Source organism: Carettochelys insculpta, chromosome 2 (genome assembly GCF_033958435.1).
Source record: "Carettochelys insculpta isolate YL-2023 chromosome 2, ASM3395843v1, whole genome shotgun sequence".
In the NCBI taxonomy this organism is placed as follows: Eukaryota; Metazoa; Chordata; order Testudines; family Carettochelyidae; genus Carettochelys; species Carettochelys insculpta.
The window spans coordinates 75,842,724-75,986,902 of NC_134138.1; the positions used below are offsets into that span (position 1 = coordinate 75,842,724).

Below are 144,179 nucleotides of genomic sequence, written 5' to 3' on the forward strand. Positions count from 1 at the left end.
CTAGCCAAAAACTTCGAAATGGCCATGCAAATGAAGTTTACTAATGAAGCGCTGAAATACATATTCAGCTCCTCATTAGCATGAGGGCGGCCACGGCACTTCAAAATTGACGCGGCTCGCCGCCGCACGGCTCGTCCAGACGGGGCTCCTTTTCGAAAGGACCCTGGCTGCTTCGAAGTCCCCTTATTCCCATCTGCTCATAGGAATAAGGGGACTTCGAAGTAGCCAGGGTCCTTTCGGAAAGGAGCCCCATCTGGACGAGCTGCACAGCAGCGAGCCGCGTCAATTTCGAAGTGCTGCGGCCGCCTGCATGCTAATGAGGCGCTGAATATGTATTTCAGCGCTTTATTAGTAAACTTCGAAATGTCCATTTGCATGGCCATTTTGAAGTTTTTGGCTAGTGTAGACATAGCCAATGAGTGGTATAGAGGCAATTGTCACAGATTTACCATTCCTGACCCATTGGTCCTCTTCACCCTCAAAACCACCCACACAGCGGTTTGCAGGGAGCCACTGTGAGGCCCAATTCCATTTTGCACAGGGCTTAGGGCATGGATCAGCAACCAAAATAGCAGGAAGAGCCATTTCTTCCAATTCAGTAAAAAACTCAATAATTCAAGGGCCACAATGCATGTGAATACAAGATGGTCCCTAATAAATAACATCAGACCATACTTTTTGTAAACTAAGAACAGCACTCACAATGATATGTAACGCAACACATGATTACTGCACGATGTTCACAAACCCTTTACGTATTCTAGTTACCCACACATTGCATGTGTGTTTGTACCACTGTCTTCCTGACTTTCACTCCTGAGCCTTCCCCCTATCTCTCTGGAGTAGCACAGTAGGGGAAGTTAATAGAAGTTTCAAGATCATATATAATTTACCATTTAGATATGAGTTGTTCGCTTTTGGACTTCCAGATGTTCACTGTTTATTGAAAGTAAGCAGAAGGGGTTTTTGGTTTTGTTTTTTTTACTTTGCAATGTTGGGAGCCACAAAGAAGTCCTTACAAAGCCTCATGTGGCTCTGGAACTGCAAGTTGCAGACTCCTGGGTTAGGGATTTCCACTACAAAGCTTTGGTGCCTTTTCTCTTTCCACACAAGAACTAGAGAAGTTTCACATTAGTCAGGGCCTTGTGTACCATGAAGAGGGGGGCAGGGTTTATTCTGTTGATTAAAAAACAATCAGAGAATAATGGCCTCCCAGAGCAACACAAACATTGAAGTGAAAGCAAAATATGTAACCGAGAGAAATATGTAGTGGAATTGACTGTGGTGGTTCAAGCAGTAAACAACCTGCTCATTATGGACCAGTTCTTATTTTGCCTGAGCAATCACAACATCCCCTGAAGCTTCACACAGATGGTGCCAGTGACAGTTATTGTGTGCCTCTGAGAAGAAGTCCCTTAACTGAGCCCTAAGAGGGAGGAATAGAGGAATATAATGCTGCTAGCCTTTGTCTCCCCACATACAAAGCCTGCTGCTCCCAGGGAAAAGAGAACAGCTCTTGCTGCCTAAGATCTGAGAATCCTGCAAAGAGACACATTTGAAATGAAGAGAGATATTTATAGTATGTGGAAAAATTAGGCAGAAAATAGAAACTAATTGGGAGTGGTGGGATGAGTGAGGTACTCAAGCATCCCCAGCTACTAAAATGCCATAGCTACACTAGCCACCACCTTTCGGAAGGGGCATGCTAATGAGCCACTTCAACAGATGTTAATGAGGCACTGCCATGAATATGCAGCACGTCATTAGCATGATGCCAGCTGTGCGCGATTCGAAAGTGCCGCTTTTGGAACGCACACTGCCTGTGTAGCTGGGGGCCTTTCAAACCAGCCCCCTGATTTCGAAAGGCCCCTGGCTACCAAGGCAGAATGTGTTCCAAAAGCAGCACTTCTGAATCACGTGCAGCTGCCATTATGCTAATGAGGCACTGCATATTCATGGCAGCACCTCATTAGCAGCTGCCAAAGTGGCTCATTAGCATACCCCTTCTGAAAGGTGGAGGCTAGGGTAGCCATGGCTAAAGCGGCGTAGCAGCTCCACATCTAGATGAGAACTTTTGTTCATGGTTGAGTGGGTCAGATTGAATGTGTAGAGGCATTTTGGTGCCATTGAATCCTTGGCTAGTTAGTTTGAATCTGAGTTTAAAGGCCGTTAAGCACCTAATTTAGACATTCAGGCACCTAATGGGTTTTTCAAACGCCCTTTTGCTCCCTCATTGCATAATGTTGAGAAAACAAAGCCCACAATGGAACCTCAGGTGTTCAATTACCCACCAAAAAATCTCTAAAAATACTCACTTTGTTGAAGTGTGTTTGTCTGTGTGCACACGCACATGTGTGTTTTCTTAAAGTATGACTGCCAGTGATTGACTATTTCTGTGCCTTATTCCCCGTCATGTGGCAATCACATTTTGAAGGTATGCTCATTAAAGCTAGGAAAGCACTCCTTCCACTGTCTGAGTCAAAGTCAATGGGACATATCAGGCCCTTAATGACCACCCTAAGGCAGGAGTGAAGTTTTGATATGAGTTTTAGATTCAGCAGAGCCTGAGGGAAATAATGCTTTGTGTGCTTTTCCAGTGCACCGGCACCACTTTGAAAGCGTTATCCTTTTTTAATATTGGGAAATGGATTCCTCTAGGAAATAAGAAAAATGTCCTCGCCAACCTCCTAGATGGGTTGGGGTAAGATTTCATGAGGCGGGAAGCAGGTTTGTTTTGCACTGGTCTTCAATTCCACCTAGTGGACAAATGGATTAAGTCTTGCTATTTTTGGTTTCTTTTTTTTTTGTTAAATACACTTTGTGAACTGTAGAGGTGGGCCCTCCCCTCCTGACCTTTTAAGTCTATTTTATTTCGAGAGGATTCCAAATGATTTCTTCCACACAGTTAAAAACAACTGCAATGGAAAGCCAGTCAAGTTACAAAATTTTAAAAGGGACACATGGCAAAAATACAGCACATTTTTGCAGTTCACGAAATATATAGAGAGCAGAGCTACATCATTTCTCTTACAAGAAAGGGGGGAGAGCTGAAAAAAATTGCCTTGTGACCTGACTGCCAACAGTGTGATTGAAGATGACGAATCATCCACATTCATTTGGTCTTGAGTTATGCTTAAACATGCTTACATTTTTTCTCTTTACAGTCAAACAATTTGCAACTTTTATTTCTGCCCTCTTGTAGAGCTTCATCTTGTTCTTTGTTTTTCTTATGGCAACAAAGATATTTATACATTGTGGCTCCCACATAAATTGTGCTGTCAGTTGTTACTAGGCCAATAATGATCTGACCTTGATTATTTGAATGGTAACTGGAGTGGAAAATGTGTGGATGTATCAGAAGTCAGGATTTAATCAGTCAGATGGCAACCCTTGTGAAGGTATTCTTTTGAGAGTTATGTAGCACAATGAACACACTGTGTTACAGCTTCTGCAGATGGTGAAATATGATAACTTTGTTTATTTTCCATACTTTGCCTGAATTGCCTCTTGTCATCTTGTGCTTTGAGTGCTAAAATGGCTGTAGTTATGCATGGGATAAATTTCTATAACGGCTCAATATATTCTTGCTTTCTCAGGGTTGGTCTACACTACAGAGTTAAGTAGCGTCTTATAAGCCTTAGACATATAAACCTTTTATTGCCCTAGCTTTCTAAGTGTAACCCTTCTGCCCAAAGGAATTGGCAGCAACCAGGGCCGGGTTCAACATCTAGGGGTTCCTTTTCATCCATCTCACACAGAACCAGCTCAAGCCCCTACCCAGTAGCCTGGGAACATCACACACCCTTGGGTGCCTCAAAGAGGCAATACTTCCCCACTTGCAAGCACAGAGTCTGACTGTAGAAAAGGACTTTTAATAAAAGAGGCAGAAAAGTCAATTAGCATAAGCTTGGGAAAATTATCACACCCAGAGTTCATAACCAGTTCTCAAGTGCATTGAGCAATGTCCCTGGCGTCTCAGGCTCAGCAGTCCAATATGGTAAACAGCCAATCCACACACCCAGCTTCCTCCACACCCCTAATTCAAATGCCCCACTTACAACTTGGTCCAGTCCATGTGAGCAGTGACACCTCACACTGATGCATTCCCTCATGGAACCCAAGACAATACCACCTTTGCACGAGTTCAGTGTTCTGCCTGCTCCTACCATCCTCTGGTCGCACCATCCGTCCACTGCTCCTCCTACCGGCCGGCCATCTCGCTGTCCATGTGCTGCTCCTCCTGCCATCCACCCACCTGCCAGTGTGGGTCTGGCCTAAGGCAAAACCCTGTGATTTCAGCTCTTGATGGCCTCAGCTGATATTCTGTGATTTCAGCTCTTGGCATCCACCAAAGTGGAGTCTCATAAAAACACTAGTATCCAGCTCTATCTTTTAACAGGTGGAGAGGGCTAGTCAAACCAGACTTATAGCTATATGGCCAAGGCTTAGGCAGGGCCAAGGTACTCAGCTATCTGGTTCAACCCATATCCCACCCCATTTACTTTACAATGCTTTAAACCAGGGAGCCCTGTATAATCCATGCCTTATGCAGTTATATCAACTGCCCTGTCTCCCCACAATGACTTGGAGCATTGGTTAGATTTCACAATTCTTATTTTGAGTATTAACATAAATTGTGATTTTACAACAATGTGTTTACAATAGACAAAATCTTATTGCTTCCTTGCTACCCATCGGTCTTTGTTTGCAAGGTATCACATATGCACACCTTTGCGTTCTCATGCAAATGATCTCTGGGAGACACATTCCTCCCAGCCTTCTGCAGCATTGAGTTCCTGCTAGCACATTCCTTACATAAGTGTCTACACTACCATTGCTCCTACTGATGTAAGTCACCCATGACATGGACCTAACAACTCCACTTCCCTGGGAAGCCAAGCACTTAGTGTAGCTTGTGTAGACACTGGGTTACTAATATCACCGTGCCTTGGGCTGTCAACCCTGGGGCAGTCAGATTCTAGCTGTGAGCCCTACGGCTGGGGGAGGAGGGAGCATTGTCTGTCAGGGTCCCACAACGTCCCACACAGCTAAGTTGGTGGAAGTGCCCCTGGTGAGGCCTTACACCACTGAATTAGGGGGCACAGTGTGGACATGAACTACTGCAGTAATTACTTCAGTGACTGTACACCCACCTAACTTAGATCAACTTAATTTTGTATTGGAGATAGGCCTTTAGTCTCCAACCTTGCAAAGTGCTAAAGCATAACTTTGAGCTGAGTTGGTGCTGTGTGGCAGATACATTTATGAATGTGCTTACCTGCTTTGCAGGATTGGGGTTCAAGACAGCAACACATTATTGAGAAATTACAAGAACCTATCACATGGCTAACCTAAATTATTGCTCACAGGACAAGAGGCAAATGTCATCAGCAAAATGTGGGAACACACTTATGCATGTGTGCAAGAGCTCTGCAGAATCAGAACCTAAGCTTTTTGTAATGCCCTCGACTAGTTTTTTTACATAAAAGGGAACTTTCCAGTGTTCTTGGGGTACAGATGTGACTGTTCTTCATCTGTGTAAGTGCAATTTGTACCCTTTTACTGTACCAAGATGATGAAATGTGGTATCTTCTCCTCTCAGTAGATGTTTAGTGTTGACATCCCTTGCTGCAATTGGATTTTAATGTATTAATTTTGGCCTTTGTTTAGTCCAGTAAGGGAAAAAGTTGTTGACTTTCTCACTTTTGAAATTCAGACAAAACCAGCCACTTTGTTTCTGCATTTCAAGGTATTGTCAGTTGTTATTCTGTCTCCTTATTATGTATTTCTTTATTGGTATTGGTATTTGTTCTAACCTAATTATATCAATAGGGTGAATCACTATGGCTTTTGTCACATAACAAAACCACAGAGATTTAGTTCTTGATTCTGTCATAAGCATTGTATTATGACTCTCCACAAAGTATGCAATTTAATGAGATTCAGGAGCTGACAGCAACCCTTCCTTTTATATCTTCAGATCTGCCTATTCACAAAGTCTTCAACAGAGGGGATTATTTTCCCCCTCTTTACTAAAAGAATATTGGTACAAAGAGCAACAGTGATTCCTTTAGGGAGGAAATAGCCTGACTAATATCAGACGGGTAGCCGTGTTAGTCTGTATCTGCAGAAACAGTGAGAAGTCCTATTGCAACTTATAGACTAATACATATTTTGGAGCATAAGCTTTTGGGGGAAAACATGCATCTGGCAAAGTGGGTCTTTGTCCATGAAATCTTATGCTCCAAAAAAATGTGTTAATCTATAAGAAGGCCACAGGACTTTTCATTGTTATAACCTGGTTGTGATTCTTTCCTGTGTCTGTGACAGGATGTCTAGCTGCAATGACCTGGGTGCTGAAGTGGCTGCAATGCTGAGAAGATGGTGGGTTGGCAGAGTTCTGGGGATGGGTGACTGTACAAGGCAGATCTAGGATAAAGATGAATCCAATCAAAGTAGACTAGAGAACCAGAAGGGTGTAGTGATTTCAGCAGTTGTGTGGTCCCTTGTATAGAGCACCTTTGTTGTTGCTTATAAGAAGCACGTGATATTTTTAGGGGAAAGGCAATAAGCCATGTTTATTGAGAATACAAAGCAAAAAGCATATGGATTCACAAACTCACACCAGTCCTGCCAATGTTGCTGTAATTACCAGTCTGTTGTTCACATAAACCTAGTGGTCGGTGAGGCTGAATGCAAGGGACACCTGTTGCTCCAGATCCTTGCAGGATAAAACCAAAAGGTTCACAGCAAGACACCCTATCTTTTATAGGAATCCTTTTTTAAGCAAGTCTGTGAATTTTGTAGCATCATGTTGTAAACAGTCACTGTGCAACATCTGTTTATCCGGACAGTGTTTTCATTGTTGTTTAACATCAGTCTGCTGACAACTTTTCTTGGTGTTGTCCCACCAGGTTTCAATGATATTTGTTCTCTTCACACATTGGAAGTGCTTGCTTCTAACTTCATAGTCATTAATCTGCTTGTTCCCAGTGATCAAATACAATGGGCATAGTTGATAGTTGCTTGGTGCTCTTGAGACTCTGGTGGCTCATCTGACCATCTGGATGCAGTGCTGGCTTTTAAACTAATCTCTTTTCAAACGCTCACATTCTTCACCCACACAAACAAGAATTACGTAGTTGCATCATATTAGCAAGGATTATATAACTGCTTTTGTAAAAGTAGATCTAGTACAAAATATTCTAAGATTCAAGTAACTGCTACTATTACAAATGTTTCCATAATACAAAAGAGATTTTTAGTCTTAAATTAAAGGGTAAAAAGGTGACCATAGTGAGTTATGAGGTCCCTTCTGGTACGTTCCTGCCTTGACATCAGTAACAGACAGACAGCCTTGCCTGAGGCATCTTTACCAATGGCACCAAGCCCTTCCTTCCTGCACTCAGAAAGGGTGAAACTGACAGGGTACATTGAGACACTTTGCACTACATAAGGCTACATTTTAGATTCATGGTTATATCTTACTTACACTACATTAACAGGAAAGGGTGTTAGTACCTTATGTACACAAGGGAGAAGCTTCCTTATCCCGTGGCAGCTGTTCCATTAGAAGTAAGGAAAATTTGTGTCAGAGCATGGGCATGCTGAAGTTGTCAGTCTGGACTCAGTTTCCCTTAAGTAAAAAGAAACAAAGACAAAGCGGGTGACCTCAACTGTGTAGTTTGTGCAAAGAAATCATGATGGTAGATGCCCTGGGTAACCCTCCAGATGCGCTGTTTAATGACATCACAGCAAACTTAGAGCATGGACACACTGCAGGACTTGTGGGCAGAGGTTGTGTTGTGGTGCTGGGGGAGTGAGGAAAGAGAGGAGAAGTACTCAAAAAGGGAGTGTGATCCGGGGCCACCTGCCAAAGAGGAAGGCACAAGCTCAGTCTCCTCCCAGGAGGAGCTAGCTATGGGCATGGGCCAGAATGAAAGACACGCCGAGGAGGAAGTCTGAAGGCTCAGCAGGACGGTGGAGTGAAAGCTGTGTGAAAGGGTCCAATGCTGTGGACCCTGTCCTACTTCCTGCCCTGTTTGAAAAGTGAGGATTAAAGGTGTATATGGTGAGAAGAAACAGACTATGTTTGTCTGTGAATAAGAAATGACAAAAACAGGCAAGGCAGCACTGCTCAGAGAGTAGCTGAAGTAATATTTGTGACAGAGTCTGGCTGTCTTTGTTCCTTTTTTCTGCTGCACCATATGGATTTGTCAGCGTTGGTGTTGGGAGAAAACAGACTATACGTATAAGGCAGAAAGGAGACAAAGACAAAAACTATTATGAAATAATGGGGAACAGTAGCATACAACTGAAACCTGATGGGATGATTTTTAAGTTACTTTATCACAGCACACTTAAAACTTATGCTCAGGAGACATCTAGAGACCAAAATGTAGACATGTGTCCCACTGGACTAGATGCTGTTCATAGACAATAAGAGAACAGGTAACTGGACTTAATGAGCTGCCTTATGAAGAAAAAAATATCAAGGAAATGAAGACAAAGCAGACAACTGGTTCTATATTTGGCTTCTCCAATTAAGAAAATTCTGATAATGACCAAGTTCTATGCCTGCAACCACTTGCTCACATGCTCATTTTTAGGCCTATCTCCCATTTAATACTCTTGGTTAAGTAACGGAACAAATATTAGGAGCCAATCCTCTAAACACCACACTTTCAATGCCCAAACTCCTATGTATTTCTATGGGAACAGGCTGAGGATCAGAGAGGAGAGTGTATTTTTTTAGCAGTTTTGCTAACAATAAGCAAAATTGGCTTATAAAATAGATCATGCTAAACAAAGTTGTGACTGCCTTTTTAACAGCGTTATAAGATGAGAGGATAAGAGAAAAGTGTTTGGCTTTATGAGATATTTGAAATAGGATCCCACAAAAATGGTTCGTTGAAAACTAATTCAACTTGACTTAGAATAATAGAATCAGAGACTCCTAGGGCTGGAAAGGACCCCAGGAGGTCCCCAAGTCCAGCCCCTGGCCTAAAGCAGGGTCAACTCTATCTAAATCATCCCAGCCAAGACTTTGTCAGCCAGGACTTAAAAACCTCTAGGGATGGAGATTCCACCACGTCTCTAGGTAATGCATTCCAGTGCTTCTCCACTCTCCTTGTGAAACACTTTTTATCCAACCTATACTTCCCACTCTGTAACTTGAGACCATTGCTCCTTCTTCTGCCAACCGTTACTACTGAGAACAGCCTCTCTCCATTCTTTTTAGTGCCCCTCTTCAGGAAGTTGAAGGCTGATATCAAATCACCCCTCAGGCTACATCTACACTATGAAATAAAGTCGAATTTTTTGAAGTCAACTTTTTACCATTAGAGTTTATAAAGTCGAAGTTGAGCGTTGGCATCTGCTCACAAAGTCAGCTTAGTGTGCCCCCACTAAGTCACCAAAGTTATACTGTTGCAGCAATACCTTGTGTGCACCTATCCCATGGTTCCTTCAGCCCTGTTGCATTCTGGGTTTTTTTGCCAGTGCGTTATGGAAAAATATGCCCCACAAGTTGTTGTGCGTGTATAATGTCATCTTCCCAGATTGCATTGCCCTTGTTCCCTCCTGCCATTGAAAACGAATGGCCATTTTTCAGAAGCCTCTTTTCCCGATGAGAGAAATTGTCGTCTGCATTACAGAAAGAGGCAGCAAAAGAGTTTTTCAAATAGACTTTTAATTGACATTAAATACAAGTGAAGAGAGAGAGAGGCCGAAAGAGGCAGGTTTGAAAGAGAAAGAGAGAGAGAGACCGAGAGAGAGAAATTTGAAAGCTATCACCACACAGAAGTGAAGAACGGCCTTTTTTCAGACGTCTCTCTCCCCGCTGAAAATATACCAAACGGGAATAGTCCAAAAGGGGTCTATGTGACTAGGGAAAGACTTAATATTATTCTAAAGGAAAGACGATACAGTGACTTGAGAAGAAAGTGTATGGAGTCCCCAAGGGCATTGGTGTCTAGTGGTTAGCATGACTCAAAAGAGAAGGAAAGACAGAGAGAGGGCATTAGTTTCTTGTGGCTAGCTTCTCTTCCCACACAGAAAATACACCAAACAGGATCCATGTGAGCGGTGAGACTTTATATTATTTGCAAGGAAAGAAGATGCAATGGAAAAGTGGTAGTGTAGTGCTAGTGTATCTGGCTGAAGGAGCCTGCTTTGAAATAGAGAGAGAGACAGAGAAAGAGAGAGAGAAATTTGTGAGTCATCACCACATAGAAGGGAAGAACACTCGAGGGAGGCCATTCCACTGACGTCCCCAACATGAGGTGAGGAGACCATTAGAAGTAGTAGTTGTGGACTCATTGTGAATCCTGAAGATTAAATAGAAGAGAAGAAAAGAATCCCAGAGGGAGCTGGTGTCTAGTGGCTGCTGGAAGGAGCCATTACCCCATCAGAAGTAGTAGTGGCTTGAGAAGAGAAGGAGAAGTAAAGGGAGTGTTAGAAGATAGACAAGCTGAGGAAAGACTGAAGGGAGTCCCTTGCCTCTTCTTGGTAAGGAAGCCCTAGGCCTAGCAACTACCTGTGTGTGAGAGGAAGGGAGAGAGAGTGAGCCCACAAGCTCCATTCTGTCATAGGAAATCCCACCCCCGAGCCACACAACCTGGGAAGGGAGAGTTCTCCATATTTCCCCAAGTCACATTCTGCTTCCATCCCAATGAGGGTGAGCGCTCTCAAGCAGTGAAGTCCCATGCAGGACAAGACATGGCACTGTCCACAGGCATGGTCCACACTGCCCAGCTGTCATGTGGTGTAGGAAAGAGGGCTAGCCCGCCAGCCGCATGGTGCCTTGTGGGGCTGGGGGCAGCCCTGCAACATGTGAGCTGCAGAAAACAAGTTTCTTGGCCTCTCCTGCTAAACTGTGTGCCTGGAAGAAACCTTCACCCCAGGCAAGGCAGGACATGCTGCTGTCTGGAATCCTGATTTGCACTGCCCGGACTTCATGTGGTGTGGTAGGGTGGGGGCTAGCCATGTGGTAATGGGGAGGGAACTAGCCTGCCAGCTTCATGGCACCTTGGTGGAGGGGTGCCCCATACAAATTTGCAGTGCAGAAAACAAGTGGACCAACCAGTTGATATGGTTCAGTCAGCTGAGTGCTCCCAGAACTCATTGGTAACAAGATTATTGTTCTTCTTTAAAAAGCAAGCTCCATTTCTTTATATGAAAACCTCCCCGAGCCACATGTACTCTGTATGTCCCCCAGTCACGTTCTGCTGCTGTCCCAGTGATTCTGGAGCCAGGCTGTATGACTGGTTGTATGCCTCCAGCAGGGTGCTCCCCGAACTGCCCGAAGGAGGCGAAGTGCATTTGAGCTGTGTCTAAATGATAGCATGCTTTTGAAAGGTTAAAAATTAAATAGCATTCGAAGTGTAGCCCTTCCAAAGGGCGCGGCTACCCACAAAAAACAAATCCAACTCGCGATCTGCTCTTTTGAAAGACTGCCCTGCTCTTTCGAAAGGGAGTGTCCACACAGCTCCAGGCGCTCTTTTGAAAGAGTGGAGCAGGACACCACATGCATGGGGTGGCATGGTGGACAAGACCTTCTGGGGGCTGCAGCCAGCTGCTTCCTTAAAGGGCCCCTCCCCAACACCCTTGCCCTGCACACGCCGAGGACTGCTGAGCTGCCACAAGCCAAGCAGAGCCAGTGCAGGAATCAGAAGGCGAGCGCGCAGCCCAGGGGAGCCCCAGCCGCTGCTTCTGGCATTGGATGTTGCTATCCTGGACATGGTGCTATCCATGCTGTGCACAGTTGTTGCAGCTGCCCCCCACCTCCTCAGGTGGGTGAGCTGCCCAACTGGGGCCGTGGAGTTCCCCCAGACTGGATCCCACTGGCGCCACATGCCCCAGCGCCTCTGGAGCCACCCCAGCAGGAGCGGCTGGTCTTGGGGGAGTGGGATGATGGCCAATGGCTGCAGAACTTCTGTATGAGCAGGCAGACCTTCCTGGAGCTCTGCCACTGGCTTGCCTCTGTACTCAGACACCAGGACACCTCCATGTGGCCCACCCTCTCCCTCAAAAAGAAGGTCACTACAGCCATATGGAAGCTGGCCACCCTGGATAGCTATTGCTCCACTGGGCACCAGTTCGAGGTGGGCAAGGCCACCGTCGGGGCTGTCCTCAAGGAGGTCAGCCATGCTTGGGCACATGCCCACCACAGGGAGGGGAGAGAGGGCTCCAGGGCAAAGGAGACCTTGGCGGAGAGGGGGCAGGGGGTCGTGGGGCCGGAGGGGGCAGGGGAACCCTTGACTGGGAGAGGACAGGGCTCATGGGATGGGGGGCAGGGGGACCTTGGACATTGTGTGGGACAGGGCAAGGGGGCTGGGGGCTGGGATCTCCCTGCCACACCCTCACAACAGTGCATGTCCTCCATCCTGTGCAGGTCATCTGGGCACTGTGATGCTGCCCCCCAGGGTCATCCATATGGGGGATCTGGGTGCAGCTGTGGTGGGATTCACTGTACTCGGCTTCCTGAACTGCTTCGGACATCTATGCGGGTTGGGCACACCAGACACACAACGCATTTGGGCTTCTGCTGGTGCATGGAGGCTGGGACCTTCATTCCCCAGCGGGAGCTCCTGGTTGTGGACATCACCGTGCCACACTGCAGCTCTGGCTAATGTGGACGTCCACCTTGACCCTGCCCAGGAGCTGTACAACTCCTGGCTGAACCAGGGCCACACCGCGGTGGAGCAAGCCTTCGGGTGCCTAAAGGGGCAGTGGCAATGCCTCCTCTCGTGCCTTGAGGTTGGGGTACAGAACATCCCACAGATGGTGGGCCACATTCACTGCATGCTCCTGGAGGATGCTGGTTATGCCCTCCAGGTTGTCCAGGAGTCTGTTCCAGGCTGCCCTCTGCCAGGCCACATTGGCTTCCTCCAGCTGCAGGTGTTGTTCAGCCACTTTGGCCTGTCAGTGGCTTGCATGGTCATCCCCTGACTGCTTCCAAGGTCTCTGGCCACGGGCCTGCCGTGGTGCTGCTGGGTGGGGGGTGCCTGGGCCCTCTCCACTGCCTCTCTGGGTGCTGTCTGGAATGACGGAGGGCAAGTGACTCTCCTGGCCCTCGAATGGCACGGCTGTATGGAGACATGGACAGCATAGAGGTCCCACATCATGGCCCTGAGGGCTGTGCCCCTCAGGGTACCATCCCGCCACTTGGGGCAGCATCCCCTGTCCAAAGGCACAGTGGGGTATTGTGGGGTATTGTGAGTGCAGAGAGGTCCCCTGCCCATGTGGGGCAATCCCTGGGTGTGGTCTGGCCCCGCCTACCTCTTGCCACACATGTGGCTCATGGCGCTGTCCATGGGGGCAGGTGCTGAGTGTTGCTGGTGGCTGCCATGGTGTGCTTGGGGCCACAGATGGCTGGGATATGTCAGTGCCAGGATCACTGGCAGCTGTGTCGCCCCCTCCCCACATGCTGGGGTGTGCACCCTGCTGGGTACTTACCAGACAGTCCCTTGCTGAGGTCCAGTGATGCCCAGCTCCCAGTCACAGGGCTGGACGACTGGCAGGGCATGTTGATGACAAGGTCCCCCTTGTTACTCGACCACTCTGTGGAGGGGTACGACTCCATGGCCTGGCTCACTGATCCCAGCTCCTCCTGGGCCTCCACCTCTGGCTTCTCTGCTGAGGTGTGGAGGGCAATGGGAAAGGGGAGCTATCCTGGGGTCCCAGGATTGCCTGGATTTCCCTGTAATAGGGACAGGTTGTGGGACCTGCCCCTGAGTGGCCAGCCTCATCTTGGGCCCTGGTGTAGCCCTGCTGGAGTTCCTTCACCTTGCTCTGGACTTGGTCTGGAGCCTGCTCAGGGTGTCTCTGGTGGCAAGGCAGTGGGTCAGGTGGCCAAAGGCTGCAGTATTACACCACTTTACCCACAACTCCCGGAGCACCTCCCCCTGCTTCCACAATCCCAGGAAGTCTCTGATCTCTGGCTTGGTCCAGGAGGGGCCCCCTTTTTTTTCCAGGCCCTGGCTCCTGTGAGCCCTGCGAGGGCTGTGATGGGGGGTCTTGGGGCTCCTACAACAGGTGGCTGCTGGCCCTTGTGGATCTTTTGATTTTGGGGGGTGGATGCGAGGGTGTGCTGAAAGCAGCTCATGGCTGTGCTGCTACCACACTCTCAGCTTCCTGCCATGGGGTTTCTGGGTCCATATAACTTTAATGGCGGCTGGATGCAGAGATCATGGAGCCCCGCTGCTGTGGGCCAAGGCGTCTCCATGCTCCCGCTGCATGGTGCCATGGAGGACTCCTCTCGCAAAACAATGGGCTGTGGAATGTCTGCACGTGTCTTCTTTCAAAAGGGGACGCTCTTCCTAGTGTGGAATTGGGGTAGGGATTTCGAATTCTGCACTGTGTTCCTTCAATTTCCTTTTGAAAGAACACATTTTGTGTGTAAACACTCCTCATGTTATTTTGAAAGAGATTGAGGAATTTTGAATGTACTTGCACATGTAGACCCAGCTTTGGTAACAAGGTTATTTTTAAAAGTTGCTGTTCTTTAAAATGGGAAACAATGTCCCAGCAGTCCCAGCAGTGACTGCTTAAAAATGAAATTGCCGCATGGTGGCTTGGTGTATGGGGGGTGGCCCCATAAAATGTGAAGCAAAGAAAACAAGTTTCTGAGCCTCTCCTGCTAAATCCTGTGTGCGGAAGAAGGCCTCTCAAGTGCTGAAACCCCATGCAGGACAGAGCATGCCACTGTCTGCAGACATGATGTGCATAGCCCAGCAGCCAAGTGGCTGTGTGGGGGAGTTTGATTTTCACCCAGCAATGCTGAGCATCCCTGGTGTTTACTCAGCACAGATTCATCCACCCACACAGAAATGAGATCCTGGCTCTCCTCATGGCTTGATGCTGGGGCTCTTTTGCGACCCTGAGAAATCATGGCTAGACTCGATTGCCGCGCTGGCCAGAAAGAAAATGAATTCAAATTGCCGGGCTTCCTGTTTCCTACTTCCACAACACCTGGAGAGCAGTGGAAGAGAAAGCAGACAGAATTGAAACATTCGGGGCATTGTGGAGACCAGTAACATTGATTTAAAGCAGCACTGTTTCCACACTAGCCCTAATTCGACCTTTTAAAATTGAACTTTGTATTATACTGCCTGGGAGGGGCAAGGGGAGAAAGTTGACCGTACCACCCCTTACAATTGACCTAAGGGTATTTGCAGTGAATACAGTTACATTGTAAAATTGAGCTAGGTGCCTTAAAATTGACTTTATGCTCTAGGGTCGGCATAGCTGCACTCTTCTCTTCTGCAAACTAAATAAGCCCAAATCCCTCAGCCTCTTCTCCTAGGTCACGTGCTCTAGCCCCCTAATAATTTTTGTTGCCCTCTACTGGACCCTCTCGAATGCATCCACATCCTTTCTATACTTGGGGGCAGATACCTGTAGACAGGAGAGCTCAGAAAACCACTGAAATACTGTGCTACAGAGCTGAGCCAAAGCAGAGATTACCTAAGTTTCCTGTGAACGAAGGATGCCAACATTAACAAAAGCACACAACTAGACCAAAGTGGACCACTCAGTGCCAGAAACCAAAACCTGCCTGCAAATACATTTTCCTCGCAACAGATTTCTGTTCCGAATGAGTGGAGTCTTCTCCACTAGCAACCAGACCTGTGCCATGTAAACGAACTAGACATGGTTACCCAACATAAAGGGCCTTGAAACTTTTATATAGCTGAAAATTAATATATGTAGCAAATTTCTAAAGCACACAGAGGTGCCAGTTCAGTCTTTAAATATGATAATTAATACATAGGCTCAGAGTAACAAATCTGATAATTCTATCTTTGTTCACATGGAAATTAGCATTCTGCCTGCAGTGGGAAGAAAATCCCCAAGGTGCCAGTTCTCAGAGCACAGCTCAGTTGATGTGAGCTCATGGGGCTCAGTCTGCAGGGCTTAAATTGCAGTGCAGATGTTCAGGCTTGATCTGGAGCCTGGGTTCTGGGCTATGAGAGGGTACAGTGTCTCAGAGTCTGGGTTCCAGCTTGAGCAGTGCAATTTTATAGTCTTGTGAGCATGTGTGTAACCCTGAGTCACTTGATCCAAGTCAGTCATAACTGTACAATAGGTTTTTAATTGTACTGTAGACACAGCCACAAAAATATTGGTAGTGAGCTAGGGGAAACCACATTATGGATTGAATTAAAATCAAAATCAGACTGACTGGTGAGAGCTCACCCTTCCATTAACGTAAGTGTAAACATAAGCTCTCATCTAACAGAAAAGGGGTGTGTGTGTATGTGAGAGCGAGCGAGCAAGCTCAGCTGAGACAAGAACAGAGAGGTATGCTTGTGTGCTGAGGATGGCCATTAAAAATATTTAAATTTGTGACTGAATTTAAGGGAAAATTGTGTGTCTCCAGCTCCATGATTTTATCTGCATTCTGCCATATATCTTATGGCAATCTCAGATGATCAGGAGAGCGAACAGTCCATGCTCCCAGAAAGGGGGACGCCAAGTGCTGTTATTTTGAGATAACTCTGCTCTGTAGACATACTCTAATACAGTGCTTTTTTCCTAGAAAAAAGGTGCTAGAACTCCCTGCAGGCCCAAACCATCCCCAGGCTTAACCCTCCGCAGCTCCAAACCACCCCCCCACAGCCCCAGGCTTAACCCCCTTGTAGCACCAACTGCCCCTCCAGCACCCAGGCTTAACTTTCTCACAGCCCCAAACAGTCCCCAGCCTTAACTCCCTGCAGCCCTAAACTTCCTTCACAACTCAGGATTCACTTACTTTACCCAAGAACTCTGCATGTGGCCACCCTCCACGGCTCCTTTGCTGTCTCCTCTTCACCACAGCTGCGCGGCTCCCCCCAGTCCTCCAGCTCCCCACACGTACAGTGTGGTAGGGGCAGCTCCCAGCACCCTACTGCCCTGAAAGAGTAGGACTCAATTTAATTGTTTTAACAGCTGGATCCCTCCAGCCGGCCGTTAAATGAATTAAATCAAGTCGTACTCTTTCAGTTCCAGGGAGCCGGAGGAGTGTGCAGCAGCAGCAGTGGGAGCTGCCAATGGCTCCTTAAAGAGCTACATATGACTTGGAGCCACCCAGCTGGCTTCCAAAATGGCATTGCTGGGAAAAAAAGTGCTGGAACTCCGTTCCATTGCATTCTGCCAGAAAAAAGACCTGCCCTAACAGTTCTACTTACAACGGCTTCATTAATAAATTAAGGTGCAGAGCTTCACCTTGCAGGTGGTGATTGGTAGCATTAGCTGGTCTTTGTTAATGCACAAATTGCATGGCTTTGAGCAAGCTCCTTGCTGCATGGGGGTAGAGGGGAGGGGCTGAGTTCCTGCTTTGTGTGCCAGAGAAACCCACTCTTGGCACATATGACAGGGTTTGCTGACCCATGCTGTAACTTTTAGAATTTCCTTATTTTAAATATGCCATTTCTCATTATTTTTAAAGTGAGCTTTCAAGGGAAGTACCACCCCTTGTGGAGAACTAGCACTTCAGATTGGATTCAGGATGCTCAGCAGACAAAGGGTTTTGATACAAAAATTGTCAGATGGACTCAGAGGCCTTCATTTTGACTCTTAAACTTACATGAAACTGTAAATGAGAAGTCAGAATCCCACTTGAAGGGTCTGAAGGACTGGAGCCTGCGAGGGTCTCCATATGGAAGATGGTTGGCAGCTGGCAAGTTCAGTGCGCAAGGAGTTTGTTTATTATTGGGGTGATACATTGGGGTGCATGGGAGTCAAATGCACCACCCAGGGCTGGCTCCCCTCTCACTGGAAGTGGTGGGTGGGAGCAGAGCAAGGCTGGGGCTTGGGGCAGAGGACTTTTGTTCCAGCCCTTCCCCAGGCTGGGGATGGGAGGTACATAGCCAGTGCACACCCTGCCCTCACTGCTCGAATCTGTTTCTTGTTGTGTGTAAAGCCCTTGCCCTAAACTAACGGTACTGGCTGTGTCATTATCCCGGGACAGCAGTGACTACGGGTGCTGCTGCGCTGAGCGCAGAGCCCTTGGGTGAGCCCAGTGAGTGGCAGGGGGCTGCAAGCCCCTGTCTGGAGAGAGAGGGACGCAGGCCCCTGCCTTGGCCAGCGGCTGGGGGCTAAGACCCACGGAGGCTGCCTTGAGCAGACATTGCTTAGCCTGGCGACTCCTGCACCATCCAGTGCACTCTTGGCTCTGCCAGCCTGGAACGTGCTGCAAAGCGGTAACCACGGCAACAGGGGGCGGCCCCACCCCCAGCACGCGCAGTCACCGCGCGAATTGGGCCTTTCCAGCCGCCGTCAGGCAGTGCAGTCAGGTGGGCGCGGTCACATGACAGCTCCGCTGTCTCAGCTGTGTCCCCCCGCTGCTCAACCCGAGAGATCCGCGCCGCTGACGGGGAGACTCAGCGCCCTGTGGGTCCGGCCACGGACTGAGGGGGTAAGAGGGGCCTCGGACGCATTCCGCCCCGCGGCGAGCCCGCTGCCTGCCGCCGCCCGAGGCCGAGCCGCCCTGCCCCTCTCGGCGGCTGGCGGGAGGGAAGCGCCCCGGGGGCGCTCCCAGCCTCCTGCCCCCTCTCCCGGGGAGAGCAGCGGGCCGGGCTCGGGCGCTGCCTCTCCACCCCCTGGCTGGGAACCCGCAGCAGCTGGGGCTGAGCTCAGGGCTGCGGTCCCCTCCCCCGCGGCGGGCTCGCTCGCAGGGTTCTCCCCAAAGCAGCTGCTCGGTGGGCTCGCGGGAGCGCAATAGGCTCAGGCTGCCCGCGAGGCCTCCACTGAAGCTGCTGATCCCTCCTCCCCACCACTGAGTAGCTTAGGCCCATCAGTGCTGGGGTCGTGCAGCGCGCTGAGCACACTCCGACTTCTGCAGCCGGGGCTCTGTATAGCTCCATATGGCGTATTGTGTACGCCAAAGTGCTATGTCTCATCCGGTTTCTTCTTGGCCTTCTTCCACTTGCTTCTAACTTCCCTATACTAGAGCTCCCTCAACTCTCCTTTCCAGGCTCCACTAATCTGAGGAACATTTAAGGTGAACTCAGTTATGGCACTTTGTTAACTAGGTGATCACAGCGCCTTTGAGGGGTCACAGCATACAGTAAACTCTTTCATATCTGATAGCCCCAGGACTGAGAGGCTGCTGGATGTTAAAATATTACAGATAATAGAGAGGGATCCCTTCGCTGCCAGTTCTCCAACAGTGGGAGGCTGCATTACAGCAGCGTTCCCCTCTCTGAAGTCCTCAGCAGCCTGGTCCCTGGAGCGCCACCTGCGCAGCCTCCCCACTGGGGTTCAGAAGCTCCCAGTGTCTCAAGCCCCAGTCCTCTCTGCACTCCCCACTGGGCTCTGGGAGCTCAGGACTCACACAGTTCCGTGTGTTCTGGTCACTTATACTGCTGCCCTCTTGCCATGGTCTAGCAGCCCCAAGTGGCTCAGGGCCCCATTCATGCTGCTGCAGGGTGGGGTGGGCTGGCATGCAGTGGAAGGGTGCTCTCTCCTCCCCTCCTCCTCCCCACTGGTAGTGGTTATTGAGCAGCCCTCGAGCCTTCACAGCCCAGGCCCAGGGAGGGATGGGGAGTAGTGGATGCAGCAGCCTCATCTTGGCTCGCCACCTGCATCCCAGAGCCAGTGTTTTCTTAAGAAGAGGAAGTGGCAGCTATGGTTTGGGATGGGACAGGATCCATTCACTGCCTGCGAGACGCACAGCCCCCTGGAAGAAGAAAGCTTGGAGCCGGGATAGCCGCTGGTGGCAGTTACTGTAATGTTAATGCCAGTTATTTGAGAGTACCAGTTAATTGACTATTGGTTAAAACAGAGTTTACTGAGCTGGTGTGTTCCTAATAAAACTCCCAGAGCTGCAGTGTTTATTGTGTTCCCTTTTTAGGGTTACTTTTATCTTCCCCACTGCAATAATAATGAGAAATAAAGTTGCTTTTTTCGTTCAGTAATAAAATCAAGGGGTGTAGAGTATGGAGAAGAGAGATTCTGCTTCATTTTGGTGGTGATCATAGAGTCTAGACTCTGACTGGTTGGGTGAGGTAGTTCTAGTTCAGGGTGTAGAGTCCCTGCTCCTGCCAGATTTCAGCTGGCTGCAAACATACTTCATGTTTTGAAATCAGAGTCATATGGAGATTAGGTCATAAAAGAAGGAGAAAACAGAAGTGGTGAAGGTCACTGGCTGTGATATTGAGACCCAGTCTTAATGTTATTGCGAAGTGTTATATAGATAGAGTTTATACAGTGTGATTTCTGATTATTGGATAGTTCTTGAGAAGCAAAAGCTGATGTCATTGGGGAGATAATTTAATTTAGTGGTTTAATCAGGCCTAAGTTATGTGGTACATAGTGAATAGGACATCCCTGCTTTTTCTAATTGAGAGCTTGTAAGTACAAGTCACACTACTTTTAAGTTACTTTTTGGGCTTCTTTTGGACTTACAAAATACAGTTATTTGAACCAGTTTTTATTTAAATAATTTTTATTGTCTAAATAAAATTTGTTTTACCGTGTCTCTCATCTGTATGGAAAATGCTCCAGCTTTAAAGAAATAACTTCATTATTGGTGTAGTTGGGCTAAGGGGAGCACCTTTTTCCCGGTGCTGCCATTTTTAAAAGGCAGCGGGGCATCTCTGAGCCACATGTGGTGTTTTAAGCAGCCACTTGCAGCTCCTGCTGCTGCCGCCGCTGTTCCACCTCCAGCTCCCTTTTCTGCCTGCCAGTGAAAGAACAGGACATTAAAACCATTAAACTGAGTGCTGCTCTTTCAGCGCGGCAGGTCAGGGAGCTGCCCCTGCTGCACTGTATGTGCTGAAGGGCTGAGGGGAGCCGCGCAGCTGCGTGGAGGGGAACATGGTGGCTAGCAAAGGAGCAAAATCATCATCTGGTGCTCCTTTTGAAATGTTGGGTTGAGGGGGTTAAAGGCTGCAGTGGGTTGGGACCTCGGGAGGGTCAGGTGGTAAAGGCTGCAGCAGGATGGGACCCAGGGGGCAGGGTGGAGGGGTTAAAGCCTGCCTGCAGTGGGGTTAAGGCTGTGGCAGGTTGGGGCCTCAGGGGCTGGGTGTGTGTGGGGTTAAAGCCTGGCCATAGGTTGGTGACGGGGCGGGGGCAGGGGGTTTTAAGCATGGCAGTGGGTTGAGGCCTGGGGAGTGGCAGGGTTCCAGAACCCTTGTTCCTAGAAAAAAAGCACTGACAGGAATCAGAGTTGAGTCAGTTTAACTTCTGCTGATTATACACCTTTTATTAGCAGTTGGAGCATTGCTACAGGTTGGTAAAATTGAGCAGCTAGCACTGGAGATGGCTGCACACTCACTGCATCAGTGAACAGTAAGTTCACTTTGGGAGGGTCATCCTAACTATAAGACCAGATTTTTTTTAAATACAGAAAAGGAAATCTTATATTGTTCAGAAACATCTTTTTCTGCCATGGGCAAGTGGATGTTTGTTGGGTTCTGCAGACCTCAAAATTAAAAGCTGAGACTTGGTGTGAAGAATTCTTCAGCTTTTTAAAATAATTGAAGACTTCTGTCAAATACAGTTTCACAGAATCACAGGGCTGGAAGGGACCTCAGGAGGTCATCTAGTCCAGCCCCCTGCTTCAAGCAGGATCAACCCCTACTAAGTCATCCCAGCCAGGACCTTGTCCAGCCGGGACTTAAAAACCTCAAGGGATGGAGAATCCACCACCTCTCTTGGCAACGCATTCCAATGCTTCACCACCTGCCTGGTTAAGTAGTTTTTCCTAATATCTAACCTACACCTCTCCCTCTTCAACTTCAGACCATTACTCCTTGTTCTGCCATCTGACACCACTGAGAACAGTTTCTCACCCTCCTTTTTAGAGCTCCCCTTCAGGAAGTTGAAGGCTGCTATTAAATCACCTGTAAGTCTTCTCTTCTGTAAACTAAACAAGCCGAAATCCCTCAGCCTATCCTCATAGGTCTTGTGCTCCAGACCCTTAATCATTTTAGTTGCCCTTCGCTGAACCTGCTCCAGCAAATCCACATCCTTTTTATACTGGGGGGCCCAAAACTGCACACAGTATTCCAGATGTGGCCTCACCAGTGCCGAATAAAGAGGAATAATTACTTCTCTAGATCTGCTCGAAATGCTCCTCCTAATACACCCCAGTATGCTGTTAGCTTTCTTGGCTACAAGGGCACACTGTTTACTCATATCCAGACTTTCATCCACCATAACCCCAAGGTCCCTTTCCATCGTACTGCTGCTGAGCCAGTCGGTCCCCAGCCTGTAACAATGTTTGGGATTCTTCCGCCTCAGGTGCAGGACTCTACACGTCTCCTTACTGAACCGCATCAGATTTCTTTTGGCCCAGTCCTCCAATTTATCCAGGTCCCTCTGGATTCTCTCTCTACCCTCCAACGACTTTACCACTTCCCGTAGTTTTGTGTCATCTGCAAACTTGCTGAGGGTGCAACCCAGTCCCTCATCCAGGTCATTAATAAAAATGTTGAATAACACCGGCCCCAGAACCGAGCCTTGTGGCACTCCGCTTGAAACAGACCGCCATCCAGATATTGAGCCATTGACCGCTACCCGTTGGGCCCGACCATCGAGCCAGCTTTCTATCCATCTTATAGTCTAAGGATCCAATCCTTATTTCCTTAATTTATGGACAAGAATGTTGTGGGAGACTGTATCAAAAGCCTTGCTGAAGGCAGGGTATATCACATCCACTGACTTCCCCATGTCCACAGAGCTTGTTACCTCGTCATAGAAGCTAATCAGATTTGTCAGGCAGGACTTGCACCTGGTGAATCCATGTTGGCTACTTTTGATCACTTTCCCCTCTTCCAAGTGCTTCAAAACAGATTTCCTTGAGGATTCCCTCCATTATTTTCCCAGGGATTGCGGTAAGGCTGACGGGTCTATAGTTCCCTGGATTGTCCTCCTTTCCTTTTTTAAAGATGGGCACTGCGTTTGCCTTCTTCCAGTCATCCGGTATCTCCCCCAATCTCCAAGAGTCTTCAAGGATAATGGCCAAAGGTTCAGCAATGACCTCTGCCAATTCCCTCAGTACCCTGGGGTGCATTAAATCCAGACCCATGGACTTGTGCACATCTAGTTTTTCTAGATAGCTCAGAACTTGTTCCTTCCTCACAGCTGGCTGCCCTCCACCTTCCCATACTGCATCATCCAGGACCATCATGGGGAAGTTGACTTTGTCCATGAAGACTGAGGCAAAACAAGCATTGAGTACTTCAGCTTTTCCTGCATCATCTGTCCCTAGGTTACCTCCCTCATCCAGTAATGACCCCACACCTTCTCTGATAACCTGTTTATTGTCCACATGCCTGTGGAAACCCTTCTTGTTACTTTTCACATCCCTTGCCAGCTGCAGTTCCAATTGTGCTTTCACTTTCCTGATTACTGCCCGGCATTCTCCAGCCGTATGTTTATACTCCTCCTTAGTCAACTGACCGCGTTTCCATTTCTTGTATGCATCCTTTTTGAATTTAAGCTGACTAAAGATTTCCCTATTAAGCCAAGCTGGTTGCCTACCATGCTTGCATTTCTTACTATGCAGCGGGATTGTTTGTTCCTGTGCCTTCAGTAAGACTTCTTTAAAATACTGCCAGTTCTCTTCAACTCTTTTTTCCCCTTCATCTTTGTTTCCCAAGGGATCCTGCTCATCCAAGCTGTGTCTACACGTGCACGCTACTTCGAAGTAGTGGCACTAACTTCGAAATAGCGCCCGTCGCGGCTACACGCGTCGGGCGCTATTTCGAAGTTAACTTCGACGTTAGGCGGCGAGACGTCGAAGTCGCTAACCTCATGAGGGGATCGGAATAGCGCCCTACTTCGACGTTCAACGTTCGCGTCCGCGTCCCACAACGTCGAAATTGCCGGGTCCTCCATGGCGGCCATCAGCTGGGGGGTTGAGAGATGCTCTCTCTCCAGCCCCTGCGGGGCTCTATGGTCACCGTGGGCAGCAGCCCTTAGCCCAGGGCTTCTGGCTGCTGCTGCGGCAGCTGGGGATCCATGCTGCAGGCACAGGGTCTGCAACCAGTTGTTGGCTCTGTGTATCTTGTGTTGTTTAGTGCAACTGTGTCTGGGAGGGGCCCTTTAAGGGAGCGGCTTGCTGTTGAGTCTGCCCTGTGACCCTGTCTGCAGCTGTGCCTGGCACCCTTATTTCGATGTGTGCTACTTTGGCGTGTAGACGTTCCCTCGCAGCGCCTATTTCGATGTGGTGCCGCGCAACGTCGAAGTTGAACATCGACGTTGCCGGCCCTGGAGGACGTGTAGACGTTATTCATCGAAATAGCCTATTTCGATGTTGCTACATCGAAATAAGCTATTTCGATGTTGGCTTCACGTGTAGACGTAGCCCCAGTCTCTTAGGGAGTCCATGTCTTCTCTTTTGAAATCAAGGGTCTGTATGTTACTGCTCACCTTTCTTTCTTTTGTCCATATCATGAAATCTACGATCTCATGGTTGCTGCAGCCCAGGTTCCCTCCCACTTCTATTTCTTCTGCTAGTTCTTCCCTGTTTGTGAGCAACAGATCAAGTTGCACACGGCCCCTGGTCGGTTCCTTCAGCACTTGTACCAGGAAGTTATCGCCAACATTCTCCAAAAACTTCCTGGATTGTCTGTGTGCTGATGTATTGGTCTCCCAACAAATGTCTGGATGATTAAAGTCTCCCATGAGAACCAGGGCCTGTGATTTGGAAGCTTCACTAAGCTGCCTGAAGAAAGCCTCATCTATCTCCTCTCCCTGATCTGGCGGCCTATAACAGACACCAACTACAACATCACCTCTAAGCTTAACCCAAAGACACTCAACTGGATTTTCTCCTTCCTCATACTGGAGCTCTGAGCAATCATACTGCTCCCTCACATAGAGCGCAACTCCTCCTCCTTTTCTCCCCGTCTGTCCTTCCTAAACAATTTATAACCTCCCATGACCGTGCTCCAGTTATGCGAATTGTCCCACCAAGTCTCCGTTATTCCAAGCACCTCATACTTGTGTGACTGTGCCAGGGCCTCTAATTCTTCCTGTTTGTTTCCCAGGCTTCTGGCATTAGTGTACAAGCATCTTAGAGAGGGGGCTGATTGGCCCACATTGATTGAAATTTGATTGAAAGTTGCTCATATATTGGTTTGTTTTCTCACTGTTTGTGGTTTTGTGTGTTTTCAAGTGTTGTCTTTGATGTGACTGTTTGAACTGAGGTCTACATATCTTTGAATGTTGTCCCTTCATCGACAGCCATAACTTAAACGCGTGAAGCAGTTATATTCTTGTCTAGCTAAAGGACCACTTGAGACGTAGCAGCAAATGCTTTAGTCCCTTATGTAATTACCTTCCGTTGTGAATGGGTTTGAAGGAAATTTCTGTGGAACATAAACAGTTATCAAACAGTATCTAAATACACGATCCCATGAAACACTTTCACGCGATTGCGTAAGCATAATGTATTTTCATTGTAACTTAAAATTAATGGAAGAGGAAAATGTTTAAATTAACAGTACCAGACAAATTTTTCAAAAGCAAGCTGTGTTTTCTTGTTTTTTGGGGGAATGCCAGACTATATGCATCACATAAAGAGGCCTGTTTTCAGAAAGTACCTGGTACCCGCATTGTGAAAACTAGCTCCTTTAAGGTGTCCCTTGCCGAGCACCTAATATTATTGAAAAACTGCTGGCCATCTTGGCCATGTAGTCTATTTGTTTTCCTTATATATCGAACTTGTTTCAGTTCTGACTTATGATGTATTTCTGGACAGATTTTAAATCAAGATTAAAATGGATATCAGAGGTGCTGTGGATGCTGCTGTCCCAACAAACATCATTGCTGCCAAAGCTGCTGAAGTTCGGGCAAACAAAGTAAACTGGCAGTCATATCTCCAGTAAGTATAAACTGACCATGAATCATTGCTGCGGTTTTTACTGGTTTGTGGTTCTTGGTGAATATAAGATCTGTGTAATGTGAGAAGTATCATACTATCATGATGGTATGAGAGTGGAAAAAAACTCCAGTGAGTGGAAATACTGGGAAAATTTCCTATTGACATACTACAAGAAAAGGAACTTCAGTTTTTGAATTCAGTACAGTGGTCCTAAGAAGCATTATTTTGAAGACTAGTTTACTGAAATTGATCATGCTCCATCTATCATTAGAACATTGTTTTGTCACAGAAAGCATGGCCTAATAGGAAAAACAGGATTGAGGCCAGGTTTATATGAGGAGTGCTCTGCCAATACGGGTATACTGTACTTGCCGAGAACTCCTGTTGTGGTGTGTAGTTTGTACTGACAAAACTGTAGTTTTGTTGGTATGGTTTATTCCAATCTCTGAACCCCCCTGAACAAGACGGGCATGTTAGCAGTAATGGAGTTTTGCCTGTGTAACAGCCTGGACGCTGAAGTTTTTTGACTGATAGAGTAGGACAAACTGCAAAAAAACTGGTAGACAATCCCCAAATCTAGTGGTTATTCTAATAATTAGATTCACAAAACCAGCCACAAAATAGCTTCTACAGTAACGTATGGGTTACCCAGGAGCTAGAAATACAGCTCCCTTAAAAAGCTCTCTGGGATAGGAGCTCCAGGCTGGGTTAAGTTTAAATATGATGAGAATTACTGAAAAATCTGTTTAATCATATTAAACAGTTCCACCAGTTCCAAAGGATTGGATGCATGATCTGCTAGTTAATAAATACCTTAGATCAGGGGTCAGCAACCGTTCTGGGGCTGAGTGCCAAAATTTGACCTTTTGACCTCTGTGTACAGTGGGAGTGCTGGTGATACTTTATAAAGTCACTAATAGTCCTCTTGCCCTCTTCCACCCTGTTTGATCAACCCTAAATATTACAACAGGTAAATTTACCAGAAATCCCTCTCCCAAGGGTAGCCATTACTTTTGGGGGGACTTTCTTTCCAGTTTAGTTGTTTTGCTCCCTTAGGAACAATTTTGCCCAAGGAATTGGGTGGGGGCAGGGAAGGGAGCGAGGAGAGAAAATTCCTGTATCTGCCTGATAACAGCTACTGCTAACCTATGGAAGCACATCAGGGAACTGCAAAAGCTGCTCGTTAGACAGCAAAAAAAATCTCCCTCAACATCTCTAGCTTCAGGAGCAGCTGGAGTGACCATGAAGCTGGCTGTGTGGACTGCTGCAAAAGCCTTAGCTTTGTGCACAAAAATACAAGGGAGCGTACACAAAGTGTTGAACCAGTTTGGAAGACAGTTCAGACTTAATTGTCTTCAAACCTGTCCAAGCACTTAGTGCGGGCTTCCTTGCATTTTCCTGCGTAGAGTGGGGCTCTTGCAAGGGTCGTGAGGAACTGTGGCAAACGCTTTGAGCAAGCTCTTGGCTGAAATGTGGGGAGGTGGGGTGGGGCTGAGCTCCCTTGTGTGCCAGTGAAAATTGACATGCATGCCAGGGGTTGCCGACCCCTGTCTTAGATCATAACCATATATTAACTTAGAGCCAACTGTTATTACCTAAACTAAAATTTATTAAAAAAAAGATAAAAAGAATTGGTTAAAAGATCATTTTACACACAGACATTAATAGAGTTCTTGGGTTAGCTTTATAGCAAAGATAGCTTTAGAGTTTCAAAGTGTCCTTCCCAGAATCAGTTTATTCAGTTATAGTCCAGTATCTGTGTCCATGTTTGAATGATCCAGAATGGAATCAGAGACCTCAGTTTTGTAACTCAAATTTACCCTAATGAAGCTTAAGCAAATCTGAGGTGAAAGGATGAGGTCCCAAGGTGTCTATATAGTTCTATGGCAAACATACAAGTGTCATTTGAAGGCACTTGAACAATAGCATCAATGTTGCCTCAGGAGACTCCTAAAAATATCTCTTGGGATGTTAGGCACACAAACACTAGCATCCTGGAAGAGTTGAACATGACCAGCACTGAAGCCATTATCATTCACCAATTACTTGGTTAGACTGGTCACATGGTTTGGACATCTGATCAAAGCCGCCCAAAACAGATTGTTTTCTGAGTTGGAGGAAGGACAGAGAGGCATTGGGGGCCAGCAGAAGTGATATAAGGACATGTTGAAGGCACACATGAAAAAGTCAGCATCACTGTCAACATATGCGAGAACCTTACCCAAGACCATCCCCAGTGGAGACAGGTAATCCATGATGGAGTAGCACAATTTGAGGTCCCACCACAGTCAGATGAGGAGAGGTAGAGAAGAAAAAAAGAGTGTCAGACTGCCTCGGACCCCTCCCACATCTACTTAGACCTGCCCCTTCTGTGATAAGATCTGCAGCTTCACAGTTGGGCTGATCAGCCTTTAATGGACTCACAAATAGGAGGCTGACATGAAGATGTCCTGCTCGTTACTCTTGGCAGCATGCAGTTCTTCAGTGAGGCACTCTGGCCTTTAATAGAATTTCCTATTTTCTATTTTTACATAGGTAACTAGTTACATTTATCAGGGTAAAATAATTATTCATTAAGGAGCTCATAGTCATTTTACTAAAAACTATGGACAATGGCATTAATATATTCAGATTTCATTTCCATGTTAATATTGCTGTTTGATGTGTGACTCAATAGATATGGTGACAGAGGGGAACCATCTGTTTAAATGGTTAACATATAATGAGATAAAAGAAAACACAACTACTATTTCCTTTAATTCTCGATCAATACTGATCTGCATTTCAAAGCTGATGTCTTGTAACATGAAATGGCCCTAATTCTCATTGATATACTTTTCTGAATAAATTCTTGTTGTTCCAGCTTACTTTCATTAAAATCTTCCAGATCTGAAGAAGTGGGTCTGTCCCATGAAAGCTTATCACCTAATAAATTATTGTGTTAGTCTTTAAAGTGCTGTAGGACTGCTTTTTTGTTTTGAGAAGATACTTTTCTAAGCTATATCTAATGGTTGTGTTGGGTTATTTAGCTTACTGGCTGCTTAACCCTTTCTGGCTTAATGTTACAGCCAGTATAACTGTCAGCTAGGAGTGTGATATTTTTGTCTCCCTGCCCCAAAACAGACATAGCAATGCCAGCAAAACTTTTAAGTGTAGACTAGACCTGTAATGTCTCATCATTCTCTTTGAATTGGAAGAGCAGGCACTTCATCTCTTTATGTCTGAGGTTTTGTCTACTTGGGAAAAGTAGTGAATTTAAACTGACACCATTTATATGCTTGTAACTGCGTGAACACATTTATGGAATAAATTTTGCTTTGTTAGGTTTAACTTGCATTGCTTTGGGGTTTAAGCTAGCTGAACAAAGCCACTTTTATTTCAAAAGATGTGTCCAAGCAGTCTTAACTGTACAGGACTTCTGTGCACACACGACAAGATTCTTAACAAAATATTAGAAAAAAGAGGAAAGGAAGACAAGCCAGGATGGGTGAAAAGTGTTTTAGATCAGTGTTTCCCAATTTTATTTGGCTATGGAACTCTTTTAAACTCAAAAGAATTTTGTGGAACCCCATTCCCAGGCTCTACCCTTCTTGGGCCCCCCCAAACCCATCCCCCATCTCCAGGCTTTACCCACCTCAGCCTCCAAATCTGCCCCCACATCCCGCACACCCTCTTAATTCCTCTCAGCCCCAAACTTGCCCTCCCATCCTCAGGATTAACCCACCTCAGCCCACGGAACTAACCCATCTCTGTTGCTGGCTGGGGAGCCTACACCAGGTGGCCACATACGCCCAGAAGGATTAAGGCTGGCATGGAGGTGTTCCGCTGGCAGGGGTGAGCTGAGCCACGCTCACCAGAGGAGTATGGCCGCTCTAGTAGCGGGGCAAGTGAGGGGCTCTCTCTGGTTCCCTGCCCTGCCACTGCTCAAATAATGGCACTAAATTCAGTTGGTTCAATGGCCAGATCCCTGCCACCACCCTGTTGACCGTTATACCAATTAAATTTGAGTTTTAGTGTTTCAGAGGTGGCAGGGCAGTGAGCCAAAGAGGAGTCAGCTCTTGTAATGCAATTTTCTCACAGAACCCTTTTTTCACTTCACAGAATCCCAGGGTTCCATGAAACACCATTTGGGAGACACTGACTTAGGTAATTTAGATGAATTCACCCTTGGGTACTTAGGGATCTAGCTGACATGATGTTGGAACTGGCAGCAATTATTATTGAGAAATCATAGAGTATGGGTCAGATCCCAGAGGACTGAAGAATGACAAGCGTAATATCCCTCTTTGTAAAGAGGAACAAAGAGACCCAGGGAGTTGAAGACCAGTCGGGCAAACTTTGATACCTGGGAAGATACTGAAACAAATTATTAAACAACAAATTTCAAAACTACTAGGTGATGATAGGGTGATAAGCAATAGCCAGATGCTGGCCAAGGCAACCTAGTTTCCTTCATTGACAGGGTTGCTACCCAAGCAGAGAGGAAGGAAGCAGTATATCTGATTTTTATGGTGTTTTTCCTTTTTTAAGACAGCCTTCCACATGATAATTTCATAAGAAAACTAGGGGAATGTGGTCTAGATAAAATTAAGATGAGTTCATAACTGCTGGAAAAACTCTTTGAGGAGAACTCAGAGCAGAGGAGCAACAAAGAGGTCAGGCTTTCAAAACCCCTTTATATGAGTAAAAGTGAAACAGACTAGGCATGCTTAGCCTTAAGGGAGAGAATGCTGAGGGTGGACCTAATTATACCAGTCCTTTTTGGAGGATTGGACCAGAAGAAAACTCGTGGTTCAACAAGGACAAGTGCAGAGTCCTCCATATAGAATGGAAGACTCCCATGCACTGATACAGGCTGTGGAAACAACTGTTAGGTAGCAATTGTGCAGAAAAAGGACCTGGGGATTACGTTAGAGGAGAAACTGGCTATGAGTCAAGAGAGTTCGGTTGTTGCCAAGAAGGTGAATGTTATTGGGCTGTATTAGTAGGAACACTGCCCGCAGGTGCAGAGGAAGTGATTATTTCCTTCTATTCAGCACTGGTGAGAGCAAATCTGGACTATTATGTCCAAATTTGGGCCCCCCACTAAAGAAAGTCGGTGCAGAAATTGTTGCGAGCCCAGTGGAGGTCAGTGAAAATGATGCAAGGGGCTTGTGCACGTGACTTGTGAGGAGATGTGGAGGGAACTGGGCTTATTTAATCTGCAGAAGAGAAGAATGAGGGGTGGGGAGGATTTGACAGCAACCTTTAACTAGCGGAAGGGGGATTCCAAAGAGGCTGGAGATAGGCAATTCTCCATGGTGACAGACGGTAGAACATAGAGCAATGGTCTCAGGTTCCAGTGAGCGAGGTCTAGGCTGGAGATTAGGAAAAGCTGCTTACCGGGATTGTGGTGAAACACTAGAATTGGTTACCTAGGGACAGAGGGGACTGCTAAGGTAGGTCCCAAAGGTACCACGAGCCGCCTGTCCCAACCTGGGGAGGGGCCAGAAGAACCCGAGGCTCTGCTTTTCCTCACCCTTGCTCTGGCCTGCGCCTGCTTCACTCAGGCATGCTGATGGGGAAGGAGAAAATGTGGCAGTTGCCCTGGGGCCTGGCCTTTGAAAGGGGCCTGGAGCTCTGTCTATCACTGCTGCTGAAGCTTGGGGCCCCTTTGAAATGCTGCGGCAGCGCTGTGCCACTGCTGCACAGATGGCTGGGGGGAGGACGAGGCGGGTGTCAGGGCTGACTGCCTTAAACTCCGCGCCTTCCACCCTTGGGGATAGGGGAGCCAGGGCTCTATCCCACCTTGGCTCTGGGCCCTCAGTGGCTGTCTGTCCTGCTCATCTCACTCTTGCTCAGTGCCCACCCTGCCTTGTCTTCCTGTCAAGGTGGTCGAAGCTCATAGATGCTGGAGGCCCACACTAGCAGTAGGATTCTGCTCCTCTGCCCTGCTCATTTGCAGCAGCTGAGGAAGCACAGCAAGATGCCTCCAGCTCATGCTGCTCTCTGGCCATGCCACTCCGCTTCCTGCCAGTGAGTGCAGGGGTGGGGTGGGGCGAGGTGGATTCCTGCTTTTGGTGCTGGTCTTCCAGCCTTGCTAGTCCCCCTCTGATGGATGCTGACTGCTGCCTCCCACCTTGGGAATGCACGTGACCCCTTCGTAGAATCATAGAATAGTAGGACTGGAAAGGACCTCGAGAGGCCATCGAGTCCAGCCCCCTGCCCCCACGGCAGGACCAAGCACTTTCTAGACCATCCCTGAAAGCCATCTATCTAACCTCTTCTTAAATAGCTCCAGTGACGGAGATTCTACCACCTCCCTTGGCAATTCGTTCCAGTGTTTGATCACCCTGACGGTTAGGAACTTTTTCCTAATGTCCAACCTGAACCTCCCCTGCTGCAATTTAAGTCCATTGCCTCTTGTTCTATCCTCAGAGGCAAGGAAGAACAAGTTCCCTCCCTCTGCCTTATGATACCCTTTTAGATACCTGAAAACTGCTATCATGTCCCCCCCTCAATCTCCTCTTTTCCAAACTAAACAAGCCCAATTCTTTCAGCCTTTCTTCATAGGTCATGTTCTCTAGACCTTTGATCATTCTTGTTGCTCTCCTCTGGACCCTCTCCAATTTCTCCACATCCTTCCTGAACTGCGGTGCCCAGAACTGGACACAATACTCCAGCTGAGGCCTAACCAGCGCAGAGTAGAGCGGGAGAATGACTTCTCGTGTCTTGTTCACAACACACCTGTTTATGCATCCTAGAATCATGTTTGCTTTTTTTGCAACAGCATCACACTGTTGACTCAGATTTAGCTTGTGGTCCACTATAACCCCTAGATCCCTTTCTGCTGTACTCATTCCTAGGCAGTCCTTTCCCATTCTGTATGTGTGACACTGATTGTTCCTTCCTAAGTGGAGCACTTTGCATTTGTCCTTATTAAACTTCATCCTGTTTACCTCAGCCCATTTCTCCAGTTTATCCAGATCCTTTTGAATTATGACCCTATCCTCCAAAGAAGTTGCAACCCCTCCCAGCTTGGTATCATCTGCAAACTTAATAAGTGTACTTTCTATGTCAATATCTAAATCGTTAATGAAGATATTGAACAGAACTGGTCTTAAAACAGACCCCTGCGGAACCCCCCTAGTTATACTTTTCCAGCAGGATTGAAAGCTATTCATAACTACTCTCTGGGTACAGTTATCCAGCCAGTTGTTCACCCACCTTATAGTAGCCCCATCTAAGTTGTATTTGAGTAGTTTATTGATAAGTATATTATGTGAGACCGTGTCAAATGCTTTACCCCTTATGTCCCCATAAGACACCCCTGCCTAGGGAGGAGGTGAAACCTCTGTCCTTAGAGGTTTTCAAAGCCAGGCTCGACAAAGCCGCGGCTGGGATGAGTTAGGTGGGATTGGCCCTGGTTGGAGTGGGGAGTTCGACTAGATGTTCTCGTGAGGTCTCTGAACTTTAATTTCCTATGATTCTGTGCTGTGAGAATACAAATAACATTTGCATTTGATTTATGCCTGGATGCAGTTCAAAGTGGTGATTGACCTATGTGGATTTGTCTTGGTTATTTTAGAGATTGCCTCTTTCATTCCATGCTGAGAGTTAAGATTATATGGGATGCTGTGCGGACAGTCTATAGGTAAAACTCTTACCACACTTTAATGTGCCCTCGAAAAGGAGGCCAGTCTCAAATGAGTTAATCTGGCTTTTACCCTAAATTGGGCTAAGACTTTATGTTCTATATTACTGAGGTGCATTTTATTTTTTGTGGCTTTACCAGTGGTATATATGTATATAGAGAGTATCAATTCTATTTTGAACTGTTTCAAAATTATATTAAAGCACTAGTTTCAAGGCATAAAGGAGAGGCCTCTTCCAAAATTCGCCTCTGCCCATCTGCACTTCAGTCAGTGCTGGAGTAAAGTTGCTTGAACATAGTTGCTCAAATTCTGGTCCATGCCAGTATCTAGGTCTTGAGTTCTCTGGCCCAGAGTCAGTTTATTCAAAGTCTAGCTAGCCTCTCGTTTGTCCTGTCTCTGAATGTTGTGCATGTAAACAAATGTCAGATTATACAAAGCACATAGCAGTGTTCACTGACAGCATTTGATTTCACAACATGTAGCATGTCTGCAAGGACTTAAAATATTTGGGTAGTACCCTTGTAACAGCTGAAAATATTTTCTGTGATTCAGTTTTGCAAATTAATTTAATTTATTATTTTAATACCAAAACTTCTGTTTCCCTGGCTTTGGCTGTAATTCTAAGTACGGTCAGTAGTCTTAACAAAACAAAACCTAATAGCCATTGTGTGATAGTTTGCACTTAATGTTGAGTATATAGTGTAGAAGAAGCTTTCTTTGGCACTGTTGTGCTGAAAAAATCAGAATATCTCAGCTGAGGGAAGCCAGGTTTCCCTTTCCTGAAGGAGTCTTTCAAAGGTGGTAAAATAGTCCTCTACTGCAACTGTAGAGGACAACAAGAAGTCTTGTGACACCTTATAGACTAACAGATATTTTGGAGCATAAGCTTTCGTGGGCAAAGACCCATTTCGTCAGATGCATGATTGGGGGTGGTGGTTTCAGAGGGGTGTTTAAAGAGTGGGGTCTCAGTAAAAGGGAGGGCCTGCAACTGTAGACATCCTTCCAAGAATGAAGATCTTGCATTTAGAAAACTACAGTACCATAGTAGGCAATGTGATGCCTAATAGTGCGCATTTTGCCTTCTTAGGCCTGCCAATTGCTTTAAAAATGGGTATTTGCATTCTTGGTGGTTGTGGTTTTCTTTTTTTTTTGTTTGTTTGTAAAGACATACAGTGAATTTAATTTTTTTTAAATTGACTAAAATCAGATTTCTGAAATACACTTCAGTATTTTACAGCATTTTATAATTGCTTTCTCTTAAAACATTTTTAGAGGTTTTCCTGTGTGGTGCATTTTCTGTGCTGGTACAATTGCACAGAAGCTATTCCCTCTGATTAAACTTGAATGTAAATATGAAGTCCATCAAGTAGTTGGGTCGTATAGGTGTCCAAAGGCATATGGGTGAAAGAGCTTCGCATCTTGCCATGCTGATAAAATGAGCACATGGAGAGGTAACAATAGTAATCAATAGAAACGTCTTGTGTTGCCTGTGTGCCTCTGGCAGATGTGTTGAAAACAGAAAGCCAGGTCTCACTTTGCTGTGTCATGTGAACAAAATCGGAACAACAGTTATAATGAGGAAAGTCATAATGGGGGAAAAAAGCCCAAACTAATCAGAGGTTTCTTTGTCAACTGCGCAGACCAAGAGCTTTTTATAAATGATGTCATACAAACACTAGTTGATTTTTGCTTGGTAATTCTTAAGCAACAGCTACCTTCTTCAGTCCTGTAATAGCAACTACTAACACCTTCCTCATATCCAGAATGTGAGGGAAGTATTGACTTTGGAGACTTCTAAAAAAAATTAATTGTTCCACAAGGTAAGTAGCAGAGTTGTACAGTAGTTAAGATTAATAGGCGGTGGAATGAGTGGCTCATACTTAAGGGGAACATAACCTTAGTCAGTAACATCACATGGGAAAGCTATTTAACCACCAAATGATTTGCCAACATAAGGCTTTACAGGTGCATCAGACAATCACAAAGGTCTTTGGCCTTGGAATTGAGAAGCTGTTGATTATCCAAATCTAGTTGTAAAACTTTTTTTTGAGTTTGAATTTTACTTGCTGTCTAGCACTAGAAAAGGTGTGTGTTGACTTGAATGTAAGAGCTGGTGCTTGTTGAGCAAAATGCACCCTAGCTCATTGTGCTGCATTCTTAGTTGCAGGAAAATGCTTTATTGTCTGTGTCTCGGTAACAGTACAATTGAATAATTTTGAGGTGGAAGAAGGGGAAGGAGTATTTTGAAATGAGAGGGAGAAGTGGTGGTTACTTTAAGCCCTTAATTGTAAGGAGTTGGTAAATCTCAACATGTTAGTACTAGGGAAAAATCATGACTGCAGGCACCAGAGGAGAGGTTTGAGATTTTCTGCCATGGGTGTATGATAGGGATGTAGTAGAGTATCTGGTTACACGACTAACCAATAAGCTTCTGCTTATTGGTTAGTGCTACTGGTTACTCAAAACTCATCCCCCCCTCCCCAAGTAAATAGGGAGTGGCTGGCTTGCCTTCATTCCTGCTATCCCTGCTTGCTTTGGGTTCAGGAATTTAAATGCAGAGTGTCAGGGGTTGGGAGGGATAGAAGCCAGTGTGGTGCAGGGGAGGGTGTTAACCTAGTATCTGATGGAAATTTTGTTGTTTCCTGGTTACCATATTACTTGCTCTTTAACATCCTTAGTGTATGGTTTTTGTATTGGTATTCATAACACTCCTTGGGGTTATTGGATAACTAGTAATTTTAACTTTAAAATAATGTGATAAGAAGGTGGCATTTTTTGACATTGGTTAAGTCATTATTCAGATTTCCAAAGTCCTTGATGAAATATTAATGGATTATTTGCTAAACTGTCAAACTTGTTTTATATAACCCTTTCCACATATGTCTGCTCAGACTGGTGCTTATAAATAAATATTAAACATCAATTCTTCCTTTGTTTCAGGGAGTGGCTTCCTGTGCCTTTGGTTCCCCTGAGCTTTAATGTTAGATCAAAGTAGAGGACTTCATTTGTTTAAGCTTTTTCTTTGACAGTTGGTAAACTTCTGCCAGTTTTTTTTTTAAAATAAACTGGCATTCCTTATTTTTGCATTGATGGTTCTCAAACTCTAAAGTTGTAATCAAGGGCTCTTCTTATCTCTTAATGTTCTCTGAAGCTGACAAGTGCAATGCAAGTGTGACGTGTTCTAAAAATAGTAAAGTGGATATTTTCTGATTACTTTGTTTGTTTGGAATATTTGAACTTGGCCAAAGCGGATTGTATTCTCATGCAAATTTCTTGTCTGTCCAAAATAGCACGGCAGGGATGGAGAACCTTTTCTGGGTCAGGGCCACGTACAAGTGATAAGCAAAAACAAGACAAAATAAAGAAAAAAAACCTCCACACCTTTCACTGACCTGGCTCCAACTGAGAAGCGGGAAAAATAAAGACACACGCACACACTTCACTCATGCAGTTTGGGGTACCAGGGTTCAGGGCTTCCCCACCGGGGCTGGATGATTTCTTCTGTTGGCCTTGGGCTAGTAGATTTTGTGGTGCACTGCTAGGCTCTGGGGTGGGGCCAGACATGAGGGGTTCAGAGTTTGGGAGAGGGCTGCTGGGGAGCAGGCTGAGGGTGTGTGGGGTTTGGGAGGGACATAGGGTGCCAGGGTAGAGCACAGAATTTGGTGGGAAATTGAGTCTGGGAGGGGACTGGGTTGCTGGGTCTGGGCGAGAGGTTGGATGTGGCAGGGTCCTGTGGGTACAGGTGCAGGATCTGGTTGGGAGGGGGAGGTGAGGTCCAGGAAGGGGCCTGGCAGTGTGTGTGGGGGGGAGGGGGGGCTGTGCACAGGAGGTAAGGTGTAGGAGGAGCCTGGAGGGTGTGGGGGGTCTTGGTGGGAGGTGGGCTGCAGGAGTAGGTAGGGGGTGGGAGTGTAGGGTCTGGGTGGGGTTTGGGGCACACACTTGGTTGAGCTCCCAGGAGGCACAGGTGCTTCTGCACTGCCCTGTGCTTGCAGGCACCACTCCCATTGTCCACAATTTCTGGCAAATGGGAGTGATGGGGTTGGAGCCTGTGGGAAAGTGCAGGGAGCGTTCCTGTGCTGCTGGTCTCCCAGCTGGGCTAGCTAAGGGAAGGGGAACAGGAATGGCAGTTCAGACAGGTTTCCTCCCACTGCCAAGCAGAGCTTTAGCACCAGCTCCCTGCTGCTTCCCCCCTCAGCACAGAGAGGGTATTGGCTCTTCAGTTGCAGAGGGAGGCGCTGGGGCTTGGAGACTTGCCACAGGGCTGGAGCTCATTTCACTGCAGGTGTGTGTGCATGTGTGTGAGAGTGAGAGCCCTGGATCAAGGCAAGCTGGAGGCTGGCTCTGGCCTGTGGGCTATAGGTTCCCCATCCTTACTGTACAGATTAATCCCAGGAGGCATCACAGATTCCGTGGGCTTTGCTATAAAAATCACCTCCATCTTGCCAGAAGCTACTGTCATAAGGGCACCGGTGAGACTTGGCTTTATAAATCTTTCTGGTAGTAGTGACTTGACAGCTTCCTGTGCTGAGAAATGGATGCTTATGGGGCGGTGTTAAATAATATTGAACAGCAATAGGTTACAAAATACAAAAAAGTATTCATTCTGTATTTCTGCTCTTGGAAATCCTGGTTAAATTGAAAAACCAAAAATTGAAATAAAAATGAGGCCTTGAGTAGTTTTTTCCATTGTTGTTGCTGGCAGCAAACTTGTATTCAGGGGAACATGTGCTCCCCCCACCCCACCCGATTAGAAGAGATCAGGAGAAAATCACTGTGATGGTCCTCTCTCTGTGAGGGGAGAAGTGACAATGTATTCTTCCTTGTTTGCCCACCGTAAGCCATCTTGGCATGCCTATACACACAGATTTAAATAGATGCTTACCACTAAACATAAACATGGAGGCATAAGAGGTTGTGTGTGGGAGGGGTCTGAGACGGCAGGAGCAACTCTTTTGAAATGCAGCTCCATGTTTTTAAAACATTATTTTTAGGCCATGATTGTTGGGTCCCTTTCTCTCTACCTGTGAGATTTTTCTGGCTCTGGGATAGATCACTTATCCCCTCGGCTAGTTCCCCTTCTGAATTCTTCTCAGCCCTTCCTGAGCTGCTGTTTGACTCCTTCCCTGCTCTGATATAGAGCACTGGGTTCCCAGGCTGATTCTCCTGAAATACATAATGCCCTGCAGACCCTTGCTCCAGGGCCTTCTACCTCAGCCTGCTCCATTTTCTGTGATTGTACTCCAGACAGATCTCATCTATCATTTTCTAAAGCCCAGGTATCTGTGAAGCTGTCACATGAACTTCCCTAGCCCCATATACTCACACTGGGAAGCAGCTAACAAATTATGACTGACCTCACTCCCCTTAAAGGGTCCAGTTAACTTGATGCAGGTACATTGGGCTGGGCCCAAGTAACAGTGGCATTTAATTCAGAAGAAGAAAAAGCACAGAGCATTTTCTGTACTTCACAAATCCCAGTGAACGTGCTACAGGGATAACTGAATTTCAGCCTCTTGTGAGAACTGGCAGAAGTTTTTGTCATATTTTAATCAGGGACCTCCTGCAGGCAGTGATTCAGATCATGGAAGCAGCTGTTTAGAAGAATTTGTTCTTCGTGGCTGTGGTAGGTGGAAAATACCTTTGACTCAGTGGAAATGTAAGAAGAGTTAGAAATGCTGGAAAGACTGAAACAAGGATCAGTAATGTCATGCTTTCAGCCTGTGTACTTTTGACATTGTATGGCTAGTGCACAATTCTCCATTTCTCAGAAGAGCTTCTGCTTCTCACTTGGTCCCTTCGAGTGTTAACCTGTGATACTCAGCAAGCATTAACGCTGCAGGTTTTCATCTTCCTTTGGTTACTCCATTTTCCTTCTTCTACCTAGACAATAAGGCTGTGGCCACACTAGCGCCCCCCCACCCGCTTTTGGAAGGGGCATGATAATAAAGCACTTTGGCAGATGCAACTGAGGTACTACCATGAATATGCAGTGCCTCATTAGCATAATGGTGGCCACGCACGCTTCGAAAGTGCTGCTTTCAAAATGCATGCTGCCCGTGTAGCTGGGGGCCTTTTGAAACAACCCCCTGATTTCAAAAGCCCCTGCTTTCTGAGGAGCAGGAGGGGGTGTTGTGGTCACAGACGAAGTGCTGTTTCTGCTGCCTAGTCTGGCTCATTATCAGATGTGGGAGTAAGTTTTGATTTGTAATGAGTAGAAGATTGTAGCTAAACATTAGCAACTGTAGACTTTCCTGGGGTGCCCGCTGCCACCAACCCCCCCTGCAGCTCTAACCCATCCCAGCCTTAACTGCCCCCCCTCCCATGGCCCCAACTCACCACCCGATTTACATGCATTTAGAGGCATGTGTGTCTCAGGGGACTTCTGTGTGCTGGACTATCAAATTTTACAGGATTATCTCCATAAATGGGACTATTTTTGCAAGATGCTGGGCCATCAGAGGCCAGATTAAAGGAATTTTACTGTACTATGTGCCTTAGGCAGAGAATATAAGGAAACCAGGTGCACTAGTGCCAAAGGCCCCTGAAATAACAGGGAAATTAGTAGTTCAATCTACTTAACTAATCCTGGCAAGCAACCTGCCTCCACAGGCTACAGAGAAAGGAGAAAAACTCTCAGGGTCACTGCCAATGTGATCTGGGAAGAAACTCCTTGCTAACCTCACAAAGCTAGCTAAAGAGGAATGAGAATAGAAAGTGGTGAATTTACCAAACATCGCCATGAATTAACCAGTTGAAACCATGTGTGTGAAAAATTTTGAAAAAAGTCAATAATCAAGAAACCACAATTTTATTTCCAACAATTTTTCTGTCCCTACACACTTCATTTTTGGCATTAAATCTTCTAACAAAACTTGTTAGTCTTATTTTATGATGCATTTGTACGTGGTTTTTCAGTGGGATTATAACTGTGTTGCAGGTTATCTTCAATATGTACTTCAGTAAAATCAGTATTGCATCTCTCAAGCATTCCTTACATGCTACAGATGCAGCTTCAGGATGACCGAGGTGATGCTGTTGAGCAGTCAAGAAACACAGAACTGCATGTTAAATAATTCCCTATATTGAGAATTTTGATTTCTTTGCATGTGAGGTTCTCAGCAGAATAAGACTGCCTCACCCACCACTGTAGAGCTGAATTTATTATAACTTTAATAAAGGAAGAATGCCTCTCATGTCAAATACTATCTTGAAAGAAACAAGGCTGAAATAATTGAGATACAGAAAGTTCCACCTTCTTTGTATTTTGCTTTTCAGAGGACAGATGATTTCAGGTGAAGATTGTGAATTTATTCAAAGATTTGAGCAGAAGAGGAGTCCGGAAGAAAAACAAGGTTTGCTGCAAACTGAAGGCAATCAGGTAACCAGGCTTTCTTCTTAAATTTTTTGTTGTTGTTGGGGAGACATGATCTCTTACCATATTCTAATTAAATGTTGGAAATATATTTTGCTGTTACATTGTTTAGCAAGTTTTAGTAGGGCTTCACATCCATTGCAAGTAAATTTTTGTGAATTCAACTTGGCCATTTTTTTAACAGACCTCTTCAATTTTTAAATGTGTTTTAGCTGAGAAGTCTCTCTTGTGTCTCTTTCTAGCTTCTCCTCAGCTCTTTTTCCCTTACTCTCCAGATGCTTGCTTTCATTTTCTTTTGAAATAAGATAAAGCATGAATGTCTTACTCTAGCAGTTCATGAAATCTGCTGCAGATATATCATGATTAAATTGTGCTGTAGGGAGGAAAGCAGTTGGAATAACTCTTTAAGGTCCAACTTGTATCTATCTTCCAGTCATAAACATATGGGCAGGCCAGATAAGCCTTCCAAGTGCTGGTCCTGCATGGTTGATGGAGAGTAACTTGCAAACCCTTCAGCATTTGTCACTAAATTTGCCTGTATCTTGTGATTTTTTTTTCCTTAAATTAAATGAAGGAAAGATTATAGTTCTGTCTTATTAATCTTTTGACAAAGCCCCTTGAGGAAGCTTGCTATCTCCTGCTAGTTACTATTTACGATTTCCATTGAATGCCATAGAAAATTTCTAAAAGGTAATGAACAGTATGCCAAAATATTTCATTTGAATGTCAAATGTATTAATATTATTTGTAAATGAGTAAGTTATGAGCATGCTTACATTTTAAATTCACATTTTGCCTTTATGACATTTTACTGCATATTATAGAACAATGGCTAGTATTAATTGTCATGTATTTTATTTTCTAGTGTGCTAAAACATTCATAAACTTGATGACTCATATCTCCAAGGAGCAGACAGTTCAGTACATTCTAACTATGATTGATGATATGCTGCAAGTAGGTCAATAAGCTGTTTTATATTTGTCTTCCTCTTTGATGCTGGGATATGTCTTGATCTAAGTTTGAGCTCTTTGTATGTGTGTATCTATGTAATACTTCATTCAGAGAACGTCAATTCAGGCTGCAAAGCCAAGCACTCAACATTTGGGAAATGCCACAGTTAAGGTTTTACATACAAATGTAACTTGGCCTCTTTGTGCTGATACTTTTATGATACTTCTGGATCTTCAAGTACATGATCACACTGGATCCCAGTTACACTTAATACATGGAAAGGGTGCTTGCAGGAGATGAAGTAGCTGTTGAATATCTTTAACCTCAAGGATTAGAGCCCACAGCCTAATTTGCTATATATCATCTATACAATCCCCTGGTTAATTTAGTTGAAAATTGTGCAGTTATATTGTTAGGCGAGGTTTAAGTTTGGCCATATTTTTCAGGCAGATGCAAGACCCATCTCTTAGTGTGCCTAACATTAGGTAAACATTGAAACACAAACACTGCATGTTGCTGTCTTTTTTTGGAGTTTTGTTTACTCTTCATTTTGGAACAATTAAGTTCATATAAAGCGATATATCTATACAGTAGGGTCTCAGCATTCGTGAGGGTTCTGTGTCGAGAACCCTTGCAAATGTTGAATTTCACAAATGCCGTTCCTACTTGGAGCCTGGCTGCTGGTGCTCCTTTTCAGGGCCCTGGGGGAAGTGGCAGTGGTGGGCAGTCCTGTCCAGTGCCCCAAGGAAGCAGCTGCTCATGAATACTTGAACTTGCAAACTTAAGGTTCACAAATATTGAGACCCTACTGTACCTATATCTCTCAGAGCTGGAAGGGATCTTGAGTCCAGTCCCCTGTACTCACAGCAGAGCCTACCACCATCCCTGATAGTTTTTTTTTTTTTTTTTTTTAAATCTATTTGCCTCAGATCCCTAAATGGCCCCCTCAAGAATTGAGCTCATAACCCTGGTTTTAGCAGGCTCATGCTCAAACAATTGAGCTATCCCTGCCCTTGCAGGACAATATGCACAATGGAACAGGTTATCAAGGTGACAAACTGTATTTTAATGTCTGAGAATAGTAGCTTAAACCAATCCTTTTTGTTAGTTCTAAATTTATCATCAGTAACATTGTAGGAGTCCACCTATACAACTACCAGGATCAAACTATATAAATACATTGTCAGTTAATTCAGAAGCAATCCACAATGCCCTCAAAACAGCATGAATGTTAGCCAGAGCAATTGAAATTTTCCAAGCATATGAACACTTAGATATTGCCTGTGCATCAGTAGATTGGGTCTGGTTGGGAACTACAGAAAATAACATATTATTGCGTACCTGGGGAGTCATTTGATATTGCTTCTGAATCACCTAACTTATTTATAAATGTATTGTACCAGCCAGTTGCTATTCAGAAATGTTTTCACCATAACGTCTGAGTGCTTTCCACATAGGCATTGTGTATGAGAGTATCCATTCATTTTTAAAGCACAGCATTTTTTAGGCAAATTAACTGTAGGAAAGTGAAACAATGTACTTTTTATTCCAAAACATTAAAGGGGTCTCTTAGCTGTATGTTAGAGAACATCTACATCAGGAAACAGCAATCATTAGAGGCAGAGTGCTGAAATTTTTCATCTGTGTGCAGTCTGAATGCCGGTGATACTTTTTTATAGTTACTAATAGTCCTACTTAAAACAGCTTAATTAACAAATAAATTAAGATGCAGAGCCTTACTGTTTAGGTGGTAGTTAGTGGCATTAGTTGGTTTTTTGTTAATTCACAAGCAGCATGGCTTTGAGCAAGTTCTCAACTGCATGGTGGAGGAGGGGTGGGCCGCCTTGTGTGCGGAAGAAAATTGGCTTGCCTGCCAGGGGTTGCTGAGTCCTGGTCTAGGTTTACTTGATCCTGGATTAGCATCCTGGTTAGATTTTATGGCCCAGTCGAAGACCCTTCCAGCCATAGGTTTCTGTGATTCTCAATGGTTCTCTGTTAACCTAGTTGAAATTATAAATTGCATTTGTTCAAAGTAAACGGAAGGAAGTACAGCTCTGCCGGGGATGTTTCTGTCCTGTAACTCTGCCCTTGTTTGCAGAGAGTCATAGCTTCCTCTCTTTTTTGGAAGCCCAATCAGTTCTGACAGGTAACTTCTACTGGTCTAGAGTGTAAGAATTCTTAAATACTATTGATGCTATGGGAAGAAATGCTGTTCACTTGATTCAGCCTGATGTGCTTCCAGTCTCAGCAAAGAAATTCAGAAAGAATTGCTTAACAACTCTCTGTAGTGCATCTCAGGTGAAGGAGAAAGTAATAAGGGAAATGTTAGAGAGCACCGCAGGTCCATGTTAGCTGTTAAATGTTTGCATTTGTCAAGGATATTTTTCTATATGCTAGCTCTCACTTGGAGGGAGTATATAGAGAAATGAAGGAAATAAAAAGGAGCAGCTTCTTGTGGTGGTGTTAAACTCGGGAGCTGGTTTCATAGAAAGCTGTTGGAAGGAGCAGGAAAAATATAATGCTTATACGTACCTTGTGTATTGAATGTTTCTATAGCTACACATAGGTAGGAAGTGAAAGTAGAAATTCTATCACATGATATACCATATTGTGTACATTATAAATACACTATATCCCAATCTGAATGATTTGTTTTAAGAAAGATAATGTTGAGGTTATTTTAGGGGTGGGGGGCAGCTTTGGTGTTTTGTTCTTATAAAATTTAGTGCCATATGAATCATGCTGGTGTCTGTCTGTGTAATATACAAAGTATAATAAAGAATAATGTGGAGAGAGAAGTGGCATTCAGTTTTATTTCTGGGTTAGTATATGTGGTGTCTGCTCATTAAACTGTGGTTTGAAACTAGCATTAAAAACAGAACAGAAAACACCACAACTGTGGCTAGTGTTTCTGTACAACTCTAAGGATATGGCTACGCTTACTGGAAGATCGACTCATTCAGGGTCAGCCTTCCAGGGTCCAATTTAGTGTGCCTAGTGGGGACCATCAGGGGTCTACAGTCAGCCCATGTACTCCTCATTGTCGTTAGGAGTAAGGGAGGCTGATGGAAGAATTTCTCCCATTGACTTCCTGCTGTGTGGACTGACAGAAAAATTGGTCTATGATATGTCAGTTCCAGCTATGCAGTTGTCATAGCTGGAACTGTGTATCTTAAAACTATTTCTTGGTCGAGTGTTGACCTGGCTGGGTTCCAATTAGGGGAGTTTTCATTTGGAGCTAAGCCCCTCTAGTCTTTAGGACAGACTTTCAGGATTATGTAGAACATTCTTGTGCATGCACAGACACTTGAAAATGCAAAACAGTTGCAAATTTATGTAAGCAAAGTGAGTGCATGCAAGAAATAATGTGGGGGAAAAATTAATGGACAAAATTCACTAATTTCATATGGAGGCACAATTGTGACCCTCTGAAAATGTACCCTTCGCAGAAGTTATATAACATTTCATTCAGAATGTTGGAGTCAGAAGGGAGCATGCTTTTCCTTTAAGCAGCCACAGCATAAACTGAAGTATAGCTCCAGGGGGGTGAGACAGAGGAATCTGTCTTTTAAACCAGCATGGAACAGCGGTTTAAGTCTGGGTTTCAGCACTTGGGATGCCCAGCAAGGCTGTGTGGTAGCAGTTAAAGTGAGAAGGATTGACACAGGAAATGTGTCTTTCTTAATGTACCTTATGAAACCATAAGACAAAGTAATAAAAAATAAGATAAAATTATGACTGAAATACTCATAAGCTTCTCCTTCCCTCCTCCTTTGTAGGAACATCATCAACGAGTTAGTATTTTCTTTGACTATGCAAAACGCGGTAAGAACACTGCATGGTCCTACTTTCTGCCTATGTTGAACCGCCAAGATCTCTTCACTGTGCACATGGTAAGCTTTAAAAATGCGTCCATCTCCAAAAAGGCTGTGGTGAAGATAGGTATCTATTTTCTTTTGGAGTTTGCAGATTCATAAAACTTATTTCTTTTGTTGAAAATGCATTTTCTTCTACGAGTCAGGTAAACCAGTTTTGTTACGCACTAAATTTTGCATGACCCTTTGTTACAAAATTCTTGCTGCTTTTCCTGAGAATCAAAATAGTGTCATGTAGAACTATGGTTCTTTTTTTTTTTTTTTTTTTAAATTTTAATGTTTGGCCCACTGATCGGAAATGTCTGAGAGAAAAACAGTGTTCTTAAAAGAAATCTGTTCAGTTATTAGAAAAGCTGATTGACATTATATCAAACATCACCAACCCCTGAATCCTCTGCAGTTATGCGTTTTGGTATGAAATTTTGTAGCATACATGTTATCCACTTTCATATATAATTTGTAAAAGCCGAGGTTATTGTAGATTCTCCTGTCTGCTCCATTTGAGTGCTGGAGAGTTTAAAAGTCCTGCTGCAGAATTTAACTATTTTCTTCAAAGAATTCCTTGAATGTTTGTAACTTAAGACTATAAGCATAGGAAATGATCCAGTTTGTATGTTTCTTTTGTGTCATAGGCATCATGGAGAAATATTTACGAAAGCTTTATTCAGTGTTGCATAATTTCCTCCTCAAATGATTCCATCTCTTTTCATTTGTACTTGTTCTATTATTTTTTTTCCTTTTAAACAAAATGAAAAAACAAAAGTCTTTCTTCTGGAAAACTATATTTATTTTGTCAATATAGGGGTATGTATTTATTTAGGATGTCTTTGTGAATTTATATTTGTGAGCCTAAAATAACTAAAACTGATGTTCATCAATGTTATATCCCCAATTAGGACAGGATCCCGCAACTGGTTTTGTATTTGCAGACACCTGCCACTGAAAGGAGCCAGTTGTAGGGCCTGAGCCTTAGATTGCAACAATGCTGTTGTAGATTTTTCTTTTACTGTATAACTTCTGATCTGTATAGACTGTTTCTGAATACTAATGAGGTACAGAGCTAACAGACAAAGCTGAGGGACAAATACTAGATATGAAGAAACCAAATGATAAGAATTTGGTTTATAATACAAGTAAAGAAGTAGCATTTTTGTGTAAGTAACAACATTTTCACTGAAATTGGTTTCTAAAGCATACAACAGTATTTCTTTTCTTCGCTTAATCTTTAGTCACTTGCAGCTGAAGTTCTGTTTACCAAAATCTTTTTCAGGCAGCAAGAATTATTGCCAAATTGGCTGCATGGGGAAAAGAGCTGATGGAAGGCAGTGATCTGAATTATTACTTCAACTGGATTAAAACTCAACTTAGTTCACAGGTAAAAAGCTTTTAAAAATACACTCTCTTGAAAAGTTTCCATTTTTAAACCCACAACAAGCACGTCAAGTGTAACTGTATTAACAAAATATGCATTATTTTTAAAAAAGCTTTAGACTTCAGAAATTATCTGCGTAACTTTCAAAATCTTAGACTTACTTTCTAAAATAAGACATTTTTATGTTTTCGCATATGCAGTATTTGGAAGTACAGGTTGAACCTCTCTCATCCAGCACCCTCAGGAAGTGACTGGTGCCGAATAAGAGAATTTGCCAGACCATGGGAGGTTAATATTGCCTAACCCGTTACCAACACTTCCACTGCTTACTGGGCTCTTAGAAGACACTTGGGGTAAATTAGAGCTAAATAACAGTACAGAACATTGAGAGCCAGGACTAATGGGTGTAAATAAATTTTATGGGACCACAGGAAACTTATCTGGATAACTAAAATCGTGCTGGATTATTGATGTTGCCAGATGAGAGAGCTCTGGATTAGAGAGGTTCAACCTATATATTGAATTTCAGCTAAAATAAGAAAAGGGACTTTTTGGTGTGGTGGATGGCAGCGGGGCAGAAGAAACAAGTCCATTTAGTTTAATCTCCTGTACAACACAAGCCATGGAATTTCCCAAATATAATTCCTAGAGTATATCTTTTAGAAAAATATCCCATCTTGATTTAAAAATTGCCTGTCGGAATATACCACAACCCTTGTTCCAATGGTCAGTTATTTTTGTGGTTGAAAATTCATGCTTTATTTCTGGTATGACTTCAAGTTCTAGCCATTGGACCATGCTGTACTTTTCTGCTAGATTGAAGAGTCTATTTAAAAAAATAAAAAGTTCCCTTTTAGATGTTTAAACTGAAACATCTGAAGCTATGAAGCCACCTAAAAGTACATAAATATTTGAGCAATATTGATATGTGGCCATAACTCTGATATTGTAAGAATGACTTGTTCTTCAGAAACAGAACTATGTTTCTTTGCTCTTTAATATGGGTGGTGTTACTTTTGTGTAAGGTTGTCTACAAATAGCAAACTGTTGGTCATTCCTAATTGATGGTGCGTTGCAGTGCAACTGAAATCTAGTAAGTTCAGACCCAGTTCAGTAGATTTTATTACCAACCATATACAGAAATATTTTTGCAAACCAGGACCTTTAGAAAAACACTGTCATATGGTTACTAGAAAAACAAGAATCTGGAGAGTGACTGTTTTTAAAAACTCAGAAATGTGCCTTGATATTTTCAAATTGCTTCCAGTGTTTTTAGATCCTTTGCAGTAAAATTTCAAATATAAAGAACGTTGTTGTGAATGCATCTTTTAAAATTCTGCAATATATTTTGTGATCTCTGGAGGTAATCCTGACTGTGTTATAGACGGTGAAAATACTTTATGAATTATGTCCAAATAGTACGTCACTGTCCTTGCCAAATAGATATCTTCACACTGGATTTTTTTGAACTGCTGAATTTTGTTTCTGCTTCCTGAATTTGTGAGCAGTTTCATGGTCATTTATTGATGGTTATCCAGTGTAGGGATATAATCTTTCTGCTTGTCCCATCCTGAGACTGACTCTGATAGGTGTTATGTATAAGAACTCTCACTGAAGCACATTTTCTCCTTTATCTCATAACACTTGTCCTGAACTACTTGGGTATTGCTGTTCTTACCACCTTCATGTAAACCGGGGAAGTCCAAACACTGGATTAGGAGAGGATGCTTCACCATTTGCCAGTTATTGTCAGAGTTTGTGTGGGTAGAATTAGTGCGGTTCTCTTTTTCATTAGATATTAGGTTAGTCACATGTGAAAAGGACTTTCTGGAACTCACATGATCTATTGGAATAGTCTGAGTGGAAGGAGTGGAGGGCAGTGAAACTCGGGACTCTCAAATGGCCTGTACAAAACCGAGGAAATTGTACTTGTAGGACTCAGGGACAATCCTGTTTTTCAAAAAATTGTTTAAAAAAATAGAGTTGGATTAACAAAAAAAAGTTAACCACTTTTGTTTTTGCACTAGAAACTTCGTGGTACCATGGGTGCTATTGAAACAGGAACAGTCTCAACAAGTGATGTGAGTATCTCTTCATAAATTGTTAATGTAGTGGCCTCTCAGAATATTAGAAGTCTCTATTATTAACCAACATTTAAAATGGAAACAGTCAGGGTTAAACAGGCCCAGACTATAACCAACCTTGAAAGCTAAATAGGCTGTGGAATGGATTAGCGGCATGTGGCAAGAGTAAATTGATCATAAAGATGTTTCTGTGGTTTTATACCTACTCTATCCCTTTTATGTCTATCCCTTGCCCACCCCACAACCACCTCACAAGGAGGCCCTCAGCAAGGAGCTCCCCTCTCCAAGGAGCTCCATCTAATACAACTAGGAGCCACAGAGCCTCTCCCAAAAGAACATGGGAAAAGGCTTCTTCTCCGATTACTTACCTACACCTAAAAAGATGGGAGAGTAGAGATCTGTCCTTGACCTGAGCAATCTCAGTTGCTATATCCACATGCATCATTTCAACAGTGACTCTTGCCACAATAATCCCTGCCCTGGAGAAGGCAGATTGGCTGCCTACCTTCAACCTCAATATACTGTACTCCCATTTGGTTTATCCACTGTATCGTGAGAATTTTCCAAGGCACTAGCTGTAGTGGTGGCACACCTACAAAAGATGGGAATAACCTTTTTTCCCTTATCTCAATGATTACCTGCTGAAAGGGCCTCTCTGTACAGCCACAGAAGGTGTGGTTGCTGTAACCAGAACCCTCTTCAATGAGCTTGGACTCCAGCTCAATCTTCAGAAGTGCCCGTTGACTCCCAATGGAATTGGAGTTCATAGGGGCCTATGTGGGCAGCATACAACAGCCACAGCCACTCTACCAGTAAAAGAGCACAAACCATTGCCAGTCGAGTTCATGTTATTCAGAGTGGTCCCCAGATAACAGCAAAATCCTGTCTTCAACTTTTCAGCCACATGGCAGCTGCAACATTCGTAGTCCCTTATGCATGCCTTCGCATGAGAGCCCTTCAAATGTGGCTCTGCACAGTATACAAACCCCACTTTCACCGCATGGGCAAAATGCTGTAGGTACCACTTAATATCAAGGCATCACTATCTTGGTGAACAATACCCAAGAACGTCCGCAAAGGAATACCATTCCTAAGGACACCGCCTACATGCACAATTACAACAGATGCATCCCTCATAGGATGAGATGCTCACCTTGCAGAACATACTGCACAAGGCCAATGGTCTCATGAGGAATCCCAGTTACGCCTCAATTTACTGAAAGCCAGAGCAGTTTGCAGTTGCCAACAGTTCTTAATAGCAAATAGAACAGTACAAATACTAACAGCCAATATAACAACCATGTTTTATGTAAACTGCGGAGCACAATCCTACCCACTATGTAAGGAGGCAATGTGTCTCTGGGAGTGGTGCAACCCACACAGTGTTACTCTGGCAGTGACTTCTTTACCAGGCAAGAACAATGCTATCACAGATGATCTTAGGAGATGCTTCACCAAAAATTATGAATGGGAACTCAATCCCAGTTGCCTAAAACTGGTGTTCAGATGATGAGGATACCCCAGCATAGACGTATTTGCCACCAGCAACACTGCCAAATGCCCAACCTGCTGTTGCAGAGTGGATCTAGGACTACAGACTCTAGGAGATGCAGTCTCAATAATCTGCAATGCTCCCCGATGTACTCATTTTCACCATTGCCTCTAATATGAGTCCTCAAAATAAAACAAGACAAGGCCAAAATAATAGTAATAATACCAGACTGGCCGAGGCAAATCTGGTATCCTTACCTAATGAAGATGGTAGCTCCTCTTTGGCAATTCCCTCCAGTCTCCTGCCTGCTCTTCAACAAAGGCTCAGCTCTTCACCCGCCCAGTGTTGACAATCTGCATCTCAGAGCATGGCTGATCGTTGGCTGACATCAATAGAAGAGAACTGCTTGATTCCAGTACAGCAGATACTTACTAGTTCCCCTATACAATCTGCAAGAAAACCATTTGCTCAGAAATGGCACTGTTTCACCAACTCGTGTGAAACACAGCAGGTTTCTTCTACCTCATCTGCTATTCCAAACATCCTACTGTATCTTGTTATATCTCAAACAGTTGTGGTTATCACTTAGCTCCATACAGGTACACCTGGCTTCTGTTACAACATTGTACCCACCAGGAGATGATTGCTGTCTATGTTACACATCCCATTATCAAAAAGTTCCTCAGGGTTGCAGAATACATATCCACTGATTAAAGACCCCATAGCAGCCTGGGATCTGAACCTCGTATTAACAGCACTCATGAGAGAGCCATTTGAGCCCATGGTAACGTGCTCACTTTTTCACCTGTCCACAAAGAACACATTTTAGTAGCTATCATGTAGGGTGGGAAGAATGGGAGCTCTTATGTCAGAACCACCATGTACAGTGTTTCAGAAAGATAAGATCATACTTCACCCGCAACCCAAATTTCTCCCGAAAGTACCTATGTACTTTCGCTGTAATGGACCTTTATACTTACCTGTTTTCTTCCCTGAATCCCTGAATGCCAGTGAAGCATTCATGCACGTGCTGGATGTCCGCAGAGTGATGGCCTCCTACCTACAAAGAACAAAGCCTTTTGGAAAGATGGATTATTCATATCTTCCACAGAATATTCAAAGGGGTTAAAGATATCCACAGACTATCCAAAAGGATATTGGGCTGTATTCATCTAGCTGATGAAACTAAAGGCAAACAGCCACCACCAGCCATACTTGCCCACTCCAGTAGGGCAATGGCTGCATCAGTTGCATTTGTCCATAATGTGTCCATTCATCATATTTGTAGAGTGGCTACATGGCTGTCCATGCATATGTTCACACAGTACTATGCCATTGGAAATTACTTGGCCACAGACACTCAGTTTGGCCACACAGTTTTATCCACCGTAACGTTACATCATTATTACATCGAAACTCCCTGTTGTTGTCTCCCGCCGCCTGGTGTTCTACCACCCACCCTTTTGGTGCATACTCTTTTCTGGGTAGAGGAAGAATGGGGGGGTCAGCAGGCTGCACATGAGGAAACTAGTTTGTCACAGATCTTCTGGTCTGATATCTGAAAAGCTGAATGAATGAAGCATAAATGTAGATAAACAGTGACATCTGAATGCAAAACAAATTGTCCTTTGATGGTGTCTCTTTTGTGATCTGATTGACAAGAATCAATATTTAAATTCTGAACATTGATGTTTTTCCCAAGGGCTTATTATCCACTGTTCAAAATTGCATTGGGTTGAAATGTAATATTGTCTTGACTTTACTGAACAGTATGAAATAGTTTAACTTTCTATCAGTTGTTGTGTTCAAAATGTTTTGCCTGTTGAATCAAAATTCTTAAATTGCAAAAAAATACAGCTGAGCTGAAAACATTCACTTGTGTGAACTTAAGGATATGTTAAATACTTTAAAATCTGTATTGCATTTTGTTAAAAAAAAAAGCCTACTTGGGCAGTAGATACATTACTATTTAATTTCATATGGATGAACAGTTGGGATGTTCTGACTGCAGTATCTTTGGAATGGCAATTATAAAAAGTAATTTGATTTCAAGCTGTACTACACAATTTTGCCACTTGATGGCACCAAGAAACAAAAGTATTTATTTAAAACAGGTGCTGCATAATGTTATCTATTCATGAAATATGTGAGATCCTTGTGCTTCTGCTTATCAATTCACACTGAGTCAGAATACTACAATTACAGCTGTCAGTGGTAAGGAAAGGAAGGGGCAATTAAATACTAAAAACTGAACACTAGTAATTCAGTATCAAACTCTGATGGGCAGCAAAGGACGCCCTCAGGAGTTAAGTTGCTTCTGTCTCTTTAATGTATCCTCTTATAAATATGACAGCAAATATTTCATTTAATAATCCTCCCCCTCCCTCAAACCTCTACAATATGCAGCTACAAAAACATGCCTCAAAAGTGTTATGCTTTCTTAGGCAATGTCAAACCTTCTTTCTTGAGTTAACTGAGCTTAGTGGAGAGTAGAATTCCATGCCTCATCTCCCCAACCTTGTACACTGAGAAAAGGCAGCTACATGCTGCTCTATCAGGGAACATTAGACTCAGTTTTGCACTGTGATATAGGCAGTGCAGTGTGGCAAAGTAGCATGTGAAAATGAATCTCATAACTTCAACTTACTATATGGTTGTGATATAGTGCAGAACTTTCATTCCACTCTTGCAAAAGCTCTGGCAGGATAAACAGTTTGACATTTAATGATTTTTAGGTCCAAAGAGTGTGTTTAAAATTTAAGGCATTGATATATGTATTTTAAAAGAGATTTATGAACATAAACCTAGAGTTGCTTCTTTAAATGTAAGCTAAATCCCTAAAACAGTATCTTCACTCAGGGGAAAAAGATGTATTTTTAACCTGTATTAACTATGTTGTTAGTTAGCGAAGACAAAATATATTGTTGTTTTAACCCATGTTAATTGGTCATGGTTACCAGCTAATGTGGGTTAAAACTAACAATTTACCATGTTCTCACTGGGATTTTAGTGCATGTTAGATTAAAGTGGGTTGTAAAACACCTATTCTTTTTTTTTCCCTAGTAAAAACAAGGTCTAAAGGTGGTGGTTGAAATATTCTCAGACAGTCCCTTGCAATATTGCTGTTTTAAGTCTCCACTTAATGTCTTTTTCCAGAGGACCTTACAACAGTAGCTAGTAATCTTCCTCCCATAACCTTCAGTGTGTAAACTGAGGATGAGTTAAGGATGCCCTGACAGCCTTTTACACAGATCTCAGGAAATTATGGCTCATCCTAATGAAAATATGAGGGGTTTAATTTTAATTGAAAGCAGTATTAGAAGAAAACTTTAAAGGTGGTATCTTAATGATATGATAGTTAGTTTAGTTACTAGTTTCAGTAGTAGTGAGGGATGTCCTCCAGGGCAAATAAATGAGGACAATTATTTAGGTTTAGACAGTTTTTTCAAGAGTGAGTGGTTTTGTTGTTTACAGCAGATGCTTCACTCCATGTGACCTTTTGCTTGTGAGGTTTATGAAAGCAAACACCTACTTGTTAGAGAAACGTCTTCATTAATGATCACCTTCAGCCTCTGGTTATATAAATGTGGAAGTGGGGCTGAGGGTAATGAATTCATGTGCAGTTCTTGTGGAAAAGTATAAGCATCACTTAATGTCTTTTACCTTTTAATTTCATACAGGACTTGACTTGAAATGCCTGTCCTCCTTCAAGTCTTTGAAATTCGTGACCCTTTACAGTGTTGATGGTCCACCATGATATTGTGTAGGCAGGTGGTGAAAACACAGGCTTGTAAGTGGGGGGAAATTATTTGTGTGAAGCACGTCTACATATTTTCTGATCAGTTAGTCAAGATTGTTGCTGCTTTGAGAGAAATCAGAGTGAAGTACTGTTCTCATCACATTTTGAGAGTTTCGATGTACCTGTGTAAAGGACAATGTGCAAACCAAATTGCACCTTAAACTTCAGGCAACATATTGTGTAGGTTTTATTGCAGTAATGGGGCTGCTGAGATTCAGAGCTGGGAGGGCAAACCTTGAATAATTCTAGCTCACAGGTGGGCAATAATTTTTGATGGGACAGCACACCAGTAATTTAGTAAGTGATCAAGGGCTGAGCTCCTTTGTGATATTCATGGAGGAGGTGCGGGATGTAGAATGGAGGTTGGATGCAGAAGTGAGCTTGGGGTAAAGGATTGGTGTATAGGAGAGGATGTAGGGTCCAGGAGAGGGTATGGGTGCAGGAGAGGATTCTCACCCAGGAAAGAGGTGTAGAAGGGGACGCAGGGTCTGAGAGGTAGTTGTAACCAGGGGAATGGGGTGCAGAGGGTTTTGGTTGCAACCTGGGACCACAAAGGACTATGATCAGTTTTCTCTGGAAGATATGCACTTGTGTGGCTGCTCAGGAGAGATTGAAATGCTGCCCAGCTGTTGAGTGGATCACCCGCAACTAGGTTTTTTTCTTTCTACTGAGGTTGCACATTCACACATGCCTTAGTGACGCAAAAATCATCCCACATATGAATGGAAAAAAATCTGTACTCTAGAGGGAGCACTGATTATGACTTGGGGCAAGAGTTCAGAGGGTTTGGGTTCAGGAAAGCAATGTGACCTGTGGAATGGGCATGTGGAGTTAGGTGGGCTGTCAGGTGTAGGATCTGCTCCGGAGTTGCTTACCCTAGCTAGCTCAAAGCAGCCAGCTGCTGGGGCCACATGCATATCTGTGCTGCATGCGCCGTGGAAGTGGGGGCCATTGTGCACTGCCTGTACCACAAATATGGCCCAGGTAAGCTCCCATTGGCACTTTTCTAGCCAATGGGTGCAGTGAGGATTGCACTGCAGTTGGGCAATGCACAGAGGCTTGCCCCTCCATAGGGTGTGCAGCACTCAGACACACATGACCCCACTAGCTGGCAGCTTTGAGTGGCCCATGTGGGTCCATGGCAGAGAGCCTTTTTGAGGGCCCCTCGCTGCACTGCAGGAATTGGCAGCTCATAGGATCATGGCAGCCTGCGTCTAGTACATAGGCTGTATTTCACTCATCCCTCACCTAGAGTTTCTAGAGTGTTCCCTAGTATACAACAGGAAGTCCTGTGGCAACTTATAGACTAGCAGATATTTTGGAGCATAAGCTTTCATGGGCAAAGACCCGCTTCATCATCTGTTAGTCTATAAGGTGCCACAGGACTTTTTGCTGTTTTTGAAGATACAGACTAACACGGCTACCTCTCTGATGCTTTCCCAGTATAGCTGACTTCACTTTTGGGAAATTTTTCTTAGTCTACAACTTACGTGCTCTTTTGTTATAACCAATGTATTTTACTGTGTTTAAAAGAAACACCTTTTAAAAAAAAGTGGAGGTGAATTTTAGGGAAAAATATATGTTAATCTTTCTGGTGAAGTTGTAGTGCTTCAGCCAATAATGTCATTTACATACTGCTAAACAAGTCAAAGAATTAATTTAGTATGAGGGTTCACTCTAAACTTGAATAAGAAAACAACGGACTTTGGTTTAACACACGGGCCGGGTCTACCCATGCCCCTCCCTTTCGGCAGGGAGATGTAAATTACATGGATCAGGACTGTTTAAGAGGCTCTGATATGAATATTCAGTGCCTCATTAACATAATGGTGCGCTTCAAAAGTACTGCTTTCGAAACGCAAACTGGCCATGTAGACGCGGGCACTTTGAAATAAACCCCAGACTTCTAAATTCCCTTATTCCCAATTAATTTTGGGAATAAGGGAATTTAGAAGTCTGGGGTTTATTTTGAAGTGCCCAAGTGTACACGGCCAGTTTGCATTTTAAAAGCAGCACTTTTGAAGCGTGACTGGCTGTCATTGTGTTAATGAGGTGCTGAATATTCATATCAGCACCTCATTAAACATTTCCAATCCATGCCATTTACATGTCCCATCCGAAAGGTCCGTGGCTGTGTCTACACATGCCCCTCCAAAGTATAAGAAGTTGTGTGTGTTATAAATTGGCTCTACTTGTGTACACTCTTTTATATTCAAAGGTTTTTTGCCCTCTGTTTTCATTGTTGAGTTTTTGGAACTGAGACTGTCTTATCTTGTGTATGTACTGTGTCCTTTTTGTATATCCTATTATTTTGCACCTGTATACACTAATATGTAACGCGCATTTATCTAATTTTTGCAACAGTTGCCTCCAGTGGGCAAGTGCTGTTACCGGCTTCAAAGCCCTGTACATTGTGACTTTTGTTGTCCCTTAATCCTTCTCCTTTCTGCTGAAGCTGCATGACTGACCACCACCTTATGTTCTCTTCTCACTCTAATCACTGCCCCTTGGCTTCTGAATTAATATCCAAACTCATAGAGGGGTTCTGTGGCAGAGCTGATGAAGTGGGTCTTACCCACGAAAGCTTGTTACCTAATAAATAAAATTGTTAGCCTTTGAGGTGTTACAGGACTGCTTGCTTTGTTTTGTGGATTGCAATTAGAGTTCTTGATTTTCCAGAAGACCTGCCTTTTGTAAGGTATCTTGTTAGCTGCCAAAGTTGTGGCACTATTCCATGTTCAGTATTCTAACATCATGGTTTGGTTACTGCTTAGCTTTTCTGAAATGCAGGTGCGTATGGTATAGATCCCTATCAAATGAAGGAACTTCTAATAATAGTTGCAAATCACAAAGATAGAAAGATGAGAACTTTGAAGGCTTCAGTGAGGATGAAATGATGTTCCTCTTCAGACAGTTATTCTCAGATCTGGCTTCCAGACTTTTGTCTCACAATGTGCTTGATGGTGCTGCTGACTCAAATGGTGTGGTGAATCCAGATCTGCTGACAACAGGGGACAAAGGGAACAGTTGTGCAGGTGCTCAGTGTTTCAAAGGGGCCAAGAGATCTAACTATTGCCACTGCTACTTCAGCATTGGCTGCGGCTAGAGCTCCAGCCCCTTTCGAAATGCTGTGGTCACACTGCTCCACCACTCTGTGTGGCTGGGGTGGGGGGGTGAGGTGGGGAAAGGCAGAGCCATGGTCTGGGTGCCACTAATGGAAGACTGCCCTAGGCCCCATCCCTTTCACGGATGCAAAGCCAGGCTCCCTTCACACCTTGACCCAGGATCCATGGTGGCTGTCAGCTCTGCTGGGTGAATCAGAGATGGTTAGTGATTCTTCTCACTTTTTTAATACCAGCCTTGAATAATAGTTCTGCAACTGAATCTAAAGTTGCTTAAATGCTGAATTGCTCCCTTCATAATGGGGGAGTGAGGTGGGGACAAGAGGGGTAGTGAACCCCATTCTTCCTCTCTGTGCTCTGGAAAATTACAATTTTTCCAGTGATTGCTTCTATCTTGTTTGCATTGACAAACCTTTAATTGTCCAATGTAGGATCTTGTCAGCCTTTTCTACCTACCAGCTGATTGTCCAAAAAAATCTTCATTTACTAAAATGAAGAGGCTGGTTAGCTCTTCGCTTCATGAGAGCCACCCCATTTCCTTGTGAAAAGTTGGTGGTGAAGATAACCATCTCAAACTCCAATTCATAAAGCCAGCAATTCAGTGATGTATCAAAGGACTTGCACAGGTTTCCAAGCATTTTATCAGAAAAAATCAGAAGTGTATGAAACAGTAAAGCATGCTTCTGCATGCACGAATACATGCCTTTGCTCCTCCCCACCTCCATCAAGGGGACTTTGTATGCAGATTTGCTTTATGGAAGTATTCAATCACCAGTTTATTATTTGGCAGGAGCTTCTACTAGTATCCAGCTGCACACATTCTTCTCATGCACCAGTTTAGACTGAATTGCATGCATACCATTGCAGGGCATATGCTAGCTGCATTTTTTTTTTTTTTTTTTTTTTTTAAGAAAAGTGGTTTTCAGATTATCAAAGCTTTCTTCCAAAAATCCTATTTGTGTTTTTCTTTTTTTTTTTTTTTTTTTCAATTTGTAATCTCATATAGATAGTTTAGGAAATTCTGGTGTAGCAGGGGAGAAAACCAGAACTTTTATAGATTTCAGATCAGGAAAAAGTATTTGAATTCAATCTCTGATCTACTGAAATTTTTATAAAATAAGAACATAAGAACGGCCATACTGGGTCAGACCAAAGGTCCATCCAGCCCAGCATCCTGTCTGCCAACAGTGGCCAGTGCCAGGTGCCCCAGAGGAGGTGAACCGAAGACCGTGATCAAGCGATTTGTCTCCTGCCATCTGTCTCCACCCTTTGACTAAAGGCTAGGGGCATCATACTTTACCCTTGGCTAATAGCCATTTATGAACCTAACCTCCAAAAATTTATCAAGCTCTGTTTTAAACTCTGTTAGAGTGCTGGCCTTCACAGCCTCCTCCGGCAAGGAGTTCCACAGGTTGACTGTGCGCTGTGTGAAGAAAAATTTCCTTTTATTAGTTTTGAACCTACTACCCATTAATTTCATTTGGTGTCCTCTAGTTCTTATATTATGGGAACAAGTAAATAACTTTTCAATATTCACTTTCTCCACACCATTCATGATTTGATATACTTCTGTCATATCGCCCCTCAGTCTCCTCTTTTCTAGACTGAAAATGTCAAGAATAGTTAGTGCCTTAATTATCTTAAAATAAGTGGTTTTTTTGCCATTTTAGAGTTCCCAGTATGTTCAGTGTGTTGCTGGATGCCTGCAGCTGATGCTCCGTGTCAATGAATATCGCTTTGCATGGGTAGAAGCAGATGGGGTAAACTGGTGAGTATATTGTGTACTTATACAGGAAGACCATGGCTGTATTAGCACCCCACCACCGTTTGAAAGGGGTGTGCTAGTATAGCCACAGCTGAACAGTAACACTTCAGACGTGCACAAGAGGCTGTTTTCCCAAAAGGCTTTCCTTGTAATTGAACTCTTTCAGCTTAATTTTAAAGACTTTCTTACTGATAGCCACAGTGTTTGAGCCTGAAACCCTCATTTGTGTTCATATAGTAATATATGCATCCATACAAATGAGCTGAAAAAATATGGTTGCTCATGGAGGCCATATGACAATTTAGGTCTTAATAAACCATTGTTTTATTAATAACTGACATAGCTATCTGTCTTAAAGTTTAGAGCACTATGAGGTTGAGATGCTGCAGGTTATTGAAAACAGAATTTTTTTAAAAAATTGAAGATTCAGTGGAAACTTGAAGTGACCTTTTAATGTAAAGTTTGGTGAAGAGTGGTAATTTCTGGCATCACACCTCCATTTCATTAGGTAATGTTTTAGTAGATCACTTTCTACCCAAACATTTTCAATTTTTTTCAAAGCAGGAGTTCAGTAGTTGTGCAGAAGTTCAGAAACTTGTCCCTGGCCTTCCTTGAAGAAGATCATTTTGTGAATCTCAGTATTATAAATGACTCATCGCTAGAGCTGACTGAACCTCAAAATTTTCATCTTTGTGGGAAATTCACAACAAGATTTCCATTGCTCCCAAAGATCAAAAAGTCAATATTTCCATTGAAATGAAAATTCTGAAAACGTTGTTTTGGAAATATCAACGTGATGCACAATGACAAAGGACACGTCTTTCAAATAGTATATAATAAACTGTAAGAAAATTTAAAAAGCCAAACTATTAAAATTGGAACAAAAGTGCTTTGAGTTTTTTGAAATGAAACACTTTGGCTATGTCTACACTTGCACAAAACTTCGAAATGGACATGCAAACGGACGTTTCAAAGATGACTAATGAACTGCTGAAATACATATCCAGTGCCTCATTAGCGTGCGGGCGGCCGCGGGACTTCGAAATTGGAATAAGGGGATTTTGAAGCTGGTGGGGTCATTTTGAAAAAGACCCCTGTCTGGATGAGCTGTGTGGCAGCGAGCCACAGCAATTTTGAAGTGCCACAGCCGCCTGCATGCTAATGAGGCGCTGAATATGTATTTCAGAGCTTCATTAGTAATCTTCGAAATGGCCATTTGCATGGCCATTTCGAAGTTTTGGGCTAGTGTAGACACGGCCTTTGATAATTTTTCATAACATTTTGACAATCAAAATAGTCCCACAAAATATCTTGTTTTTATCAAATTAATATTTTCCGTCAAATATATTATTGTCCGAAAAGTTTTTGACCATATCTACTTATTATTTTACACATAAGTGAAAAGCCTGTTCAGCACACACATTGTTGCCATAGCCCCCTCTAATTTCTTGGTGGTATGGGATTTATGACTTTCGTGACTTGGCATGACTCTGATTACAAGCTGCAATTAGAAAACCCATAAATGGTGCATGTAGTAGTTTGTATTTTGAATACATAGTTAGTTGATAAACAAGTTAAGTTCCAAGATGAAATGGGGACAGCCAAAGAAAGTGGTTTTACGTTTTGTGTTCTCTACCCACTCTCTAACTCCATGATGCAATCCCAGAATAGCTGCAAGTGGCTCCTAAAATGAGACTGATGTATGTTAATTATATTAACATTCACTAGATAGTGATATATTGGCAGCTAATCTGAAAATGATACTGCATTAGGTCATATTTGGAAAACATTCTTTGCAACCTGAAGGCTACATCTATGCTATCCCAAAACTTTGAAATGGCCATGCAAATGGACATTTCGAAGTTTACTAATGAAGCGCTGAAATACATATTCAGTGCCTCATTAGAATGCCAGCAGCCGCGGCACTTTGAAATTGCCGTGGTTCACCGCCACGCGGCTCATCCAGATGGGGGTCCTTTTCGAAAGGACCCCACCAACTTTGAAATCCCCTTATTCTGTAGGAAAAGGAGCCTCGTCTGGACGAGCCGTGCAGTGGTGAGCTGCGGAAATTTCAAAGTGCTGCAGCCACTGGCATCCTAATGAGGCGCTGAATATGTATTTCAGTGCTTTATTAGTAATCTTCGAAATAGTCATTTGTATGGCCATTTTGAAGTTTTGGTATAGTGTAGACAAGGCCTAAGGCTTGTAAATGTAACTTGTTAAAAATGAAAGCTTATAGGTGTGTCTACATGTGCAAAAAAAATTCGAAATAAGTGGCCCCTTTTCGAAAGAGTGGGAGGAGCGTCCACACGTGTAAACCCATCTTGCAAAAGAAAATTGAAAGAACGGGGCGCAGACTTCGAAATCCGAACCCCAATCCTGTATCAGGAAGATCGCTCCATTTTGAAATACTAAATCGAAAGTGTACACGTATAGATGCTCCACAGTCTGCTTTTTCAAAATACGGGTCCGCCATGGCACTGGACAACTGGAGCGCGGGGCCACTCCAGCCGGCGGCAGCAGCGGGGGTCTATGGTCCCTGCGTTCAGCTGCCTTAAAATTAATTTAATATTTTATTAAATTAAATTATATTTATATTAAAATCTGTCAACTATGAGGAGACCACAGGCAAGAAGGCTGAAGGACTTAGAGAGGGAGAGAGAGAAAGGAGGTAAAAGAAGAAGCTTGGCAGAGACGAATGAGGCCTGGATGATTGTTCATGTTTACTGGGTTTGGTGCAGGCCAGAGAGAAGATTAAGAATTCACACTGAGTACCTAGTATCAGTGAAAAACCTCAACAACGTGGAAACGGTGGCAGATATGTGTCAAGATCCAAAGGAATAGAGATGTATGGGACATGCCTGTGGATGACAGCTCGACCCAACTTGTCAGAAAATCAAGTGTGCTTATAAAGAGTTTTCCAGTCATCCATGGAAGATTGATGATCCTCGTTAGGGATTCAGAAAAGTCAAAAACATTCTGAAAGGGAAAGGGCAACAGGATGGTGTGCACTTTTCCTGGAGCCGAGGCTCCAGATGTTGCTCTGAAATTGGATGGACAAGAATCAGGTGACGATTCATATGAATTGTGATGATTCATATCTGTATCAGTGACACTGCACCACCGGATCTGTCACAGATAATAGATGACTTCAGGGAATTTGCTGCAGAAGAAGGATGTCCATGTGATCTTACTGGAAGTTCTTCTTGTTCTGTGAGTGAAAGATTGCAAAAGAATGTGGAAGTGGACTGTTGGCTAGGTAAATGATGTAGCGTGCAGACACTTTTATGTTTTGAAACTTTGGCTCACTTTTCATTTGAAGAGGGGCTGTACAGTTTTGACTGTCTCTGCCTCAGTAGATGGGGAACCATAATGTCCTTGGGACCAGGCTGACTTGAGTAGTTAGAGCATTAAAATAACAAAAAGGACCAGGTAAAAAGAAGGAAGATAAGAGCAGTCATTTGACATATAGACACAGCTTAAGTGAGGAAAAAGTGCTTAGGTTGGTCATGCAAGTGCTGGGAGTCATGAACTACTGGATTTATCCAGTCCTTAGTTGAGAACATAAAGCCTATAGCTTTGGCCGGTGAGCTCTTGTGCTAATGGTAAATTACAGAAAACTGCACATGTTCAGGGTTATATACACAGTGCGCTTGCCCATTATTAAACATTTGCACTACTGCATATGCTAAATGTGTCTTTCAGTATCATGGGAGTCCTGAGTAACAAATGTGGCTTCCAGCTCCAGTATCAGATGATTTTCTCCATATGGCTGTTGGCATTCAGTCCTCAAATGTGTGAACATCTTCGTCGATATAATATTGTTCCAGTTCTGTCTGACATTCTCCAAGAATCTGTCAAAGAGAAAGTAACTAGAATCATCCTTGCAGCGTTTCGGGTAAGTGTAGTTGACTGTAATTGTAGTGTGGTTATGTGGTCTCATCTCTTACTGAAAAACTTGTGTCTATGGATTATTTCCTGGCATGATGGATTAGACGTGTTGTTCAAATTGATTTCAGCTTTCCTTTCAGAGCCAGTGTTAATATGTGGATTCTTTGTGGGTAAAAGGCATGCAGCGTTCTGCACCTTTCTGAACTGGCGACTGGCAGATGCCTGGATGAATGTTGCTTGTTCTTCTGTATTTTGTTATAGTGCAATTTACAGAATTTTTTAAAGAGGTGCTGCTGCAGAGGTCAGTATTGTAAGACAAAAATTAAACTCCTTAAATACTGGGTAAATTGTCCTTGCTGCTACTTCCTAAAAAATGTACCAGCTCAGGTGGAACATCTATTCACCAACCTTTTGTTGTGATTGAGTGAAAATGATTGTATGTGTCCAAAACAAAGCTTTCTGCGGAGAAACTTTGTAAGACTTGCGTAAGCATGGATAGCGTAATATATGCTGGAATGAGATGACTATGTAAGAGCACTGAGTAGTTGACTTGAGGTGCAAAATTATATAAGTAAAATGTGAAAAGGAAAATGTGTTATGTAATGCCAAAGCATTGTGGCTTCCTGTATCTCTGTGTGTGTGTGTGTGTGTGTGTGTGTGTGTGTGTGTGTGCGTGCGCGCGCGTGTGTGCGCGCCACATGCACAAATGTCTGGTTTTTCATCCCTTTTTTGTAGTCAGGCATTGGCTGTTTTATGTGCATACTTTTCAGATGCAGTCATGTATATTATAGTGAAAATAAAATGTGTAGTTGTACAAGGTGAGTGGGGATGAGGGAAGCTTCCTGTTTAAGGCAAGAACTGCAGTTGTACCGGTGTGGTTGGGCTCCAATATAATTTACTGCCTTTGGCAACTTAAAACCTGAGAAGGATGTAATCTTCATTCAGAGTTTCAACCTTCCTAAGGTTTTTAAATTGATTTTTGACTTAGTAAAATTATAACAATTTTAAAACTTTGGAGTACAGACCTTAAATTGCAAGTTGTACCCTTCAGCAGTGATATTTATTGCTTGTTGGACTTGTTAAGAGGTAACCATCGGGTCTTCATAACCACCCCAGCAAAACCATCTCATCCACCAATTTACTTTTTCCCTTATTGCAGTGCTGTGTGAGTGTGTGGCCTCTAGGCTGCACACTCAAATTGAAACCTGTTGGACCTTACCTCATTCATTCTGCCTCTAATAGCCTGGCAGCTGCAAACCTTCCACACTGAATACATTAAATTAGTGATCCAGTTAGTTTTCTCTCTCCAGGTAATTATGTCCCTTGTTCTTGAAAGAAATTCTGGCCTATTCATATGAACATGCTCCTCTAGGATTTTTATATTGGTAATGCCCATTATCAGCATAAAAAGTGACCTGCTTTGATTAAATAGCATACTTTGAGCCTGATTAAATTTAACTGACAGTGGGAGTCAGTGCTTGGGATGTTCATGTTTGACCGGTTAATTGATAAGCCTCATCCTAAATGAGTGAGGCTTACTAGTTATGGTCCACTGATATGGGCTGGAGCAGACCCTGCCCACTGCAGGCAGGCAGCTGCTCCAGCCCTGGGGGGCTGCCATGGGTGGGGGGCACCCCAGTGAGGCCATAGTTCCCGCCTGCAGCTGCCTGGCCTGGATGCGCTGTGAGCAGGGGCACTCCAGCCTGGCCAGAGCAGTCACCATCTGTGGCAGCCCTGAGGAGGGGCAACTGGGGAGGCTGCTCACATGCACCAGGGACCAGGTTGCGCTGGCCCAGCTGGAGCACCCCTTCCTCTAGCGCTTTTCGGCTGGGCCAGTGTGGACAGGGGCTTCTCTGGCTGTGTTGGAGTGTTTATGCTTAAACAGAGCACACGGGATGTTTTATAGGGGAAATGGCAGAGCACCACATTTGTTGAGAATACAACAGTAGCATAGGCTTTTCAGTCTCGCGCACGCACACACACACACAGAGACAGAGAGAGAGAGAGCGCGAGTGAGTGTCCCACCAGAGAATGTGATATTATCAGTCCAGAGCCTGGATCAATGTAGTGGCCAGCTAGATAGATCACAGAGGGGGAGCAGGGCCTCGTTGGTCACAATCTGATGCTCTCCTGGAGTTGGTGGCAAGGTGAACACAGTCTCATGGCAAAGCACCCTGCTTTTATAATCCTTTTCTCTGTTGAAATCTATGGATTCTGCTGTGTCAGTCTGTGACTGGTGTGTTATCTTTTTGATATCAGTCATTCCCAGAATATCTCCAAAAGGCTCATCCTCTAATCAGTTGTCTTTAGGGGTGCCTGCTCCATGCTTTAGAGTCGTCAGTCTGCCAATCTGATCACTTCCTGCACTGACGGTTCTTTCCTCACACGGTTCAGTCTGTCTTCACCCATGCGTCGCCCCTCCTTCCGTAGCCATCTGGTTCTGGGGAGAACCTTCGCACCTTTATCTCACACAGACATAGCACTTTCACATGTAAATAGAAATGTTACAAGGACTTTCAAAGAAAAGCATTATACCACAGTATTTCATCTTGGGCAAAGCAAAGGGCATTGTAAATCAATCAGTTAAGACTTCAGCCTCCAGTGTTCCTCTAATCTCATTAACATAGACACAATACCAAGACTCTGTCTCTTTCCTTACTAAACTTTAAAACAAAGGAATATATTCAATTAAAGAACTTAATTAATAAAATTAAGAAAATGTTAAACGTGCTAATATGAATCAGAGAGGTAGCCGAGCTAGTCTGTATCTTCAAAAACAACAAGAACTCCTGTGGCACCTTATAGACCAACAGATATTTTGGAGCATAAGCTTTTGTGGGCAAAGACCTGCTTCGGGAGATGCATGCGGGGGGAGCGGGGGGGTTCAGTGGAGGATTTAAAGAGGGGGTCTCAGTAAAGGGGAGGGCCAGAGCTGACAAGGTATGTTCAGTCAGGGTGGGTATGGCCCATTATCAGCAGTTAATGTGGAGTTGTGAACATCAAGAGAGGAGAAAGCAAGTCAGTTCATTTAGGGGGGATGTGGCCCATTGTTGGATGCTAATGTGGAGGTGCAAATATCAGGAATGGAGAAACTGCTTTTGTAATGGACCAAACACTCCCGGTCTCCATTCAGTCCTTAGTTGGTGGAATCAAATTTGCAAATGAATTGCAGCTCGGAAATTTCTTTCTAATTTATTTTTCAATTTTTTTTGTTGTAGGACTGCTACTTTTAAATCTGTTACTTAGTGTCCGGGGAGATTGAAGTGTTCTCCTACAGGTTTATGTATGTTACTGATCCTTTTATCTGATTTATGTCCATTTATTCTTTTACGTAGAGACTGTCCAGTTTGGTGAATGTAAATTGCAGTGGGGCATAAAATAGAGAGAGAAATTTCTGAGCTGCAATTCATTTGCAAATATGACTCCATCAACCAAGGACTGAACAGAGACCGGAGTGGTTGGCCCATTAGAAAAGCAGTTTCTCCGCTCTTGATGTTCACACCTCCACATTAGCTACTGATAATTGGCCACATTCCCGCTGACTGAACTGACTTGTGTCTTCTCTCTCAATGTTCACAACTCTACATTAACTGCTGATAATGGGCCATATCCACCCTGACTGAATAGACCTTGTCAGCTCTGGCCCTCCCCTTTACTGAGAGCTGCCTCTTTAAATCCTCCTCTGAAAACCTCCTACTCATGTGTATGATATAGCGGGTCTTTGCCCACGAAAGCTTATGCTCCAAAATATCTGTTAGTCTATAAGGTGCCACAGGACTTCTTGTTGTTTGTGTATGTTATTTTACATTGCTACATTATTAAACCAAAATATAAATATAAAAAGAATAAAACTTTCAACTCCTGAAGGAACAGTTCTCCTCCCTGCCCCCTCCCCCCGCCACCCGCAGCAGTGCTTCAGGCAGGAACACTCTGACCTGGCACTCTCCCATCCCTGTATGGCTGTGGGTGGGGGTGCTCCAGCCTGGCCAGAGCAGTCCCTGTCTGCAGCAGGAAGTCTGCTCCAGCCTAGCTGCCCTACTTGTTTCATCAGTTAATTGGTTAAACCTACCATTTAACTGTTTAACTACTTAGGTGGATTTTACATCCCTAGTCAGTGCAGCAGCCAGTGATTTCATTATATGATTATTCCAGCCCCATTCTTACTAATACAGATGAACTAAAATCCCTCATATGAATATAGCCAAACTTTGGGGAAATTGATCTTTGGATTCAGATATGAACTGTGCGTTGCAAGATCTGTCTTTGGTTGTCTAAAATATTTTATTACTCTTTATGCAGGAAGGTATGTAGGAACTAATGTAAGGTCACTTTCATGCTGTTGTACAGGCACTCTTGAGCATCTTAATCAACTAAGGTAATGGAAGAATTAAGGCCAGAATATGTTGAAATCCTTGTTGATTCATAATGCACTCTTGAGCAAACATTTTTATAAATTATTTGCACTATTGATGAAACTACAGATCTTCTTGCGTAATTGAAATTAATCATAGAGGATTTTAGTAGAAAGATAACTAGAATTTTTAAATTGCAAATAATTATTTACATTACATTTTTCTAAATTCTTCTTTTGCCAGAATCTTTTAGAAAAATCTACTGAAAGAGAAACTCGCCAAGAGTATGCTCTTGCTATGATCCAGTGCAAAGTTCTAAAGCAGCTAGAGAACTTGGATCAACAGAAATATGATGATGAAGACATAAGTGAGGATATTAAGTTTCTACTGGAAAAACTTGGTGAGAGTGTCCAGGATCTTAGGTATATTTTCTAGTATGAGTTTTTAAAACTGTGTCACTTGCAATATTGGCGAACTCACTGAATTTTTATCATGTTTCAAAACTGGAAATGGTAGAGACACTGATGGTGTTCTAATATACTATATCTTTCCAGCAGCATATGGAAGATCCAATTTCCAACTGTATGTTTGGTACATATGACTAGAAAAATCTACTATGGTTATGCACATGTGCTTCTTACTGACAGTTTAATAAGGGTTTCAATAGGAGTTGCATTGGCTTGACTGTAACCAAATTCAGTATTCACAAAATATGAAATTTAGTGTAGACCCATAGAATGCCAAATGAATATGAATACACTACACATTTATCCCAATTTATGCGGGATGTGTAATTCAGACTAAAGAGTGTATCTCTCATTTGGGTGCATGATCCGTGGTCAGAGGAAGAGCTATTTCAGATCAGTAACTTTAAGATTATGTTCTGGGTGAACATATGTATAAGTGTTGTGGGAGGAGAGCCCTTTTTCAACCTGTAACTAAGGGCTTATGAACACCTAAAATGCTAGTGATGCAGCTGCAACATTTCAGTGTAAACAGACATGGACTGGGTACTTCCATTGGCATAGGCTCTTCCCTAAGAGGCTGTAGCTAAATTGATAGAAGGCTTAATTTGGCTTAACTATGCCACTTAGGTGTGGATTTTTTCACACCCTGCAACAATATAGTTGTGCCTGCCTAATTTTTTAGTGTACATCAGGCCTAAGTCTTAAATGTCTGCAGTGGGCCAAGTGAGAGAACTTCAGAAAATATTTGTCTCCTCACCTCAACCTGTGCTCACTTTCATGTTAACTTTATTCCACCAATGTTTTTAGCCACTTACCCAAATAAGAATTTTGATACGGCTTTGCAGTGAAGGGTTTGTCAAGCTTGTCATAATAAATTCTACGGTTTCTCAAAGCATTAAGCTACTCTTGCACTATCCAGGGCCCATTCCAGGGAGCCAAGAGTTTCACCCTGTGTTTTTTGCACTCTAGCTCATTTGACGAGTACAGTTCTGAACTCAAGTCAGGAAGATTGGAATGGAGTCCTGTACACAAATCTGAGAAATTTTGGCGAGAGAATGCTGTGAGATTAAATGAAAAGAATTATGAGCTATTAAAGTAAGTTCTTAGTTTTCCTTAACTTATTCTCTTTTCATACTGTTCTTTAAAGTATATTTTCAGTTTTCAAATGTAAATCAAGTGTAATATGGTATGTATTTCAACGTGAACAAGAAGTACTGTAATTTAATTTTGTAGAACCTAAGGCGAAGAGAAGATCGGAACATATTTACTGTTCACTGTGTGGCTTTTGAAAAGTGAGCATTGTTTGTTCAAAAGTTGAAGTGCTAGTTTTCAGTAACTAAGGCAGGTGCTCTTGATTGTATAATTAGCTATAGTGTCAACAACCCCATCTTAACTCACTTGCGGTGTGTCCCATGATCGTTCTTAAACTGTTTTAGTTAAATAAACGTAAAAGAATACCAGCTGTTACAGTCCCAAAGTCTGTCTTCACCATACCTTCTTTAAAATGTTGCTATACATTCCATCTCTCTTCTACCTTTTTGTGGTGTTGAGGTTGAGGATTTTGTTAGATCTGTGGAATTATTGTGTGTGTGACCTCTGGCTCAATGGGGCACACTCCATACTCTTGATCTAGTTTCTGAAGGGGATTGTATAATGCAGCTACTAATCCTAGTCCATCCATGGCAAATAGCTGCACCATTTCAAGGTTGGAGCAAAGGACATCCCTGTTTTATTGCCTGGCTTTCAGAAGCCAATTAAGAAAGTTGGGTTTTAGATGACTGTGAATGCTTTTAGTTGTCTAATTGATCATTGTGCTTGTGTCCTTCACTCTTGAGAGAGTGTTGTCTAACTGCCCCTTCTTCTACTTTGTTCCTAGGTGTCAGTGTTGCAACCAATATTTGTACAGCATTTAAAGCCCAGATACAGTTGGAATGCATGATAAAGTAGAAGGCGTGGAGGAAGCCTGGCTGAGTTGTGAGGTTGTTTATCCTGCGCTGAAGGCAAAGAAACTGAGTCCCAATCAGTATAGCTATTCCCAGTAGTAGGCAGGCTGGTGTCTGGAATGTCCCGACTCTTGGAAACCAGCATTTCATGCCATGATAAATTTTCATTTCGCTTTGGATAAAATGGCTCAGAATCAGACTAGCTTCTTAATCTTTGAGGAGGCAGAATAGTAACAAGGAGTCATCTGCGTGAGTTGCAGAAAATCTCTCACTGAGATTTTGGGTAGTTCTCAGAGCATGTCTTGGGCTATGATCAATAATTTAACCTAGCATTTCTCGTAGAAGATGTGTCTCAAAAGCTTGTCCCTTTTGGAAGTTTTTTTCAATGCATATCTTTGTTGAGATATTAGATCTTTCCCTCTGGAAAACAACTCAAGTCCACTCTACTTTCCCTGGTTTAATCTTCAAGCCAGCCTGCAGGGGGCAGGAGGTGCTGGACAGGTCCTGTGGTGTGTAGATAAGCTCCAACTTTTCCTCTTTCATGTACAGCATAGCCTAGTAAATCTTTGGCAACTGCTTAAGATTGCAGCCTGGGTAGGCATTAGCAAACCAACACAGAACCTAGAGAAGACAAGAAATATAGAAGAAGGAAAGAGGAAATTTTTGCTTACGTTTCTGTTACTCAGGATTACAAAACAGAGTAACTCTCATTTGTCTCCCAGCAATATGTGGCTACTTCACACCGTGCTCATTAATGTGATACTATAGTGTTATTTCTGGATGTCCAGTAGCAGCAACATGTTGCAGGTTGAAAAGCTTTGGCTATTTCTTTTGAATGTAGGCTGTATCTGAAGAGCGCTTTAAGTGGGACACGAGGAGAGACATCATCCTGCTTTTAGTAGTACTTTTATAGATGGTACCCTACGCTTATTCTTCAGCGTGTGGACTGGTTTTAAGTTCATTTCTGGGTGCAATTAATACGTAGGGCTGGAAGGGACTTCAGAACCAATTAGTCAATGTTCCTGCACTGATGGAAGACAAAATATACCTAGGTAGACTATTCTTGACAGGTATTAGTGTAACGTGTTCTTTAAAAATTTTAATATTATGATTCCACAATCTCCCTTTTTAACCTATTCCAGTGCTTTTCTGTCCTTTATATTTGCACGTTTCCCTAATATCTAAATCTCCATTGCTGCAGAATAAGCCCATTAATTCTTGTCTTGCTCTGGGGACACGGAGAACTATCAATCACAGTCCTCTTTATCACAGCCCTGAACATATTTGAATATCAGTAACGGTTGTCTTCTCTCAAGATGGACATGCCTATGTTTCTAACCTTACTCATAGGTCAGGTTTTTCGGAACCTTTCATTCTTTTTGTTGCTTTCCTCTGGACTCTCTAATTTGTCTGTATCTCTCTCAAAGTTTGGTATCCAAAATGGGACGCAGCATTCCAGCCATGGCTTAGCCACTGTTGAGCAAAGTTGAAGAGTGACTTCTGTTCATACACACAAGAAAGTTTTCCATTTTTTTTTTTTTGGCAACTCTATCATGCTACTGGTACATAGTTAATTTACGACCAACTCTAACCTCCAACCCTTTTCTGTAGTAGTACTAGCTAGGAATTGGTCCCCCTTGTATATTTGTGCATTTGATTTTCCTTCCTAAGTGCACAGTACTTATCTTTACTGAATTTCAGATTGTTAATTTCAGACCAATTCTCCAATTTATCAGGGAATTATGGGTTTCTAATTCTGTCTTCTAAAGTGTTTGCATACCCTCCTGGCGTGATTGCTACAGATTTTATAAGCATGATCTCCACTCCATTATCTAAGTCGCTGTTGAAAACACTGAATACCATGAGACCCAAGGCAAGCCTCTGTAGAATCCCATTAGATGCTCTCCCAGTTTGACAATGAACCATTTATAACTGTTTGAGTAGGGTTTTTGAACTAGTGATGTGCCCACCTCTGTAGTAATTTCATCTAGCCAACATTTCCTTGATTTGCTTATGAAAATGTCGTGGGAATACTATCAAAAACTTTAATAAAGTCAAACCTCTTAACCAGCCAATGGTTTTATCAGTCATCCTCTCGAAGAAGGAAATAAAGTTTGGTTTGGCATGATTAACCCTTGAGAAATCCATTTTGTCTGTTCCTTATGTGAGTTTATAGACCTTACTTATATGTGCTGGACATGTGACAGGGAATTCTCAGTATAGTCCATAGTTCTGACATTTGTGTCATACCTTTTGGTTCAACAGAGCCCAAGTCTGCTGCCATTGAATGTACTCTGCAAAGTCTGATTCCTAGACCTCTTTTTTAATTTTTTTGAAAGGGTTAGGAGTTAAGAGTTGTCAGTGGATCAATCTGACATTTTCTGTAGGTGCTTTTGAATGATAAAATAGTACTAATGTCCAGAGCAAAGGACAATTTTATTAAAACAAAATGTGGGGTTCCACCATAGCGAAAAAATGGATTTTTGTGAATGAATTTGAAAATATTTGGACTATATGTGAAAATCAGTTCAATACCAAGCTTTTCAAGCTCTTAAGTTCTTTTTTTGCTACTTACATTCAGGCTTCTAGATTCCTCCTCTTGCTATAGTATATGGAATTGATTAGGGCTGATAAATGAATGATCAAAATTATTTGTGATGAATCACACAATTAAAATTATGCTGTTAACAGAATACCATTTATAAAATATTTTGGATGATCTCTACATTTTCAGATATATAGATTTCAATTACAACACAGAATAAAATTATACAATGCTCACTTTAATTTTAGTTACAAATATTTGCACTGTAAAAAAACAAACAAAATAGTATTTTTCAATTCACCTAATAAGTATAATGATTTAGATAATGGCATTGAGAGCACACTTACAAAGTTTGTGAATGATAGCAAGCTGGGAGGGGTTGCAAGTGTTTTGGAGGATAGGGTTAAAATTCAAAATGGTCTGGATAAAGAGGAGAAACAGTCTGAAGTGAAGGGGATTAAATACAAAAGTGCAAATGCAAAGTACACCACTTAGGAAGGAATCGTCAATTGCATACATGCAAAACGGGAGATGACTGTCTAGGAAGGAGTACTGTGGAAGGAGACTTGGGGGTCATAGTGGATCACAAACTAAATATGAGGCAACAGTGTAACGTTGTTGCAAAAAAAAAAAAAAGCAAACATCATTTGGGGATGTGTTAATGGGGCTATTGTAAGCAAGACATGAAAAGTAATTCTTTTCCTCTACTCTGCCCTCTCAACTGGAGTATTGTGTCTAGTTCTGGGCCCAAATTTCAGGAAAGGTGTGGACAAAATGGAGAAAGCCCAGAGAAGAGCGCAAAAATGATTAAAGGTTTAAAAAATATAACCTCTGAAGCAAGAATGAAAAAAGTGGGGTTGTTTAATCTGAAAAAGAAAACAGAGGACATAAGTTTTCAAGTACATAAAAGGTAGTTAGGAGATGGGAGTTTAAAAAAAATGTTGTCTGATAGGACAAGAAGCCATGCCATGGGTTTTAAATTGTAGTAATGGAAGTTTAGTTTGAATATTAGGAAAAATTTATGCCAGGGTGGTTAAGCACTGGAATAAATTGCCTAGGGAGGTTGTGAAATCTGCATCTTTGAAGATTTTTAAGAGCAGGTTAGACAAAAACCTGGCAGGAGTTGTCTAGTGCTTGGTCCTGCCATGAATGCAGGGGACTGGACCAGATGCCACCAGCAGAAGGTTAATTTTGTGGTGGTGACTCGAGTTCTCCAGTTTCCTCACTGGAGTTTTGCTGTTTGAAGACTTTTGGGAGCATGCTTGCACATCCTGCATCTCTCAGATTTTGGAAGGCACTTGAGATTCTTAAACCTTGGGTTGAGGACTGAAGCTATTTTTTAGAAATCTCACAGTGGAACCTCCTTTGCTTTGTCAAATCTGCAATGAGAGTGTTCTGAAAATGAAAACCACATACTGGTTCATCATCCAAGCCTTTTATGAGATATACAGGCAAACCCTGGTTATCCGACCCCCAGTTATCCAGCACTGCATTTTATCTGACACTGCCGGAGGTGCTGTGGCAAGAAGTGGAATATTGGATAACTGGGGGATGGGATAATCTCTCCCAGCACTGTGCAGCCAGCAGCCCCACCGAGGCCAGCAGAAGGTGCCCACCCAGGCCAGCTGGGGCTCTGTGCCTTCAGCTGGTGGGGATGGCTGCCCAGCAGGGGCTGCTTGCCCAGGGAGCTGGGCCAGGGAGATGCCGCCAGGGAAGCAGGCAGCCTGCCTGCCCTGCTAGAGCTCTGGCCTCCACAGTCAGCAGCAGCTCTATGCCCTGGGGCTGGCAGTGGCTCCGCCCCCCACGGCCAGCAGCAGCACTACACCCTGGGGTCAGCGGTGGCTCCATGCTCCAGCTGCCAAGGCTCTGTGCCCTGGGAGAAGCCTGGGCTCAATGCCCTGGAGCCAGTGGTGTCTGTCTGCCCAGGGATCCAGCTCCGGGGAGCCAGTCACAGGCAGCCAGCAGCCTGCCCCTGAATCGCCAGGGCTCCATGCCCAGGGCCAGCCAGAGCTCCATAACCCGGTGCTGGTGGAAGCTCTGTGGCCTGGGCCCAGTGGCAGCTCTGCATCCCAGGGCCAGCTGTGGCCCTGTACCCCAAGGCCAGCTGGGGCTCTGTGCCTTGGGGCTGGCAGCGCCTGACTGCTGGAGAGCTGGCCGGGGGCATCTGGGGCTTTGTGACCTAGGACCAGCAGTGGCTGGTGAGGGCTGGGCACCCGGGACAAGTGAGGATCCATGCCTGGCCACTGGGGCTCTTCTCTCCAGGGCCAGCTGTGGCTCTGGCCTAGGACCAGCTGGGTCTCAGCTCCCTGTGGCCAGTGGGGACTGCCTGCCCAGGGAGCCAGCCCTGGGGAGCTGATCTGCAGCAGCTGGCATCCTGCAGCTTGCCCCAGGGAGCTGGCCGCCCTCATTTCAGAAGAAGCCCAGGCAGTGTCCTTCCTGTGGCCTCTCCCTCCACAACCCCCCACCCCACCCTCGGCTTATCCAACTTTTTCGGTTGTCCAACAATTGGTCTGTCTTGATTCTGTTGGATAACCAGGGTTTTACTGTATTTAAAAAATGTGGGTAAAGCAGAGCAGGAGACATAAAATTCTCCCTTACGGAGGTCATTCACACATTTAACTAATATGTTACTTTTTTAAAGAACATCATCAGCAAAGAAGCACATGCTCTGGAATGGCAGCTGGAGCATGAAGGGCATATAAATACCTTGTTTTCAGGTGACATTTTAAATCAGCTGTCTGCATTGTCTCCTGTAAATGTGAGCAAACTTGTTTGACATAGCACTTGGCTGATTAAGAAGTTGGACTGAATGGAGTGGTAGGCTCTAAAGTTTTACATAGTTTTAGTTTTGAATGCAGCTGTGGAACAAAATAAATCAATGTTTGTAAATTTCACTTTCGCAATAGAGATTACACTACAGTACATGTGTATAGTAAATTGAAAAACACTTTCTTGTTTACCATCTTGATAATGGAATATTTGCATTAAAATATGAAGTGAACATTGTACAGTTTGTATTCAGCTTTGTAATTGAAATAATTATATTTAAAATTTAGAAAAACATACAAGGTATTTTGATAAATTTCAGTTGGTATTCTGTTGTTTAGTTAAAAATAATATTAATCACAGGTAATTCTTTTGAGCTAATCACACAAATTTAATTGTGATTAATCAACAGCCTTAGAATTGATATAATCCCTTTCTCTGACTCTGTCTAACTGACTTGAGCATCTTCCATGCACAATGAGCTGCTCTTGTTGTCTGTTTAATTTGTATTTTGGAGTATGGTGATGGGGTTAGAAAACTGACAACCCTCATCCTGATCCAGATGATGATTGTGATTGTACTATGATGGTTTATAATCTGACACACTGAACAGAGAAGCAAATGGGAGAAGAACCTTACAATGTGTTCAGAAACAGTCTTTGGGCTCGTCAGTGAACTTTTAGCATGGTTTTTTGTTTTTGTTTTTGTTTTGTTTTGTGTAATTGTGACCGAAGTTCAGGTACTGAAACCTACTATCCAAGTGCTTGGTTCCTGTTCCCCTGCTACTGGGTAGGAACAAAGACTGGTCTGAATAATTCTACAACTTGGTACATGCTTCTGTATCCAGCACTCTATCATCTGGAACTCTCAAATAATTGGCATTTTAATCATGAGTATATTTTTAGTTATGTTGTCCATAAATACAGTACAGTGAAAGTAAATACAAATAAATACAGTAAACCCTCAAAATATACAACTTCATTTTGCACGTAACTCACTTTAACATGAGCTAAGCACAACTTGAAGCTGCCCTGTGGCTGTCAGCCTGACAGTGGCGCTGCTGGGGAAGGTGAGAAGGCTTTGAGCCTCCCAAGCCTGCCCCACTGCCAGCTGCTCGTGAGACCAGGGAAACTGACCAGCTCATGGCTAGTCATTTTCCTGGGTCCCCCAAGCAACAGGGAGCTGGGAACCAAGCAGCAGTCTGGTTCCAGGCTGCCCTGTGCTGGTGGGAACTGGGAAGCTGACCAGCCATCAGCTGGTCAGTTTCCCGGGTCCTGCAAGCAGCAGGGAGCTGGGAACCAGGTTGCCAGTGGTCTCCCTGCTGCTTGCAAGACCCAGGAAAGTGACCAGCACCTGGCTGGTCAGCTTTCTGGCTCCCTACCTTCTGGGCTGGTCAGTTTCCAGGCTCCAGCAAGCCAGGAACCCATCTCCCCACAACTTGAGTGAAAATTTGAGTTATGTGGGGGTTTCAGAATGCAACCGCTGTGTAACTGGAGGGTTTACTGTACAGCAAATACAGTGTAAGTTTTAAAGGGTACATTACTACTGTGGCTCATAAATAAAGTATTCTGCATACATTTTTGTCTTCTTAATGTCTAAACTTGTTTTTCTTTAGTGTTATGCATTGCTAAATGTACCTCTCTATCATCCAGAATATTTGAATATCTAGCAATCTCCCAGTCTGATGGCTGTCAGATATGAAAGAGTTAACTGTATTTTAGTTCCTGATCTGTATTTAATTAGTGTCCTGTTTCAAAGTCACGTCTGATTCCAATGAGAAGTACATTTCACTTGCCATTTCTTTCAGACTTTTAGGATAAATATTGTCTAGCTGTGGAAGCTTCCTGGGTGAATTTCTTCCAAACAACTCTTTGAAGACTACTTTAATATAGCCCTTAATTACTAACAGTCTATCCTGGGAGCTGACAGGTTGCTCACTTTCACACTGAGCACAGGCACATGAAATTTTCCAACAATCTGTGCCTCCTCTGTCACTAAGTTTCTCTGACTTTTTCTAAAAAACATCTTGTTGTCTCTGACCTCCATACTTTTTTGTGTCAAATTGTATTTTTGTTTTTGGTTAGTAACCAGTTCCATTGGCAAATGTCTTCTTGTTGGTTTGCCTTCAAACTGCGTATCATTATTTTGCATACTGGATTGAAGTTTGAGTAGGCCCTTTTTCTGTGTAAAACGTACAAAATTGTATCTTTTATCATGCTAAAGATATAAGTAACAAAGCATCTTAATAGATTCTGATATGGTATCTCCTCTATAATCTTGGTTGTTGAAGAGACTCAGAGTCACTTGCTGAAGCACAGTAGATAAGTATAGAAAGTGATGCGTATTTCTTTGCTGTTAATGAGGTCTGAAACTAGAAAATCAGAAAGCTTAACAGTGATGTCTCTCTCCATATGGAATAACACATTTTGATTCTTTGTGGTCATGGGTACTGATTGTCATCCTGCTCTGTTGAAAATTCTGCCTATGTTTATTACTGGGGAATCCAACAGTAAACAAGGAAACCATTGTGGGAGGTAGTGCAGGAAATGGGCATTGACAGCAATTTAGTGCAATCCCACAACTTTTCTGATAAAACCATTTTGGCATGTTAAAGACAGCAAGCCACAAAGCAAGGATGTCTTCTACGACCTCTAAATTCTCTGTCCTATTACACCAGAACTATTTCTTGGGGCAGGGCTGTGGGTAGCTTGCATGCAGAGGGCACTTCATCATGGAATGGAGTTAGCAGTAGCGACGGCAGAGCTTTCAGACCTGCAAATTCTGTCATTTCTTCTTCACACAGTTGAATTTCATAAGCATGGCTGGTATAGCTGGGCTTGAGCTCAGGTTCTCATTGTAGGTGCTGCAGGCTAGTGGTAGAACCAATGTGTATAATATACTCGAGACCGCTGTGTGCAAATGCTGTTGCAGTGTCCTTTTGCCTGGAGGGGCTTTGCTATTTAATTTCTATTTGTTATATGGGAGGTGTGCTTTTGTTTGTGTTTATAGTTTTTGTTTATAGTATACATTTTAGTGTACAGGTGATGCAAGACGTACTTATTGTCTTTGAAACTGCTTTCGTTTAACTTAGTACTTTGTAGAGAAATTAATATCTGATTGTTTAAAATACTGTTATAGAATCCTGACGAAGCTTCTGGAAGTTTCCGATGACCCACAAGTCTTAGCTGTAGCTGCTCATGATGTGGGAGAATATGTACGACACTATCCTAGAGGGAAACGGTAAGCAAAAAGCTCTCTTCGCCTTTGTCTCTCATGACACGTTCCGCCAAGGTGGCAGAATACTCCATTTCACCTAATAAACACTACTTGTACAGCAAGTGCTGCAGCTTCCCCAACATAGTTACGAAATAGATAATTGGGGATATCAAATAGCTGTTTGGTCCGATGAGCACTAAACTAATTTTCTTTCTGGGGCTCTTAACTGGGGAAGAAAGTATGTCTGAAGGGCTCTTGAAAATTTTTCAGACATTTAGTAGCTGTGATAATCACTTCAGTCATGAACCTGTTGTATATTGAGAGTATTTATCAGAATTTCATTATAAATGACAAAGTATTGGTCCTGCTTTAGTCATGGGTAATTTTTAGTAACAAATCCTGCAGTATCTTGCAGATACAGATACATTTAGTTGCTTTTGTGCTAAGACTTATTTCTCAGGAAATATTGTTTTAGTGATTCTTGAGGTAAATGAAACTACTGTATTCGGGTATCATACTTCATATAACAAGTTCCAGTAGAAAGTACATAGAAATTTAATCACCTTACCTGAAATTTAAATTTCTTGCCCTAAATACCTTATTTGAAATGTATAATATCCCTGACATAGTATGAAGGTGACAAACTGTTCTGTATATTAGGCAAACAAGTATGAATGATACAATGGTCTGTCAACAAAGCAAAGTCAGAAGTCTTTCAGGTTATGGTGACCCCTGTCATAGATTTCTGGTATGGGGCTGTACTCCCAGGGCTTCCTCGCTGGAATCAGATTCTGTCTTTTTGTGGCTCTCACAGGGCTCAGGCCTTACTCAGTCCCAGCAGCCAGCTAGAAGCTCCTTCTTAGTTCCTCAGGTCCCTGTCAATGTGCTGTCCATAATTGTGCAGCTCATTATTCTTGACTGGCTGCCTGGTTTCTCTCCTCTTCCTCTAGGCATCAACTGGCTACTGTTCTGTTCTGTAGCTTCTTTTATATTGCCCTGATTAGCAGTTCCTTGCAGCCTTTTTCATTGACTGCTTTCCCACAACCACTCTACAGTACTTGGAGGACTTTTCTTTTGCTTCTCTCTGGGATGGGGTCCGATAGGACTCGGAGGCCCCCAGCAGGGGTCTCTGAACCTAGTCCTCTTGTCACACCGTATAGTAGCTCTGTTCATATAATAATAATAATAATAATCACTTCTGCTTATCCTGGTCTGAGGCAGTTGTGGCCTATGCCTGAGACCTCTTTGCAACCTCCCTTCAGTAAGCTGAAGGCTGTTATCAAGCCCCACTTCAGTCTTCTCTTCTGCAGACTGAACAGTCCCAATTCCCTCAACCTTTCTTCATAGGTCACATGCTCCAGCCCCCTAATTATTTTGATTGCCCTCCGCTGGACCCTCTCCAGTGTATCCACATCCTTCCTATATTTGGGGGCCCAGAACTGGACACACTACTCCAGATGCGGCCTCACCAAAGCCGAATAAAGAGGAACAATCACTTCTCTGGATCTACTGGCAGCGCTCCTCTTGATGCAACCTAATATGCCATTAGCCGCCTTGGCTACAATGGCACACTGTTGACTCATGTCCAGCTTCTCGTCCACTATAACTCCCAGGTCCTTTTCTGCAGAACTACTACCGAGCCAGTCGGACCCCAGCCTGTAACAATGCTTGGGATTCTTCCGGCCCAAGGGCAGGACTCTGCACTTGTCCTTATTGAACCTCATCAGATTTATTGCAGCCCAGTCTTCCAATTTGTCTAAGTCACTCTGGACCCCATCCCAACCCTCCAGCATATCTACCTCTCCCCCTAGCTTAGTGTCATCCGCAAACTTGCTGAGGGTGCAATCCAATCCCCTCATCCAGGTCACTGATAAATATGGTGAACAGAACAGGACCCAGAATTGAAACTTGCTGCACTCCACTAGAAACCGACCGACATCCTGACTTCCTGGCATAGTCAAGTGGAACATCTAGAGTAATACACTGTCCCTTAACTACCAGTGGGGAAAGCATTATTAAAACTTCATTAACTAATTTCCCTATGTACTTGTGGGAAGGGAATTTTTACTCTTATGATATACGGAAGCCACAGTAATCTTACGTTACATACTAGAACTACAGATGTTCTTAAAGTATAAGAATAAATCTAGTATGCGTTGACTTTTTCAGCAAAATTTCGGACTTTAAAGTGAGAGGGTGCAGGAAAACAATCCTGTCTTCCAGCCTCTTAAAAACACACACACACACACACACACACACACACACACATATTCATAAGAATATATTCATATTTGCACATTAACTTATGAATATTATAAATATAGTCATGTCTTCTGGGTACAAAAATCCAAATGGGCCAACTCTCTATTACAGAATATGAACTAAAAAGTTCTGTGCTAAAAAAGTAACCCTGCTCAGATTTTTAAAACACGAACAATAGTTGTTCTTTAAGGCACATATGGATCACCAATGAAGTCCCTATTCAATATGATTTGAGTTTATTATTACCAAGTCTCGCTATCATTACAGCTGTGTTTCACTGAATGCTTAATGGTCTATTTTCTTCCATGTTACGCTTGGGATTTGAGTATAAAGTTATAAAACTTGCATCTAGAGGTGGGAGGCATGCATATTGGCAATTTTCAGTGAGTCCTGTGGCAATGGAAGCTGTTCATGGGTTCAGAAGAATAGAAGAATTCCATTGTTTTAGAAAAAATAAATGTTATTTTAAAACTTTTTCCTTTAGAACCTGAAGCCTCTGAAGACTATGGGACTTAAATATTTAAAAGCTAAAAGTACTTCAGTTATTAATTGTATTGAGTAGAGTGCTAGAACTGCATTCCTGGCTATTGAAATCCCTCTTTGTCTAAGAACAATGTTCATTAAACCAAAAATTTGCTTTTATTCTTTTAGTTGGTTTTTTTCAGAACGCTACACCTATTTGAGGAAAGTACAAGTTATTTAATGTTTAGAATTATGGGCCAAATTCTCAGCTGATATAAGTTGTGGAACTATGCTGATTTATACCACCAAAGGATATGACCATATAATAGCATGTCACCCAACTTGTTAGCATTCCTATAACCAGTCTAATACAAATTGCATGCTCAGTGTCAGATATCTGCTCATCAGAAGAGATCAAAGGGGACCACACATTCTTCTGCACATTTTCTTCTGGGAAGCGAAGGAAGAGGGAGGCTTTTGCTGGGAAGAGATATCCAACCTGTTTGGTGCTTAAAGAAGTTATTATGCATGCAATTGTAAAAGGTGTACACTGACTCGGCTGATGTCTGTCAAGATGGTTATCAGAGGAAGAACAACACATGGAGTAATTTTCCTCCTCTTTAATTCTTAAGGTCAGGGAACATCTTGGGGACTGTCTATCTAATCCCCACCTTCTCTTGTACAAGGAGTGTGTATATTTTAATGCCTTATCCTGGCATAATCTTCTCACCTTCTCTGCTGAATTTCTCTTAATTTATTCTACTTCTTGCTTTCCAAATTACTATGAATTCAGGCTTCTTTCTCTTTGCTCACGCTACTATTCATCTCCTTATTTCACAGTGAAAGTCATTCATCCACAGCACAGGTGCCTATGACTTGTCAGCTAGTAGGTTTCATTTATCCAGCTTTCAGGGAGAAAAAAATCTGAAGAGGAGGAGAAGGAGGGATAAATATAAATACCTGAGGAAGTCATGGATTTGAGAATGAAACTATCTGTAGTTGGGTTTCCTACTGTAGCTGTAGTTTATAGAGCTTCTATATTAAGGCAGACCGAACATCAGGCGTAGTAACACAAAATATTGCAGATGCACAAATAGGCAGAGTTACTCTTGATTTAATTACAATAATACTTGGCTTCCTGACTTTAAATTCTCAGCCCCATTGTGTCTCTACTGTATTGCTGATCACCTGGAATCCACAGCTTCATTTGTGGTGAGAATTGATTTTTCTTTTTGACTTGAGAGGGGCGAATTTGATCATGCTCTTTTTGCCACTTTTTTACAACTTGGTGTCTTACCAGAGTCAAAGCCCTAGAATGTGAACAAGCTATATGACTGGCTGCTTGTGTTTTGTGACGCTACAGACTCTGAAGCTGTAGGCTGTACTTCACAACTTTATTTTGTGTATTTTTCTTTTCCTTGGGAAGTAGGAGGAGGCCTCACACAGGACTAAAGCTTTTATGAACCTCCAGTTTTGTTAAGAATTTTTACTACTCATGTTAAGGACTTTGCCATTACCATTGCTTATAGTTCAATGGTAATAGCCTTGAAAAGCCATCATTTTGTATTTTTAAAATTTTGCAAAATAACATTTTGCATAATGTTCTTTGGCGTTTCATGTGCTGTTATGTCCATGTAATAGTATAATGTGGATGAATGTGATGAAGTCCAATGATAATTTCATATTGTTGCCTAATTAAAAAAAAAGCATTGCACACCAATTAAAAAGTATTCAATGGTTATTCAAATGTAGATAGGGCAGTGACAGGAATACAAACTACTCAAGAGATGCAGTAGAATGCTACAAGGTAATGTGCAAAAGATATGAATGCATGCCTAATCTTTCTACAGGGTATTTGTAATTGCTTTTCTAAGGCATATGAGAGCAATATACAGTAAAAATGTATTTGTACCTCATTCATAAACCTGGCTTTTCACTTGATATGCTATCTTCTAAGGTGATTTCAGGAGGAACAATTGACTGACCAGAGTGCTGAATTTTATGTAACTGTTTAGACTCTACTTCTCCAATGTATAGATATTCCCGTTGTTTTTGTGGGGCTTGGCATAGAGAATGGGATATAAAAGGCAAGGGGGAAAAGAAGAGGAATAAATTCTTTTTGAGATATTGGAATGTCCAGGGCAAGAGGTTTATGCTGGTTTGATCGGAACACTTGTTGGGAGTGTGGGTTAGAAGTGACTAGCTACTGTTGTTTAGGAAGCCAGAGTGCTATAGAAGGCAAATTAAACTACCAGGCAGGGATTTTTGTTTGAGAGGCAGTAACTTCCCTTCTCCATTTTTTTTTAATGGGACTTCCCTGCCTGCTTATGATTGCACGTAGTGGCGTGCTGTCACACAGAATTTAGTAGGGAAGAGTGCTACCTTTTGTGACAAGCATGTTATTGTAGGGATTAAAAGGGAATGCTTTGGATTTTATGGACACTGTGGGAGGTTTGTGGTTTTGAGATTCATTTATGGAGAATTTTTGGCATGCTGTTTGGTTGCCATACTGCCTCTCTGGGAGCGAGAGTCTCACACAGTCAGCAAGGAGTTTGGCTCACTTTCTTCCCTTGGCTGGCTGGTTGGGTCTCTGGTTCTGAGCGGCAATTTTGGGTGGAGCCAAGGGTGTCAGGCACCCCTTCTTTGCAAGAGTTAGGTTATGTCTAGATCGCAGGCTTCTGTCAACAGAAGTTTTGTCGACAGAGCAAGCGTCCAGACTGCAGATCTCTTGGAAGAGATCTGCTGATCAGGAGCGTCGACGTCCCCATATACCTAGTTCCACAAGGAAGAAGGGATGTCTCAACAGAGGGCTTTTCCCGACACACTTGGCCCTGTGTGGCCAGGCCAAATGTCAGAAAAGTTTCTCTTGACTGAACTGTTGGCAAAAGATATGCAAATTGCACACCACAATTTATGTATCCTTTGCTGACAGTTCCCTGCAATCTAGACACAGCCTTAGAGTGATCCCTCATGAAGGAGGGATTTTTTCATTTTTGGTTGGCATGCAGAATGTGTGAGAATGAGTCCCATAATTCTGAAGGGAACTCAGGATTCTCCCAATCACTGTTGTGGGTGGGAAGAATTATATCCATCTCCTTTTTGTGCATGGATTATTAAGTATGAACAGGGAGTGCTAATGAATTAGAACCAACCATGAGACTCTTGGGAGTCTGTACACGCTTGGGTTGGAAAGCCTCCTTTTGGATTGGCAACAGCTGGGGATAGGGACCAAAATTGTTTATAGGCTCAGGGGTTATGGTGAGAGTGGACCTGGTATCGGTACCCTTTCAGAAATCAGTGTAGGATTAATTTGGCTTATTCTCTACCTTGGTTTTTAGTAGTAGTACTTGCTTATAGAGCATCTTCTTATGGAAGAAGAAGAGGCAATGAATGTGCCTATATACATGCTTGGAAATAAGGGAATCATCACATTTGCGGCAAATATGAAATAAGATGGATCCTCTAGAAAATGAATGTCATTTACCATTCTCTTTATGACTCATAAGCCTGCTGTTTGAATCCCTTGGTACTAAGCCATTAGGATTATGTGACTGTTAGCAGGCAGAGGCTGAAAGTATTGCAAGGTACTCTAAAATGTGTCTTTTTCAGAGTGATTGAGCAGCTTGGTGGGAAACAGCTAGTAATGAATCACATGCATCATGAAGACCAGCAAGTTCGCTATAATGCCCTACTGGCAGTACAGAAGCTGATGGTTCACAACTGGTATGTGAAAACTTACTTTAGTCACTATTGTCTGTGAGAAGTTATGTAGAATCTAATTTAAAAAGTCCCTCTTTAGTTGAAATATTTATCTTTGTAATATGATCATGAAATAATTCTGAATAACCCAGTATTTTTAAAATTTTACAAGAAGTGTGCTGATGTGAAAAATTAACATTTTGGTTTCTATTTCCTTCCTGCTTTTATGCTAATTAAGTAGTCTGACATTCAAGGGTATAGTTGAGAGCATATTGCTCATTTACACTGAAACAGAATTGAAATGTTTCATGGTGATCATAAGTATCAAAAGGGTAGCCATGTTAGTCTGTATCTTCAAAAACAACAAGAAGTCCTGTGGCACCTTATAGACTGACAGATTTTTGGAGCATAAGCTTTTGTGGCATCTGACGAAGCGGGTCTTTGCCCATGAAAGCTTACGCTCCAAAATATCTGTTAGGATGATCATAGTTTATAACTGATGTAGTGTAATCAATTTGTAAAATGTCTTCAAACTGTATACATCAAAATGGAATTAGCTGGTTCTCTATTGAATTTCACATTGTAGTGTTTATAATTTTACTTAGCTATCCTGTGGAAATTGATAGCCCTAACACTTGTTTGAATTTAAGATGTCTTGGAAAGTGCATGCACTATATTTGTCTTCTGGAATTAAGTTCCTTCATTGCTGTCTCATATTTAAGTCAAGATTTGTAGTGTAATTTTCATGAACAACCCTACTTTGGTAAGCATGGCAGATTTTTTTTAATTAAGTTTGTGATTCAGGATTCCAAGCTGCACTTATAAACAAGAGGATGAGGGCCAGGGGTTTTACGTGATGAAATATAAGGGCCCATTGACCTTAAAATTGTGGTAGCCATTAAGTTCTAAATCTTTATCCATAAACCAGTAATGCTGTGTCCTGCCTTTTGAGACATTTGCATTCATTTCCAAGGCATGACTATTAGGAGCTGAAAGTTCTGTGGTGTTAATATACAGAGTCAATCTCTAATTGCTCTTTCCCTGAAATATTTAAGAAATTGCATTTGATAGCTTTTGAAGAGAATACCTTTCAGTGCTGTGCTGTTTGTCTGATGATTGTGAGCAAGGCCTGAAAATCCTTCCCAAGGTCTGGGAACCTGCTGCTGCTATGGAAACAGTATGGGAGAGGTGTTCTTTTGTCTTTGCAGTCACAGTGTGTTAGTCTGTATTTTCACAAAACAAAACAAAACAGTCCTGTAGCACTTTAAAGACTAACAAAATAATTTATTAGGTGATGAGGTTTCGGAGGACACACCTACTTCTTCAGATCTGGAGAATTCTGGTAAAAGATCTGAAGAAGTGGGTCTGTCCCGTGAACGTTCACCACCTATTAAATTATTTTAAGTTTTCCAAGTGCTACCGGTCTGCTTTTTTGTTTTCCTCTTTTTAGTGTATGTCCTGTTGAGGAAGGATTTAATCTGTGTTTGAGACAACCTCTGGAAGTGGCAAGATTTTAAAACATTTGCCACTTTTTCACATTGATTTAAATCAGCTACGTACTGTACAAACTGTAATTAAATGTTTTCCTAGGAAAATGTGATCTTTTACTTTTTCATGCAGTTTATGCTTGCCAGATACAATATCCAATCTATAATTTGTTTAAATTGGGTGGAAAACTTAAATTCCTGTATGAACACATCTTTCTTATGGAATTCTTTTCATTTGAAACAACTCCTAATTTTCATGGCAAAGAAATGAGATTTTTTCACAAGACATCAGTCCCCCCAACTTAGCAGCACTAAAAAGTGAAATCTAAAATGATAGTTTTAGAGCAGATAGAGAGCAGTGTCTAAATAAATGTTGTATTCTAGACTAGTGAATTCAAGCATATTGAAATGCTGACTACTAGATTACATTACTCACAAATGGCTTTGATAACGTGTAATAACAGTAGAAGCTGAGATGCTACAGCTCAGCAGTGTAATAGAAAAAAAGTATTGTGAGACAAACACCTATTTTATTATGACTTTAAACAGCATGCTAAATTTAGTTAGAACTCCATGCTTTTGGAATTGCTTATGATTGTGCATATGGGGTTTTGAGACAGATGTGATGTAATCTGAAAAATTAAGCACAGATGAATATAATAGTGTGGAGGTGGAGCTGGGGGATGTTAGTAGCAACATACACAGGGAGCTTGAAAATCTGTTCCTACTAACTGCAGAAACAGGATAATAAAATGTATATTGAAAAACCTGTATTATGTAATTAACCATACAAAGCTGTTTTTCCCTATTACATTTTTTTTCAGACCTCAAGCGTTGTTTTATTATAATCCTTCTTCCTCTCACACACTTTAATCTTTTCTTTCCTACAGAGAGATTATAAATATAAGTAGTGCACTGTATAAATCAGAAGGACTGTTTTTTGTATAAAGAGGACTTGAGTAAAGGAACATTGATTTCTGATCACGTATAGGTGGAAACTAAATTTTTTTAGGTCGTGTGTATGTTTATGCTGTCAGTGCACTTCACAGTTTAATGGTAGTAAATGTTACACTGTACTTCTAACATACTAATTGGGAATGCACCATTCTGGTTCATTGCAGATTTATTTGGGATTCATAACTAAGCTTTCACTGTGTACAAGTTAGAGGCTCATTAGGTCATCCAGTCCATCTCTCCTAAAGGGAGACAATTTCGTTTTGTACATTTTCTGGTGCCCTGTCATATCTGATCACAAATACTTCAAGCAGGGGTGCTACATCACTGTTCGTTGCAGTAGTTCTCTTGGTCAGCAAAAGTTTCCCGGGGGTATAGACTGACATCTCAGATTTTAAATTCAGCTCATGTCTGGTGGCTTACACCCTACTTGTTTTCCTGCTCTTGGTGTTTAACCTGTCAGTGTTCATATAAATTGTTACCTCTTAGCTGAACTGAATTTATGGCATGTTACCAGTTAGCCAAATTGCCCTCTCATGGCCAGTTTTTACCTTCCGATGTGTGCAGCACTCCCACTTCTATGAATAAGATTACCATGCTCATGCTGGGCGCCGAGGGGTGGTAAATATATCTCTGAACTACCTTCCTGTCACCTGCAGTAAGGAAGCTGCTCTTGTTTACACCAGCTGGAATAGACACCAAGGAATCCAGGATTGCTAGAGCAATACTGCCCCAGATATAGAGGCAGGACAGAGATGGTATAGAAGTGGAGCAATGCAAAGCGGGCTTAGCCACGGCTGCGTATCTGACCAGTAGTTTGTTTGGATTTACAGTTAGCTTCTTGAAGTCAACTCATGAAGGTGAGAGTCTCACAAATTTGACCTTCAAAATATTGATTCTCTCGCTATTGCTTCCTGCCTTGTGAGGGGAACATGGGAAGAAGTACAAAGTAATGTTCCCTCTAATTTTTTCACCCATATGCAGAATAATTTTTTGGACACTGTCCTGGCAAAAACAAAGGGGGAAAAATGGAAGAGAAAACAAAATCGCAAAGGTTGCAGCACAAAAGAAAAACCTGTGTCCTTTTAAAAATCCTGGGTTCTGAACACCACTGCCACCATGTCATGGCTCCTTCCCCACTCTAGCAAGATAAATGCAGAAGTGGGGGCCAGCAAAAGTACCTCCAAAATCTTATCTACCAGGTTTTGGTACAAACTTCCCCCCAAAAATCCTAAAAACCTTAGAATTTGGGGATAAAATTTGCTGCCACCACCCAAGTAATAATAAGGCAACCAGGGAGAGGCTACTTGGGAAATCTCAGCCCCAAAGGTAAAAAACCAGGACACAAACATTAACCAATACCAGGTTAATAAAAAGAAAAAGAGAGAACTTTTATTACAACAATATCCGTGTTGCAAGCCTCATGACTACATGGAAGAGTCACAAAGTAAAACACATGGGGAGTCTCCACCATGGGCCTTGAACTTAGTTACAAGGAGAGTAAAAGAACATTTCTAAAAAGCGCACAGACATCAGATCCCGCTTCCCAAACCATAAAACAATAAAGCCTGACGGACTTATCTAAACTTTACCCTACTTACAGAAGATTGGAGGGCCTGTTCTCGAAGGGAGATATTTTGTCTCTCTCCCCCTCATGGCTGGAAAGAAGAAGGGCCAGAGAACAGAAAAGGGAGGAGCCAAAATTCAATTCTTACCTACATTCCTATAGGCCAACCCCACCTGGGTAACTAGGTTAACCCTTTTACTCCCAGGCTGCTGGCTAACCCTCATGATCATGACAAGCGCTGAGGAATATGCAGATGTGCACCACCAACAGAAACACATGCTGCTAATGAATGTGCTAATCAGCTGGGGGGGAGGGCACCTGAATTTCACCTGGGTGGTCACCCAAGTGCTCAGTTTACAGGGAACGCTGGCACTGAGCACTTCCCTGGAAGCTTTAATTTATAACAGGAAAAAAAAAAAGTGCAGCACCACAACTGGTGGTGGTTGGTTATTTTGGAGATTCGAGCTCAATTTTTCTAACACATGAGCAATCCTCCAGGCCTCATTCTTCTCTGCTTTTGTTCTGTACTGACTGACCGAGCAGTCCCAGCATATTTTTAGTCCCCCTCACCTATGTAATGGAAATCCAGTCATTTCTGTTGGGCAAATGCACTTCCTTCACTTAGGCCACTTTCTCCAGTTAAGCGTCTAGAATCCAACTATTGGTTTCTGTATGGCAGCAGCAGTCTGGTCCTCTGCCCAATTGTCTGACGTTACGAAGGGAAAGGTCTTTGCAGCCCTGGACTGAAACTTGGTGCTAATGCTTATAGAATGTCCAATATTCAGAAAACTTGTAAATCAGAGTAATAGGTGAAATGCTTTTTGGAACTACCTGAGTGACTTACTTATCTGAGCGCCACAGGGTTCTGACTGTACTTTAGTAATCTGTCACACCAAATCACCTTTTGCTGAAGAAGGAATTTCAATGGGGGAGAGGTGTGGTAGGAGTTGACTTCCTGCTTAAAGCAGCTGTATTTATGGAGTTTCTCGGTCTTCAAATTCAGTTCTTTTCTAAACAATTTAAATCCTTCACAGTTTGGTAAGATTTTTGGTTATTAAGGGGTTTAAGGCAAGCAAAAGAAATCTAACAGGTGTTATAGTTAAAGGAGAAAAGTTAGCCTTGTGCAAAAGGGGCTACATCCTGTCACGTTTCAGGCAAGTTGTGTTAGTGAACTAGTTTTGAGCTGTTTTGCATTTTAAAAGAATCGTGCAGTGATGTAGCAGATAGCCATGCTATTTTTTTTAAAAGAATTCTAATCTTAGCATCATTTAATGTGTAAAATGACAGATAAAAGCAAGGATGAGTTGACTTCTTTTGAAAGAGAATTAGTGTTCGTGAAAGGGCCAGGTGCACAGTATTGGAGAGGGAAGTGTGCTGCCTCAGAGTGGAGCGGGAAGGAGAGCTCTGGAAGTGATAGGGTAGTAATGAAATAGATACCCTTTCACTCTGCCTTAGCTGTGTTCTAGAGAGGAACTCTGCCAATTTGTGTGTGTTCTGGCAGGATACTGTGTCCATTTAATAGGTGTAGCACTAGTAACGGGAATCTTGTCAGTTCCAGCAGTGTTTTTGTAATGTAGATTTGTGTATTAAAAAATTGGCGCATTAACTTCTGAAATTATTTCAAGCAATTTTCAGGTACTGTCTCAAAAAGAGCCTCTAAACACTTTCATTTGTTTGATGGATGCTGCAGCCATGTCTTTCCTTTGCCTGAAGACATAATATTAAAATCTGTGAACTGTGAGGAGACCACAGGCAAGAAGGCTGAAGGACTTTGAGAGAGAGAGAGAGAGAGGAGGTAAAAGAAGAAGCTTGGCAGAGACGAATGAGGCCTGGACGATTGTTGATGTTTACTGGGTATGGTGCAAGCCAGAGAGAAGATTAAGAATTCACACTGAGTACCTTGTATCAGTGAAAAACCTCAACAACGTGGAAACGGTGGCAGATGTGTCAAGATCCAAAGGAACAGAGATGTATGGGACACGCCTGTGGATGACAGCTTGACCCAACTTGTCAGAAAATCAAGTGTGCTTATAAAGAGTTTTCCAGTCATCCATGGAAGATTGATGATCCTCGTTAGGGATTCAGAAAAGTCAAAAACATTCTGAAAGGGAAAGGGCAACAGGATGGTGTGCACTTTTCCTGGAGCCGAGGCTCCAGATGTTGCTCTGAAATTGGATGGACAAGAATCAGGTGACGATTCATATGAGTTGTGATGATTCATATCTGTATCAGTGACACTGCATCACCGGATCTGTCACAGATAATAGATGACTTCAGGGAATTTGCTGCAGAAGAAGAATGTCCATGTGATCTTAGTGGAAGTTCTTCTTGTCCTGTGAGTGAAAGATTGCAAAAGAATGTAGAAGTGGACTGTTGGCTAGGTAAATGATGTAGCGTGCAGACACTTTTATGTTTTGAAACTTTGGTTCACTTTTCATTTGAAGAGTGGCTGTACAGTTTTGACTGTCTCTGCCTCAGTAGATGGGGAACCATAATGTCCTTGGGACCAGGCTGGCTTGAGTAGTTAGAGCATTAAAATAACAAAAAGGACCAGGTAAAAAGAAGGAAGATAAGAGCAGTCATTTGGCACAAAATTGACATGTTGAGAAAATTGAGGCTTGGAAGGACATGAAGAAGAGAAATTCTTTAATTGCCCATAAACCAATGCTAGGAGCCTGAATAACAAACAAAGTAGAGGTACTGAAACCACGAGTTTCATGACTGGAATATTAAAATCACCGGTTATAACATACCAACAGATTTACTTGTCATTGCTTGGGTCCTTAACTCAATTACATTTTCTTTTTGGGGGGTGTGGTGGGGGGGGGGTTGGAGTAAAAGGGAAAAAACCTCATTATTTAAATGTTATTTTTATGAAGTTTAATTTTTATTTTGGGTTTCTTTAAAAACCTTAAAATTTTTCTGTTTATTTTAAAAAAATGAGAATTCCATCAAATGTATATTTTCTTTGTCCCTATAAACTTATCATTTGCTATGTTTAAACAAAAAAGGGATATAGACAATTTGGTTTCCAGTAATGTTTTCTTCTAGTTCCAAGACCTTCAGTTTTCATTTAGCTGTGCCAAAACAGAGGACTACTCCAGATTTCTCCATTTTTATCTCTTTTCTGTAAGGTTGTGTTGAGTCTTATTCCAGGTTCATCCTATTTTTCTGACTCATCTTAGTTTGGTCTCTTTCACCAGTCACAATCTTATGTTAGTTTGAGGACTAGACCTGATTAGGTGATTCTGTTCCCTTCTTGTTTGTTTTTAGGAGAGGCTGTCCCATTCCAGGCCCATTGCATTTTCTTTGCACAACCAAACCCTTACATTTGCTTTAAGTTATGATAAGAGGATGCTCTATAACAAATTTAGTGGTTTTAGCTCTTACTGTTTAGGAGGAGTTCTCGATCAGACAAACTCTCTAAAATAGATAGTAGATTTAGGCTGGATTGAGTGAGCAAAAGGAAAGTGGGAGTGGCACTGGTATTAACTCTTCAAGAATAATGGTAATCCAGAAGAAAATTATCTTGAATGGCCTAACAAATGGAAGGAAAGGGAAACGGATGGTACAGGAGGGCCTCACTGTTCGTGGTTTTGCTTATTCACAGTTTGTGTGTTAGATTTGTTTAAAAAAAAAGGGGCAAGACATAAGAGGCAGTGTTGCTGCAAGTATGCCCAACTTGTGCAAAGGTGTCATGTGAGTTGCGATCCCATAACTGGACAAACAGAAGAGGCATGCAGCATTTGGATTGAGGACCTGGCACAGACGAGCAGCTGTGATTTGAGAAAAGGCTTTGAGCTTATGGCAGCATTTTGCACAAGCATCAGGTGAAGAGGGGTAATGCAGCATCATTTGTTGCAGGCAGGGGCTGGCTTTGCAAATTTAAAAAGAGGCACCATTTACATTAAGTGAAGCTGACAGGAGAAGCCGCATCAGCAGACTGTACTGCAGCGTGGGATTATCCCTCGGAACTTAAAATCATTGCGGTAAGAAGTTATGTGCCCCAACAGGTTTTCAATGCTGATTAAACTGGCAGGTTCTTGAAAAGGAGGCCCACCTGAACAAACCTTTCCAAGGAGGAAAGGACAATGCAAAGACAAGACAGCAAAAGACAGGCGGAGCCTTCTCCTGTGTTCTAATGCCTCTGGAGACTGCATGGGGAAACCTGTGTTGCTGCATGGTGCGCTGAGCCCATAGGCATTAAAGGGAAAGAATAAAAGCAGTGTGCCAGTTTGGTGGAGGTCAAACAAAAGGGCTTGGCTCACAGCTGATATATTTTTGGACTGGTTCCACCACTCTTTTGTGAGGTAGAAAAATACCTACTGCCCAAAGGGCTTCCCTTCAAAGTGCTGCTCATTTTGGACAATGCCCCAGGCCACCCTCTGGCAGTCTGCAGTTTGCCCATACTGAAGTGCAAGTGGTTTCCCTGCCACTTAAGACAACTTCCCTCATCCAGCCTTTCAACCAGGGTGTGGTTGCTACTTTTGAAGCCTGTCACGCCAGCTGCACCTTTGCTCAGATTCGTAATGCGCTGGAAGCTGATATAACACTTGATCTTAGACAGTGCTGGAAGGACTACAACATTGCTCACTGCATCGCTAATATCAAGGAGTCGGTTAATGAAATAAAATCAACCATCAGTGCTTGTTGGAGAAAGTTGTGGAAGGAAGCTGTCAGTGATGTCTGATGATGCACCTGTCCACACACAGATTACAAGTATTGTAGAAATGGCCCAGGATGTGGGAGGGGAAGGGCTTGAGGCCATGAGAAAAATCAGAGCTTGGAAAACTCAGTAACATTCAGAGGAAGACTGATGAGGACCTAGCAGCCCTCACAACACATATTAGTGAGTAGGGAGATGAGACAAAAACCCAGTTTAAATGTAGAAAAATGGGTGATCTCTTCAGCTGGAATAAACAGCTCACTGACAAAGTGTTTGTGTACAATCCCTCCATGGAGCAAAGCCTGAAAGTTAAAAGGGACATGAAAGCTGCAGTGCTGCATATCAGGGCATTTTAAAGGACTTAAAGAGTAAAACTAAACAGCTTCCCATCACAGTGTTCCTTTGTGAGCTCTCCTGTCTTCCCATCCCAGAGGAACAATAAGATTCCAAGGCAGTAAGTTCAGAGAAGTGTTTTGGGTGATTAAGGTTGAAGTTGATTACATTAACTTTGTGTTCCAATTTAACTGTTATGATTTTCTGCTTTTAAGTTAAACCTTTGCCTTTTACTGTTAAACAGCGGGCAATAAAATGCTATTTGCAGACAATGTGATGTTTTGTTGCACAAACTCCGCCATTCTCCCTATCTCCTGGTATTTGTGGCTTTCACCATTTGCAGCTTTCTTTGGAACATAACCCCCATAAATGGCATGTCTTTCAGTGATGGATACAGATCAGAAATCAGGAAAAGTAGAAGATTGTTAAAGCAACAGATGCAAGGAAAAATATGTAGTCATCAGAATTAAGGACAATGTAGAGGAGTTTTTAAAAACTGTATAAGGGACAAAAGAACATGGACAATGGTGCTATTCATTACTGTACGGAAATAATGGTATTAGTGCAGAAAAGGCAGACATATTCAGTGGGTATTTCCATTCCATATTTGGGGGGAAAACAGGTGTAGTCATGTCATATATGATAACACTTGCTATATCTCTAGTATCTTGGGAGAGTAATAGACAGCAGGTATTGAATTTAGACATTTTTATATCGGCAGATCCTGATGACTTTTAGAAACTTTAAAAGAGCTGGCCAAGGAGCTTGCTGGGGTGATATTGTTGACTTTCAATATGTCTTGGAACACTGGGGAAGTTCCAGAAGACTGGAAGAAAGCGAATGTTCCCATATTTAAAAGGGTAGATGGGATGGCCTAGGTAATTATAGTCAGTCTGAAGGTAGTGGTGGGGGAGTCCATTAATAACTAGAATTAGATGAGGGTAATATGGTTAATGCCAATTCAATATGAGCTTATGGCAAGTAGATCCTATCATGCTTTTTGATGAGATTTGAAATTTGGCTGATAAAAGGCAACAATGTTAATGTGAGATACTTGGAGTTCTTGGAGTATTTGAGTTGATATCCCATGACAGCTTGATTAAAAACTAGAATGATGTAAAATCAGTACGGCACACCTTAAATGAACTAAAATCTGGCTAACTGAAATGTCTCAATGCAATTTTAAGTTGGGAGTCATCATCAAGCATTTGTAGTCAAGATCCCCATGGGATCTGTTAACGTTTTTATCAATGACCTGAAAGAAAACAAAATCATCACTTTTATTGTTTTGCAAATGGCTCCAAAACTGGGGGAGTGGTAGTTAATGAAGAATACAAGTCACTGATTCAAATTGATCCAGTTTGTTGACTTGTGTTTGATTTATCCAAGCAGTGTGTGTTTTAATATGGCTAAACATGTACATCTGGAACAAAGAATCTATGCCTTATTTACGGGATGGGAGCTCTAGGACTATAAAAATGATTTGAGGCTTGTGGCAAATAGCTGAATGTGAGCTCTGAGTGTGAAGCTGTGGCTAAAAAGACTAATGCAAGCCTTGGATGCATAAAGTGGTTAATCTCGAGTAGGACTAGTGCAATATTGTATCTAGTTCTGCTGTGCCGGGATGAAGAAAGAAAGATGTTGCTAAATTGGTGAGGGTTCAGAGAAGAGCCATGAGACAATTTAAAGGTTTAGGAAATCTGCCTTATAGTGATAGACTCTTGGAGCTCAATCTAAGAAAGAAAAGGTTAAGGGGTGACTTGATTAGTCTGCAGGTACTTACATGGAGTGCAAATGCTTGATTTGGGCTCTGCAGTCTAGCAGGAAAGATTTAACATCAGCAAGCAGCTGGAAGTTGAAGCTACACAAATTCATACTGGAAATAAAGTACAAGTTTTAAATTGGGAGTGTAATTAACAATTTGGATAATTTGCCAAGGATTGTGATGGTTTCTCTGTTACTTGAGATTTTTTAAAACAAAATTGGATTTTTTTTTTTTTTTTTTTTTTTTTGGAAATGTGTCCTAGGAGTTATTTGGGGCCTGCTCCATATTGTATGTCACCCTGGTGCCTTCTGGTCTTGAAACCTGGGAAAGTGGCTTTCTGTTAACTAACTTATCGTGCCATCACCATCATTCCTTACTTTGCATGGAATGAAGACTCTGTTCTCAATAGTATGGAATATTCCTATGAGTCACTCACTATGAAACGTTTATGCCAAAGTACAGCTTAAATACCTGCTTTTTGTTCGTGTGTGCAGAAGGGATTGAGCTAACACCTCGTTCAGACACTACATTCCAGCTATGGAGTTGGCAGGACTGCTGATGGGCTAAGCGTCAGAAAAAAGGCAGAGACCAGGAATTATCTGGAATCACTGCACTCAGTCCCACAGATCTTGGGCTGCTCTTTGGAGGAGCTTTCCAATAGTTCGCATCTGTGTAGCCAGCTGTGCAATGTTCCTCGTTGTGCTCTTTGTCTCTACAGAGAGAAGTCACAATGCACGCAACAGCTGGCGCTACTTGAGGTAGCGTTCACCCTCCAAATTTTCCTGGAAGCTAGTTGGCAGTTTTGAGAGTAGATGCATCATGCAAACTCAGCCTGCTGGCTCTGCTTACTTTTTTCTGCATATGCTGCGAAGAGATAAATGAAGAGTGGTAAAGATCCCTCACTTCTGTAGAAAGTCAAAATGGCTCTATTAGTTTTCTTCATGGACCCAGTCACGTCCATCCTGCACATTGGGGATGTGATATGGCCCTATGCTCTGTTAGCTGTTTGGCAAATAAGCAGGAAATAAATGTGTAAATATCAAACAGTCTCAGCTTCCCCGTAGACATACTGAATCATAGTACCGTGGAACCTTTTAGAAACGTGTATTTGTTTAGTTTTTTCTGTCAGGTTAATTCAGTGGCTGGGGTTCTGAATATCTTGAGGAACGGCTGGGTCCTAGACCATATGGTGTCCCAGGCAAGGAGTATCTTCAGTCTCCCTGCCTCCCCATTTGTTAAACTTATCAATACCTTATTTTTATTGCATTTTAGTTAATTTCATGACTTTATAGTATTATAAAGTTGCACACTAGGATCTGTAAATAGGTATTTATTCATGTCACATACATCTATGAGGACATGGCTGACAACAATCTAGGAGGTTCAAGGAACATACAGTTCTTAAAAGTCTGGAAGATTCCTCCAGATTCTACAAAAGTTAGAAGAACGGCTGTATGAAGGGTCCATCTAGCCCAGTATCCTGTCTTCTAACAATTTCCAGAGCTGGGTGCCCCCAATGTAAAGAATAGAACAGGTAATCATCAAGTGATCCAACCCCTATCACCTATTTTCAGCGTCTGGCAAACAGGCTAGGAACGCCATCCTTGCCCATCCTGGCTCAAAGCCATCAACAGACCTATCCTCCTTGAACTTATCTAGTTCTCTTTCTAACTCTGTTAAGGTATGGAACTTTCTAAGAGGTAAGTGAAAAATGAATCTGCACGTGGAATACCTGAAACGTTTTAATTCAAACATGTTTCCTTTTGTTGCTATCTCCCAAAACCAACACCTCTCTAGTCCTGTACCCTCAAGACCTGACTGGTGCCAAACAAGAGAATTTGCCACACCATGGGAGGTCAATATTGTCTAGCAGCATTACCAATGCTTCACCTACTTACTGGGATCTTAGAAGAGCTTTAGGGGTAAATTAGAGCTATGTAGCAGCACAGAAGATGGAGAGCCAGAACTGGTGGCTGTAAACAAACTCTGAGACCACACATGGGAAACTTGGCCACACCCATGATAAGTGGCTAACTAAAATCATGCCAGACTATGTATATTGCCAATGAGAGTTGTACCGGATTGGAAAGGCTCAACCTGTATATTGATTTAGCCAGCATCTCAGAATTTTCATTTTGAGTGCAGTCATATTTCTCAATAATAGAAAACATGAAATGTGTAACAAAAAGTGTTTTGCTAATTGAAAAGTTCAAGATGCTTAATAGCTATCTGATAAAATTAATAGTTTTTTGAAGACTGGGCATCTAGTTTGAGGGTGACAAATTTGAGTAAAAAAATTGATTGAAAGGGCATTTGTTCCCCACCAACTGTTTGAGGTCTTCATTTTGTTGTTTGGACATAAATATGTATTTTGTAAGACTGCAGTCTATACTTCTGTGAATGAAATTTGTGTTGTGCTTGTGTTCCCTAGGATTGCACAGCACATGATTGTAGTTTGTTACTTAGAACCAAGAACTCTTGTACAACACTTTTTTAAATATATTTTTGGAGGTCTAATTTGCATTCCTCATTTACAGCATGTTTCAGAGGTTTAGTTTTACATTTTCATTTTTCACATTAATGTCTCATTTTAAAGCTCCACACACAGTAATAGAAAAAAAAGTCATTTGTTAGCTGACAGCAAAGTCACATTTTTGTGATGAAATTTCATTGCTGATAAGTAGCACTTGAAATTAAACTTTCCTTGAGGTTAAGAGGCCCGATTAAAGTTCAGACCTAATTTATTTCAGCCTTCTTGAATTATTCTGCCACCTGTATAAACTTAAATCTCTTAAATGTTGAGAGTGTTTTGGTTTCTGTTGAGCATGGTAAAGAAAGGCTTCTTGATATGTCAAATACAAATGTAAACCAAGGTGCCTGATATTGATGAACTTGAAAGTTGAATTTGAAATTACTGAAAATATAATGAATCAGTTTAGATAAATATTAAATCTGAAACTTATTCTTAATGTATTTATAAACTGTAGCAGTCACAGTACATTATAGAAAGAATTGAAAAATGGCTTGTCACTGATATTGATCTGTTCTCAGTAAGCAGTCATGCGGCTAGATGAAATCCACATTTTTCCAGCTTATTGTGGAAAGATCTGTTTTTAGAAGTGTTATAAAACATATCTGTTGGAAAAAAGGGCTGCCTTAAGCAATATATCCTTGAAGGAAATTTATTAGTGAAAAGCCAGGTTCCCCACTGTGTGGTTAATAGCTTGTATTAAAGTGTTATGAACAAAGTGCCCCAGTGTTGCTTGGGTATGTAAGTGAAGTAACGTTTTGGGCTTTTTTTTTTTTTGTTATTTTTTTCTGTTTGGAAGGTAAAGGAACATGTATAGGGTTTATGCAAATGATTGTACTTTTGGAAAAAGAAGTTTATTTTAATAAAAGCCTGAGAGTGATTCAAAGATGTAGAGCCTCTTGGTAGACATTTGCAGCCTGTCTTTTGCTAGAATAAACAGAAGGGGTAGGTGAGCACTGGGGTGTGGGAGGGCTGACGTTAGGGGTAGATGGTGCAGGAGCGAGAGCATGGGGCTGGGAGAATTGGGGGAGTCAGGTCAGGAGATGGAGGGTTGTACAGTGTGGATGCAGGGCAGGGGTGCTGATGTCTTGTGCTTGTGTGGTTGGTCTGAGGTTAGCAGGCGGAGACATGAGGGCAGGGGTGTGAGCCTGGGGGCTCAGGACAGAGTGGAGGGTGCTGGAGTGAGGGCAAGGTAGTAGGGACTCGGAGCACATTGTTTAGTGTTAGTAAGCAGGGTCTGGGTAGGGAAGGGGAGTACAAATGTCACAGTAGGGGTTTTACTGTGAGGGCAGCTTTAGGGCAGGGGTGGAGTGTGGTGGAGTGAGGGCAGGGGCTGAGGGTTTGGTTGTGGGGGCTTAGCATTGTGGGTGTGGGGCAGGCTGTGGCCAGGGCTGGGGGTTGGGAAGAGAGTTCACAGTCTCACACGCTAACTAGCAGGAACTTCAGATTAGTGGGATGAGTCAAATGAACTAACATATATCCAGTAATAACCTTGAACATGTGCCTCCTGTTAATCTTTTCTGATTTCTTACCTTTTTAAAGGTCATCCAGTGGTTACTTATCCTGACTAGCTACAAAAGATATGATGTTTGTTCCTCTGATCAGATGGTATTTGTTCAGAAGGTGCAGAGTTGTGTCTGAACCAACTTTTCAAATTCATATTCTTATTTCTCTGGCAAGATCAAACTTTGGATCGAATTTACTCATTAGACACCCATTTGAGTTCAAAACCATCCATGTATCTGCATTTTGTAATGACCTCCGTCAAAGGAAACAAGGCTGCCTTTTACATTAGTACCTGAGTCTACTAAAATGAATTACTCAGTATGTCTGTATCAAAAATCTTCATACCTCTGCGTCTTTTGGATACTATTTGTAAAAGTTCCGTGCTGATGATCTCTAAAGACAACACTTTGACATTAGACACACAGTCTATGCACGTTTGCCACAGGAACTAAAATGTAGTGGGAGGTGATTAGCTTGGGGACTGGAAACTTTTAGAGATGTACTCCCCCCAGGGTGTTCCTATACACTAGGTTCAAACTGGATTTTCCAGAGACTTCAACAGCAATGAAGGGCCTTTTGTTATAAGAATCTGAGCTTGAACTGACCAGACTTTCACATCAGCAAGTGGCCTGTACCTTCTAGGGCAGGGATGGGCAAACTTTTTATGTCGGGCCCCACTTTTCAGCCCTGCAGTTATCAGGGCCCCCACCCTGTCTGATGTAGCCCAACGTGATGGAAATTTCAGTTGTGTTCATTTAAAAAAAAAAAAAAACCCTTTCAGCAGCATGCGTGCCCCTCTTGGCACACCAGCGGGAACTCAGCCCTGCCCATCCTCCCCCCGTGCAGTGGGGGAGCAAAGGGGGGTGGGTGAGCCCCACCCAAGAGGCGTGCACAGGGCCTGGACCGCCCCCGCCCTGCTCTGGAGGCTTTGGGGAGCGCGGGCCTGGTAGAGGCACCTCCTGGGCTGCTGCGCGGGGCAAGGCTCTATTACTGGTGGTCTGGGGCTACTGGGGCAGCGCAGAGCCCCTGGCTGGGGTGGGGGCCCTAGCTCTGCGTCCTGCACCTTAGGCTGCGACTTCCCTGGAGCCTGGGACTTGCCTGGGCTGCGCATCCTCAGCAGAAGAGATGGGATGGCCCCATGCGTGGGGGCTCACTATCTCCGTCAGCCCTGACAGGGAGGGAAGAAGCTGGCCGCTGCTTCTTGCTGCCTGGCTAGTGAGGAGACTCCAGCTACTGCTTAGGCCACTGAAGTGGGGGCCGTGTCCTGGCAGCGGCACCTACTCCCAACTCCTCCCTTTGCGTGTGGTTGTCATTGGTGGACTGGGTTCCCCCTGCTTCCCTTCCTTTCCCTTCCCGTCCCACCAGAGCCACCCGCCAGCCAGGGGGAGCCACTTCTGAGTGGCTCAGGTGGCTGCGACATGGTGCCTAGGGACGGCCCTGTCCAGAGCCATGGGCACAGGGAGCCTGTCAAATATCTTCCCCCCACCCCCGTGGTGTAATGTGCGCAGCAACAGGTGCAGAAAGTGGTCATTGCACCTTGCCTAGGACATGCACTGCGAGTTGATTTACAAGCTGGACAGCTGCCCCCCAATAGAGGGCAGAAGTGAACAGTGTCGGGGGGGTGGGGGACGGGACCATGCCGCCCAGCCTTCCAAGCACCAGGGCTGGCTGAGCACTGGAGTTGCGCAGGGGACCAGAGCTGCCTAACTGTTTGAGCACCAGGACTGGAGCCTGGCTGTGCTTTGGCCATGCTCCACAGGCTGTCGGCAACCTCCAGAGCCCCGCCCCCAGCCAGGCTGTTATTGGTGTGCTGCACCAGGACGTACTGGTTTTCTTTCACCTTTCGGGGAAGAGGAAGACATGCACATAAAATCCATTAAATCCACAAGTACTTACCAGGGCTACTTGTGCAAATTAAGAAAGCATGTCTGCAAACAACTGGTTAGTGACCTAACTAGCCCCTTGCTATAAGAGCTCCATCATTCTTGAATTGTGGCAAATGTGGATATGAACGTTGGTACGACTTTTTCTATGACTTCCAAACACAAAACTGGTCCCCACTTTGAAAATGTTGACATTTGGCTGTGGAAACCAGAAAAAACAGGTATGCATTCGGTAGTAATGCACATCTACGTGCCAAACAGCAAAGTCCTGCATCTTGATTTATTAATGAAGCTGTGTAAGTAGAACTATTGGCGACTTCAAAAAGGATCACCATCACTCTGCCAGCACACAGAGTCCTGGTCTGTTCCAAAGCTCCTTGTTTGTGACCAAATCTTGCCATTTGATGTGAAGGATGTACCTCAGGCATCTGTTTATGAATGTCTGAAGTGCCATGAAGGATTAATAGAGTGAGCACAGTCGGGTACTGCAAGCACTGCTTTCATAATCTTGTGGGTGGAGGGGGTGAGGTGATGGACCGATTAAATATATCGCAGAATAACCCATTCATTTGGTCTCTCTCCTCCTAGCAGCAGTTTTCGCATTATGTGGTTAAACAAAGCTCTCAAACAGCCAAGCAGATTAACCTACTTGTACCATTAGGTCACTGTCCTCATGCAGCTCCTTCCAGAGCCTCTAAATGCCATTGCAACCAAAACTAAGGAGTAGATTAGAGAAGAATTAATCAGTGTTCCTGCACTCCAGGGACAGCACAAGTTGCTTATTTTATTCCAATACTCTGTAGAATAAAGGATTTCTACTAATTCAGCAGCAGGTCTGTGTAGAGCCTACATGACCCTGTTGCACATACCACTATACTGCAGCTCTGGTTAATTTCATACCCAGTCCCACTGCATATAGTATCTTGAGGAGGGGAGCTGTGTATCATTAGCAGGTCTCAGGGCTGGTATCTGTTTGGAGTATGCACTGTGGTACTATGTACCTATGACCACATTTTATGTTTCTTTCCTCAGATTCTAGGTGATTTTCCTTAACGCATACTGGTAACCATCTGACTAGATAGGGAAGCTAATATGCAGTGACATAGGCTGTTATATTTTTAAAGCATTCAAGTTATATTAAAGATCATGAAGTCTTGTGGCACCTTATAGACTAATAGATATTTTGGAGCATAAGCTTTCGTGGGCAAAGACCCACTTCATCAGATGCATGAGTGGGGAGTGGTGGTTTCAGAGGGGTATTTAAAGAGTGGGGTCCCAGTAAAGGGGGAGGGCCAGAGCTGACAAGGTCTATTCAGCAAGGTGGAAATGGCCCAGTATCAATAGTACTTATCAAAAGAGGGAAAAACAAGTCAGATCAAACAGGGGGATGTGAGCCTTTGTCAGAGTCTAGTGGGGAGCTATTAGCACCCAAAGCAGAGAAACTGTTTTTGTAAACTGCGAGCCACTCCCAGTCTGTTTAATCCATGGTTAATGGAGTCAAATTTGCAAATAAATTGCAGCTCAGAGATTTCGCTCTCCATTTGATTTTTAAATTTTTTTGTTTCAGGACTGTTACCCTTAAATCTGCCACTGAATGTCCAGGGAGATTGAAGTGTTCCCCCATGGGCTTCTGTACATCACCATTCCTGACGTCCGATTTATGTCCCTTTATTCTTTTATGGAGAGACTGTCCAGTTTGGCCAATGTAAATTGCAGTGGGGTATTGCTGGAACATGATGGCATATATTATATTAGTAGATGTGCAGGTGAAGGAGCCTCTGATGGTACAGTTGGTGTTAGGTCCTGTGATAATGTCACTGGTGTGGATATGTGAGCAGAGTTGGTAGCGAGGACTGTTGCAGGGGCTGGTTCCAGGCCTGGAGTCACTGGTTTGTGATTTGTAGTGGCTGGTGAGGATTTGTTTAAGGTTGGCAGGCTGCCTATAGGCGAGGACAGGCCTGCCATCCAAGGTCTGTGAGAGTGAAAGATCATTGTTCAGGATGGGTTGTAGATCACTGATGATGCGCTGGAGAGGCCTTAGGTGGGGGCTGTATGTGATGGTCAGTGGTGTTCTCTTGTTATCTTCGCAAGGCCTGTCTTGTAGCAGGTGGCTTCTGGGTACCCATCTGGCTCTGTTGATCTGTTTCCTCACTTCCTTAGGTGGGTATTGTAGTTCAAGGAAAGCTTGGTAAAGGTCTTGTAGATGTTTGTCTCTGTCTGATGGATCAGAACAAATATGGTTGCACCTTAGTGCCTCCATTGTTTACAGCCAGGCACTAAGGTACAATTTACATTGGCCAAACTGGACAGTCTCTCCATAAAAGAATAAATGGACATAAATCCGACATCAGGAATGGTGATGTACAGAAACCTGTGGGGGAGCACTTCAGTCTCCCTGTACACTCAGTGGCAGATTTAAGGGTGACAGTTCAGAAACAAAAAAAATTTAAAAATCAAATGGAGAGAGAAATCTCTGAGCTGCAATTTATTTGCAAACTTGACTCCATTAACCATGGATTAAACAGAGACTGGGAGTGGCTCGCAGCTTACAAAAACAGTTTCTCTGCTTTGGGTGCTAATAGCTCCCCATTAGACTCCGACAAAGGCTCACATTCCCCTGTCTGATCTGACTTGTTTTTTCCTCTTTTGATGAGTACTATTGATACTGGGCCATTTCCACCTTGCTGACTAGACCTTGTCAGCTCTGGCCCTCCCTCTTACTGGGACCCCACTCTTTAAATACCCCTCTGAAACCACCACTCCCCACTCATGCATCTGATGAAGTGGGTCTTTGCCTACGAACGCTTATGCTCCAAAATATCTGTTAGTCTATAAGGTGCCACAAGACTTCTTGTTGTTCTCGAAGCTACAGACTAACACGGCTACCTCTCTGATAGTAAAGATCATGTTTTTATTGGTGACGAAGGCTTAAAATTACTTTTTGTGGATACTTTGAGCACTGTCCCACACCCAATCTTCAAATTTAAATGGCTCAGTTATGAGTGGAACGTAGTATTGGTGCTGAGCGTTATCTTTGCTGTAGGAAGTGAGGGCACGTAAAACTGGTATCATTCTCTATAATAAGATATCGGAATTAAACTGAATTTTGTAACATGGTGTAGGGAAGTTAGTAACTGGTCTTCCTTTTGGCGAGTTTATGGCACTTACAGCCATAGTATAAGGCATTTATGTAAATATTTTCATTCTTACATATAGCAGGATGTTGTGTAATATTACAAAATATTACAAAATCCAGCTTTGTGACTTTTCATCTTCATATATGAATATTTTGAAAACCCTTAAGCCAGAGAATTGGTTAATAAAATGGTCTGTCAATGGTGATCTGAAATAATCCAGGTAATCTTGTGATCTGAAACAAACCACAATAACTTGGGTTTGTGTCTTTTCCCAATGTGGCCTGCTGTGTTTCACTGCTGCCTTCCGTCTAAGACATAGCGTTGTGCCCCTCTAGCAAAAATGACTGTTGTAGTAACTGTGTCATAAGTGGGGGAGATGGCTCCTTTTACTTCACAACTTTTGATACCTCCTGCTCCAACTGAGGAACTGATAGAATTATGCGAGCATGTTTTCAATTGCATGCAACAGGCTGCTTTTAAAAGTGTCTCTTCCCATGCACTTTCTGAGGACTGATCCTGTGAGGTACAGATCTCCCTCAGCTTCCCCTGAAAACCGATAGAAAATGAGTGTGTTGGGTAGCACTTTGTAGGATTAGGTCCTTTAGTGTTATTTTTATACAATTTGCACTCATTTTCTGTATCATTCAAAAGCGAATATCTTTACACGGGCCTGAAGGAAGCACTGTTAATACAAGAGAGCCTTGGTAGGGAATGAAGCTGATTGGATTTTTTAGGTCACTTCCCCTTGTAATTTGCATGAGGTTTTTCTAACTGAAAATATCTGTACTGCTGGCAATAGTGCATATTAACATTAGCAGGAGTTACACATGTACACTGTAGGATGAATGATCTTTTAAGTATTTCACCAGCAGCACACGTGACAATCATCAGTCAGCAAAGTATCTACAGTAATAGATGAGCTAGAATGCTTGTCAAGATCTTTCGAAAGTGACTAGTGACATTGAATTAGTTTTTGGGGTGTGGTTGGGGGAGATGCTCCAACTGAAACCTCTCACCTGAGCATCAAGAATTGCTGAGCAGCTGCCCTAAGAAAACGAAGCTCTGGACGTTGAGAATATCTCAAGTTGGCCATCCAATATCGCTAGTCCCTGTTATTCTATGAAAAGTTTTAAATATAAGAACATGGTTTCGTTCTCTTTGCTCTGCTTGAGACATTCTGCATGGGAATCTTTTACAACCTTTCTTACGTTGTGTCTTTCAGGGAATATCTCGGGAAGCAGTTACAGTCAGAACAGCCTCCAACGGCCACAGCACGAAGCTGAACATTTCTAACTGTATGTTGCAACTCTTCCTTCCTGGGTATAGCTGGAGTACATATACCTTACACTGATGATAAGCAAACATTCTTGGTCTCCATATTTGCCTCCTGCTAATGTATCAACTTCTTTCCTGTGTCCCTCTGGTGCTGCCACCTAGTAAAATGTATTGTTCAGCTACTTCTGACAAATCTGCCATATGAATCCTGCTGTACTACGAATGTATCTGAAGAAACATGGCTGATATGTACAGCTTTTGTTTTGTGTATTTATTGTTCTCATCATAAGAACCTGATTAAAAGATATTAATTACAGGACACTGTTGTGACTCCCTTAGTTTTTTATTAATTTAATATCCATTGCTGAAAACAAGAATAATTGTCTATTCCTTTGTACAGCCTAATTAATGAAATTGTCACATAAGGGCATTTTGCTGTATGGAATTTGGTAATCTGGAAAACATTGCTCAATTTTAGTGAGTGCTTATTTCAAACTTCCTGCTATCCCTTGTATGACGAGGGTTACTGGGAGCAAAATACTGTGCTCGAAATGGCTCTGCTATTTTCAGCATAGTGTTTTGCCATAAGGTTTCTCTTTTGGGATACAAATGTATGCTGAAATAGAATGCATAGTGTAGCCTTAGCCTGAGAGATGAGGCGGAGAGAGAGGCTAGTTTGGTAAGACATGATGCAGTAAGCACTTCCTGTCACTGCAATACTGACTGATTATGGGAGGTCCAGGCATTTAGAGCATAGCATAGGCTTCGTGTTAAAGCATAAAGCCAAAGATCAAGTAACCTTGACCTAGTAAGTACAGTAACTGTCATGAAGTGAATTTCCTTGTGCTGTATCTTTTTTCTCCTGGTTACTGAAATATGTAGTCTTTGGTGTGACAGCCATGAGTGTCTTTTACCTTGGCCTCTGTCCAAGAGGCCCCCCTCTTTTCTGACCCTGGCTCTCCTCTGGTGACCCCTCGGGCTGGGAGGTGGGGGTCTCCTGGGGGGTCCCCAGAGTATGGGGTACTCGCTATCCAGCTTATGGGCTGTGTGGCGCATCTGTCTGGGCTGCTGGAGTGTGTGCCAGGCAGAGCTCGTACTCCTCAGGCCCTGGACACGCTCTCAGCTTCCTGCATGGGGTTTCCAGGACCATGCAGCTTTAAGGTGCTGGCCCGGGGACCATAGAGCCCCACCGGGGCTTGCTCGTCGGTCTCCGTGCTCCCTGGAGCCGCCGCCAGGGCGGACCTGCAGTTTTGAAATTGCAGGCCTGGAGTGTCTCATGCCCTATTACAAAATTTGGTTTGGAAAGGGGCCGCTCTTTCTGATGCCAGATGGGAAGGGCGGTTTCGAAATTTGTGCCCCTTTTCACCAAAAACAATTTCAAAAGAGGCTGTTGGGCGTGTAGATGCTCCACAGCTTCTTTCGAAATTGGGCCCCCTTTCGAAATTGATGTCAAAGCAAGGTACTAGTGTAGACGCACCCTTCCTGTGATGTTGTACCCAACATATCTGTTCCCTATCGTAAGCATGTGCCTGTGGAGACAACTAACAGTATGGTCTGTACTCAGTGTAAGTTGTCAATGATGCCCAGATAAATCCACACAAAACAAACCAGCAGTCATGTAGCACTTTAAAGACTAGCAAAATAATGTATTAGGTGATGAGCTTTTTTTCGGACAGACCCACTTCTTCACACCTGTCCCATGAAAGCTCGTCAGCTAACAAATTATTTTGTTAAAGTTCTACATGATTGCTGGTTTGTTTTGTTAGAATGCAGACTAACATGGCTACCTCTGTTCCTGTGTGAGAGAAATCCATGAAATAGTTGCTCTGCTTTAGATGCTTTCTATGTTACAATAACACTAGCACCTCCCACACAAGACGATCACCATCAAGACAAATGCACTAAGTGGGTCTTTGCCCACAATAGCTTATGCGCCAAAATATCTGTTAGTCTATAAGGTGCCACAAGGCTTGTTGTTTTTGCAGATACAAACTAACATGGGCTATGATTTAAACAAACACACACACACACAAACACACAAAACAACCAGTCCTGTGGCACCTTAAAGACTAACAATTTTATTTATTAAGAAATGAGATTTCACATGCAAGACCCACTGTGGGGAAACACTTCAGTCTCCCTGGACACTCAGTGGCAGATTTAAGGGTGGCAGTCCTGAAACAAAGAAATTTCAAAAATCAAATGGAGGGAGAAATCTCTGAGCTGCAATTTATTTGCCAATTTGACTCCATTAACCATGGATTAAACAGAGGCTGGGAGTGGCTCACAGCTTACAAAGGCAGCTTCTCTGCCCTGGGTGTTAAGATCTCCCCATTAGACTCTGACAATGGCTCATATCCCCGTCTGATCTGACTTGTTTCCTCTTTTGATACCTACTATTGATAATGGGTCATTTCCACCTTGCTGAATAGACCCTGTCAGCTCTGGCCCTCCCTTTTTCTGGTACCCCATTCTTTAAATGCTGCACTGAAACCACCCACACCCACTCATGCATCTGATGAAGCAGGTCCTTGCCCACGAAAGCTTATGCTCCAAAATATCTGTTGTTCTATAAGATGGCACAAGACTTCTTGTTGTTCTCAGGGAATGTTTAAGTCACCTGAAGTCTACTTTTAATTACGAAGAGAAAAAAAACAATGTAATTTTCAATAGAAAAAAGTGTAGGTAGTGAGGTCTTTTATTCTGCTAAGTTAAGTTTCAAATGCAAAAGAGTAAGACATTTATCTAGCAGAATGGGAAGTAAAACTTTTAGTTTGTATTTGTCTCTCTTACAATGTGTGAAATGCCACAACTGCCGGGATTTTAGCAAGGTGGGAGTCTAGCAATGTTGAATTTTCTCTGCAGCTCATGAAAATTGCAAAAGTGTAATTTGCATGCCTGGCTGAACAAATGGTGGCTGTCAGTGACTTGGAAGAGCCAGGTCTGTTGCAGTTCAGGATTGATAGGCCAATGTTCTCTGATAAATATAATGGTATCAGTTTAGCTGGGAAATAGCAAAAGGCCCTGTCACAACAAATACCATCACCTGACATATAGCCAGGTTTCAAAACTTCTGTCTTGATTCTAGACAATTACAACAGAGCAGTTAGGTACGTGTTGTCTATTTCGATGTGTGTGGCATGCTGAAAATTTGGGGGTAGCGGTAGATGTAAAGTTAATATAAAGACAAATAACCATGGATAGTACTGGACTGATGATATTCCTTTGCTACATTCATTCCATCTTGGGGTTCCCATATATGAACTCTCAAAAAAGAGGATGCCCTCGTGAGGGAGTATTTCTGTATCAGTATCCATCAACTCACATTGTATTAACGTACTGTAGTACATATAATACGCATCTCTACTGTATACACTCCTCCCTCGTTAAACGAGTACTTCACTTACAAGTACTCGCTTAAATGAGGGACAAATTTTACTTAACATAATTCACTCTGAGTGAACTCCCCCCCCGCTAATACGAGGCTAATTTCCTCCCCCAGTTCCAACCTGCCCTAGTCTGACCCCCCGGCCCACTAGGGGCAGCCCTGTAGCCCCTCCCCACGGCAGCCTGAGCCCCTCCCCGCTGGCCCTGCAGCAGCCTGATCCCCTGCTGGCCCCGCAGTGCCTACCCATGGCAACCTAACCCCCCGCACCCCGCCCACCGGCCCTGTGGCAGCCTGACCCCCCCACCTCCGCCGGCTCTGCAGCAGCCTGACCCCTGCCTCCCTCGCACTGGACCACCCACCCAACCTTCAGCATCCTGAACCCCCCCACCCACAGCAAAGACCCAACCGGCCACGAGGTTTTAACTCTCCCTCCCACTCATGTCCCCAGACTGCTCCCAGCCTTTAACCCCCCCACAACCCCAGGTTCACTTACCTTCCAAAAGCAGCGCCATCTACTGCCACTCTGTCGTGAGCTCTAGGAACCAATCAGAGACATTTACGTGTATTCTGATGAGAATTCAGTGTTCCTCTTACGAGTTTTTGCCTACGAGCCCAAAATTGGGAACCAGTTGCGCTCATAGAGCGAGGAATGAGTGTACTAGAATATCTTAATACAGTGTGAGTTGGTAGATACTGACACAGATACACTCCCTCTCAGGGGCGTCCTCTTTTTGAAAGTTCATATATGGAAACCCAATTCCATCTTCCTGCTGACAGCAGGTCTAGGCAAGGGTTAAAGTGGGTGCAAACTGAGGGCCATTAAATGGCTTATTGAAATTCACGACAGTCCTGCCATTGACTTAAATGGGAGGATTGAGGCTCATCCAAACCTGCTGTGTTGCAGGGACTTCCATCTAATAAACAGCACAGCCAGCACATAGAGACTCCAGACCCCATGTGTGAATCCCCTGATCAGTCTGCAGAAAGAGGTCATCAGAGTGTGTGTGTATTAATGACTACCAAGTTTAGGGGAGATGCTCCTGTGGGGGAGGTACTCGTATTATATCATAGAAAGGATCTAAAGCAGAGCATCTATTTCATGGATTTGTCTGGCATATTAACAGTAAGAGAGAGGTAGCCGTGTTAGTCTGTATTCTAACAAAACAAACCAGCAGTCCTGTAGCACTTAAAAGACCAAAAAAATAATTGATTAGGTGATGAGCTTTTGTGGGGCAGACCCACTTCTTCAGATCTGTCCCACAAAAGCTCATCACCTAATAAATCATTTTGTTAGTCTTTAAAGTGCTACATGACTGCTGGTTTGTGTTGTATGGATTTATCTGGGTAGCTTTGACAATTTACGCTGACTACAGACCATAATATCAGTTGGCTACACAGACACGTGCTTATGACAGAGTATAGATATGTTGGGTACAACATCATAGGAGGGCTGGATCTATATGGAGACCTCCTGCTGGCAGCTTTATGCTAGTGAGCCATCCTGCAATTACAAATGGCTGCTCATTAGCATAGTGGTGCAAGAGCTTGCTGCCAGCAGTAAACAGGCCATGTAGACATGCCTCTGCTGGCAAAAACCCCCTCTGTTGGGGATAAGGGGCTGGTGGCAGAGGGGGTTTTTGCCGGCAGAGGCATGGCCACGTGGCCTGTTTACTGATGGCAGCAAGATCTTGTGCGGCTATGCTAATGACCTGTGGGAATATGATAATGAGTAGCCATTTGCAATTGCGAGATTTCTCATTAGCATGAAGCTGTCAGCAGGATGTGTTCATGTAGACCCAGCTGAAGTGAATTTATCCATAAAACAAGCCACAGCAGCTGGGCCATGTGGAGTCAAATACCCTCAGCCCTTAGCCACCCCAGTCAGCATGTGGTGTTAGATCAGACTATTAGAGGGAAGAAATGAAGGAAAGAATTTGATGCACAGTAAACCCTCGAGACAGGCGCAACTAGTGCATGTCTCGGGGTTAATGCAGCTGTCACCTGAAAGGGGTGGGAAAACACTCCTGTCAGGGGCAGCAGCCTGGGCCAGTTGGCTTGGGCTCAGGCTTAACGGGGGATGGTCCCAGGCCCAAAGCTGAAAATCTACACTGCAATGAAACAGCTTTGCATGAGTCAGCTGGCATGGGCCAGCTGCAAGTGTCTAATTGCAGTGTAGGCATGGCCTATTGTGTGTTTAAACTTGGAAGCGATGGATTCTTGTTTGTGCCAAATCACTGAAGAAGTTAATGCCAGTACCGATGAATAAATTAAAACCTGTATACCAGAGCAACATAGTAAGTTCACTTTTGCATAGGCAAAATATTACAGGTTTCCTTAGGTCTAGTTCAAATACGTGCCCTAAAAACCAACCAGCCAAAACCTAGAGCCAGTGACTCGAAGTGCAGCACTCTGCCTGTTGTGTTTGGGGAGACAGAAGATACTTCCTCATACGCTTCTTGGTGCAGAAGGTGCGGGATACATATTATTCATGTTGGCAGCAAGGCCATAACCTCAATTTATTGCGCTGGTTCAGTGCACTTGCCATGCTAAGCATTGTAGGCAACTTAATAAATCATGATTTGGTAACAGCTAAATAGGACCATTTATAGTAAGGATATTCCTAAATCATAAAGGACAGTAAATAAAATATTTAAAATCATACTGTATATCTTGCTGTGTTATGTAGTGCATGTGGAATAGAAATATCTTTTATTCAACCCAGCTATGCCTCAGAGCTCCAGACCCAGCAGTATCAGCAGTGTAATGTCTGAAATTTAATCTGTTCACGTGGGTTTCTCTTTTTCTGAGGGGGACTTGAGGTAGCATCTGTAATATCTCAAATTCAAATCCATTTGCACATGGAGACATAACTTGTTGATTCAAGTCCGTTCTCATTTATTCAACACAGGCAAATAGAGGTAAGTGTTAACTGCTGCAGGAATTAATTTCAAAGCCAGTTTGTGGTAAGAAATGGCTGAGCAGGTGCTCTGTTTGTGGTTTGATTAATATCTGTGCTTGCTGATCTTTAATTAAAAGCAGTCCTCTAAATTGTGCATTTAGCTAATATGTGCAGCCTTGCGTTGCATTCAGTTTTTGCCCCTCGCCTCCCAGTTCTTACCACAACATTTTTTGTTTGTCTCCATGGCTACCTCTACACATACCAAAAACTTCTAAATGGCCATGCAAATGGCCAAATTGAAGAATACTAATGAGGCATTGAAATGAATATTCAGCACCTCATTAGCATGCTGCTGGCCATGGCCCTTTGAAAGTGGTGCGGTTCACTCACCTGCAGCTCGTCTACATGGGGGTCCTTTTCAAAAGGACCCTGCCAGCATCCAAATCCCCTTATTCCTATCAGCTGATAGGGGACATTGCAAGGAAATTCCTATCAGTTGATAGGAATAAGGAGATTTTGATGCTGGCAGGGTCCTTTCGAAAAGGACCCCCGTGTAGACGAATTGTGGGTGAGTGAACCATGGCACTTTTGAAGGTCTGTGGCTGGCGGTATGCTAATGAGGTGCTGAATATTCATTTCAGTGCCTCATTAGTATTCTTCAATTTGGCCATTAGCATGGCCATTTAGAAGATTTTTTTATTAAGTATAGATGTAGCCCATATATAGACTGTAAGATCCTGAGGGCAGGTATCTGTAATTTATATTGTGTCTACAGTGTCTGTCACTACAGCAGCCTGATCCTGAGTTGGGGGTGTTTGGATGCTATAAATCCATAATGTGTTTAGGGTGGTTTTTTCAGTACGTAGAATCTATAAACGTTCCCCGGAAGCACATAATAAAGGCAGGGGAATTAAGAATGCCTCCTTTGCATGTTTACCTGTCAGTGAGGCCTTGTGTATTTTGTAAAGAAACTATGCCTGTGGCATCTGTTCCCAATGTAAACAGAAGATAGTTTCTCCAGATGCCTTTTGAAAACCCTAGCTGGCCTTAGTTTAAATGAGGTATGTCTGAAATATTTTTGTGGCAAATTCCTTGCTATTCTACTGATTGCTATGGTATCGCATTACTTTCTTTTAATACAGATATTATTGCCTGAAGTGGTGGAGGGGTGACAGCTTGTTCCATCTTGTCCTGCCAAATCCTTTTTATTGGAGGAGGTACAAATGGATGGCCCTGCTTACCTGCTTTGCAATGACACTACTGTCCCAGTTTGTTCCCTGTGGGGAGCGATTACGGCCGCTTCATTCACTTCTCCTTTCCCATGGTTATGCATGCAGAAAACATGTTCTCTGGGGCATAAAGAGCTGCCAAGCTTGTAGAGCGCGGATGAGTCTGAGTGGAGCTGCGGGGCAGGGCCCTGCACAGGTAGCACTGCATCCTGCCACTGGAAGTGGAGTCCCCACTCTCTTTCTACCCTCCTGGTGCCAGAGCTGGAAGTCGTATTTTCTCCACACAAAAGCGTCTTTTTCCCCTAACCCTGTTCCTTTACCTCTTCTTGTTCATAGTTCATCAAATAGACAGGAAGGGCAAGTAAAATCTTCCCATTCATACAGAGGAGACCAGAGTGGGGACTTGCAGGGGAGCTACTGGCCAAGTGCCATGGCCCCACCCCTTCCCCACTTAGGCCCCTCCCACCCCTGCTCTGCCCATACCCTGGCCTCTTACTGCCCCTGCTCTGCCCTACCCACCTCATCATGCAGAAGCCCTATGCTGCTTCAGGTGAGTACAGGAGCAGTCCCATCCCTCCCCTGCAGCAGTGTGGTCTGAAAGTGCTACTCCAAGGCCACGCCACTCCAGGGGAGGGGTGGGACCTCCCCCATACTCACAGCAAGCTGTGTGGCATTCACAGTGACACGGGATGTGCACCCCCGCATGTCTCCTCTGTCCTCGTACAAAGGAGAAAGCAAGGTGGGCAATACCTCATCCTCCAGTGCCTGCAGCGATCCAAAACCAGAACAGCACTTGCAGGGATTGGATGGCTCAGGGGGCCAGGGAAAGATTCTGGCCCTTCCAGCTCTAGGCACAAGGGAGCATTAGGCCTGCATGGAAGTCATGGGGGTTACCACAGGTGGAGTCTTTGTGGATACATCTGCACTGCCAATTAAAAACCCATGTCTGTCCTGCACCAGCTCTCGGGCTTGTGAGGCATGGGCTAAGAGGCTATTTAATGGCAGTTGTAGATGTTCAGGTTTGGGCTGGAGTCCAGGTTCTAGAGCCCCACGAGGTGGAAGGGACCCAGAGCTCACACTGTGGCCCTGGAGTAAATGTCTACAGAACAGTTAAACAGGCTGAGCCCCATAAGCCTGAGTCAGCTGGCACAGACCAGTCCTGGGTGTAGACAGTCCCTGTAAAATGAGTCAGTTTTGCCTGAAAGTGGACAGTAGTCTCCATAACTGACGCACTCTCTTGTTGGTATTCCCAGCAGGGAGGTCCTCAGTTGAGTGGGAATGGGGCATAAAACACTTCTTCAGATCCTGGGCTTATGCACTGAGTGGGGGTTCAATCTCTGTGGCATGGCTGTGGAAGGAAATTTGTATCGCTGCTGCAGCTTACCTGTGCTTTCTGCCTGGATTTCTTTCTTCAGTTCTCAGTCCACCGCCTTTCAGAAGCACAAAAAAGCAGTCCAGTAACACTTTAAAGACTAACAAAATAATTTGTTATGTGATGAGCTTTCGTGGGACAGACCCACTTCTTCAGACCATAGCCACACCAGAACAGACTCACTATTTAAGGCACAGAGAACCAAAAATAGTAATCAAGGTGGACAAATCTGGATGCAAACCTTCAGGTCATTAACAGAATGGTGTTAACCCATAAAGGTTGACAAAAGGGTGTTAACCCATTCTGTTAATGACCTGAAGATTTGCATCTTACTGAAGAGGAATTTTCACAATAGTTTGGAAAGAAAGGCTGCTGAACTCTTTTATATTCAAATTCGAAACATTAACATGTGGCTTGAACTGGGATGGGGATTTTTTAGGTCATTATAGGGGCTCTTTTGCATAGTTGGCTTTATCTAATTGTTGAGTCTTCCCCCCACCCCCTTCTGCCCCTCTACTCTCTGATTTGCTCACCTTGATCATATTTTCTGATTTGTCCACCTTGATTACTGTTTTTGGTTCTCTGTGCCTTAAATATTGAGTCTGTTCTGGTATGGCTGTGGTCTGAAGAAGTGGGTCTGTCCCACGAAAGCTCATCACCTAATAAATTATTTTGTTAGTATTTAAAGTGCTACTGGACTGCTTTTTTGTTTTCATAGTATATAGACTAGCACTGCTTTCTCTCTGTTGCCTTTCATAAGCAAGAAATTCAGGTGACATCATACAAAATGGAGTCCCGGCATCATAGCAGCATGCTCAACCATAATTTAACTGGCCGCCTGATTCTCTGTGCCCCCCACAAAATAGAGCCATCTTATTAATCTGCATTCATTAATGGCCTGAAGCCAAAGGCCAGACACTCTGCACTTCTCAGTAACAGAGTTAAACCAGTGCTGAAAGTGTGTGCCAATGCTTTTCTATACCTTTGATCCACACAGCAAACTGCACCAGTTCATATTCTTTATATCGGTTCTGTTGCACTGTTCTGGCCACGGCATTCTGAACCCAGACAGAGGCTCTTGTCCTTTTATAAGCTTTGCCTATGTCTGTTGACATCATGGTGTGCTGGTGCGCATTTAGCGTGTTTGCATAAATGTTAGAGACTTGTTTGACACGCCATGTTACCTTTATATAACTAAATACTTTTGGGGGGGAAAAATCAGCCAAACCAAGAATTCACCCTTTCCCTCAACGCTTTTCAAAGAGGCATCATGAAAAATAATACTTGTGATTATTTACTGACCAAAGTAAAGGCTGGATAGTATTTTTTCGACACCATTATCAGTAAAGAAGAAAAAAGTAATGTCTGTAACATTTTCTGGAAGCTACTATACTTATCCAACTCTAATAACCCTCTCTCTGGCACTGTACTGAACTAGACCAGTGGCTGAAAAATAATGCTCACTATCATCCCTGTTGCAGCCCAGACTATATAGTGAGAGAGACTAAAAGTAAGCCATTGCACCCTGGAGGCTGTCCCTGCCCCCATTTTAAAGAAAAATCAGCAATATTCCATCCAGAAGAGCGCAAGTGTGCTAGAGCCGGCCAGAGGCACTCTGTGTCCCCCTCTCAGGGGGTACAGACTGAAGGAAATGGTGCATTTTTCATGAGGTCAAAACATTTTTCATGAGGTGGGTTCAGTCTTCTAACAGAGATAGGGAGTAGTGTATGAGGTTGCTTGGTAACGTGATATCTGCTGGCCTCTAAGGTCAGTGTAACCAGCTTGCACAGCGAAGCCGTAGTTTAGGTTTACTGTGGTAATGGGCTGGGTGGAACACACACTACATATGAATTCTTCATTTCATCCCTCAAGCGTTGAGCCAGCAGCCTGACCTCCATAGTCAGACGCTTGCGGAGTTTCATGTAGGCAGGTTCCTTCCTCACTCGGATCAGTTTGCTGATATAGCAGGGCCTTTATTGGGAATTATTATAGCTAATGGAGACACACTGCATCTGGGTGAGAAAGACATATGATTGAGGAAGGGACCAGAAGGAGAGAGATATCAGGAAATTAGGGTCTGATTCAGATGTGTCTTTAGTAGCTACTGTGAAGGAAAGGCTGAATTCCAGTGGACTTCTTGTGGTCTAGACTTCTCAGAACCTTGAAGATATGTTCAGCGTATTGCAGGGGCAGAAATGAAAAGTGGAATGTTTCAAAGTTCTGGAATAGAGTAACACTAGCACAAAATCGTTTGCCCATAGTGCCATTGGAACCATTGCAAATGCCATGAGATGTTGGCAATGCAAAGACATTCTTCCAAATCAGTAGTCATATGTTAAGTGAGAGAAAGCTCTGAGTGGCCTGCAAACTGCAGTGATTTCCATGATGCAGGGAGAGGAATACTTGGCAATGCACAAAATGACTGATCTTCTATGAACGCGTGGCTTTATTCATACCACATAATGGATTTTTTTTATTGTTGAGACATGTCTGATCTCAGCTGTAGTATGTAACCTGGAGTAACTCCATTAACTGGTATAAATGTAGCATAAATGAAGAGGAATGTGGCCTGGTGTTAGAGGTAAGAAGAGGACTTACAAGACACGTATGAGACTGGTAGCACAGCTTTGGCAACAGGACACACTAAATATGCATTTGGTGCTGGAATGGGGAAAGTCCCATTGTATGGTGCACACAAAATTTCTCCCACTAAACGAATCAGCTGTTCTCAACTCCCCAGTTAACTAATTTCCAAGGGCACAAGAAAGCGATAGCAAAAATGTGTTCGTTCCTGTCAATTAGTTAGAAAGGATTCAGGTACATGTATGCTGTAACCAGACCCAGCATCATCTTCAATGGCAAATTTCATGAGCTTGACTGGCTTTCTGTAGAGCTAATTGACAATGAATACTTAGTCAGAACCTTAACTGACAAATTACTGATGCCAAATTCCAATCTTTTTTGCCAGTGCATGAGCATTTTCTTCTAGACATGTTTGTAGGATTGGTAGCTACGGTAAAAAATATGCTAGTTGAACCATTCTCTGGAGTCAAATGTCCTTTATGTAGGTACATAGGAAAACAAAAGGTTGACAGCATAAAAATTTACTGGAGCCTATCCCACTTCTTTTGGTACTCTTTGTTTTCCTATAAAGTGCTGCTTTAATCATTTTGAAATTGCCGTGTGTCTGATTCTGCCAACTCATGTAAGATTTCCTCCAGGCAAACTGTCCTCCGGTAAGAAAAAACATAAGCCTACATTCTCCTCTCTTTTTCCTCTGAAACCAGACTACTGTTCTTCTGTCTGACGGTTTCTTAGTTCAAGTGCATTATGTATACATTTGCTTTCCCCGTGGTCCTGATTCACCACTGCATTACTTCAGTTTTATGCTAGTGTAACCCCTAGCATAGTCAATGTAAAGACCAGTTACTTTATTTGTGGTCTTAACCACTTCCCACTCTCAGTGGATATGTCCCCCTTCCCTCCCACTCCATTCTTACACAGAAAACAGTTGCTTTTGCGTCCTCCCCTGGATATTTTCTGTATCCAATTATTTTAGTTTATTGTTAATTTATTATGTGCTATAATGTCCTATATAAATGTATGTTAAATAGGATTCAATTGTAGAAGTTTGGAAGTACAAGACTGATCAGTAATTGAAAAGGTAATTGTGTATTCAGTAGCCAAGTAGGTAGGGCTGAAAAGCTAGGTCTATAGGCTGAGACCTGTAAGATTTTAGGTTAGTCATACTAGATGTTAGGCTTAAACACTTGACATAAGTGACCAAAGAATAACTCTGTGCAACAAGATGACAGAAAAGATGTACCAATGGGTGATAGTGTGAAAAGTTAATAGTAAGTATAATTTTTCTGCTTACCCGATACTGGCTAGTCACATGCCCTGCCCATGAGGTGCACCATGTGTGAAAATGTGAATCAGGGATAGTCAGTATCACATTGTAAAAAGAGCATGGCCAGGTTAGGCATATTGAGCTCAGTGATGGAAACTCCAGCAGGAGTCATTCCTCTACTGATGAACAAGTCATGAGAGACTCATCAGACCCTGGCACTGTCTAGGAGAATGTGACTATAGCTACATTTGTAAGTTGTGCATAGTTGTGCATATATGATTGGGCATTCATAACTGTAAATGCAACTTGAGTAAATATTGTAAAACAGATTAGACCTTCTACTTGTCAACATATGGCCAGTCACAACCCTTGGTCTGCATGTTCGTAGAAACTCTAAATCGATAGCAAACAGCAGAGGTGACTCATTTGGCTGAGCTTGAAACTGAAGCTACCAGAGCTTAACCCATGATGGGATAATACCACAGCACAAAGTTCACTTTAAAGAACATAAAAGTCTACGATGCTCTTTCTCTGAGGTAAGTGTTACCCTGTCAGAAGTGACTCACAACTGAGAGTATCTACCTCAGGTCAGACTGTCAAAACCAGGGCAGACAGCTGGAATTGGTGGTCTGTTCTCTTACTAGATTTCACCAAGCCAGCGACAAATGTGAACTCCTGGATCACTGTAATAGTCTTTTCATGGAGTCACAGGCAGTTCCTATAGACTTTACTGTTTAATTTGCCACCCAGACAAGCTAGATTTAGTGAGAAACAATCATTTACACACACAATCACAACATATTCAGGTTGATTCGAGTCCCAAGAGACCATTAATTTACCCTAGCTCTTTTGCTGAAGACAGTGCTAGTAGCCAATCCTGTAGTTAGCTAAAGATTTATTAACTAGGAGGAAGAATAAATTATAGTTACTGTTATGTTAAAGCAAGCAACATATGCACGCAGCTGTATTACAATCTATCCTATTAATGACACCATTGTAGAGCTCTGTTGATTCAAAATGTCTTGCGGGGTGACCCAGGGTATCTCTGGCTTCAGTTTAGCATTTCTGACCCTGTGAGAGTACATGCAGCAAAGAAATAGAAAATTTTCTCATGTCTGTTTTATTTCCTTCATTCAGCCTTTGAATCCATAGGGTGAGCTTGCTCTCATGTAGCATTTCCAAGATGCAATATGACCATTGTACCTATCCTTTGTACTGCCATTTTCCTTGATAGCTCATTTGTTTTTGATAGTTCTTTCTGAGTTCAAAAGTTTAGACCAAACATTTCCTAAATTCTAAAACAAACTTGCCTATTTCTTTATAGTGTGAAATACACATGTGACAAATAAGATTAACACATTCAGCAGCCAACAATCTGTACAGTGTAAAACTAAATACCTTCTTTTAAGACTAATTTGACCAGCCCTAACATATAAGTGAGGTGGTCTAGTCTATGAGTTTGTCAGTTCTTAGTGAATGCCTGCAGCCATAACAACAGCTGGCATGTGCTTTCCAATCATCACAATAACTTCCATAATATCCTAACACATTAAACTGTGCACAATACCCTGAGTTCCAATGATCTCCTTAAAATGCCATAGTGATTTATTTTGACGTGTGTCAAAGGAAAGTTATTTAGGGGATACTTGGAACTCAGTGCCTTGATCGAAGTCTCATTCTACCCTGCAGCAATAGAGTGGCCTGGATTCAGAAAGAGTTTGATGTTGTCATGCTGTGTTGTTTTGGTTAATTACACAGACTCCAAGTTCAGTTCCACTTTTTTCTTTCATTCTCTCATTTTGGCTGGAAATGCTGATTTAAGGATTAAGGCCATGAATTCCATTGCAAGCCACAATGTTTGCGATCCAGATACTCTGTTTGCAATTAATCAAGTGTTAACAGACATTCTGTCCGGTGTGCTAACTGCATTTGATTTGTAATAGCCATTACTTCCAAGCACAAACCAGCTTAACTCAATTTCAGACTGCTGCAAATGAAAACAGCTGTTATTGATGAAGGTGACTGCAGAGTTCAGCTAGAAAAGCCATAAGATCTTTAATTACTGAATAGCAAGTTTAAGGTCAGATCTAGTGATGGATAAATAACAAGCAGGCCTGTGGTACCTTAGAAACTAACTAACTTTTGTGGGTAAAACCCATTTCCTCAGATGTAAATGGAGTGGTGGTGTGTGTTCAAGGATTTAGATTCAAGAGCAACCAGTAGACATCAGGGATAAACTCTAGTCTAACTTTATTAATACACAAAATAGCACAGACAAATAGTGCAATGATTATATAGATCTATTTTGATGCATATTGTAATTAAGAGTGACAGTACAGTAATCTCTCAAAATGTATGATTTTGAATACGCTTAACTTGCATTAATGCGAGTTAAGTGCAACTCAAAATTCCATTCCACCTGGCCCCACGTGGCTCACAGTTTAACATCCCCCTGTGCGGCCCCAGTTCAACACCCTCCCATGCTGCTCTGGCTCAACGCTACCCCCTCACCCCACCTTCATCCCTAACCCACCCCAAGCTTAACCTCTCTGCCCCCCTCCCACAGCCCCCACCCACCACCAGTCTTAACCCTGCCCAACTGCCCCCCAACCCTGGACTTACATTTCAAAAGGAGCTCCAGGTTCTCCTGCTGCTTCCCCAGCTGCAGAACATGCCTTCCACTGGGGAAAAAAGCCACCCCCCCCAACTTATGTGAAATTTGATTTATGTGAGGGTGTGTGGGAACACAACCCTTGTGTAAATTGAGGGTTTATTGTATAGTAATGTCTACACCCAAGACAATACACAAAATACTTTATTTTAGTGATATGAACCTATATCAACTTATTTTATAAATCATACACAGTTCTACTGTTGTCAGGTGGAAGGTGGTGGCCTCTTTCCTTTTTCCATTGACAGAGGTGCCCACAATGCATTTGCCAGTAAGAACAGGTTTTAGCTTACAGTCACAGTGAATAAGAGAGTGGGATTACCTTATTCTGTCCCTTCCACTGACTGTTTTTTTTAAATTAAATTTATACTCAACTTGGTCATTTTAATAATTGACTGTGATTACTTAGCAGTTCTATGGCTGTAGCTGAAAGTTTCCACTTGTTTAAAATGGAATGTACTGGGACCAGTTACTCCTGGCCCCAGGGAGTCCCTGTCTACAGTAGGAAAGATAAATGATGGTACAGGAGAACTCCTTTTCTGCTTAACAAAATGGAATGTACTAGCGCCAGCCTACTCCCCTTGTACCTTAAGGAAGATGGGTGATGGCACATGTTCCTACCTCTGACCATTTCTCCCCTTGCTTCCCACAGCCTCGGTTGCATGCTGCCCACCAGGCTTTAGAGAGACCTGAGTTTGGTTCAGTCAAAGATCTGTATGCTGAACAGGAGACACATGGGAGACACTATTGTTGTGGTCAATATGGGGTTGCACAGACTCCTCTACAAGAGGAAAAACAGAATCCAAGGGTTATATGGCAGGGGGGATGGTGGCAGGGTGAAAGGGAAATTTTCTGTCACTAGTAGGACCAGCTAATGAAGCAAATTAAGTTGGATGTGTGTCATTCCTGCCAATACCACAAGTGGGGAAATTGGCATAAGCCAGTTAAAATCTCTGTTCAGGCAAAAGTTAAAGGTGTTGAACTTGGAAACGAATTCCAATTCAGATGTCTCCCTCCGTAATCTTGAGGTAAAGTTCTTGTGTAGAAAAATCACTACTTTCAAATCCATTATTGAATGTCCAAGGGGGTTAAAATGATCACTTACAGGTTTGTGTGTATGGCCATTCCTGATGTCAGATTTATGTCCATTTATCCTTTGGTACAGAGACTGTACACAATGAATCATGTGCTGATGATGCTCCAGCACATCTGGTGGCTGAGCTCTGTGTCTTTGTCCTCACCCACAGCTATTTCTTACCTTCATGCCTCCAGCTTCTATCCAGGACACAACAAACTGACCTGATTTCATTCTGTCATTCGTCATAAGAAAAGTGAGGTCTGCAAAGCTTCAGATAGGCATTTGGTTATGGAGGGTGGTTGAAATGAGAGCAGAAAGTGAATCACTTATCTGAGTTCTGTAATTCCTGCCCACTGATGTTCAAAAGATTAATGGATTTTATTGTGAGTGCTGGATCACATATACACTTTTATGTGTATTGTTATTGGAATGGGTTACCTAGGGTGGTGGAATCTCTATCATTAGAAATGTTTAAGCCCTGGCTTGACAAAACCTTGGCTGTAATGACTTAGATGGCGTTGGCCCCGTTCGAGCAGGGGATTGGACTAGATGACCTCCTGAGATCTCTTCCAACCCTGATCTTCTATGATCCTGTGGCACCTGAACAATGGCATGTCAAAAAGGCTATTTGATAAATTCCCTGCTTTTGAACAAGATTTTGTTTTTATTAGGAAAGGTATAATTGTGAATTGAATAGCCATTAGTTTAGGAAGATGTGTGCACAAAAAGTAAGAGTTAAAACAATGGATAAATTAGGATACAAGAATATTTTTGACTCATTTCTGTTCAATAATAGACCAGTAGGCCAGATGGCTGGGTTTTTTTCCAGTGCATTTTATCATGGGATAAGCAAAGGGACTACTTATCATTTAGTTAAAAAATACACTGCCTAGCACAATGAAATCTTGGTACTTGACTCGGTTAACATGATAATATAAGTAATAAATAAGATACTTAGAAGAAAAGAAATTAAAATCTTTTTTATACAACCAATATTACAATGAGCCAAAATCAGTATAGTGTCTAATTTAAGTTGGAACAGGTGCAGGCCATCAAAAATCATCAAAGGTCTGTGACATGGGAACATTTATACTGGAAACCACTATTAAGGATGATTTAAATTTAAAGCAGAATTTGAAGCATTTGAGCAACTGTTAGAAAGTTGTATGTCACAAATATTTAGGGGCAGATCCTCAGTGGATTGCAGTTGTTATAGCTGCATTGCCTTTCAGGGAACAATGGCATTTTCAATTAGCTGAGGATCTACCTCAACTATACTACAATACTACAGTGGAGTGAGTGAGTGAGTGAATGTGTGTCTGTGGCTGGGTCTACACTTCCTGTGGAAGATTGAACGCTTACGTTCGATCTTTTGGGGTGCCATTTCATGCATGTGTGAAACAGTACATTCCAGGTCACCAGTCGACCCCAGAGCTCCTTGCGAACCTCAAGGATTAAGGAATGCCAACGGGGGGGAGCAAGTGACAAATATCGATAGCTGCAAAATCGATTTTTGATATGCAACTGGCATACCTAAAATTGTATAACAGCTGTTGATATTCAAGGTAAGTGTAGACCCAGCCTGAGAGAGATCTGTTATACACGTTTCCTAATATCATGGATTTATTCTTGCTTGGAATGAAGTGGAAATGAAAATTAAGTGACTAAGTGAAAACACATTTCTTATTGAACAGGGGTAAAAAAAAATCTATTTTCAGCCATGTGTGTTCCTTTTGGGTCTGTTAAAACAGAAACAAAGATCTTTTCCATGAGGATCTATGTTGTAATTATCTCTATGCATATGGATAATAATTTAGGGCTGATGAGGCTTTAACTGGAGACCTCTTTTGTTTTTGTTTATGCTCTCCTAGTGCCTGCAGTTCCTTTGGTAAACAGTTAATGAGATGAATAATTATAACTAATAATAATCTGAAGCACTCAGACTGCCATCAAGAGACTGCACTTTTCGTTATAGCTGTTACCATCTCATGTATAAACAGGTGAAGTGTCTAATGCACAGGAAGAATATTCAAGTTAGAAGAAGAGCAACAAAGAAGGGTTGCTCAGCTCCCAACCTCCCTGTGGACAATTGACCTCCTCAGAATGATGGCTGCTGAACAAACGATATTCTGGTCTGTGAAATTATTTGGTGAAACTGATCCTTGGGCAGAGGACCAACGTGTGTGTCTCTGCACCATTGATACTGGGGCTGAATGGAGGTGAGAGGTAGTGATGGAAAGCTTGGGTCAAGTGTTCCTTATGCACCCTCTGCACAGAGGAGGGGACCTATATGCTAGCTCTAGTGATGCTATTGTGGAAGGTGGTAGCCTGAGCATTTCTTGCGGACGGAGGTAAAGGGTCCAGCATAAGACCCTGAAGGCCTGCGGCTGATGTTCCAGCCCATTGGGTGGAGAAGCAGCTGATAAAAGGTAGATGGTACTAGTGTAGATGGTCTTGCTAGTTCTTTTCATCTGGTTGTAGCTGTATTAGATTTTGGGAAAATGCATTTTGTCTGCTGTGAAACCTTTCTTCTGGGAGTGTAGCATATTGCCTGTAAAGTCTAGTTTAGGATTGACTTATTGCATGTAAAGTCTCTGTAGGATTGACTTTTTTTTTTTTTTAAGGTGCAGAGCTTCATAATATAATAAATACATGATATGGAGACAAAATGTTTCCCTCTCCCATTTTACATCACGTAATAGTCTTGCAACCCAGCATTTCAGTTGCATGGCTTTTGTGGTTTACTTATTGATCTGTCAGTGGTCCTGGTTGTGAAACATCTGCGCACTTGCTATTGTTGCCCTAAATCATGAGAATATAAACACAAGATGCATACATGTTTCTATTAAGAAAACAATTGTTCCAGGAATAAATGAAAGCCTAGTTCTATTTGTCACTGATTGAGAGGCAGCTCTTGTGAAAAGCTTCGAACTTGTCATTTCCCAGAGCAGGAACATCAGCTGCTTGTATTGAGCCTTTGCACATATGTGCACATCCTTGACTCCATAATGTATGAAAGAGCCAAAATAGATAAGATTCCATTGAAGTCCATGGCAAAACTCTGACTGGAGCCAGGATTTCACAAAGAGACTGTGGGCATGATTCTTATTTAGATTAAAGTCCTTTTACATCACTCTGGCTCTATAAAAGGGACTTATATTACACTTACATTCACTTTAAGACCCTTTAACATTGCCAGAAAAGAGTAACGGGGTCGTCCTATAAATCAAAATCATGTCCTTTTTGTCAGCCATGTTGGATTGTGACTTGCTAAATGTTTTGTGTTGCTGAGCCTTTGGGGAAGTTAAAAGTGATTGGATTAGTATATTTTAAAGTTCTCTGAGGTTATCTTGAGGATAGATCTATACTAAGATTGACAACTGAATTTTAGGGAAAAGTACCTAAAGAAGGAAAGAAGGAACCTCAAATGACTGCACCTCTGGCATATCGAGAAGGCCAATCACTATTAAGAAGGTGAATGGGGAGCAATCATGATAAAAACCTTTTCTTTTTAAAGTGGCATTTGAAGGAGTTTTTACTGATGCTTTTTATTTGTACAGAAGCTGAGCCTAAGTGGCATCCATTGGGAGATTTGCCTTCACTCTCAAGGGGTGTGTCTACACTAGCTCCCTACTTCAAAATTTTGAGGAGTAAAGGGACTTTGAAGTACTGGCGGGTTCGCCGCAGCGACACGCAGGCCGGTACTTCAGAGTTACTGCAGAGGAGAATTAGCTTAATGAAGTGCTGCATATGCAGAGCAGCACTTCATTAGTAATCTCCCGACACCCTACTTACCATCGTCCCTTCGAAGTAGGGAGCTAGTGTAAACACAGCCATGGAGCAATAAGAAAAGATGCACACGGTTCTGTGTGAAAGAGTAGGTCTGAAAGTTGTAATAGTAGGTGATCCTGTCAGTAATGAATTCTAAACCTGTGTACACATTCCAAGGGAAACCAGAAAATCACCGATATGGGAAAAGAAGAGTTTAATTGGGGGTCATATTATACGCAAAAAGTTACATAAACATCAGATGCGAGTGGAACATTAAATCAAAAATGCCAAAAACTTGATGAAAAAAGTAAGCCCAAAGACTATTTGTCTGAAAATTTGACCGGTATTGTGTTATCTATTCTCCACAGTTTATTGATCATTTAGTCTATTTCAAAGTCTCACTACCCAATCAGGCAGCAATTATTATACCGTAAAACCTAAGAGACTAAACCACAAATAGGTCATAAACAAAGTAGTTTGTGAGCAACTTATAGGATGAAAAGACTGTTCAGAGAAGGTTTTAGAACAAAATGAATTCTCAACAATTCCAAGGATAATTTTGTGAATGATTTTCTTCAGTTCACAGGAAAATATTTACACGCAAATTGTTGATCAACTCCATTTACCATCGCTGCTGATATTCTCCTAGGCAATTGACAGAATAGATCCAACTTGCATTCTTAAGTGTTATTTTGATATTGAGTCTTTTCATACCATACATATCACTTGATTTTAGCATGGTGCAGCATCAGTGAAATCGCTATGGTCCATCAATGATGTAATTTAGTCTGTATTAATATTCCAGAATGCCAAAATTGTAATACAGGTGATATGCTTATTCCCTGAAAGCCTGGGAGAGGTGCCTTTTTAAAGAAGTCCTTCAGATTAGTTGCACCATAAGAGGCTTGTAAATATGTGAATACTAAGGGTCTGCTCCAAATCCTGTGGTGTTTAGTGGAAGTTCAGATCAAGTCAATCCCTTTGACTTCAGTGGAAGTTGGATTAAGTTGCAGTTAAGGGAGGGTCTGAATGGGAGTTGAGGATGCTCAGCATTTTGCAGGGCCAGGCACTTTAAGAATACATTAGAGCACCCAAGTAAAGATTTGAAGCCTCTAGAAAGAAAATGCAACTATTTTCTTTTTAATAAACCTTTAGCTTCTTCCCTCCCTACCTACCCAAACACAATGTTTTGAACTTTGAGAATAGTCCTTTGTGCATTAAAACATATTTGCTGTTGAAATGTTATTAAATTGAAAACCAGCCCGTGTCTTTTTCAAAGGTCACAGTCACTGAAGTAAAACACACAGCACATGTGTCTTGAATTACGGTGTATTTCAGCATGAATCCACAAACAATCCCATAGCTGAAATTTAAAAATACAAATCTGTAGTCTTATTAGAGGCACGGTTTTACGGGAGAAAAATTCAAATTGAAATTAAAGTCTTAAAAAACAACTGATTTTGTTTTAAAAATACAGAAACAGTTCAAATTTGGGGAACACTCATGGCATTTATTAAATCAGCTAAGATTTTCTTCACAGTTATGAGAGCCAGATATGTAGATTAAGAAGGGAGAGGAGATTTGTGAGGCACAATTTTGTAGCAAGGGGTGATTTTTCAGCAAGTTCTGTGACTGAGTAATAGGGCCCTACCAAATTCACAATTTCATGGTTGTAGGGTTTTAAAAATAGTAAATTTCATTATAGCAGCTTTAGATCTAAAATTTCATGATGCGGTGGGAGGACTGTTGCAAGATTATTACAGTGTGTGTTTCAGTACCGCTACCTTTCCTTATGGGCTGGAGGCAGCACTGCCTTCAAAGCTGAGCAGTTGGAGCATGATGGCGGCTGCTGGCCAGGATCCCAGCTAAGAGAGCAGATACACTGCCAGCAGCAGGAGCAGCAGCAGCACAGAAATAAGGATGGCATGGTATGGTTTCTGCACTGCTGTCTCCACAGCTGGACTCTGTCTGCAGCAGCCACTCTCCAGCTGCCCAGCTCTCCAGGCAGCCATGCAGAAGCGAGGATGGCCAGGTATGATATTGCTACCTTTCTGTACTTCTGCTGCCTGGGCACTGCCTTCAGAGTTGGGTGTGTGGCCAACCGCCACTGCTCCGTGGCCACCCAGCTCTGAAGGCAGCACACAAGTAAGGGTGGCAATGCTACTGAAGTAATCCTGTGCCCTCCTTGCAACTCCCTGTTGAGTTCCAATCCCCAATTTCAAACATTGGTCTACCTGCTGAAATCTGCATAGTATTGGGAAAAAGCACACAGATGACCAGATTTTGTTGTCTGTGATGTGTTTTTCATGGCTATGAATTATGTAGGGCCTTTATAATGGAATCCTGGGCACCCTGAATAGGTGCTTCAGATACTAAAGCAAAGAGCTGGTGCAGATACCAAGACAAGACAGGTATGTGAATAGGATCTTGAAACATTCAGTGTGTACTGTATTAAAAATAGTAGATCAAATTCTGCCCACGGTTATAGTCACATCACACTGAGTTAATATAGGTTGAGCCTGTGCAGTCCAGCACCTTTGGGACTTGATTGGTGCTGAACAAGAGAATTTGCTGGACCATGGGAGGCCAATATTGTCCAGCAGCATTACCAACACTTCCACTGCTTACTGGGCTCATAGAAGACATTTAGGGATAAATTAAAGCTAAAGAACAGCACAGAACACTGAGAGTCAGGACTGGTGGCTGTAAACAATTTATGGGATCATGAGCAACATTGCCACAATCGTGGAAAGTGGACATCTGACTAAAATCCTGCCAGATTACAGATGCTGCCAGATGAGAGTGCTGGACTAGAGGGGTTTAACCTGTACAGCCATAATTTTATAAAATAATTTCCCCCAAGTTTAAGATTTGGACCCCACTTCTTGCTTTTGAATGGAATTGTTGTCTAGACTATCACAAGTATTAAAGGGGTAGCCGTGTTAGTCTGTATCTTCAAAAACAAGAAGTCCTGTGGCACCTTATAGACTAATAGATATTTTGGGGCATAAGCTTTCATGGGCAAAGACCCGCTTCATCAGATGCATGAATACATGGGTCTTTGCCCATAAAAGCTTATGATCCAAAATATCTTCTTGTCTGTAAGGTGCCGCAGGACTTGTTGTTTTAGAATATCACAGTAACTGTAGAGATGAAGAGGGAGAGAGATTTATAAAATAGTTACTGCAGTGGATTACCAATGCTATAAGGATGGCAGAATCTGGTCTTCATTTCGTGTGAGATATACTCTTGTAAATACAAGATGAACTATGAAACTCCAAAATCAGAAAATTGTCAATAAAATGTAACTTCCCAGACATTACTGTCACCTCAAACTATAGTAGAATACAAAAGACAGAAAGCGATTACAGATTTTAAGTCATTTGTTACTTACACTTAGGAGATGGACAGGGCCTTTATCCCTATTAATCGTGAAGACACATGAATACACTTTTGAAATTTCCAGTCTGCAATAATGAGTTTCAATTGATTGATATGCAGGGTTTCATAGCAGAAAGAGAGAAAGCTTATTTGTTTTAATGATTAGTTGCTCTCAGCTCATTCATTTAAAAACCAGGCCCTTCGTCCTGTGTCCATTATAATGCTTTATTTTTTCCTTTTCCATTCCCTTTTGGCTACATTTGCCAATATAAATCAGACAAAGATAAAGCAGAAATTTTCCTTCATGGTAATGGATTTAGACTTGCATTTTTATACAAGGTATTTATTGGATTTTTCCCTGTTCTTCATACAGTTAAAAGCCAGTAGCTTCTACATACATTTTCTACAGGAAACAGATTCTTATGGACATGAACCTGAGTAACAACACAGCAGGCAAAAATAGCAGAATTCCAGGTAGGCTGAGACTCTGAAAAGCACCCAGTTGCCTTGTTCCTAGGGATAACATCATCAAAAAGCGGTAACACATGCTCAGCTGTTGTTAAGTGAGTTTTACACCAGTCGAGGCTCTTAGATTAAAGGAAAGTTTGTCAGGGTCTGATCCTGCAAAGTGCTGAGCATCTCCTCCACTCCTGTAGCAAGTGGTGCCCAGTGCCTTTCAGAATTAGATCATCAAAATGGTGAAGATTTAGGGATTGTCTCCCTCTTTTGATATGAGAGCAGGAAGTTCGTGTTAGGCAAAAAATACCACAGAAAGGGCAAATGCAGATGTGTGGCTTCCTTTTCCACTGATCCTGGACATGGAGGTAGTGTGCAGATAGAAATACAGCTTCTCTGAGGTATCTTTCCGCTATGCATTCATTCCTACTTGAGCTTCCAGCTGTATTCTCTTCTTCCAATATGCTCCTCTCATAAGCATCAAGCATCTTAGTGACAGAGTCCCTGATCTCAAAAAACAAGAAGCACCTTTAATTCCTACTGAAGGTGTCTGAGGTTGAGGGAAGTTGGCACCTTGCACAACAAGGCTGTACAGCAAGCAGAAAATGTAACAGCACCAGCTGATTTAAAGTAAATGTAGTGGTCGTGAAAGGTGAAGGAAACCGAAGCCTTTCCCTGTCTGAACTGGAAAGTTCTTTTCTGTTTGTATTTGCCTCCGCAAGGATTATCTGATTCATATTCACAATCTGCTCCTTTTTTGGGAAGATGGTCTAGAGGGGGCAAATACCATGTTCCATTGAATGTATTAGCAAAATTCCAACTGACGGGGCTCACGGTCTTGACTGCACTGAATTTTATGTTGTCCTCCTGTACTTCTGAAGTCTGACTATATTCTCTCTATCGCTTTTTTCACATTGCTCACTCTACTGTGAGTTCCTTCCATTTCTGTGCTTTGAACTGCTCAACATTACTAGATGTGTTTGTGGCTCAAAACGATCAGCTGTAATTAGGCAAATGACCAAAATGTGTGGACTTCACTAGACTTTGAACCCACAGTTCATGGTTGTCTGGCAGGTATCAGCCTACTGCGAAAAACTTAGCTCTCCTTCTCATAAACAGTAGTCATCAGCCATCCAGTCACCTTCTCAAAATCCACATATCAGACAGTGACAAGTGCAAGGGTGCTTTTTTAAATGGGATTTTATTCAATGCTAAGGGCTTTCATAATTAGTAGGAATCACTCGGCTAGCACACCAGTGGTGGTGTTGGTTGTTGACTATGTACTCTAGAATCCTTAAATTATTATGGAATCTCTGCATTCAGAGGGCTCCAAACTTGCAAACACTCTTACTTAATGCTATGCATATTAGTTATCCAGTTGCAGCTAATGAGATGCGCTCAGTATTAAGCATGTATGCATTTTCAGGACTGGGGCCTTGGTTGATACTTACTGTTGACTATACAACAGTATTGGTTTTAGACCTGAAGGAGTGGAGCAGTGCATGTGGGAATGGAAGGGAGGGTGAACCCACAGTAAAATGTCTTAAAACCATGGGTCAAACTGTGTTATGCATGCAAGAAGCACAATCTACACATGACAGGTCAGCTGTAGGCATTTAAATCACCTTTGCACCTTCAGGATTCTGAACAGGTTGTGGCTGGTGTGACCACTAGTGTAATTTAGAGCAGCCCCAGTGGCTGCTCTGAATTTCAACACCCCTTCCTAGGCAACATATTTGCAACTTCACAACCCACAGGTACTCAAAATAGCTACAGCGGCACTACATGGGCTCCTCTTCTGTGCCCACCACACCCCTAGCTAGAGTGAAGCTTGCAAGAGGTCCTACATAAGTCTTTCTGTGGCAGCATTTGCACTAACAAGGCTCTACTGGGCTTCTCCACTTCCAATATGCCACTCAAAAAGCATATAGGGACTTTTATTGGTGGCAGAATCCCTTCCTGGGATTTTGCAGGCTCGCCGTCACCAGAGCTGTATGCAATTTTGATTTTAATTCTACCAGGCATGGTGAAGTGTTATGCATCTGAAAGCTAGTGGCACATTGGCTGCAACTTCTTGGAATTAAATACCACTACTACTGCTATTACAAGGGGAATTCTTTTCTTATTGATCCCTGGATGTGTATTGTAAATATACATTCTGTTAAGTCCATTCCTGAGTGATATTAACTTTGCTTTTTTCAGGAAGTTATAAACATTCCTCTGCTTTAAATCGCAATTCAATAATAATAACTATCCAATCAAGTCTGGCTTTGGGGTATACCAGAAATAATTGTATTAGCACTCGTGAACTTAACAGATTGTTGTCATCTGGGAAATGTCCAACATTTTATTACAAATGCTTTGATGCAAGCGCCCAGTAACAACAGAACATCAATATGTATACTTTTTCACATGCAGTGTGTTTCAATAACTCAAAGAGCAAGATGATAATGGTTTCCATAGGGTAACCGAGCACCACGAAATAATTTGTGGGGAAAAATGTTTCTGTAGTTATGAAGTTAATTCATCAGCATGTTTACTTTACAAATGCCTCCTGGAATCACAAAATACTGTCTAGATGAGATTTGTAGCTGTATATAGTAGATTAGATAGGGAACACACAATCGAAGCTGTGATTGTGCAATTCTTATGTGTTAGTGAGGTATAAGAAAGATGTAAGGTAGAGCTGGTCACATTTTTAATTGCAACCTTTTCAGTGAAAAATGGTTCTACAAACTATTTGAAAATATTGGTTTTTTTTAATAAAGTAATTTGAAACAGTTTTCATTTCAAAACATATGATTGAAAAAATCAGAAAGATTTTCAGTATCTTTAAAAGGAAACAAAATACTTTGAGTTATTCTCTGTGTGGAAACGAACACACATTTTTTGACCAGCCATGCTGTAAATTTAGACTCTTCAGCTCCAATGAAATCACAAAAACAAAAGCAAGAGTGTAGTTATGACAGTGCTGAGAATCAACAATTGTACTCAGAACAATCCATCCTCAGAAAGTAACCTGGGTGAATAGATGTAAAAATGATTCGCTGTGGTTCTGCATCTTGGCTAAGTGATTGATAAGATAGTAACAGGCACGCAAAGCTGGAGTAAAATGCTGCTCAGTCAGACAGGTAGTATTTCACACCAATTTGGCACTACTGAAAATGGCTGTATTGCACAGGGCAAGAGCAAATCAGTTTCTTTTTGACTACTGGTAACTAGCCTTCCTTCTGGGTGCCCATAAAGGACTGGAAACATCATTGCTAGGCAGGAGACCTTCCTCTGCAACTGAGCAGAAAGAATGTGGCTCAACCTGGCAAGAGCAAGCAAGGATTTTAAATCACAGGAGCACAAAGAGACACAGCAGCAGGAGAGAGGGTAGAAGCCAAAATATGTCAGCAGGAACTAATCTGCTATGGGAGCAATGAACAGACCCCTGCAAATCCATGGATATCTGCTTTATACTGGCAGGTATCAGTACCCAGGGGTTTTGTATCTTGCACCATGAAAATTTGTGGATATCTGCTTCACAACTGTGGATGTCTGCATCCGCGGATGTGAATGTGGGTATCCGTGGATTGTTTTTGTGGAGGGGGATACCAATTTTGTATCTTCAAAGGGCTCTAGACATGAAGCACAGCCTTAAAGTTAGTATTTGCTGTGTGTTAGCTATTATCTGTATGTAACTTTTTCTCTAAGGTACAGGGCAAACTTACTCTTCTTACACACAGGAGTATTGCAACTGTTGTTAAGGAGACCAATAATGGGCAGCTAGGTATGATGAGGTCAGCAATCTCTCTTCTTAGTGGCTTTGACTGAGCAGAGCCTTCTTTAAAACCTGAATATGGTGAAGGCTGAGTATCTTATGGTGAAACTGATGCAGGAAACCACAGAATACCTTAGGCTATTTCTATGCTCCGATTTATGTTGATAGAAGTTACGATGCTAAGGGGTGATTGTCCTTCTGAATAGCTGTTTGTAGGTCATTGAAATAAGTACATCTAGATTCAATTCATAATATAAATATATCCATGGTTCGCAACCTAACATAATGGAAATTGCTTTGTACCTTTGTTGTCTGCCTCAACAGAGAGGCCAAGGGAAGCGTGGGTCTCCCTCATCGCCTGAGAGTAAGGCAATGTGAGAAGACAACATAAACCTTAGCACCACCCACTGTGCCTGTTCTGTATTTAAACTGAAAATTTCAATTTCTAGTGCTCAGAGTCCCATGTCTTTGATGAGGAGACTGTTTTGAAACAGTCGATATGGGTAGTCTCTACTCTGTTCATCACACACTCTCATTTTCATTTAAGTAGCTACTTACATCATTTACTTCCATCACACAATTGGCTCTTATTGGTATAGCCCAGAGATATCAAAGCAATGTCTTAAAAACATGTGGGGCTAGCTAAAACAGGAGACTCATATAAAAGCTAGACAACAACTTGTTTGAACAAACCTGAATCTGAGCAGATGTAAACGTTGTCTCTTGGCTTTACAAACTCAGCAGAGACGAGTTGATGAATAAACATATAACAAGATAAACAGAGTGAAAAGATTTTGCTGAGCATTAATCTCACCAACCTCAGGTGTGATTATCCTGTCAGAATTTTAAAGGGCGAAACAAGTGGGCAGGAAGATGAGGGGATTCACCAGATTCTCCACTTTTTTGTCATTGTAAATAGTTTTTTTTTTATCAGTAACTGAAAAGGCAATGATTCTAGAATGCTATTAACTTTTCTGTGGTTTGTAGCAAACTTGAAAGTCACCACATGGCAATCAAAGGGCAGAGTGCAATCCAGTTTATAATGCAAGGTCAAACAAGAGACATGAACAGTAACCATTTCAGAAGCACCAAAGTGATTTAGAATCCTAAATGACAGTTTTGAAAACAATTTAGGTTTCTCAGTTCCCTGGAAAATCAAAGTGATTTAGGTTCCTTTGAAATTTTACCTCAATTATGACTGACAGTTTATCATTATAAGGCCTGGTGTTCTAGCCCTGAAGTCAGTGGGAGCTTTGCCTAAATAGGGACTGGTGGATCAATTTATAATACACCAAAGTGCAGTGAGCCAAGACTCCTAATTTATAAACAGTAGTTTTATCTACAGATGTTTACATAAATTTGTCTGTTCTGCCCATTTTGAATTGAAAATTCAGTTAATTCATACAGTAAACCCTCGATTTAATGGACTAATGGTGGGAAGGGGTGTTCCTTGATGCCGAAAGTCTGTTTATATCTGAAATGGTTATACTGTATAATGATGCACTGACCTTCCCAGCCCATCACTCACTCCTGTGCTCTGCCCCATTCTTCCCCTCACACCACCATCTGCCTCTCCCAATTACCAGGAAAGCAGCTCAATCCTGGCCTGGCTCCTTCTACCTCCGGCAGCTCTCAGTGCTGCAGCTTCTCCAGCTCCTGGCTCCGAGCGGCCCATGCGAAGGTAGAGCGTTGCTACCCTCAGCCTGCCAGTGGTCAGCAGCCTCCAACAGCATGGCCGTTACTTAGCACCATTGCAGACAGTGGCAGCCGAGCACCAACATGCTCCACACACGTGGGGCTGGGGGAGGAGAACTCCTGTGCCTCGTCACAGACCTCATCCCCTGGCTCCTCTGGCCCTGGAGGCTCCAGCCGCTTCGGTAGTTCTTCCAGCCCCAGTGGTGGCTCTGGTGAGTTTCTGGCATTTATTTGGGGGCGGGGTGGGGGTGGGGGGCTGCTGTTATTTCTGAAATCCTTACAAGATTCAGCAAATGTAATATTCTACAAGGTCTAAACATTTATTGTTATGTTTATGTAGTATTACTTTGATTTGTGGTGCCTCAAGGTCACACATGAGCTCAAACCCCATTTAACCACACTAAGGCCGTGTTTACACGAGCCCCAAACTTCGAAATGGCCACACAAATGGCCATTCCCATTCAGCTCATGGGAATAAGGGGACTTCAAAGTAGGCGGGGTCCTTTTGAAAAGGAGCCCCGTCGGGACGAGCCGCGCGGTGGCAAGGTGCATCAATTTCGAAGTGCGGCGGCCACCTGCATGCTAATGAAGCGCTGAATATGCATTTCAGCGCTTCATTAGTAAACTTCGAAATGGCCATTTGCGTGGCCATTTCGAAGTTTGGGGCTCGTGTAGACGTAGCCTAAAAGCACAGAGTGAGACACAGTCCCTGTCTCAGAGAGCTTAGCCTAAGCTTACAAGACAGTCAACAGATAACGGAGGCCAGATCACACATCTAGTCAGTGACAAAGCCAGGTCTGGAACCCAGGACTCATGACTCCAAACTAGAACTGGAGAAACAACTGATATTTTTTTGCAGTTCACTTGTAGTTCCAAAAAATAAAAATCTTTTTGGGGCAAGCCAAATGTGGCATTTCTGGAAGTTTTGGGGCATTGAAAAAAGTCCATTTTGGATCAAATGAAATATTTTGTTTTAAACATTTTGTAAGGAGAGACCCATAAAATATCCAGAGGAAGAGATGATGATGGTAACCACCAACCATTGTGCATTCTGGCACAGGGTTTTTCTAAATTTCTCCTGTTGAAACTGTATCCTTTTTCATATCTACTTAAAATTATCTTGGGACCAGAACTGCATTCTTTTCAAGGTGTATGTCCTAACACCTGAGTTATAGCATCAACTGTGCTTTTGGTCTGACTCAATGACTAAGTATTTTATACGTAGTGAAAAAGCTTGGACAGGAGCAATTGAGACACCCTCAGATGTAGCCTGATGGTGAGGGCCCTCACATGGGAGGGGAAGAGCCATATCCAAAGCCCTTGTAACTACTTAGCATCATTGGAGGGGATGCAGACACTTGAGCTACCACATCACCTGGGGATGAAGACAATCTTGTTGGTTCCAGCAGAGCCACCAGATCCCACACATATTTGTCCTCATCTACAGCTGGATCAAAAGGCAGCTCCAGTTGCCTTCTCAGAGAGGAGGGATGAGATGACTTCTTAGAAGACTGGCCAAAGAAATGTACAGATCCCATGGAACCTAGTATGGCTGATGGGATAGGTCAGATGGGGTTTGCAGATATTCCTGTATCATGGGGTACCAGTGGGTCCAAGGCAAAGACAAGACTGAGATTGATCCAGGCCTCCTGTCAATGATGGCATGTCTTAGAGGAAGAAATAATGGTTCATTGGGTGGCTTAGAGTCTCCCAAGGAAGAGTGAGCCAATTCTGGATCCATGGTTGTATTGACAGTGCTGCTGAAGGGAAGTCATAACCCAAAGAAGGAATAGGAAACAGGCTGATTCCAAAAGTTGGCTTTCCTGGTGGTGTGAGAATCTCTCTCAAGGGAGGAACCTCATGGAGCAAGAGAGAGTCAATCCTGAAAAGCAAAGATGTCCTCTGTCAGAACACCATATCTACTAGCCCAGCAGTGGAGAGACTCTGTGCTCTGGCTGGGTAGAAACGCAAGATGGAAAGTAAGAGGGAAAAGAAGAGCAAGTAGAAAACACAAGTTCACATGACTAGATATTCTCTAAGTGCAATGCAATAAATCTGTAGGTGAATAGAGATCATGAACGAGTGAAAGTTATAAGTAGAATGCAGAAAAGCCATATGATTTCTTTGTACCAGTCTTTGTCAAACAGAATGATGGCAGGCCTGGTTTTCAATATACGGAGGTGCTTTCTGACATGTGAAAAGCACCTAAATTGAGGTATTTTTAATGGGAACAAGGCTAAATGGGAGTTCTTTAACAAGTGATATAGACATACTCTGTAGGTGGTGAGGTTTCACTTACAGCAATGTGACAGGAGTGATTGGTAGTGTGGGGTGATTAGGGTTTTCCCTCTCCTTTTTCAGGAATGTACACTTTTCTCACACCTTTAAGCAATTTTTACTGTCACTTTTAAGACTTAACACACTATTGAATTTCTGTCCATTGGCAGACACAAACTCAATAGTCCATTTCTATGAAATGGGAAATTTTCCAGATTAATCCTACAAAGGAAAAACACATTCTCCAGGCCTGCTCTCATGGTTCCACTCCCACACGAATGCAGATATCCATACTAAAACCAAGCTAACAGTTTGCCTAGTTTGTAGTCAGCAGCTACTTTCTAGCATATTAATGAACGTTAAACATTACAGCACAGAGGAACTACAAGTTAGCAAGAGTTAGTGACTAAACAGTTTGACTGCGGTTACACTACAGAGATCTGTTGACAGAAGTCGCTGGCAGAAGAGTTTTCCTGACAAAACTTCTGTAGACAGAGCGTAGTCACAAACAAAAGCCAATCAGAAGAGTGCTCCACTCTGTTGAAAGTGGGGTCAGATTTCTTGGCCACTCTCTCAACAAACAGGCACCCGGAAGCACAGCAAACAGCCCTGCCCATTGTTCTGGATGCCCTGTCTGTCGAGAGGAGGACTCCCCACAGGGTGTCCACCCAGCTTTTTTGTTGACAGAATTTGTTTATGGCAGCGTTATGCCTCGTGGCTGAGACGCAGAACTCTGCCAGCAAAAGTGCTGAGTTTTGTCCACAAACTGTTGACAAAACATATTGTGTGTGTGGACATTCCACCAGTTTTGTTGACAAAATCAGGGTTTTGTCGGCAAAACTCGTTAGTGTAACCATAGCCGTTCTGGTCTATGTTGCTTTATTTAACGCAGGCCTGCCATCTGGGGTGGGGGTGGAACAGGGCAGTTGCCTCAATCCCAGCATTTCAAAGGGGTCAGGAGCTCTGGCCATGGCCACGGCCACTGCTACTTTGGCAGTGGCAGCTGGAGCACCAGGTCCCTTTGAATTGCCATTGCTGCTCAGTTGTGAGGAAAGTTAGGGAAGCCCAGTGCCGTGGTCTGGGCTGTGCTGAGGGCTGAATGCACTAGGCCCTGCCCCTTCCAACCTTGGTTGTGCCCCATCTGGGGCATGAAGCCAGTCCCTGCTCCCACCTTGCCCTGGGGCCCATGGCAGCTGTCAGCTCTGTTGACTTAACACAATCTAATTCACAGTACTAATCAGTGATCATATTGATTCTATTTTTCCTCCTTATTACACCAATTATAGCAGCTTAATATGCCGACCTCTACTTTTAAAGAGTCGGGGCCTTCAGGAAGCTGGCAAAGAAGTGAGATTTCATAAAGTTGAATGAGCCTCAGTCAAAGACAGCTCATTGTTGGTATCCAAAGGATCAACTGTGAAGAAGTGGGTCATACCCACTAAAGCTCATTGCCTGATAAATAAATTTATTGGTCCCTAAAGTGCTACAGAACTGTTTGTTTTTGTGAAGCTGTGGACTACTTTGGCTACCCCTCTGAGCTTATTTCATTGTGGTACAAGTTTGGCAAAAACATGCACATAAGAATGTTTCCTTCCAGTACAGGCAGTAAATACCAGACAGAGAAACCATGTATTCATTTCCTCAATATATAAAGTCCTGGCATAATATAAGGGAGGGGCTTTGCAGTAGAGCATCTGCAGTAAAGACCTCATTCCTTTAGAATGGACTCCTCACTGCCAAGAGCCAAAATAGTCCCAGTATGAGGGTTTTCAAGTCATACTCTGTGTGGCAGGGCATTGGCTGAGGCAGGGGAGGGTGGGCTTTTTGTCTGGTAGGAGAGTGTGGTAGTGATGTATCTAAAAAGCTGTGCTGGTCACATGACTGGTAAAGGAATGATGTCTGGCAGGAAGGCAGAACACTGCTATTTTGGTGACATCTGTTTTGTAGCTGCTGTGCTATTCCATCTTAACATGCATGCCAAGCACTCCCAGAGCTCTGGATTGTGTGTGATCTGTGGCGTGAAGTTCTGTGTACACGAAATACATTACAAATAGGTTTACTTATCTATTTTTTGTCCCTTGAATAATCCCTAGGATGCACTATTGTTTTAGTTGCAGCACTGTTTATCTGGAAGTAAAATAAGAAATATGTTTTTTTTTGAAAGTACCAGATGGTCCTTGTAAATGTACATTTTTGTATTAGTGAATTTTTTGCATACAATCAAATGAGCCCTAGTGCATCTTTCAGTTTCTGCAGTCAGATAAATTGTGTAGCGGGAAATTTGCAACTGCGGGATGACTGCAGCATAGAATGGATGATAGTATACTTCATTAAATAATAATGCAACAATAATTAATTATAATGATGTCTCTCAGCTGGTGGATGGAACAAAATTTCCCTCTTGATCTTTATTTTGATCTTTTTTCCAGGCTCTCAGACATGCTCTTTTAAATAATCTCATGTAGTCAATACAAGATATTTTCATTACCAATTGTAACCTCTGTGGCACTAATTGCCTGCCCCTTTTTGAAGAGACATTTCAAATTCTGGCCCTTCAAAACTTTTTTAAATTATGCTCTTCTAGAGGAAGTTATTCAGCTTTGGAGCACAAAGCTCTTGCTTGAATAATTAAAAACCATTATAACACCTAACTGGTAGATTTGCTGGACTAAACACTTCCTTGGGGTTTATGTCCCTTGCATTTCACTCTTGTGCTTTGACTTACAGTTTTGATTGGCAATAATGAGCGTCAGCCAACCAGTCCATTTATTTTGAATATATCACCCAATTTATGTAAAACACGAGGAGCATTTAGTGTTTTGGGTGCTTTCTTAGTGAATTTTGCCAGCACATTATGGACCTGGAAGACACATTCATTCTGGTTGCATCTACACTACAGTGATCTTTTGAAAGATAATCTTCCAGAAGATCTTCTTTTGAAAGAGCACATCCACACACAAAAAAGTGGATCGAAAGAGCAATTTGCTTTTTCGATAGAGAGCATCCACACAGCCCCCAAATGCATGGTCCAGGGATCAATAAATCTGGTACCACGAGGAACACTCTTTTGAACAAAGGGCCTTGGAGTATCTACATACACTTTTCTTTTGGAAAAAGGTGCTCTTCATTTGGGAGATGAAGAGGGCCTCTGTACGAAGCACCGTGTTCTTTTGAAAGCAATGCGAAAGGGTACATTTTGTGTGTGGATGCTCTCCTTGTTCTTATAGAAAAGGGCCTGCTTTTCTGAAAGGACTTGCTAATTTAAGTGCGACCTTTGTGTTTTAAGGCATGCTGCATCATTATAAAGAAGAATTTCTGCAGAGTACATTTTCCAGTTGAAAAACGTTCTTTTGTGCAGCTGGTAAAATATTGCTTGTTCAACAAAAATGGTACCAGGTCATATGCAGAACACTTCTTCAGGATTTCTCAGGGTCAGGTTTGGATACCCTCTCTCAATGTGAGTAGCATAATAAACAATGAATAGTCCCATTGACATGAGAATAACCAATTCAACATGAAATTCAGACAGGTGAAATTCACCGTTAGAGAAGAGGTAGGAACAAACTATATGAACCAATTTAAATCCCATTTAGGCCCTCATTCAGCAAAGTGCTTGCATGTGTATCTTACTATGGCAGAATTTACAGCTGTGTTCACACCCTGTACAGTACTGTAATAATGTCTGTTATGAGGTTTGCCTTGTGAACTATCATTTAAAAGCTTCATAATTTGCCATCCAACAGTACCATGACAATATGTACATAGCAGGGCTAAATATGAAGTTATAGACAGAAATTGAAATCATGACTAAAAATCATGACTTTCTAGATAAGTCTGAGGAGTAGCCAAACCAGCACCTCAAAGACAAAGGGTGAACTGAAGCCTCAGCCATGTGTAAAGATGGCTGATGGATCACATTCACATTCTTTGGTGGCAAGGAGATCAGGGACAATAAAAATATATATCTAAACAAAGGAAAAAGATGGAACTTCTTTCTACACAGACTATTGCATTACTCCTGCTGGAAATGCTTCCCAATGGGGGAGAGACAGACACCACAGGGTACCACCCCATTCTTCTGCCCCTCACGTTCACTGGATGTGAAGAGAAAGTAGCTTTTGGGTTCTCAGGAAGGGGTGAGGACCTGAAGTGTTTGGTTAGTAAGACCGCTGGAAGCTTGTGTTGAGAGAACTTTGGTTTGAATGTAATAGAGTGTAAGTTAGGCACAAGTAATCTTTTTTAGGTTTATTTTTCTAATAACACTTTTTGAACATCTTGTTTCATTACTTGCATTCACTTATAAACCATCTCTTCATAGTTAACAAACTTGTCTCATTGTTTTACCGATTCCAGAGTGGTCAGTTGGGGAGGTGTCCTTAGCCTCTGTTTGCCTGAAGCAGGGAATGGACAACAGGAGATGGATCACTTGATGACCAGCTGTTCTGTTCATTCCCTCTGGGGTACCTGGCATTGGTCACTGTGGAGAGGTTGCGGGGGAAGGTCAAGAATTAGATTAAGCCAAGTATGCAAACGAGCCCCTATAGTTACTCAGAAAATTCCCATCCCGGTTCATACTTGGTTTAATCTAATTCTTGACCTTCCCCCCTCACCCCTCCACTCTCTGATTCGCTCACCTTGATCTTTTTTTTCTTTGTCTTCCTTGATTACTGTTTTTGGTTCTTTGTGCCTTAAATATTGAGTCTGTTCTGGTACAGCTGTGGTCTGAAGAAGTGGGTCTGTCCCACGAAAGCTCACCTAATAAATTATTTTGCTAGTCTTTAAAGTGCTACTTGACTGCTTTTTGTTTTGATTATGCTATTCAGTGTGTTTTTCACACAGCTGCTTTTGCTTCAGTTATTTTTGCTGTATTTTCCCCACTCAGTATGGATGCATAAGGGCTCATTTGGATCTTTGTTTCCCTCTCATTAACATCTCTGCTGGGAGCAGACCCATGGCCAACTGCAGTGTTCTCTGACAATCAAACAGATAATGAGACACTTTTGCATTTCTAGTACCCACTAGGTAATCTTTTATGAGCCTCTGTAAATGCCTGGCTCGCCAGTTGTACTAACCTATTGGATGATGGATGGAAGGATGCTGATGAAAGGTGTTGAATTCTGTTTTGCTTCATTACTCCTTGGAATTCTGTGGTACTACAATAACTTCCATTATCGGACACAAAATTGTTAGGTAAGCAATATTAGAACTGGTCTATTGTTCTTCTGTGGTGGCCTCATACTCCCTGTATTCAAGGCATTCTGCAGTTGTAGTTGTTGAACAAAGCAAAGGCTGGTCTACTCCCTGTTTACTAATCAAAGTTGCTCATGCTATTTATTATTATGAAGCTGCACTCTGTGATGATGGCAAAAAGCAAGTGTAGGTGCATTCGCCACACCCTCTCAGAAAATATGTCACATTCTCTAATCCTGGTTATGCAGTAAAATCATAAACACCAACAGTTGTTCTAATTAGGCTAGCCAGCCAAAGGCAGATCTGGAGCATTGCCTAATGTCTTGTGCAGTACTAAATATCCCAAAGGATGGAGAAGCCACAGCTTCTTTGGGGAGACTGTTCTGTAGTCAAATAGATCTTTCTCTGTCCCTCAGCCTAAACATCTTTTCTTTAATCTCTTTTGGCTCATTCTAGTCCCTATGGGCTATTTGTACCCATCGCATTTTCAGATTGTCACCATGGAATTCTTTGGGGTTGATTCTTGTGCCCTGTGCAAAGTGTGTCTAAAAAGCTGTCAAATCAGACTGGTTGCCTTGTACATCCTCTCTGCACCCACTGGGCACAAGTGCACGGGCACCAAGCAGTGGAGAATAAGTGTAGTAATAGCCATAGTGCACATGATTGATCTGGTAAATGTGTCTGGCAGTGAGCTCACCAGTGAGGCTCTACATAGGTGCAATGATTTGCCTATGGGAAACTCAGTGGGCAATCAAAGCTTCAGCATCTTGCAGTTAAAAGCATAGGCAATGGAAGGGGATACACATGGGGTCACATTCACCCTATGTTGGACCCCCCTGCATTCCCCATCAGCACCGTGCTGCTTTCAGTGAATGTGGGGCAGTCCCCCTTTCCTCATGGGGCATTGTGGCTTGAAAGCAGTGTGAGCTCCCTAGCCCCCACTCCCTTCCCTAGAATCATTGCATGAGTCACCTCTGGTGATGAGCCCAGAAGAAATCTCTGTTCCAGGAGCTCGACCCTGGTTCACAGGTCCGGGGGGGCGGGTAAGCGGGGGGAAGGGGGGTGAGGCCATATGCACATGGAAGAAGCCAGCTGCCAAACCCAACCTGATGTTCAGAGAGTATAAAGTTTTAAAATCAGTTTGTTTTTTGATTCTCTTAAGTT

At 42.8% G+C, this 144,179-nt stretch overlaps 1 protein-coding gene across 1 annotated transcript; it reads left to right on the forward strand.

The window, feature by feature from the left end:
- The first annotated feature begins 18,264 nt into the window (after positions 1-18,264).
- ATP6V1H (ATPase H+ transporting V1 subunit H) lies at positions 18,265-106,304 on the forward strand. Its single transcript, XM_074985793.1, has 14 exons — positions 18,265-18,400; positions 25,697-25,819; positions 40,729-40,831; positions 41,691-41,780; positions 45,557-45,670; positions 46,923-47,027; positions 49,052-49,105; positions 59,192-59,289; positions 62,992-63,184; positions 67,773-67,951; positions 68,966-69,091; positions 78,389-78,490; positions 84,800-84,913; positions 105,940-106,304. Exons 2-14 carry the CDS (start codon positions 25,716-25,718, stop codon positions 105,998-106,000), a joined length of 1,443 nt encoding a protein of 480 aa, XP_074841894.1. The 5' UTR covers positions 18,265-18,400; positions 25,697-25,715; the 3' UTR covers positions 106,001-106,304.
- The last annotated feature ends 37,875 nt before the right edge of the window (positions 106,305-144,179 follow it).

Excerpts from the sequence above, each read along its gene's own strand:
- ATP6V1H (XM_074985793.1), top strand. The coding sequence starts at position 25,716 with ATGGATATCAGAGGTGCTGTGGATGCTGCTGTCCCAACAAACATCATT. Across the intron at positions 45,671-46,922 it reads ATCTCTTCACTGTGCACATG|GCAGCAAGAATTATTGCCAA; the intron begins GTAAGCTTTAAA and ends AATCTTTTTCAG. Across the intron at positions 63,185-67,772 it reads TCATCCTTGCAGCGTTTCGG|AATCTTTTAGAAAAATCTAC; the intron begins GTAAGTGTAGTT and ends TTCTTTTGCCAG.